The sequence below is a fragment of the Epargyreus clarus genome, unplaced genomic scaffold (assembly GCF_041222505.1).
Source record: "Epargyreus clarus isolate Ecla_fem2 unplaced genomic scaffold, WU_Ecla_fem_2.2 ptg000035l, whole genome shotgun sequence".
Lineage (NCBI taxonomy): Eukaryota > Metazoa > Arthropoda > Insecta > Lepidoptera > Hesperiidae > Epargyreus > Epargyreus clarus.
In genome coordinates, this window is record NW_027332240.1 from 7,100,408 (window position 1) to 7,244,586 (window position 144,179).

A 144,179-nucleotide genomic window follows, 5' to 3' on the forward strand; every position below is an offset into this window, starting at 1 on the left:
TCAAAATTTGTTTCCGTTAATACTGAATTTATTGCCGAAATAATACGATTTTTGGAATCAGTAGACATGTACCTAGAATATAGAAAGGGACTTCAAAATTTGTCATCATGCCCATTCATAAGGTTTTAAGTGAAACTATGCATGATCGGGACAGTTTGACACTATAACAGTATCTATATGAAAATGGTATTCACTAAGCAAACATATAACGAATTGAAGGCTGGCTCGACGTAGAGCACAGTCAATAATGGGTAAGTTAATGAATCCCTCTGTTTCGCGCTGCTAAAACAAAGTTACCTACCTAAAATTATATCCAAATTCCTGACATTACGGCAGCGACCGGTTCGCAAATTATTTCAGGGACAGAGCGGGATATAAATACTATGACCCTTTTATCAACCTTGATCTGAATTTGGCGAGCCCTTTTTAGATATTCTCTTTTTGTAACGTGAAATAATTAAATTAGTTCTATTTTGATAACGTAGTACGTTAAAAAGTCCGTCTATTTTTCCCGTTAAATCAAGGACTAAAACTATTTGGCAATACTGTGTGGTTGTTCTATTACGATTTTATTGGAACTAAAACAATTGATTGTATCAGCAGTCGGCAACCCGCAGTCCGCGACCCTTTCCTTACGGCCCGCGGGCCTATCTACAAACTCTTTTTGCGGCCCGCGGACCTTCCTAGAGCCAATTTTCTTGTCACGTTACTACAAATTATAGGAACAATTTATTCGTGATCAACTATTTTTCACGCCTACAATTCCACGATAAATTTTAGAGACTAATTGCAAATGTGACCTACCCTTACTTGTAGGTGTAATGTGGCTAAAAAGTTGCTATTGTGTTGCTAAAAAGGTTGCCGACCGCTGGTTTAGACGACTCCAGTACACCAATAGTTTATTACTGAAATAGATCTATTTACGTGATATATTTTAAGTGATCATTTATTGGATCCAATCACCTGCTAAAGTCAAAATAATTTGTGTTAGGTATTTTACTAGTCAGAAGAATATTTGTATTATTTCAATCACTAGATGGAATGCTATTTTATTAACGTAAACCGACTAAAAGGTTAACATTAAACTTAAAAACAAAATATTCCATGACTTAAATAAATAAGCATAGATTTAAATTTTTAGATATGCCGTTGGCCTGAAATCTACAAAATTTTCTTCATTATAATCTTCCATTGTAAATCATAAATTCAAATCGATTGATCTTACAACTGATAACTGTTATGTAATGTTGAATTGAGCGAAGTCCCTCATATTATCGTTATTAAATTAGGATTAAGCGTGTCCGCTCATATTTTCAAATAAATTTGAGCCGCATTCGCACATGTTATTGGTAACATAAATAAATTTGAGCTGAGTGTACCCATTCTATAGGTAACAAATTTAAATTGAGCTCGCTTTAATTTCAGAATAGTATAAATTGATTGAACTCACATAACTAATTATTGGAATCTCTCGTCCACTCAGCTCAATAGCACTATGAGACATATCTAAAGATTTAAATCTTAGGATTTATCTTTGGTTATTTTTTTTTTTGATAGTTGAAATAGATTAAAGCACGTGTAGATTTTCGCAGGACTTCGATTTGGAGATGTCGTTGATGCAGATCTTCTGCAGCAGCTCACGCGCTATGCTCAGCGAGATATGTGTACGGGAACTTGCCATTTTAGTCGGCTTCGCTTCCTGTGGACAATGGACAAAGGGTTAGAATAATACTGATTTTAGAATAGTATAGTTCGTGTAAAATTGCTAGTCCGCTCTGAATATAGAAATCTGAATCGCGTCGCCATAGCAAACTGTATGGCTACACCTGCTGGCGACAACTTTACTAGGTAGGATCAGGATTCATGAAATTGTTCTTGGGGACATTTAAAAAAAAATGATGATTTTGAAAATTAATTTTCGTACAATCATAAAATCGGTAAATATTACGGGGTTACAGATGTCCACGATTGACATCAGTAATCAACCCCAGATTAGATTACTATCTGAGACAGACCACAGATAAGTTGCTACCCCTGCGGATTAAGTTGGAACGCCGGGGACAAGTACGTCTCCCTTACCACACCCTTCAAACCACAACACAACAGCGCTTAACACTGCTGTTATTAGACAGAAATGGGTGTGACAGTAGTGCCTCCGGAATCGAAACACAGTGTTCTACCAGAGATTTCTAATGATCTAACTACTTATTAATCTATCTGTTGACTTTGAATAATATTAAAAATTAACTATTTAATAATGTTATAGACAAGTCATACAAATTATCAGATATATCTATCTACATCGAATATACTAATTGTATGTATGTTTGTAACCTTACGATATGATTATGGCTTCAACATTTCATATTAACAACGGTTAGAGATATGGAAGAGCGAAGCCTCCTGCTACAGACATTTTTAAAATGCTTACTAGGATGGCACCAAAAATAGAAAATATACAAAGAAATGTTTAGTATTAACCATGTTTTGTTATACCTAATTATAAGCATTTCTTGAATAGATTTTATTTTATTTTATTTTATATATGTATGTATGTATTGTATGTCGTAACAATACTCATTGTATCGAAGCCGTATCACCCTTATCAGCATATCAAAGCCTATGGTTACAGGCCGGCAATAATTCTTTCTGCCACGACCCCTGATATATAGTCCAATAAAGGCTTCCTTCAATGTTGTCTGTTTGTTACGTAAGGTTTTATTTCTACCTTGGGGTTCTGTAGATTTTTAGGATTTAGTATATTTTTTTCAAAATTTGACACAATTCTTTTTTATAATTTTAAGTGGGATTTTTAAATAATCACTAGCTGGCCGGGTCAACGTTGTGTTGCCATATAAAAACAAAAATGTGAAGGGTGAACAACCCTTATCACTTAGGGGTATGAAAAATAGATAGTAGCCGGTTCTCAGACCTACTCTACATAGGTACATATAAAATTTTGTGAAAATCGGTAAAGCCGTTGTGGAGGAGTACGGTGACTAACATTGTGACACGAGAATTTTATATATAAGTTTAGGATAGGTGTGGTAAGTTTTAAAGTGAAACAATATGGTGTAAGTAAAATAAAATAAAATATGTGACAGGTTAAATAGAAGGGACGTGAGGCGCGGACGAAATGCGAATGCATCAGTATTGGTAGTGAGGCTTATGACACTTAAATTATATTCTAACTAAGAGGTAGCAACGCATCGGTTATGTGCTCCTCCTTACATTAAAACTGGTCTTATTTGATGTTTTTTCATTAATGCATATGACTTTACAGATTAACATCACACACTGAAACTAAAAACATGTGTAGTTATAAATGTTTACATATATTTTTTATACTGCGTACTGCACATGCTTTAAAATGTATATAGTCCGCGTAAAACTGCCAGTCCGCTCTGAATATAGAAATTTAATATTTTTCAAACACGAAAATAGATGACAGTGACAATTTCAATTGTCAAACCTGGTTACATTTTTTTAGAAGTGAGTAATCTTTAATAATCTATGACAAAAACGTATAAATAAATAAATAATAGATTACCTGCTTGCTGACTTTTTTCGCCTGTTTCTTGTCCCGGTTCTCCTTGAGTCGTATCTGCTTGAGGATGCCCACGAGCAGCTCGTCCACGTTATGCTGGATGCCTGATGACGTCTCGATGAACTTGCAGTCTTTCGTCGTCGCTAGGGCTTTGCCCTCTGTTAGGAAAGATTATAAGATATAATATGAATAAGTGATCTAATATAATTTTTTTTTTCTTTCAATATGATGAGTATTTGGTTAGGGAAGATAAATAAATAAGTAATACACGAGGTTGCTATTGATATATTGACGTTTAGTTTACTCTTCTGTTATAAGTGGCAACGCTTAGGACACATAAAAAAATTACATAACAGTATAAAATAGATAATTTATATAAACAATAATAGAGAAGCCAAACAGAAGCGACATGTCTCACGGACGGGGCAAGGTCTTCATTTCATGTTATCTTTTCAAGTGGTGTGTTCCCGCTACCTTGAAACTTCTAATTTCAAAAAATTTTGATCTTTGGAACTAAAACATTGGATAGATAGATTATTGATAACGGGGGTATGTTCAGTTTCTAATCTCACCATTAGTGGACACCTGTCGGGCTCTCGCCAGATCCGCTTTATTCCCAACCAGGACAACTGTTCTCTCCACAGTAAACTGCTCCCTCGCCAAGTAGGACAGCAGCTCGTGGGCTCTCGTGAACGAACTCTTGGCTACCACGGAGTAGACCACCACGCAAGCGTGTGGTTCGTATGTGGAGAGACAGTTCTCTACCTGTAGAAGAAAGTTTAAACTGTAGGTGTTTATGATAGAAGATTTTTATGATGAAGACGTGTAGTAATAATTCAAAAATGTGATGGTAAGTACTTGTAATCAAACCAAGTTTTTTTTTTATAATGTAGGAGTAGCCGACGAGCATGCAGCCCACTTGATGGTAAGTGGCTACCGCCGCCCATGGACATCTGTAACCAACCCCAGATAGGATTGTATATTCCTACCTGAGGTCGGCCACAGATCCGCCGCTACGAATGAAGACTTAGCTGGAACGCCTCGGAAAAGTATGTCTCCCTTACCACACCCTTCAAAACGGAACACAGCAGCGCCTAACACTGCTGTTATTAGGCAAAAATAGGTGTGGCGATAGTGCCGCCGGTCGAACCACAAAGGGTTCTACCACCTTCAAAAACAAAAGATAACATCGGAGTCCTATCTGAGTTTCGCCCTATATGCGTTTCTACCCCTGATGACTTAATTGGAATAACTCAAGTGTAACTCTTATCCTACATTTTATACTAAGAAACTTAACACAGCTGTTATATGACACGAATAGGGGTGGCATTGGCGTTACGGTAATCGAACCAATACGTAATCTACCGTCTTTAAATGTAGGTGTTTTTTAAGATTTTTAAAGCTTGGCTTTACTTTTGGTTTTTGAAATACTTTGCTGAAAAGGCAGTGGCTTGCAGGAACAAAGAAAATGAAGAGAAAATTATTTTTTGCCATAATGTAGTTATGGTAAATGGTGACAAATATTTGACAATATACGATATTTTATTATGTAACGGGTACTCACGATCCATGCAACTGGGTCGAAATATCGGCAATAAAAACGCATATCAAATTTAAAGGTGGTAGAACCCTTTGTGGTTCGACTCCGCACCACCGCCACACCTATTTCTACCTAATAACAGCAGTGTTAGGCGCTGCTGTGTTCCGGTTTGAATTTTGTGGTAAGGGAGACAGACTTTTCCGAGGCGTTCCAGCTTAGTCCTCAGGGGTAGCAGCGCATCTGTGGCTGACCTCAGGTAGGAATATCTAATCCTATCTGGGGTTGATTACAGATGTCCATGGGCGGCAGTAGCCACTTACCATCAGGTGGACTGCATGCTCGTCTGCTCCTCCTGTAATATAAAAAAAAAAAAAAAAGAAAAAATATCGTGAGTCCTCGTTATATAATAAAATATTTGACATTACGAGAAATGACGATCGGATTACCTCTTTTAGTATTTCCAATAATGCTTATTGTTTTACAACAGAATATCTCTGCATTGAAAACGTATATTGCGATACGCGACTCAAAAATTGTCATTTTATTTTTCAATCCGATTTCTCTTTGTGTTAAATCAAACATGACATTCACAAACTCTGTTGTTCACTGATTCAAAAATGACAGTATCTATATAAATAAATAAAATTGAATTGTCTGTTTGTCACACCAAAATAAGAGCTTTTTTAATAATTGCCTACGAAAGTGCCAAAAAACCATTTATAAAATGTTGACTGTTTGTTTGTGTGTCTGTTTGTTCCGGCTAAGCTTCAAAAGATTTGGACCGATTTTGACGAAACTTTTGCCAGTTAACTGATGTTACAAGGAGTAACTTAGGCATTCTTACTAACTTTTATTAAAAGCTTTTTTATTTTTATTAGCGTTCCAAAAAAGCCGATAAAATCTCCAGACTATTTACACTTCTAAATACGAGTGAATCCACGGCGCACAGCTTGTTTAACTAATAAACATCTTACATTTAAAATGAAATTGGAAATCCACATCTTTTCAAACGAAGCTCTTGTATTGAAGATTCGCTGCCTACAAAGAAATGTTAAGAATGATTGGCTTGTTCAAGATTGAAAAACAAATTAGACTACGTCTTTCATTTCCTTTATGTAAGGTCTTATTTACTACGATTTGTAGTTCCAATACTATGTATTTTATGTAGTAGTAAACAAGTTTTGCCTAGCACAGTTTGAAAGACAATTTAGGTGCGGGAAAAATTGACAAATTCCGAAAATAGGTAGACAAAAAAGTATGTATGTGATTGAAAAGAAATTTTGTAATATAAATGTGACAAAAAATGTTTTTATAGATCGACAAAACTATTATTATCATACGTTCAAAAATAAACCTGTAAAGATTCTATGTTGGATAGATGGATGGTTTTTTCTTAGTTTTTGCCGGATATATTGCCTGCCACAGATGCCCCGTTACTCTTTAGAACTAAGCTGGAATGCTTCGGAAACGGAATAAAGCAACGCTTATCGCTGTTATGAGGCAGAAATGCGTGTGGCGGTGGTGGCGCCGGAGGCGAAACTCAGAGGGTTCTATCACATTTTATGTACAGAGATAATTTAAATATCTATCTTACCGACATCTCCGTGCTAGGGTGGTCAATGAATATCATCTCCGATTCTTCACCATCGAGCAAAACTGAGACGGACTTCTCACCGAATTCATCATCTGAAACAATATTCTCCATTATGACCTTAGACCAAAAAAATGGAACATAACATTGAACTTCAAACTGACGAGTTTGTTCGTCCGTTATTAATATCAATAATCAATCTATCCCAATTTAAAATTTTTTTTCGATCACGAGGTGGAAACCTCCATAAGGTACCCGACGCCGTAGGACTGAATGCCATTATTATTCATTAATCTATCCCATTTTGACCTTTTTTTTCGTTCACCAGGTGGAAACCTTCAAAAGGTACCCGACGCCGTGGGAGTGACACCGGGTTATGTGGGATTTTTACCGCACTAAAAACCTCCCGGTGGCCATCCTCGGCGTTTGATAGAGAACTCCGAGATCTCCGACTAAACACAACCAGAGTTCTGCCCTTGGGGGGAGGAATTTAAAGCCCCCTTTTAGTCTCCTCTTACAGGATACCGTAGTCCTATTCTAGTCCCGGGACTACAGGAAATCCAATTTTAAACCTACCAAAGATGGAATTTTAACAATGTCTAGTATGAAGAAATTGTCAAATACCGATCATCGATAGGTCAGAAATAGATAGATTGATTATTAATAATGGGGGTTAGTTTAGAGGGTTAAAGCACACATACACGTATAGGTATCTAGAATACAGGACATGCTGGTTGTGGTCAAAAAACAGTTTGGGACAAAATAATTTATTATTTTATGGTTAACGATATAAATGGTGTGTAAATATTTGTACAACTCACAAAAATTAACGCAATATTCGTGGGGACTTAACGCTCAAATAAACGTTCTACAAGGCTTTGTTTTACTTGCTTTTAGTCTAAGGTTATGTGTACGGTGGTTATGTGTGTAAGGTTAGGTGTTCGATCAACCGGCTGAGCTTCTTAACCAGGCAATCCCTTCTGTCCCTGTACTCCTACTGAGGGGGGTTTTAGTGTGGTAAGAATCCCACATAACCCCGTGTCGCTCTCAGGGCACCTTTTGAAGGTTTCCCCCTCGTTAACAAAAAAAGGTTATGTGTACATTGAACACGGAAAGTATACAGACAACCAAATTTAAAATAAGCGATTGGATAGGATGTAACTGTACACTGTGCTGCGCCTGCTTTAATCAATCGCCTGCTTTTACAGATGCCTGATGTTGACATATTTCATGACAACCTTACAAGATTTATGAATGTATGTAAAGTATTCTTGAGCACATGTAATGTTTTAGGTTAAGCCTGTAAATTACATGTTATGTTATGTTATAAATAAATAAATAAATAAATAAATAAATAAATAAACTTGACTACACTTAACTATATCCAAAACTAAATATGATCACAGTCGAGTCCATGGGGTTTTACAGATACGCTACTTCCGCGCAATATGTAAGTCTTTTGCTTACGACTGATTTACAGAAAATGCTATCTTAGTCCTCAGGAAAAGAACGCATTTTCAATCGGCTTTAAGTAGAACCTCTGTAGTTGAATACAAATGTCCATGAACGGCATAGCCACTTAGCATCATGTGGACTGCATGCTTCTTAACGACTTCAATTTTATTAAAAAATTGGCCAAATGCGAGTCGAACACCGCCATGGAGGGATTCCGTACCACCAAATTATTTTTTAAGTATTTTTTTTATAATATAGAAGTAGCAGACGAGCATGCAGTCCACCTGATGGTAAGTGGCTACTGCCGCCCATGGACATCTGTAATCAACCCCAGATAGGATTAGATATTCCTACCTGAGGTCGGCCACAGATGCGCCGCTGCTCCTGAGGACTAAGCTGGAACGCCTCGGAAAAGTATGTCTCCCTTACCACACCCTTCAAAACGGAACACAGCAGCGCCTAACACTGCTGTTATTAGTTAGAAATAGGTGTGGCGGTGGCGCCGCCGGAGTCGAACCACAAAGGGTTCTACCGCCTTCAAAATATTTGTCGTTATAGCACCGTAAAAATTTAAAATGTCTAATACGGTTCGAGAGATAGAGGCCTGTGACAGACGGACAGACAGCTGAGGCTTAGTAATAGAGTTCCGTTGTAATCCTTTGGGTATAGAACCCTTAAAAAGTCAGTCATAAGACAGACCGTATATATGATTTAACTCTATACCACGAACTTGTTATATTCATAAGTAAAGCCACATAAATTGGATAAAGGGGATAAAAAAGGTTTGTAAGAAGCGACACAAATAATTGGATGAAAAGGTTTTTCAACTGGCTTCAGAGACAAAGATTGCTAACATGATTAACCTGCTTCTGATGTACAATTCAGTATTTGTTCTTGCTTTTTATTTATGTATCTAGAGCATGTTTGAACCGCGTATTTGGATTTCAATATTATTTATAATGCATAAAACATAATGCATAAGCATACTCTATTTTTTATTATTGCATAAGGTAAGTATCTACGTCCCTGTAGTTCCGGGAGAAGTATAGGACTACGGTATCTCTTGCCTGTAAGAAGCGACATAAAGGAGGCTCTCCGGGTTGCGGGTGGCAAGAGTCAGAGCTCGAACCGCCCCGTCAGCGACCCCGAGAAAGACGGCTGTATGTGTGGTTCGCATACCGTCAAATCCACCAGACGGTGTGGCGAGCGTCAAGCTCACCTGAGCGGAGCCCGATGGGGCAACGCGCTCCAGTTGCGTTCATTTGGAGGTTCCGGAGTCCTCTACGCAGCGCCAAGGACGGCCATCGGGGGGGTTTTAGTGCGGTAAGAATCCCACGTAACCCTGTGTCGTTCCCACGGCGTCGGACACCTTTTGAAGGTTTCCCCCTCGTTAAAAAAAGGTAGCCTACGTCATAATTTAGGTTAAGCTATAAAAATAATCAACGGGTTGCACTCCGAGAGTGCCGGCAGAAGTGGAAACTTGCGATACCTTACCTGAATAATATAATATAATAAATAAAAAGTGAAATTGACACCTATTGACATATTTTTCTTTGCTGACACCGGATGACATCTTGACGATTGCAGTTTGCTTTGCTGTCTTACGAATTTTCGATCAAGCCACGTGTCCTAACGCGAGTTTAATATTTTTTAGCTATCACAGAAAGTGCATAATGCCAGTAAAGTTTTCACTTCAAAAATCCTAACCGTGTCCCAAAAACGCTACTAAACAAAAATACAACTAACAACGGTTCTCTGCTTTCTTTAAAAATAAAGAAAGGAAAATATTTCTATTTCTAGTCTTACCTTTACGATGTGCGATTTCTATGATAATCGTACCAAAGTACTGCATGCCTCACACGTATATGAAAGTTTTGTAATATCGCTAGCTGAATTCTACTATGTTTGAATGCATACGATCCCTTTAAGATTTGCTTAAATTGTCTCTGAGTTATCAATGTTTTCTCTCCAAGATTAATGAAAAACTGTTTTATAACGTGAGAATGTTTACTACTCGTATGTAAAGGGGTAAATAATTAAAGTAATATCAATAATGGGTTTGAAATTCGCTCTTAGTCTGTTTAGGATTTTTTTAAGGTTTAGAATTCAAAAAAAACTGTTTGGTAAACCTTGATAAGTATATATAAACTATAAACAGAAAATATAAAGAAAAAGTTCATACAACATACATTATTGTTTTAAATCTAGCGTCGCCCATTCCATTGTCACCCAATTTAACTATTGTTCAGATTGCAATTGACAGATTTATAAGAAGATCTTTTAAATAAAATTCAAAATAATTCTATAGGGTTTAACGAAACAATTAATTTAAAATGTAAATTTAGATTGATAGTTTTGCCAAACCCTAATGAACCTTGTCTAATTACTTTCGAAAATTCTGTCATTCAATTAATATACATTATAAATGTAAATGTAGATTGATTGTCTTGCTAAACCCTATCAATTACATAATTTACTCGTATCTTACATGGGCGACATTTTTGTATATATTTTTTATTGAATTGGCAAATATGCGTGTAGTCCACTTGATGTTAAGTGACCACTGCCGCTCATAGAGTTCTGTAATCAATCCCAGATAAGATTAGATTCCTATCTGAGGTTGGACACAGATGCGTTGCGACCCCCGAGGATCAAACTGGAACGGCTCGGATAAGTACGAGTATGTCTCCCTTACCACACCCTTCATATTGGAAGACAATGGCGCTTAACTATTATTAGTCCGATATTGTATATGTGGCGGTGGTGCCTCCGGAGACGTCCTACAAGTGTTCTAACCCTTACAAATTCAAGACATCCCAACCAACGCAAATTGGGATCAAAATTCTTTAAAGATTTTTTTAACCCTTTTGGTATGCAAGAAGAGTAATCTTAATAATATCTTTCAGTTGAAATGTCGCTTGATTTAAGATAAAAAACTTTTTTGACAACTTTAGTTCACCAACATTTTTAAATTTAATTTACTGTACTTTGACTTTGCAATTAGTTTTCTAAACACGTTGAGATTTTGAATTTTAAATTCAGAAGACTGAACTATTGTGTTTTTTTTAACTGTCACATTTTTTTTATAATATAGGAGTAGCAGACGAGCATGCAGTTCACTATCATCTATAAGGGGCTACTGCCACCCATGGACATCAGTAATCATGCCCAGATAGGATATTAATACCTACCTGAGGTCGAGCACAGATGCGCCGTTACCCCTGAGGACTAAGCTGGAACGCTTCAGAGAAGTATGTCTCCCTTACCATACCGTTCAAACCAGAACACAGCAGCGCTCAACGCTGCAGTAATAAGGCAAAGATAGGTGTGGCGGCAGGGCCGGATTTAAAGGAGGGCAACCGGGGCGGTAGCCCCGGGGCCTCCACAATAGACGTCGGATTTTTTTTTTTAATTCCGACTAGTAAACACTAGTAAAAAAAACCTTTTCCTTTGATATTTTTTTTCGCTGTTTTACCTTAATCTACAGTACTTTGTACAAACATGAATACTATAAGAATCTACCTGCGTTTCACAATCAAATATTTATTGAAAAACTTAACTGAAAAAATTGTTCATTTTATTCGGAAAATAATTTGGGGCCAGGGGGCCTCCACTCCTTTGTTGCCCCAAGGCCTCTATACCTCTAAATCCGGCCCTGTGTGGCGGTGGTATCTCTAGAGTTGAACCACAAAGGGTTCTACCACCTTCAAACTCGAGCGAAAAGCGTTGAAAAAGCGCAAAATTGAACGGTATTTTCCTGGCTATATGAAATCCTTTGACCGTACGCGGTACCATATTGTGTAGGTATAATCATCCTTTTATATGCGTCAGCAATTTTTAATTAAACGGCAAAACCTGAGCCGTTCAATCACATAGCTAATATTTGGTACGGTTTGGGTGTAATCTTTCAACGGTTCCCTTTAGAGGCGATAGGCGAATAAATTGCGTTTTGTTTGTTTTATTTTTAATATGTTACCCGTTTATCCACGAAAGGTTTTTTTGGTTGTATATTGAAATTTAGGTAGAGAGTAGAGTATTTTTGTAGTAAAAAGTACCCTTGAAGTTAACAGAACCCTTTGTGGTTCGACTTCGGTGAGACCACCGCCACAGCTATTTCTGCCTAATAACAGCAGTGCTAAGCGCTGCTGTTTTGGTTTGTAGGGAGACATACTTTGCCGAGGCATTCCAGCTTAGTCTTCTCCTCTTCTTAGTTGGAATCTAATCTTATCTGGGGTTGGTTACAGATCCATGGGCAGTGGTAGCTTACCATCAGGTGGACTGCATGCTCGTTTACTTCTATATTATAAAAAGAAACAAAATGCTACTGTCGCTACTCACACACCTTTACGATGCACGATTTCTATGAAAATGATCATTCATCATTCATCATCAATCCATTACTGTCCCACTGCTGGGCACGGGTCTCCTCTCAGAATGAGAAGGATTAGGCCATAGTCCACCGCGCTGGCCAAGTGCGTAATGGTAGACTTCACATACCTTTAAGATTTTTTTTTTTTTATAAATCTCTCAGGTATGAGGTTTCCTCACGACGTTTTCCTTCACCGTTTAAGCAAGTGATAATTAATTTCTAATACGCACATAAATTTGAAACTCAGAGGTGCGTGCCTGGGATTTGAACCTCGGACCCCTCGATCGAGAGGCCGCGTTTCTTAACCACTAGGCTATCACTGTTGGCTGAAAATGATATCATAGTACTAATACAACCCACACATGCACATAAAGATATTGTACAACGCACAAATGCTCATAAAATGTTAACTCTATCGTGTCTTCGTGGGAAGTTACGATCTTTTCGTGGAAATGATACAGTTATCTATGAGATACAAGTGTAGGATTTACTCTCTAAGTTGAATGATGTGTCACTGACAGGAAGCCCTTATGATTCACGAGTTGTATGAATAACATCCTTACTAATATTATAAATCCGAAAGTAACTCTGTCTGTTTGGTTGTCTCTTCTTCACGCCCAAACCATTGAACCGATTTTAATGAAATTTTGTACAAAGATAGTCTGAGACTCGAGAAAGGACATAGGATAGTGTTTATCCCGGAAGCGTTCTAAGATAGATTAATCGGAGAATCGATCTTTTGGACCCAAAACGTCGATTATTTTAATCGATATTAGTAAGGATTGAATCGTAAACTATGCATTTGATCAAGTGATGATCTTTAGCAAAGTTGAATACGAATTTTCAGTTTTATGTACCTATGTTAGTATGTGATATTATTTTCTTTTAAACGCGGGCGAAGCCTCGGGAAAAAGCTAAATAAGTAAATAGCTAAATACTAAATAACAATGGTTATGATTTATGGGCCACCGCAACGCTTATTTCTAAAGTGGAGCACAACTAACATCTTGGGCGATCATCTTAGTTCTCAAAGCGGAAACACATGTAAATATGCCGAAAGATAACGGTTTCGTGTATGGCGACCCCCATTTATTTTCCAACTACTTTTATTTTTAATATTTTTGTTCATAGATTAGTAAAGATTACTCACTCCTAACAAGAAAATGTACCCAGTTTTGAGAATTGAAATAGTTGCGTAAAAACGTATTGCCACGTCTCCGTGCTAAAATGTCCCTAAAATATTTGAAATAATTATTTATTTATTATGTTTATTACGCAGTATTAGTTATTTATTCGTAAATTATCTCTAAAAAAGTTTTTTTTCAAGAATTAAAAAATAGAACTTACTAATAACCCATTTGTGGCTTCATTCAATTTCAAGGCGGCAAAGTATCTTTACTAATCTATGTTTTTGTTATAGTGGCCGCAGTTATATTACGGTTTAAGAGATATATCCCTGTGACAGACAGACAGATAGCGAAGGCTTAGGAGGGTTCTGATTTGACTCTTTTGGTACGAAAAAATGGGGCTCTTTAAAAAAGGTGCAAAAAGAGCTCTCTCAAAGCCGGCGATGCATTGGCGACTCCTCTGGTGTTGCAAATGTCCATAGGCGACATTAACTACTTTTCATCAGGTAGCACGTCTGCTTTATCGTCAGGTATTCAAATATAAAAAAAACGAAACCCTAAAAAATACAGCCTACCACATCCTTTTATACTTCTTCCAAACTATTTACGAATAACTTGAAACTTGAAAACTCTGTTTGCCTTATAAGCCAAGTTCGGTGTTAATTAAAAAGTATTTTCGCGTGAGAGCCGGTGTCCTCACGCTCCCGTGCGCCGGCACCGGAGGCGTTCGGCTACGTGACGTAATGCCTCCTGTGAGTTAACTATGATAACTGACATATGTAGGATGTCCTGTTTCTTTCAGAAACGAAAGGTCATTCAAATTCGTCAAGCCGTTTGAGTTATAACCATGTTAGCCCACGTTTATAGGATAATCCTGCTAATAACACATTTTCAATTACAGTTTTAACAAGACAGATATATAAATTTACGTAATGTAATTTAATCTTCAAAGACATATAGATGTAGCCATGATAGTGCAAACATTCCCGGGAATTCTTAACCCACCAATTACTAACTTCCAAAAATGTAGACGAGCCCCAACTCTGTGGGGCATTCATTTTCCCTCCCGAAATCGCTAGTTATTTTCTGGACTAGAGTCCAATCCCTCCCGAAAGGAAATCCTAGTTATTTGCCGGTAACAGTTCAGGATTACTGGCAATATAGTGAATTTAACAATCTTGAAATATATGAAATTATGGTGGGCTGAAAAGTGCTTTAAAAATATATATCAAAAACAAACAAAGTATTAAAAAAATGAACCAAATAGTCTTAATTCCAAAATTTAACTTGGTCACACTACTCACACGTGGGGGTGTAAATTTAAATCCAATCTTCCCCCACTCACACATCCAAGATACGCACACATAGACACAAATTACAAGTTAAGTATTAGGTGTTTAGTCTGTAATTACTGGGTGGTATCCGGAAATGGAAAATTAAAATAGATTTAATTTCTACCTCATAACAGCAGTGTTAAACACTGCTATTTTCTGGTTTGAAGGGTGTGGTAAAGGAGACATAATTTTCCGAGGCTTTCCGGCTAAACCCTAAAAGCCAGTCCTTTGAGGTAGCAGGGCATCTATGGCTAACCTCAGGTAGGAATCTAATCCGATCTAGGGTTGATTACAGTTATCCTTAGGCGACTTACCAGGTTGACTGCATGCTCGTCTGCTAATTTTTTTTTTTTTTTTTTTTTTTTTTATATTATGAGAGTAGCAGACGAGCATGCAGTCCACCTGATGGTAAGTGGCTACTGCCGCCCATGGACATCTGTAATCAACCCCAGATAGGATTAGATATTCCTACCTGAGGTCGGCCACAGATGCGCCGCTACCCCTGAGGACTAAGCTGGAACGCCTCGGAAAAGTCTATCTCCCTTACCACACCCTTCAAACCGGAACACAGCAGCGCCTAACACTGCTGTTATTAGGTAGAAATAGGTGTGGCGGTGGTGCCGCCGGAGTCGAACCACAAAGGGTTCTACCACCTTCAATATTAAACTTCTACATTAAAAAAGTCCTATATTAAAAAAAATCAACATGGTAACACTACTCACACGTGGGAGTGTAAATTTAAATCCAATCTTAGCGACTCACACATCCAAGACACACACATAGGCACAAGTTACAAGTTAAGTATTACTGTTTAAATTCCGTAAATACTGGGCGATATCCGGAAATGGAAAATTAAAATGCCATAAGATCCGAGGGTGGCTTATTGAGGCAATGTTTATGGCTTAATTCAAATAAGCCAACGTAACAAATGTCCAAAGTAATTGATGGTGGTTGAACCCTTTGGTTTATTTAGCAGTGATAGCGTAATGGTTAAGAAACTCGGCCTCTCGATCGAGGGGTCCGAGATTCAAATTCCAGGCATGCACCTCTGATTTTTCAAAAATGATGTGCGTATTAGAAATTAATTATCACTTGCTAAACGGTGAAGGAAAACATCGTGAGAAAACCTGCATAACTGAGAGATTTATAAAAAATAACCTCAAAGGTATGTGAAGTCTACCAATACGCACTTGGCCAGCGCGGTGGACTATGGCCTAATCCTTCTCATTCTGAGAGGAGACCCGTGCCCAGCAGTGGGACAGTAATGGGTTGATGATGATGATGATGACGAACCCTTTATGGTAGGACTCCGCAGTCACCGTACCCATTTCTGCCTAATAACAGCAGTTAAGCGCTGCTGTTCTGCTTTCAAGAGAGGTGAGAGAGACTTATCCGAGGTGTTCCAACTTAGTCTTCAGGGGCAGCAACGAATCTGTAGTCGACCTCGAGAAAGGCTATATCTTATATATAAAATTCTCGTGTCACAATGTTAGTTACCGGACTTTTACGAAACGGCTTTACCGATCTTCACCAAATTTTATATGCATATTCAGTAGGTCAGAGAATCGGCTACTATCTATTTTTCATACCCCTAAGTGATAAGGGTTGTTCATCCTTAACTTTTTGATGTGAAACATCTATAGCCGCACGTAAAAAAGATTTCTGGCGTGGCGACGCTTACCTTTAACTACATAGACAAATGTTCTATAAGGGACAGAGCTATTAGAACAATGTGATAAAAAAAGACAACTAGTGTTTGACCTTGCGTTTCAAGTGTACGCAAACGTAAATATTGACCATGTAATATAGTGACCAATGATTACTTCAGTCAAAACGGGACATCGATTTTTTTATGTCTAATACTTTTTACTTGAAAAAATATAGTTAAAAATAATAAAAACACGCTTTTATGATAAAATTAACTAAAAAGTAGAAAATAATTTTCAATCTAGGAATCATTTAAGGAACAGTTAATAGTATAATTGTGCAAAAAATGTGGGGCGCTTTATGAAAACTGATAAATGGAGCACCCCATGTTTTTTTTTCACAATTATAATATTTACTGTTACATAATTGACAATGGCAACGGTTCATTTCGGAGACGGCACGAAGCATCGAAAAAAGGGACTGTCCCGTTAAAAACGGGACGTATGGTGGCTTTCCCATTGATCCGCATGCTTGTCACAGACAATGAAATAATGGAACAGAAGGTAAAAAATGTCCAAAACTGTCGATAATAGTTTTAGTATATCGTTTACGTAGAAATGTTATAGTACAGTTTAACTAAATAAATTATTATTATATAAATATATAATTTGAAAGAATGTATCTATACAGATGTATCGACTGGTTTAAAATATACGGTTTAAAAATTGTTTATATTTATTATCATAGATTAGTAAATATTACTCACTCCTAACAAGAAAATGTACCCAGTTTTGAGAATTGAAATAGTTGCGTAAAAAAGTTTTGCCACGTCTCCGTGCTAAAATATTCCTAAAATATTTGAAATAATTATTTATTTATTATGTAAATTACGCAGTATTAGTTATTTATTTGTAAATTTTCTCTAAAAATGTTTTTATTTGTCAAGAATTCAAAAAAAGAACTTACTAATAACCCGTTTGTGGCTTCATTTAATTTCAAGGCGGCGAAGTATCTTTACTAATTTATGTTTATTATTTTCAGTTTTATTTTACACACGACCATTAATTGCAAAGTTGTGTACATTTTATAAATGTACTAGTAGCCAATTCTCAGACTTACTGAATATGCATATAAATTTTGATGAAAATCAGTAAAGCCGTTTCGCAGGAGTACAGTAACTAACATCGTGACATGCGAATTTTAATCTTACCGTGGTCTTTTTGAGGATTAATTTCTGGCTATACAAAGATTGTTTATTAAATTATGTTTAGGTTAATTTATTCAATTAAAGAAATTTTAAAATACCGTATACTATCCTATACAAATTTTACGGTAATATTTTTTATTATTTACCACAGGCATCGAAGAAAATTTAGAGATTAGGATACTGAATTTCCCATATATCGATTTTATTTTATTAAAATAAACTATAGAAAGTTATATTTTGACTAAAAACACACTAATATAAAAATTAAGCAGTGGGATCTTAAACTATAACATACGACATATGAACATCGTGAGCTTCAATAAAATGTCACTTCTGTTCTGTTGATCTATGACCATGCATTTTGCGTCTTTATCACTTTCATTGACAAAAACATACTTTATCTCTTTCTGGTTACTCACGTAATCATGGCGGATCGAACACGAAAAATAAACAAAATTTAATAATTTCTCTTCATTTACGTGTGATAGGTGATTCCATGAAGCTTGTTTCTTTTTCGAGCATAATTTTTGCATTTACGCATTGCACAAGAAGGCATTTTGAGGCTTAAAATTCATAATAATGACGTTTAAGGTGTTCAGTGACATTCGTGTGTATTACTACGCCGCGCGAGAGCGACTGGAGTCGTTTTAACTCGTTTTACACCACTTGACGTATTTTGTATGTTTCAAGTTTTGTCAGCTTGCGGCGTATCTTCAGGTTATAGATAAATGCTTGAAAACAAATTATTTTTCTGATAATAAAATGTCTGACCGTGATAATTTAGAGAGTGAAAGTGATCAGCCTCCTGCAAAGAAAGCAAAATCACACTATGACACACCATCAAGTCATCAGTAAGTTAATTAAATTTTTATAATTAAAGTATGCATTTATCTGTGCATTAAGCACGCGTATATTTGGCGTCTTTTGAGCGCCAGCAAATGTAAAATCTACTATCTTGGTAGATTAAAATTCACATAAATTTCATTGCATAGGTACAATGTTTTTAAATTATTAATTAATTTTAATTTCATTCTTATTGAAATTAATGCATTAAAACAATTGATCAGAGAATAAATTTATTGACAGAATTGTATTTCAAAATCAGCTGATGGCGTGCAGCGCACGAAAGTTTTTTCTTATTTGTTATAAATATGAACCATAGATTATATGAACATTAAAAAAATAATTATTTTTTCTAATCATAGTGGCATTTTTTTATTTATACGGAACCACAACGTTTGCCGGGTCTTCTAGTTGATATCTAAAGACAAGTACATATGTCTATGGGTGGCAGTGGCTACTCATCATCAGATGATCTGCATGTTCATTTGATACGTCTGTATTCTTATTTTTTATAATATAAGAATAGCAGAGCATACAGTCCACCTGTTTGTAAGTGCCTACTGCCGCCCTAGGATTAGATATTCCTACCTGAGACAGAGCTAATAACACTGCTGTTATTAGGTAGAAATAGGTGTGGCGGTGGTGCCGCCGGAGTTCAACCACAAAGGGTTCTACCTTGTATTATAAAGGTATTATAAAGAAAGACCTAAATTCAACCTGATGACACACTTAAGTCATACATATTCTTATACAAGTACACAAACACAGACACACACGTTAAAAGGTAGTTATACTCTGATTCATAATTAGGTGTCCAAAATGTAAACAAAGGTGGTGACCTATCAAGAAAATATGTTTCAAATGGTACTTCCTTATTTTTGACAATATCAAATTAATACAACAATAATAAAATAATAATCTAAAAAAATAAGATCAATTCACATTTTCTAATATTTATATTAACTCAATTTCGTTCCATACAGTAATAATAATAAAAAACAAGGTTTATGGTAGAAAATTAAAATGTGATAATGGTAACACAATCGGAACCTAGAACAATTCTTGTGCCGTCATTTTTAAGTTTCGTAGCTGATGTTATTCATTTTCGTGATTGTAATTGAACTCGAATGTATTATCTTTTTCATAGCGCGTTTGTTAAATTGTGAATAATTGTAAAGTTTTCGTATTTTGTTGAGTTTGGTAAAGTTTTTGTTTCTTGTTAATTTTGACAGTGACATTTGTTTGTTAACATTTTGGACACCTAATTATGAATCAGACTAGTAAGTATTGGAAAATGGAAAATTCAAATGCCACGGGTCCAAGGGAGGCTTAATCGAGGCAACGTTTGTGGCTTAAATCAAATTAAGCCATACAATACAATAACCATATAATACAGTACTTCAGTATTGTGTGGTTCTGACATTGTATAAATCAGCCTAAATGATGATTGCAGTTGTATCGTCCATTTGTAGTAAATTGGAGAACAAAATAGGTTGTATTTAGGGCTATTTAAAGCAATATATATATATATATAATATAAGGTTAGCAGACAAGCATGCAGTCCACCTGAGGGTAAGTGGCTACTGCCGCCCATGGATATCTGTAATCAATCCCAGATAGGATTAGATATTCCTACCTGAGATCAGCCACAGATGCGCCGCTACCCCTGAGGACTAAGCTGGAACACCTCAGAAAAGTCTGTCTCCCTTACCCACACCCTTCAAGGTGTGACGGTGGTGCCGCCGGAGTCGAACCACAAAGGGTTCTACCACCTTCAACTACTGTCTTTTGTTACTAATTACTTTTGTTTATAATAATTTACAAAAATTGAATTTACATTTACAATTGAATTGCTTCGATCCAAATCACATACACATTTATATACACACAAATATACAAATACCAACTGCGAATGCGAAATCTCATCAATTACGGAAAGTGTTATATAAAACACTGAAATCTGTGGAATGTAGCTTACTCGAGTGCGAATGTTGTGGTTTCATTTAAATTAAGCTGCCTTTGATTTGGTTTACTGCCTCTCATTTCACGTTTCATTTTGTTAGCTGATTGGACTTACAAAGGCAAATGTAGATTTGTTTATATAAATTAAAAACGTTTGGAAAATCCAAAAGTGCACGACTCATAATGCTCATTTAATTATGAAATAAAAAAAAATAAAAAAAAAAACTTAAGTCGTTCAAAATTAATTGCCGAAAAAACAGCTGTAGTAGGAAGAAGGTACTGCACAAGCGCCCCTGGTGGAATAAAGCACTCTCTGATGCTTCGCATCATGAGTCGTGCAATTTAGTCATGTGTCTGTCAGTGAAATAAATATATTTTTAATAACATAAAAACAATAAACTACCTGATGCTAAGTGATTATACTGTTGCCCATGGATATCGGTTAACCCCAAATAAGATAAAATTATGTGAGGTCACCCACAGATACGTCGCTACCGCTGAAGACTAAGCTGTAACGCCTTGGAAAAGAATGTCACTGACTGCATATAAGGCTGAAATTCAGTGCTGACATACGAATATCACAGTTTTTGTTATATTTGCCTGTTCAGCACAATTTATTTTAATGGGTCGATTAGACAAAAATAGTCCTGTAGCTATCTATATTTAATCATAACAGTTTAACGTTATTATTTCAGTGGTCGAAAATTCTATTGTTAGGTACATATCCTTTATCCATCTTTCATCTTCTAAATATATATTACTCAAAGGTGACTGACTGACATAGTGATCTATCAACGCACAGCCCAAACCACTGGACGGATCGGGCTGAAATTTGGCATGGAGGTAGATGTTATGACGTAGGCATCCGCTAAGAAAGGATTTTGATCAATTCTATCCCCAAGGGATAAAATAGGGGATGAATTACTTCGTAACGCGAGCGAAGCCGCGGGCAAAAGCTCGTAATAACATAATTATCTACATAATTAAACACACGCGCTTTATAATGTTCTATCAAAATGACTCACGTACAAAATTGCCTTAAATCTGTGCGTCAAATGGGATCATCATTCACTCCGCGAGAATATATCCGATCCTTAACTGCACAGATACTAAAAATATGTAGGAGTACATTGATGTATCTTTAATCCTAATCATACTATAAAAGGTCTATAAAGGGGGCCCATTGTTTATGTCCAAAGGGCACCTTTACAGCAAAAGTACAGAGAGCCCGGTACCCTGCGTACAACAATCATTTCCTTTTACAAGCAAATAACTATACACATCGAGATCGCGTGTCTCGTACGAAACATCGTTAATGTCAACAGCAAAAGGTTAGTCCGCGAGGTCTAAGCTGAGCTTTGCATTAGTGTGTGTGAACACAAAAGTAGAGTCAGATAAAAAACTTTCAAAAATAAATTTTATCATTTTTAGTTAGGTACATAAGATTATAAGAAGAGGTGTTTTTGTTACAAAAAATGATAGTAAAAAAATATTTTTGATATTTTAAATTATACGCCACGTTCACGTTTATTTATATTGGATTCCATTTTACTAAAAAGTCGAACACAAAAACAAAATATTAAAAATTAAACAATTCTGTTACCAGTACAAGAAGTGAGGAAGATGCACCATTGCCAAAAAGCAGTATAAACCGGTTTTAATCAATTAAAAGACGCAATCTGACTTCACACCTACAATATTGATGTGCACTCACACAAATGCAAAGCTAAGCTTAGACCTCGCGGTCTATATCATTACTTACCGAGCTAACATATTGTCACCAACAACATATGGTCGATAATCACTGCTGTATAAGGCGTAAAATGAGATTTCCGTCTGACATTTTGATTTTTGACTGTGATCAAGAATCAAGTTAAAAAAAAAAAACATTTTAATCATACACACAATTTTAATAAAAACATAGATATAGGGAAACATATATAAGGGCAAAGCCATTTGTTGGCGGATCTACTTTCTAGGTTTATTTTTCTTTACTACAATTATTTAGTATATAGATATGAATAAAGGAAAAAAAGACAAGCCTGCTGATTTTATTAACAGTTTTTATTTTTAATAGTAGATAAATAAAAATAGATATAACGGCCAAAATCTCTGTACACCCAAGGACTCCTATAACCCAAGGTGCGCTGCATACAAAAAGAACTGTATAAAGTGAGATCGCGTGTCTCGTACGAAATGTCGTTAATTCAACGGCAAAAGGTATCATTATTTACCGAGCTAACACTCGGGCGTAACCACCGTGGAAGGAGTCGTAAAATGAGGTTTCCTGTTACGTGACTTGCTATACCGGGAGCGAGTAACGAGTGAAAGATATTTATTATTAAGGAAACATAATTATGTGTTAGATCAAACTCATTAATATGAAAACAAAAAAACAATCAACTGCTTGAATATAATTTAATAATTATGTGTTAGATCAAACTCATTACTATGAAAACAAAAAACAATCAACTGCTTGAATCTACTTAAGTGAATACTTGAATTTACTTAACTTACTTTTACTTATTCAATTTTGAATATAATTAAGTGAAAAGGGAATACAAGTAGTACAGTAACGAAATTTAACAGAAATTGAAATTTATAATGTACTGCACTCGACTAATGTAGTTTTACCCAAATTAGTTTTGTTGTTAGTCCCAACCATAGATACTCGTAAGTTAAGATTACTCACTCCTAATAAGAAAATGTACCCAGTTTTGAGAATTGAAATAGTTGCGTGAAAAAGTTTTGTCACGTCTCCGTACAAAAATGTCCCTAAAATATTTGAAATACTTATTTATTTATCATGTAAATTACGCAGTATTAGTTATTTATTCGTAAATTTTCTCTAAAAATGTTTTTATTTGTCAAGAATTCAAAAAAAGAACTTACTAATAAGCCGTTTGTGGCTTCATTCAATTTCTAGGCGGCGAAGTATCTTTACTAATCTATGGTCCCAACCTAAAATATTTACTTTTAGCTTAACCGATGGAATCCGGAACCGTATGCATATTAGACCGGTATGATTATTATGTCACGGTGAAATGTACTCGTAGAGGAGTATAGTGCCTAGGTTAATGATAATGAATCAATATCTACTGAATATCATATTACAATCTTTGGAGCAGACCAATGTCTGCACCAAAATAGCAATAACAATATTAGAATAGAATAGAATACAATACAATAGAATAATAATTTATTCACGACAAATAAAAAAGAACAACCAAAAAAAAACAAAGTAAAAATTAAATTAGTCATCATTATACATCATCAGCAACCCATTACTGTCCCACAGCTGGGCACGGGTCTCCTCTCATAATGAGAAGGATTAGGCCATAGTCCACCGCGCTGGCCAAGTGCGTATTGGTAGACTTCATATACCTTTGAGATTTTTTTTTATATAAATGTCTCAGGTATGCAGGTTTCCTCACGATGTTTTCCTTCACTGTTTAGCAAGTGATAATTAATCATTATACATTCCGTACTAACGGAAGGCCATGTTACCCCAACATCCCCATAGTTAGATCCGTGCCCATTCCGGTACATTGCCATTTATTATATTTGCTCGATGATATTTTATCAAAGGTAACACAAATGAGTGCAGTGAAATGTGATTTGCGAAATGGTGAAAATAAAATATTGACTTATTTTGTTGCTACAATTTGATAGTGATTTGGTAACAAACAACGATGCCTTAATTTGTTGCTTATATAGTAACTAACACTTAGTTTTAGAGATTTTAGACGAATTCAAAATTATTATTTTATTTACGTTAAAGTAGGTTTGTTGGTCTATTAGATTCAATAATATTTCCTTTTATTTTATACTGTTTTACCCTTCATATAGACAGATAAAAATAAAAAAGCTAATGATGAGCGCAAAGCTTTTAAAGGTATTTTTAGATTCAATTCATTGAGCCTCATAGACTCTCCAATTTCAATTATTTATATCAATTGCTGAATGAAATAAGCATCTTAATAATAAGGTTGATAATAAAATATTTTTACATAACTATTTAAAAACAATAAATCTGAGACATTATTATAAAGGAATAAATACAACAAGATCAAAATAAATAAATAAATCTCTAAATAAAATAAAAGGACATAAAAGATAAAAATGTAATTTTAGACAAGCTACAAATCAAAGAAATTCAACAACAAAAGGCGAAAAATGAAAGAAAATCATAGGGTAGGTCGGGCTAAGGTGGACTACATCAATAAAGGTGTAATACACTTACCACGCTTTGCTTCACCGAGCGAGAGCAAGCAAAAAGAATGAGTGTTATTTACAAGAGAGTTAGCGTCAGCCACACTAGATGCAGAAAGATTTAGTTTGAAGCCATTTTTAAGCTACATATCTAAAATATACAAATACATGCACATCTATGTATAAAGTTTAGCCCACTTTCCTTTTGATGTGAAACATCTATAGCCGCACATAAAACCGATTTCTGGCGTGGCGACGCATGCCGTGGCCACGCGCCACGATGGTATATATATATACAGTCTATATGCAGTAGTGTGTACGGTGTGGCGACGCGTCGCCATGCGCAATCGTAATATTTTATTTTATCATTATGACATATGTAGTTCCTATCACAATATGTTCTTTTCTGCATATTACTTTAACAAAATAATGTCGATGTTTCACATCTGCCAGGCGTCCCGTGACGGCTCACATTTTTTTCTTCTTACAAGAGATTTTTTTTTTGTAGTTTAATCCCTCCTACATACTGCTAGTATGTAGGAGGGATTAAACTACAAAAAACCGCTAGGTAAACAGCTAGGGCGGTTAACCGCGTGTCTAATATCTCCTATTCGTACAATCACAAGCAGTTGCATATTAGGTTTGAAAAGTGGCTAGCCGTACTATTAGTTACCCCGGTATTAATCGCTAGTGCGTAGAAGGGATGAGTGTTATCAATAAAAACATTGAAAACGTGCAATTTCATACGTTTTCCACAAAATTTTCTACGATTATTGTCTTTTTTGTGGTTAGTTAACTATTTTTGATCATTACGTGTACTACTTGTAAGGAAACATATGTACGGCTTTTAGCAGCGATTAAGTAACAGTATGTTTGCAAATGACCTGAAATAGTCGCAATGCTGTCGCGTCATTCCCCACTCTACTTGATGTCGCCCGAATCAGTCGCGTGTTTCTAAAACGCGCTACAGAATCGCTACAAAAAGTCACCGTGTGTAACTGCGCTCATAAATATAAAATCCCACACACTCACTATATTTATCTTAAGACCACTTTCATTTACATTATTCACTTTAAAGCAGTATAGGCTAGCATTGAATAAAGCTTCTCTTATGTCCTAATGTGTCATAGACTATAAACAAATTGACTCCTTATAACAAACGCAGACACACACTTCCTGTTAAGATATCAGTCAAATAGATGTTATAAAGCAACCACTACAATTTCAAATACTTTTTTCCTAAATTACCTAATAGTTTACAGTTTGATAAAAAAAATAAACGATTGTCTGTAAAGTCGGTTTACGATAGTTGAACGTGACAACGTCATAAGAAAATACTTATGGAATTGTTGCATTTTTCAAAAGAAAATTTTAATTTTATTTGTTTGATAGATATTTTGTTTGGATATAGAAAAGAAGGTAAATGGAAATCACAATGTAATTGATCAAGTTAACGTGGAGGCCCATTGTGGCTCTTTGTCGCTCATTCCGCGCTCTCGCTTGCACTTCAAGCCTTAATTGGAACGCCTCAGAGCGAGGTAACGCCGCATGAGTCATGTTTTTTGGTGCGTGCAGCCGGCACCATCGAATTATAAGACGTTGTCACGTCAATAAATTAACGTAAAATGTTACACATGTGCAATGTAACACATTTTAACGTAACTATAGAATGAAAGTAACCATATTTTTTTAGATATGTCATCCAACTGATTCCTTCTTATTTTGTCTCATTGTCTAATCTACATGTAGTTTTGTATATTCATTAACTTTATAAGATAGTTTAAATCTTTAAAAAGACATGGCTCATCTCACAATTTTTGAAGATAGAGATAAAATTACCGGTATTAACTACACAATTACATTAAAAATATTTAATTCTCCACAGAATCTGATAGCAATTTAACGTCATCTAAATACAGGTAAATAAAACTGCATAGCATTTAACTGCGCATAAAACAGTGGTATAAAATACAATACAATAAACAGTACAATACAAACATAAAGCTATTCCTAAACCATTCTAACAAAAGAATTATACGAATGCCTGAAAATGCCTGAAATATTTCACCTGTGCACGAATTTGTTTTGTGAAGAATTTTAATAATGTTTACGGCGTTCTATTTTGTGCAAAAATTATTAAGCTATTTTGTTTTCATAATTTGCAATATTACAGGCAATGCTTTGGGTATTATTAAATATACGGGGTGTTTTTTTCAAGTGGGCTTTCATGCCCAAATCTGAAAGTAAAAGAAATAGCCAAAAATGCTGAAACGAGTCACAATTTGATAAAACTGACAAATTATGATAAAACATTAGGATTTTAAAAAACCTATTTTCCTAACCGGAAATCGAATGAGATCGTTTTGAAAAAAAAAACCACACACACTATGCAACGTCGTCGAAATATCGGCAATAACGAAATGAAAACCTCTTATTGTGTTCACCCGTTACATATTAAAATGTCTTAATTCCGCGATAGTCTAAAGTCACACCTATTATTTTCATCTCTTGAGCACGGGACTACTCTCAGAATGAGAAGGATTAGGCCATAGTCCGCGTTGGCCGCGTCGTATTGGTAGACTTCACATACCTTTGAAAACTTTTTTTTTACCTATATCTTACTTCTACTAAAGCTTACATTAATATATAGAAATCATTGGGGAAATACAAATACTCCTATCCTAATATTCCACAATACCTCTGTAGAAAAAACAACTAATTCAAGTTACTTTCATAACTTTTATATCTCGGGAATAGGTATTTTTTGAACCGTACCTATGATGAATGAGTGAAGTTCAAACATTTTACGCAACTTTTGGGAAAGAAACATCTGCGTTCAAGTTTATAAACGGAATGAGGGCTGCTTTATGATTCAATTCGCTTTTTTGGAAAAAAGTTTTCGAATTATGCAAGCGGCGTTGATATTAAAAAACTTGAGTTAACCTTATTTTAAGGTGTATTCCTTTGAGGTTTGACTCCAGAGGTACCACCACCATACCTATTTCTGCATAATAACAGTAGTGTTAAGCTGCTGTGTTCTGGTTTGAAGGGTGTAGTAAGGGAGACATACTTATAAGAGCTATTACAGTTTAGTTCCCAGAGGTAGCGGGCATTTGTGGGCGACCTCAGGCAGGAATCTAATCTTATCTGGGGTTGGTTAAGGAGAGGTGTTCCGACTGAGTCTTCAGGGGTAGCAATCTATCTAAGGCCGACTTCAGGTAGCACCCTAATTTGTGTTTGTAAACAAAAACAAATTTACTTTTTTATTTCTACCTAATAACAGTAGTGTTAGGCGCTGCTGTGTTCCGGTTTGAAGGGTGTGGTAAGGGAGACAGAGTTTTCCGAGGCGTTCCAGCTTAGTCCTCAGGGGTATCGGCGCATCGGTAGCCGACCTCAGGTAGGAATATCTAATCCTATCTGGGATTGATTACAGATGTCCATGAGCGGCAGTAGCCACTTACCATCAGGTAGACTGCTTGCTCGTATGCTACTCCTATATTATAAAAAAAATACTAGTAAATAACATTTCATTTGGCAACCTTAAATAGTAGTAATTTAAGACTGCTTATTTCTAAAAGTAAACTCTGATAAATAATTCAGCAAAACTTAATAACCAATAAGGTAAAATTTATAACTGAAAATCTATTAACAGGACACTAGTTGAAGTGCCTATCAATTTATAATGAGGCTCCATTCCTTTGACGCTTAGGCTGATTGATTTTTAATAGAGCCTTCAGAGCAATATTTATAGGCTAAGTGGGAGTTATTTGCGACTTTCAGTGTACGTCATAATATTATTAATTATGAAAGACTAAAAGACCATTTAGCCGTCAACTGTTACCAATCTTAGATAGGATAAAAATTTTACTTACGCTCATTATTAATAATCAATCCTTTAATGTATATGCACACCGTCCGGTGTACACGACGGTATGCGACCACACATACCGTCCTTCCCGGGGTCGTTGGCCGGTCGGTTCGAGCTCCCACTCTCGCCACCCTCAACCCCGTAAGCCCCTTTTAGTCGTCTCTTACAACAGGCAGGGGATACCGAAGCCCTATTCTGGTCTCGGAACTACAGGGACATGACAACTTCCTACTAGAAATTGTCATTTTTTCTTTTAATATCACACGAGTTAGAAAATCGAGGTGCTACGACATTTACATTCCAAAATTTAAATAATACAATCAAAATATTTATAATTAATCATCAATTATTAAATCAGGTTATTTTTTAACACAATTATTCAGTAAGCTTGTCTATCAGACATCACATTTAGGCATTTTATCAGATAATTATAATTCTACTCCAAGTACCTTTTGAATTAAACTTTGAATTTGATCAATCTAGCGTTATTATTAAAATAAATTCACTCAAGCGATTTCCAATTACTGTTTCAATTGCCAATCTGCCTCGTCCGATAAAATTAGAAACAACTCATTGGCTCTTTAAGCGAAAATCGAAGAAAGAAACAAAGGAATAGGTTCATGTAAGTAGAAACACTTAGATCCTGAAAATATTGTGTTAAAGCTACGTAAACGTCTACAAAGTGGTACATTCGTAGGCGTCGCTACGGTTTTCGTAGCAGCTAATATAATTATGTTTTATTTATATCAATAAAAGACACACTTATAGTCTGATTCATAATTAGGTGTCCAAAATGTAAAAAAGGAAATGTCATTGTCAAAATACGTTTACAGGTATTGCAAACCCTAACAAATTAACAAGAAACGAAAACTTTCACAAACTCAACGAAAAAAATAAACTTAATAACTGCACACAATTTAAAAAACGCGCTATGAAAACTGGAAAACATTCGAGTTGGACCACGATCACGAAAATGAATAATATCAACTACGAAACTTTAAAATGGCGGCACAAAAAATGTTTTTGATCCCGATTGTGTTACCATTATCACAATTTAATTTTCTACCATAAATCTTGTTCTTAATTATTATTACCGTATGAAATTAAATTGACATAATATAAATATTGGAAAATGTGAATTGATTTTAATTTATTTAGATTATTATTTTATTATCATTTTATTCATTTAATATTGTCAAAAATAAGAAACTACCATCTGAAACATATTTTCTTGATAGGTCAACACATTTGTTTACATTTTGGACACCTAATTATGAATCAGACTATAGGTTTCCCAAATACTTAAAATATTGTACAATGCTACGACAATGTCTACGAAACGTAGCACTTCGTAGACTAGAGCTACAAATTTACATAAAATGGTTATGTTTTTATTTATAAGAGCGACTGCGACCTCATTATCAGATAGTTGGTGAAAAAGGATAGAAAAGGCATTTTCATTTTTTACCTTAAAAGTTGTAAGTCATATATGTATATTTTATAATATGGGAGTAGCAGACGAGCATGCAGTCCACTTGATGGTAAGTGGGTACTGCCGCCCATGGACATCTGTAATCAATCCCAGATTGGTTTAGATATTCCTACCTGAGGTCAACTACAAATGCGCCGCTATCCTTGAGGACTAAGCTGGAACGCCTCGGAAAAGTATATCTCCCTTACCACACTGTTCAAACCAGAACTTAGCAGCGCTTAACACTACTGTTAATAGGCAGAAACACGCGTGACGGTGGTGCAGCTGGAGTCGAACTAAAAATGGTTCTAGCACCTTCCAATATCTATATATTTTATGAAACACAAGTAATAAAGGCAGTCACTACCATCATAAAAGTGTCTAGCTACCTACCTCCTACCTACCAACCCTGTAAAAAACACAAAATCTTTTTTTATCTATTACGGTTCTAGCGATGTGACAGATAGATAGCGGGGGCTTAGTGATAGGGTCCCGTTTTTACACTTTGTTTTTTGTATAATATAAGAGTAGCAGGCGAGCAGGCAGTCCACCTGATCAATAAATCCCAGATAAGTTTAAATATTCCGCTACCCTTGAGGATTAAGCTGGAACGCCTCGGAAAAGTATGTCTCCCTTACCACACTCTTCAAACCAGAACACAGCAGTGCTGAACGTTGCTGTTATGAGTTGAAGAAATACGTGTGGCCGGAATCGAACCACAAAGGGTTCTACCACATTCGAAACCGTTGTGTACGGATTTCAAATACAAATAACGAAATCTGAACAATTTTAACCGCTTTATAATATATAAAAATCCTAGAACATAAATATTTCAACAAAATAACAATGAAATACTTAACGCACCTTATTTTTTACATTTTTGTATCTCAACATTCTGGTAATATACGCACGGGAATAAAGCCGCCCCACACTACGCCAGGAACCGCCGCGTCACGCAACAACCATTATTTCGACTGCGTACAAATTGCTACAAGAATTAGGAGATAACTTGAGTCCTTCGGGGAATTTTGGACATCGGCCAGTGGATTCAAGGCTATCTTTGGTAGTGTAAAGATATTTCTTAGTTCTCACCGCGAACTATTTTTTTATACAAAATTATTAGACGTCTATCTTTACTTAGAAACCAACGTAGAGAAGAAATTCTCACTGTAAGAATTGTATGCCTTTACTAGAAAAAAATGTATAAAAATTCATACACAAATGTGTTTCCTCGTAAAAATAGATCTCCTCGATCGGGTATATAGGATCGGGAGTATCGGTTATATAAAGCAAAGAGAAATGTGTGGTATAAAATTTGATGAAATGCATTTCATTTCATGAATTTGTTTAGGCGTGGTAAGGATAAAATTAGAATCATCGTTTAACACTATTATTAGACCGAAATAGTGGTGGTGCCTCCGGAGTACTACCAGCTACTAAAATATGGTACAGGAAGACTACCAATTCACACAGTAAAGAGGCAAGAATGGGTTGACAACAACGCATATTATAGAGCTACATAAAAGAATATACACTATTCTCGAGAAAATCCACTTACGATACTAGAAGTCTTTAAATTCTGAGAAGTGTTAATTGGATGAGCGTCGGGTTTAATAGAGCCTCATTTGTCGGATAGTTCAAGCTAGAACTCTGTTATATAAATCTTTGCTTCGTTTCTTCGTTATAAAAACAAAGTCTTTATAAAATTCTCAATTAAAAACACCGAAGCTTGATTCTACTGCTATTAAATAGAAATATATGTGATATTTGTGCCATTATTATTTTTATATAATATATGAGTCGCAACGAGCTTACTGTCCACTTGATGGTAAGTGGCTACTGCCGCCCATGGACTTCTATAACCTCAGATAGGATTAGATTTTCCTCTGTGTACTCTGGTGGTAGAACTATTTGTGGTTCGATTCCGGAGACACCACTTGTTAGGGTCCTGGGACTTAAATGAGAGAGTGGACTGTATTTTGCTGGTTTAATAGGCCTCTTAATTACATTAGGGTTTCCCGGTCAAACAATATTTAAATAGAAATCGTCCGTGGCCGTCGGAGGTCGCAAGCGTGAGTGATGTTCGGCTCGTACCACCACCGCACCGCCCGCGCCGATGACGTTGCCCGCCTCCTCCGCCCGCGCGTCTCTTCTCGTGCGTGTTACGTAGGTATCTTAACACCACTGCTGCATCTTTTTCTACCTAATAACAGCATTGTTAAGCTTGCTGTGTTCTCTTTTGAAAGGAGTAGTGGAGGAGATATTTTAGTCATCGGGGCAAGCAATGAGATTTTGTCTTACCCGAGGTTGTACAGATTTACTACGTGAGTGTTAGTAGCATAAAGGGGGTAGAACCCTTTGTGGTTCGACTCCGGCGGCACCACCGCCACACCTATTTCTGCCTAATAACAGCTGTGTTTGGCGTTGCTGTGTTCCGTTTTGAAGGCTGTGGTAAGGGAGATAGACTTGTCAGAGGCGTTCCAGCTTAGTTCTCAGGGGTAGTCGCGCATGTGTGGGCGATCTCAGGTAGGAATATCTAATCCTATCTGGGGTTGATTACAGATGTCCATGGGTGGCAGTAGCCACTAACCATCAGGTGGATTGCATGCTCGTCTGCTACTTCAATATTATATAAAAATGTAGCTACTTTAATAGGTAGTTAGATATTCAAACCAAAATCAGGAACAGATCTGCAAATCATATTCCATACAATCAGGTTATGATGGTTTAATAATACAATTTTCTTTAGAAATTCCTTTTATAAGAACTGATTGGTTTTATTTTATGCAAGATCCTTTCGTGTGGGCGGCGTGGGGTCATTGCCCTGGCTGCACGTTGTTCCGATAGCTAACGGCTTTCATAATCATCGTGACAATGAATCGCTAATGTAGATGTCCGGGTGTCGCACTGAGATTAATGTTAGGAGAATTTTGTTTATAAATGGTCTTGTGTTTTAGTTGAATGACCTATAATTCTTTAATGTACGAAAGGAACAGGAAGTAAATATGTGGACAAATACTAGTTGACACTCGGCGTCTTATACAGGGGATCCGAGATTCGAGTCCCTGGCAGGCACCTCTAAAAGTTAAAGAACTTGAAGACTGAATAAAAATTTAACAGAGATAAATATTTAATTCACTTTATGATTTCATATTATTCAAGGAGGTCAAAGCATGTAAAGCATAGTCGTACAATAATAAAATAACCATATTGCGTTACAATAATGTTGATAGTTTTAAAACTAAAAACCACGCTAAAATCGCACAACGAAAATCGTTAATCCTGATTCCTGACGATCCTGATGAGGAGAATGGGATAAAATTATTAAAATCGTGTATCGTCATTGGTTCTTGATAATTGTTCAAAATTTTAAATTAATCGGACCGTTCAAAGTGTGTAAAAACCGAGTTCAAAGATTCCGTTACATACATACATAGATACAACACAAGCTAATAAAAGCATGATAAAAATAAGGCATAAAACAATCATATCGCATTAACAGTTATAATTTATAAAATAACAGCTGTTTAAAATAACAGCTTTTATAACGACTAAGTGATAATTTCCGTTAAATATGAAGCCGGAGAGCTTTTAGCTAAAAAGCGACGTAATTCTTCTTTAAATATTAACTTTTCCGTCCAAAACGCTTAAGAGAACGAGATTTATTAATAAGGCACTAATACATTTACAGCTTCTTTTAACGGAACATAATTTTCAGATAGAAGTTCTTAAAAATACAAGAAAGTGTATTGAAATGAGTAATGTAAATAGAAAAATGTAAAAAGAAAAACAGTAAAACTCTTCCTTTGCTCACAACAAAATATTACCATGTGATTTACATATACGTATACACTATACACACTTATTTCTACCTAATAACAGCAGTGTTAGGCGCTGCTGTGTTCCGTTTTGAAGGGTGTGGTAAGGGAGACAGACTTTTCCGAGGCGTTCCAGCTTAGTCCTCAGGGGTAGCGGCGCATCTGTGGCTGACCTCAGGTAGGAATATCTAATCCTATCTGGGGTTGATTACAGTTGTTTACACTTACCATCAGGTGGACTACATACTCGTCTGCTACTCCTATATTATAAAAAAAAACCTACTTATTCGAGGCCTTCTAACTTAGTCTTCAGGGTTATGCATCTGTAGCCGACCTCGACTTTTAACCGGGGTTGATGACAAATGTACATAGCCACTTACCATCAGGTGGAATGCGTGCTTATTTGCTAGTGCCAGTTCTATATTATAAAAGTGAAAATTATTTAGAAAAATCAGAACTTTACCTACTACACTATGCTATTGGTGTTTTATAGGCATAATATAATCATAGATGAGTTAACCAAACAGGTTCTAATATGTATAATATAAGACTTTAGATTTCTGGTGCAACACAAATTCAACAATTTCTGAATAAACCAACGCTTACAAATATTGGTTCAATTTGTGGCCAGCTCGTCCAAGCCAATTAGCCTGGAGACTGGTCCAATTAGTACAGTCTGCCCGCGAATCGACGTTTGCTAGACATTTATGAAAATAAATCTTGCAAGAACTCCGTTTACTTCGTATTCGTCGGAATAAATAAACCTTGTTAGTCCAGTAAAAACAATTTTGCATCAAACTCCTACAAACAGACATGCAACAGTTCTATCTCAGGCATACATAATATATATCTGAAGTTGGTAGAACACTTTTTGATTCGGTTCCGGCGGCACCACCGCCACAACTACTTCTGCCTCATAACAGCAGTGTTGAGCGTTGCTGTGTTCTGGTTTGAAGGGTGTGGTAAGGGAGACATACTTTTCGTAGCGTCCCAGCTTAGTCCTCAGGGGCAGCGGCGCATCTGTGACCGAGCTCAGGTAGGAATATCTAATTGTATCTAATTGTGTCTATTTCCATGAACGGCAGTAACCACGTAGCATCAGGTGGATTGCATGCTCGTCTGCTACTCCAATATTATAAAAAAATAGAAATATGTATATATCTCTATAATATACAAAATAGACAAAGAAAAAACGAAAAACTCCCAACTTTTTGCGCGTCAAAAGTATTTTGAAACTATTTATCCGCCTGTCTGTGCACGAACATGAATAAGGAACGAGATCGGAGACTTGCTTATCTAAATGTAAGAAGTTTTGTCTGTATTTCCATCGTATATTCCTGTAATAGCTCTAGCATTTAGCGACTTGAGTGATTCTATTCATAGGCAAGGCCGAGGACCGAGGTTTGATTCTTAGGTAGCCAAAAATGTAAATGATGAGAGTTTAAATACATAAAGAAAAAGTAAACTTTTCAAAGTTAAGGATTAACCTTTCTTAAACCAATTTAACTATAAATAAAAAATAATACATAAATATTTTACGCGTTATAATAGAGAACTTCTGCTTATTAAATGTACCTTAAATATGTAATTAACATATTTTTTTACTATCCCACTGCTGGGCACAGGTATCCCAGAACTGAGGGAAACATATTGTATCATGCAACTCAAATATAGATCTTTAGAAAATGAGAAATCGTAGTATATTATATTCCTTAACTATATACCAAACAAAACATCCTGTACTTTATCAAAATAATGTTTTTGGGGTTCTTAAAGAACTACTTAAGCTACCCATTACCGGGATGTCAAATTGCCATAGGAACCCTCGTCACATCGTTTACTAAAACATCCTACTATATGATGAGATTATGTTTACTTATATGTTGTGTACAATATGTGCTAAATATAGTGTAGAAATTAGATGCTAAAAGTTGTGTAGAAATTAGGTGGTAACGACCGTGTAGAAATAAGATGTTAAACATCGTTTAGAAATTAAGCTGACAATGTATATGTATTGTAAATATGTTTTTTATAAATAATTATTTAACCCTTTGTGGTTTGACTCCGGCGGCACCACCGCCACACCTCGGAAAAGTCTGTCTCCCTTACCACACCCTTCAAACCGGAACACAACAGCGCTTAACACTGCTGTTATTAGGCAGATATAGGTGTGGCGGTGGTGCACAGAGAGTTCTACCACCTTTAATGTGTTATTACGTGTATTTTTGTGGGTAAGCTCTACATAGAGTTTTTTTCGTGGAATTCTTGTTTGTACATTTTTATAATTTACTCTGAGGAGATAAGAAATACATTTATTTCGAGAAAAGGCTTCTAAAGGCTTCGAAATCAAGAAAGGGTAAGAGTGACAGATTCGTAATTAACCGTCTCTATTATTTCCGGGACTCTACTCTATTGTTCTGTCCTGTAGCGGACGTTTGCGGTTTAATTAGTAACGTCTCAGATCATTCTAATAGAAATTGATGAGTAGGTGGACTAATGGATGACTGGTGTAATATATATATATAATATATATATATATATATATATATATATATATATATATATATATATATATATATATATATATATATACATACATACATACATATATAATTTTTTTTACGTATATACATACTAGTGGTGCCCGCGGCTTTTGTCGAAAATTGGTCTTACCAAATCCCAAACCCTCGTGAGCTTTTGGACAACAACTTTGCTAAAGATCATCACTTGATCAAATGCATAGTTTCCGATTCTATAACTACTTAAAAAACCTTTTCCCACGGACTAAACTGTGAATCTAAACCATTCTCAAGTCCCCTTGAACACACACAACAAATTTCATCAAAATCAGTCCAGTCGTTTACGAGGAGTTCAGTGACATACACACGCACATATATATATATATATATATGTATATATATATATATATATATGGGTCCTGGGTGATGCTTATATAAAGCGTGTGAAATGTCTCTCTTTCATCTAAAATTTCCGTCGAATTTTAATTACAAACGTCAGGTATTAATAATAACTCTCTATGCTGTTGCTGCTGTCCGCGCCAAACTACTAGTCCGCTCTGAAGTTGTTGCGAGCAGGTGTAGTTATACAATTTGCTATGGCGACGCGATTCATTTCTTATTCAGAGCGGACTAGCAGTTTTACTTAGAGATGGGTTGTCCTAGGTAAATTTGGGACTAGGTATGCCTGTTCCTAGTATTTAAAAACACGTGATCCAGAAACCTGTTCCACCTAGTCCCATAAAGTCTCATTAGTTAGTACAATTTGGTGTGGACTAGGTACACGTTAAAAAATGGACTAGGACCCACCTAATTGTGTGTCATAGTTGTGCCCTGTAGTACCGGGACCAGAATAGGGCTACGGTATCCCCTACCTGTCGTAAGAGGCGACTAAAAGGGGCTTTCGGGGTTGCGGGCGGCAAGAGTGGGAGCTCAAACCGTCCAGCAAGCGACCCCGGGAAGGACAGCGGTTTGTGTGGTCGCATATCGCTATAATCACGAGGGGATGTGAGAGGAGCGTATATTGCTCCCCCCAGGGCAGAGCCCGATAGAAGGGCATCGCGTTAGGAGGACTCCGGTTGTGTTCCGTTGGAGATCCCGGAGTTCTCCACCAAACGCTGAGGACGGCCACCGGGGGGGTTTTAGTGCGGTAAAAATCCCACATAACCCGGCGTCACTCCCATGGCGTCGGGAACCTGTTCCTATATACGCCTCACCTCTAGTTTTACGCGTACTATGCTAGTCCATCACTCGTAAACTTGTATATGTGAATAGAACTTTATATCACGGCGTGCGTAAATGGACGTTTTACGCACGCTTCGCGTGCGCAAAACCCCCGTTTCCGACCCCGTAATATAAAATTTTATACAACACGCGGACGAAAAATGTTTTTCTGACTCGTGTGATTGCAGTCCTCGCCTGCGGCTCGGCCTGCAAACTCACACTTGTCAGAAAAAAATTTTTCGTCCTCGTATCGTAATGTACTATTAATTGTCCCCAAAACTCAACTTGTTCTTGTTACATACAAATTGTATCACAAGTGTTCTGTTACCGAAGTAACTATTGTTTAGTCCCTTGTTAGACAATTACATTGTAATTAACTATTTGAGGCGGGTTACTGAGGTGCGTAACATATGGGCTATGTTGTGCAAGGTTCTGGGTTTGAATCCAGATATAAAACATGTTTATGGTTTTAGATATATGTGCTGTAATCTTAATGTGTACTTCTAGGCGTTCCAGCTTAGTCTTTAAGGATAGCAACGCATGTGTGACCTACCTCAAGTAGAATTTTTTTTTATAATATAGGAGTAGCAGATAGTAAGTGGCTCCTGCCGCCCATCGACATCTGTAATCAACCCCAGATAGGATTACATATTCCTACCTGAGGTCGGCCACAGATGCGCCGCTACCCCTGAGGACTAAGCTGGAACACCTCGGAAAAGTCTGTCTCCCTTACTACACCCTTCAAACCGGAACACAGCAGCGCCTAACACTGCTGTTATTAGGTAGAAATAGGTGTGGCGGTGGTACCGCTGGAGTCGAACCACAAAAGGTTCTACCACCTTTCTAATTCTAATCTAATTGTAATTCTATTTCTAATTGTAATCTTATTTAGGGTTGATTGAAAGTATGTAACTAATTACCATCAGGTGAACTACATGCTCCTTTCCTGCCTCTATCCTATACATGAGTTCTTTTGAGACCCCAAGACTGGTAGTCGTAGTGTGTGTTTATAATACACAAGCTGATATTCATACATACAACACGCACATATATTCATTATATTTTAGTTATATTTACCTTCTGCTACTATTATAATAACCACTGTGCAATATAAATTGCAAATCTCTAAAATTTAATTTGCTAAACGTAAGCTACCATTTGGTTATAAGTCGTAGACATAGATTAGTAAAGATTACTCACTCCTAACAAGAAAATGTACCCAGTTTTGAGAATTGAAATAGTTGCGTACAAAAGTTTTGCCACGTCTCCGTGCTAAAATGTCCCTAAAATATTTGAAATAATTATTTATTTATTACGTTATTTATTCGTAAATTCTCTAAAATGTTTTAAAAATTTCTCTAAAAATGTTTTATATGTGTCAAGAATTCAAAAAAAGAACTTACTAAAATAAGCCGTTTGTGGCTTCATTCAATTTCAAGGCGGCGAAGTATCTTTACTAATCTATGGTCGCAGATGTCAATTCAATGTAGATGTCATTCGTGGGGAGGTCATATCCGGTCTATTGCTGCTATATATTATAGAATATATTTGACAAAAGCCTATATATTATACTAAAGCCTACAATAACACATTAGGATATTAATTTCAGTCATCTTTCATCCTATACAAAACATTTGAACAACTGCCAAAATACATACATACTATTACCAAACAGAAATCTTGATCCATTACTTACAATACAATACCGTTTTTGCCATCAATTTTGCCACAAAAAATGATATATTGTATGAAGTAACGTTATATATAATATTATTTTTATAAAATGCGTTGAAGTTAGGCGTTATATAATTTTTAGCAAATAATATTTAGTTGAATAGTGTAATACTAGAAAGTATATCTAACATCGTCTAATGTATTTGAAGTAAAATTAACCGAATACGTTATTAGTACGTATACGTAATGTAACATTAACTGAACAAATAAATGCATTGGATGATACAATAGAATACAATACAATACAATACAATAGCAAACGAACGTATGATACATATTTTATATTAATATTTGTTACTATTCTCATATAAGTGGCATTGTCTTTTTTGAGAGTCAATTCTTTATACATAACTAGTTAAATGAGTAATAATTTAAATAGCCTTAATTATTATCATACCGCCCATGTACATCAACTCCAGATAGGATTAGATTTCTACCTGAGGTTGGCTACAGATGCGCCGCTACCCAGGAGGACTAAGCTGAAACGCCTCGGAACAGTATGTATTCCTTACCACACCCTTCAAACCAGAACACAGCAGCACTTTACACTGCTGTTATTAGGCAAAAAATATTGTGGCGGTGGTGCCGCCGAATCGAACCAAAAGGATTATGCCACCTTCATTACTACACGTGATAAATTGAATACCTTCTTATTTGATTAAAGTCGGTTAAAAATAGAGATAGCATTTATTACATACATAGACTATATACAAGTCAGACATTTCGTCTAGCAGTAGTGCGCTAGTCAATATATTATCCTATATGTGCCCCGTGAGTGCTTTGTTTCGTACGTGTCTGCTTAGTCCATGCTAAAATAAAGGAAATGTAGTGGACTTGGTGAAAAATAGTCTGGAGACAAATTTTCTTTCCAACATTTCTGTACTAAAACTCTGTGAAAACCCATCAAACATCTAATAGGTATAGTTATAACAACATTAACTGAACAAAAATAGGTAATTATAATGATACGCTTGAATTTTAAAAATATATGGGTTGCACTACGGGAGTGCCAGCAGAAGTGAAAACTTTCGAAACCTCACCTGAATAATAAAATATTAAAAATAAAAAATGAAACTGAGAACCATTGACGTATTTTTCTATTCTGACACCGGATGACATCTTTACTTTCGTAGTTTGCTTTGCAGTCTTACGAATTTTCGATCAGGTCACGTGTCCTGACGCGAGTTTAAAATTTTTTATCCATCACAAAAAAGTACACACCGCTACTAAAGAAGTGTTCTCTTCAAAATCTTTGAAATATTGCATGAGACAAATAAATCCGATGTAACATAATGCATACGAATATTATTGGCCGCTTCTTCTTCATAACGAAACGCCTTGCGAAGTGGCGATAGACTTTCATAAAGAGTTCCGCAAAGAATCTACTTTAAATAAAATATTTCTGACTATGACTATATGTATGATGCGCTATTAACAGTCTAACAGACTAACCCAATCAGGACCAGGGACTAATGCCCCCTTACGATCTTTATTATCGATTATCTTAACTAGTTAACATATTAATCCATATAAAAAATAGGAGTCTATTGTTTACTTCGTCTATGACACACAATCTACACACAACACACACATATTTCAGAACAGGCACTTGTAAGCGTATAATAATTAAAGCTATTAATTTAGTACGGTATAATCCGCGCCAAACTGCTAGTCCGCTCTGAAGTTGATGCGAGCAGGTGTAGTCATACAATTTGCTATGGCGACGCGACTCATTTCTATATTCAGAGCGGACTAGCAGTTTTCACGCGGAGTATACCAGATATTATAACACTAGGTATATGTCTAGATTTAGAAACAGGCACTTACAAGCATATGACTAGTTAAAAGTTTATATTAATTTAGTACAGTACTAGACAGTATAATGCTATGTATAGTACAGTAGTATAGTATAATGCGACAAAATTAAAAATACGTTATTTCTTACCAAGACTGGCGTCGTAAGTGTTCATGTACTCTGACGTCATAAACTGGGAGACGAGCGCTGTCTTCCCGACGCCGGCGTCTCCGAGCAACACCACCCTGTATTTTGGGATCTGCAATCAGGGAATATTGTTGAGTAATCAGATATCTAATGAAGTAGGAAAAGAGCCGAATATTTTGTGGGGAGCACTGTCATATTATTAAAATAAGTACCTGAATATTATTTTATTGAAATTATATATTTTTTTCGCTTCATTGTTCGAATATCACGAAAGTTTTGAGCCAGGTTGACATTTTATAGTATAGAAGTAGCAGACGAGCATGTACCTGACTAAATTGCAAAGACTAAATTGGAATGCTTAGTAAGAACATTTCTTAGCGTTGCAGTACGCTATAATGGTATTAAAAAGCAAAAATAAATGCAACGGCGTTACATCCAAAGTTGAACCACTAAGAATTGTACCTTTAATACTACTGTTATGTAAAAACAAAATAATTTATACCTAAACTGAAACTATGCGAAATGGTAAATGCGATGAAAAGCACGCTTTGAACGGCTTACGTAACAACTTGTTCGCAGAATATGTGGCCAGTACGTGTTTTTGATAGCCAGTCGATTATACCTATGTACGCTATAAGCTACACTGTGGCTTATTCAACCCGTTTCGTTGAAATGCAAATGTAGTCAGTGTGCCTATTCGATACGGATTTGTTTCATAATAGAGTAATAAACAAACGAGTATGCAAGTACTTCTGATAGTAAGTGGATACTGCCACCCATGGATATCTATACTCAATCCCAGGTAAGGTGGGATTCGTACATAAGGTTGGCCACAAACGCTTTGCTATTTTTGAGGACTAAATTGGAACGCTTAGTCTAAGTAGGAACAATTCTTGGCGCTGCAATACGTTACTTGTTATTAAAAAGCAAAAATAAATGCGGCGGTGCTACTTAAAAAGATGAACCACTAAGAATTGCATCTCACAACGAATACTACTCTTATGTAAAAACAAAATAATTTATACCTAAACTGAAACTATGCGAAATGGTAAATGGCGATGAAAGGCAGGCACGCTTTGAACGGCTTACGTAACAACTTGTTAGCAGAATATGTGCCCAGTTCATGTTTTTGACAGCCGGTCGATTATACCCATGTACGCTCTCAGCTACACTGTGGCTTATTCAACCCGTTTCGTTGAAATGCAAATGTAGTCAGCGCGCCTATTCGACGATGTTCGATAACGATTTGTTTTTTGGCAAAGGGAGATCTCCCGCCGGGCTAGGTGATCATGCCCGGGGAGCGGCCGTGCTCCGACAGTCTCAGTTCGGAACTTGTATATATGCCAGATATTTGGAAAACTTCGATAGCGTGATTCAGAATACTCTTGGCGCCATCTCTTGTCGAGTAGCGGGAGGTCGCTATAGTTTTATAATTGAGTAATGTAAATCAGTATTCAATACCAGTATGCAGCAAATTTTGCTGCTAAATTTGCTGCATAATAGAGAAGTGGTCAACGAGTATGCAATCAATCTGATAATAAAAACATAATGTGTCTCATGGACATCTTTAAACAATCCCAGATAGGATTAGATTCTTACTTGAGTTCGGTCACAGATGCGTTCCTGCCCCTGAGGACTAATCTGGATACTCTCCGATGAGTGTTGATATTGCAATATATTATATAATTGTATGTTGTCGAATCTAATCACATATCTTGTTCATCGTCCTCAAACATACTAATATACTACTGTAAGAACTAGGTGTAAAAGTTTCCCCAATTCATCAATTTCAATAAACAAATCTGCATCTGCAGAATAAGCACGAACGCTTATAATTTTTGAAAACATTTACAAATTGCTACTCTTCAGAATATACGACCAAAACATGTCTTGATAGTACATCTATTGTATGTATATTTGAGCTCTTTGCCAGAAGGCAGTTGTGGCCTATTAAGCTACGCTGTGGCTTATTCAACCCGCTTCGTACTATATAAAACGCTAATATTGTGGGCAGCGCTCCAACTGTGCTCTTTATAGCATTTATAGCTCTATTTTAATCGCATACATTCCATGTGTTAGTATTAGAATTTAATATTAAAAACAATATTATTAAGTTTTCAATTTTTACGTACAAAAATATTTTTAAATATGTATTGACATTCAAAAAGTGCTCTGTAAAGAACCTATTTCGAATAAAAAAAAAATGATTTGATTTTATTTGATTTAAGTCTAAGATTTTAAGACACATATTTTTTTTGATTTCTTTTAACATTTAAGTTTTAAAATTATAAATCTATAAATAAATATAAATATCAATGATTCCAACTGTATAACATTTATTTATTTGTAAAAAAATATATAAAGATGTGGTTAAGTTAGTTTATGTTGTAAAAAAAATTTAATATTATTTTTATTTTACCTTTTTTTTCAGTACATAATATTATGTAGTACGACAACAAATATCCGTATTATCATGTCTGAAATGAATGAACCAAATAATAATAAAACACCCGAATTCGTAATAGTTATACGTAGATTCAAACCAAAATGTTTGAATACGTAGCAAATCAATACCCAGTAGTGCTTCATGCCAGACTCAGAGAGCTATTAAATTTCACTGCGGTTTGTGAGGCACGGTCCACACTGCCACAAATATGGAAGCCACAGACTGTTAACTGTGTATGTATGTCTGTATTTAGGTATGTATGTATTTAATAGTATAAACATACATAAATATAAAGTTATATATTTATTTTGTAGAGCAAATGGTCACTTATATAAAATATGTTTACTATATCACTATCGGATCGGAACACGACCTATCAAAATATACTAAAGTAAAAAACTTTAATAAGAATCTTAAGCTGTAACTTATTGATTTTTTCGATATCGGCGGTTTATTTTGTTTCTGCTACCACACGTGTGACGGCAGTGTATGGACAAGTTCCAATGGACTGTTTGTCCACTGCACTAGAGGTGCGCATTATATATCACTGAAGTGAAAAGAGAGATATATATCTTTTCAACTCAGTGATATATATCACTCTTTTAGCTCAGTAACTCACTTTAGCTCAGTAGCTCTGTAAAGATATAAGCGACATTTTATATCAGTATATCAGAGAATCAGATCAAAATGTTTTGACAACATTTTTGATTCCTATAATTAATACAAAACTGACAAGAAATTATATATAAATTTCACAGCCAACACTATTTGTATATCCCTATTTTCATATTCTTAGCAAAGAAAAAAGATTTTAATAAGTGTTTAAGACGTAATGCATTTGACTCGAATCAGACTCTCTCAGTCAGTCGCTCATTTGACTCATAACTCACTCGCGAGCGAGTATAAAACTGTTGAGTTGAAGAAGATCTTATATCCGGAATCGTATGGACCTATGAACTCAACCATGTGACGCGGATATAAAGATATAATTCAAATTCGTCGGAGTTGATGAGTGATTAGCTCTTTGGTGAAGATATATATCTTTTATATCACTCACTCGCGAGCTACTCAAGTCTACACTGCACCGTCACCGCCGAAATAGCGTACATACATTTCACACATTTCTGTGACAGCGTCACAGTGGAATATCATCCCCTGACGGCTTTATATAAAGATAGTATTTATGTTTTGCTGAGTAGTAGAAAACCAATACTTTACGAGTGGAAATGAGCCAAAAGGGTGTTTTTGAAAGCTAATATATTACGTTATATAAAGGCCTAGGATTCTCCATTGAATTGGCTCCAAATGGGCTTAGTTCCAATTGGCAGCCTAATTCATGCTGTCAATGGCCTTATTGATTTAAGGAACTGTGTGGTTAAGTTAGGGCCAATTCGTTAATTATTTCAAGGGTCTAAGGGTATGCCAAAATTTACATTTATTTATTTAAGGATTACGTATCTTAAACCAATTTATAATTAGACTAGCTGACCCGGCAAACTTTGTACCGCCTCAAAATCTATTTATCAAATATATTTCATATAAAATATAACCTATGTTACTCGTGGATAATGTAACTTTCGAATGGTGAAAGAATTTTTAAAATCGGTCCAGTAGTTTTTGAGCCTATTCATTACAATCAAACAACTAAACAAAGTTTTCCTCTTTATAATATTAGTATACATAAAATGATTATTCGGTAATAATAGAAAGAAAAGATATCGAAGAAAATATTACTTTTGCTTTCCTGTTACGGCTCAAATTATAGAGCCCTGTGACACACGAATATTGATTATCTATTCGATGAAAAAAACGTATCGAAGAAAGTGTAGGTTTTCATTTTCATCCCAAATTTCATATTTTCATAATTTCATAAAATCCCAAATTTGAATTCCTGGTGAGTAAAAATTTGAAATTAGAACTCTATTCTACGAGTACGTCTGCGTTAAGGCATTTATATGGTATCTTCTTATTAAATTTAATTATTTAGATCATATTTAATATAACGAAGTATCTAAAATAAAATTGGTTTAAATTTATCGACGATGTGATGACCGGAATAACCATTAATAAGGTAATTTTTCAACCAAGTGAGAAGAAAGGCCATAGTCCACCGCGCTGGCCAAGTGCGAATTGGTAGACTGCATACTTTTGAAAAGTTTTTTTTAAGATTTCTCAGGTATGCAGGTTTCCTCACGTTATTTTCCTTCACCGGTTTAGCAAGTGATCATTATTTTTTAATACGCACATAATTTTAAAATTGAAATTGAGATGTACGTGCCTGGGATTTGAACCTCGGACCCTCGATCGAGAGGCCGAGTTTCTTAACCACTAGGCTATCACTGCTTTTTTGCAATAATAATTACACATTATATGATTATAACTTACGGGATCCATTTCATCTTCGTCAGGGGTATCGAGGCTGGCGGAGTCCACGGGTCGGTAGCCCGAGCAACAGGAACCGTCGAAGGGGGATCTGTCAGACGCTCTGGTAACAGAAAATAGGAATAAATGTATTTTATTTTTCATTGGCCTTGTTTTTATTTTAATGATCGTAATGTCTTGTTCTTATTTTATAATATGAGAGTAGTAAACGAGCATGAAGTTCACCTGATAGTAGGTGGCTAGTACCGGCCATGGACATGTATAATCAACCCCAGGTAAGATAAATACTAAATACCTCATTTTGATCATCGCGAACAATGCGCCGAATACCTACGAACATGAACAAAAACGCATAATCTATTGATATGCACGCCAAAAATCCACAGCGCGGAGAATATACGTGTATTCACTTTAGCATCGAATACACACGAGTAAGTTACTTACAAGCATACTCGTATATTTGCCTATTCGTCTATACTCGCCAAGTCTAAATATGGCATCATAACTTCAATGTTAGTGCTATCGAGTTATTGTAAGAAGGTTGTTGTAAAGGACTTATTTACTTAGGCGTTCCAACTTAGTTCGCGGAAGAAACACTTCTAGGATATACACTTCTTAGAAGTAATGTTGTTCAAGACGGATTTGGATGACAAGACACGTGTAAGTATAACTAAATAGATGCAAAGATAGACGTAACAATAGATAATCAGCTGAATAAAGTGAACAAATAAACGAACTAAATTAAAATTTAATTTGATGGTTGTAGAAACCTTTGTGGTTCTACTCCGGCGGCACCACCGCCACTTCTATTTCTGCCTCATAACAACAGCGTAGTAGGAAGGATGTAGATTTCCGAGGCGTTCCAGCTTAATCCTCTGGGATAGAAATGCTTCTATGGTCTCAGGTTGGACTGCAATCTTATCTGGGGTTGATTACAGAGGTCCACGAGAAGTAGCAGTTACTATCACATGATAGTTCACATGAACCGCATACTCATTTGCTTTTAAAAGATTGTAGAAAATTGTCATTATAATCATCGTCATCATCAACCTCATCAACTGTCACACTGCTGGGCACGGGTTTCCTCTCAAAATGAAAAGGATTAGGCCATAGTCCACCGCGCTGGCCAAGTGCGTATTGGTAGACTTCACATACCTTCGAAAACTGATTTTTTGGTTTTCTCAGATAGACAGTATCCTCATGATGTTTTCCTTCACCGTTTAAGCAAGTTGTAATATATTTCTAAAAATAGTAGTACTAGAAAATTGTGGTTGGTTGAAAATAAAAAGAAACCTAATCTGACATAGTCAAAACAGAATTTTTCGCTACACCCCAGTGCCTAGCTCAAAGCCTGTCAGCAGAGAGGCTAGGTTGACCGCTTTGAAAGCTCTTCAATTTTTAGCAAAACCTTTACACAATTTTTGAAAGGCTTTCCTATGTAGAGTGCTGTATTTTTAGGATGGGTTTAAATAACAGCTACGCCGGGGCTTAAACTAGAGACTAGAGTTTTGTTGTAATGGATAGAGTTTTGTTTTTGATATGTTTTTTAGATTGAAGAAGATTGTATAAAACGATAGTAGTGATAACTTAGTAGTTAAGAAACTCGGCTTCTCGAGCGAGGGGTCCGAGGTTCGAATCCCACGCACCTCTGATTTTTCAAACTTATGTGCGTATTAGAAATTAATTATCACTTGCTAAACGGTGAAGGAAAACATCGTAAGTAAACCTACATACCTAAAAAAATCTCAAAGATATGTGATGTCTACCAATACGCACTTGGCCAGCGCGGTGGACTATGGCCTAATCCTTCTGATTCTGAGCGGAGATCCGTGCCCAGCAGTGGGACATTAATGGGTTGATGATGATGATGATGATGATAAAGGCCAACTTTTAAGTAACGGTGATTTTATTTCTGTTAACTTATCAATGACCATCTGTACCTATCTTATTTTTTTTTTATAATATAAGAGTAGCAGACGAGCATGCAGTCCACCTGATGGTAAGTGGCTACTGCCGCCCATGGACATCTGTAATCAACCCCAGATAGGATTATATATTCCTACCTGAGGTCGGCCACAGATGCGCCGCTACCCTTGAGGACTACGCTGGAACGCCTCGGAAAAGTATGTCTCACTTACCACGCCCTTAAAAACGAAACACAGCAGCGCCTAACACTGCTGTTATTAGGTAGAAATAGATGCGGCGGTGGTGCCGCCGGAGTCGAACCACAAAGGGTACTACCACATTCAAAATTCCTATGTAATCCTAAAAAACTTGCAGGCTAACGTTTTTAAGCGTAGTTTAATATTAACGACTCTATTTTCTATCCTGAATCTATCATTTTTCGTATTATAGTCCCATTTATCAAATTTTCATGTCAATTTTTTATCACGTGACATCGTTTCAACACAATAAATTACTCTAATTCAGTGCTGTCTATCAGTGCCTCTACAACCATTTTCAAAATTACTGACCATTTAAAATATACATGCATCATTTGACACGCAGGGCCGGATTTAGAGGTGTGGAGGCCCTGGGAAAACAACGAAGTGGGGCCCCTAATTATTTTTCAAATAAAATTTTATTTTTTTTCTATCAAGTTTTCCTAAAAATATTGTCAAGAAATAAAATGAGTTCATCAAAGGATCTATTGATTAGTTAACAGCAAGGCGGTAAAAAAATTATAAATATGTTCAAAGTGGGTAAGAATCGAGTTCAAAGATTCCGTTACATATTCAGATACATACATACAGGTCAAGGTAATAAAACATGGTAAAAATGCGAAGAAGTACTGTTTGTAACAACATACAAGTTTGTGACTAATCAAAATTTGGATTTTTTTCTATTGTTAGGGCCCCTCTCCATGTAGGGCCCCAGGAGCAGGGCTATTGCCGTGCCCCTAAATCCGGCCCTGGCAACGACCAAACGAGTGATCATTAGTCTAATCTACTTAATGTATGTTTGCCGTGTCAACAATATAATACGAGTAAGTCTTTGAAATAATTAGCCGTCGTTTATTGACTTTGATTATGTAGTACTCAATTAAGGAAATTGATTGAGGCTTCAATTTAATTTGCCTTCAAATTAAATTTTGTTAGTATATTGATCATTTCATATTACTTGTTTAGTGAAATAAATGAATGTTGAAGGTGGTAGAACCCTTTGTGGTTCGACTCCGGCGGCTCCGGTGTTAGGTGCTGCTGTTATTAGGTAGAAATAGGTGTGTCGGTTTTGAAGGGTGTGGTAAGGGAGACAGACTTTTCCGAGGCTTTCCAGCTTAGACCTCAGCGGTAGCGGCGTATCTGTGGCCGACCTCAGGAAGGAATATCTAATCCTATCTGGGGTAGATTACAGATGTCCATGGGTGGCAGTAGCCACTTACCATCAGGTGGACTGTATGCTCGTCTGCTACTCCTATAATAAAAAAAAATATATAATTTAAAAAATAGCTAGCAACAACTACCAAACAACTAAATTACACCATATCAAACTTGCGGAGAAAACTTTGGTATCATCATAAAACAGTCAAGTCGAAACTATTTTGACCACAAACCCACATGTTAATCAAATTAGTTTGGCGCACGATCACTATATTGCGTGCGTCGACTCATCCCACTGCTCTCAGGGAAATTTAGGGAATATCCCTTCAGGTGAAGTTATCATACATGAGGTGTATTTTTTTATGAATGAGGAATATCAGATGAGCATGTTGTCCTTCTAATGGTATCTACTGAAATATTTTTCTTTCTAAGTAGATACTTGCTTTATTAATTTGTATTATGCGAGTGAAATCTTGCAACTGAAAAAAACAACATAAACCAACTGAGCTGAATTTTTGCATACATTTTGCTTGAATGACATTGCATGACAAGTTTAGTGACGTCATTGTACAAAATGGCGAACACCCGAAGAAAGCGGGCTAATTATTTTTTATGTACCACCATAATATTGGTCTTTAGAGAAAGGGATTCTCCGACATCCAAAACCGCGCCTCAACGGTTATTGATCAAAGCTTTACTTAAATATTATGTTTAATGTTTTTTGCATAGATAAGTAAAGATTACTCACTCCTAACAAGAAAATGTACCCAGTTTTGAGAATTGAAATAGTTGCATAAAAAAGATTTGCCACGTCTCCGTGCTAAAATGACCCTAAAATATTTGAAATAATTATTTATTTATTATGTAAATTACGCAGTATTAGTTATTTATTCGTAAATTTTCTCTAAAAATGTCTTTATTTGTCAAGAATTCAAAAAAGAACTTACTAATAAGCCGTTTGTGGCTTCATTCAATTTCAAGGCGGCGAAGTATCTTTACTAATCTATGGTTTTATGTTAAATATTTTGATTAAAAAAATCTTTGGCGTGATTCGTTATCAAAGATCGCCACATACACTAACATTATATAGAAATTACTATAAACTTTAATAAAATACTTATAAATCAATCTCCTTCAAACCTTTACCTTGTACTCGGACAGCTTTGAGCAACCTTTAATTTATCCCCAGATCTATATCCTGCCAAAGCCCCGAGATGTAGGTCAAACGGCGCACGCAACATTGTAATCATTCAAGTAACTAATCTGAATAACATTTGGCTCGCACTAATAACAACGGAACAAACATTTTTCCTTGTCTTCGCCGATGGGTATCGGGTGTAATCGTCTGTGTATACTCTGTTTATTTGCTTTTATTTCTCTCTTTTCGAAACTACGAGGAGCTTTCTCGGGACACTGATTGAAGAGGGAATGAAAGTGGTAGAAGGTAGAACCCTTTGTGGTTCGACTCCGGCGGCACCACCGCCACACTTATTTCTGCTTCATAACAGCAGTGTTAAGGGCTTCTGTGTTCTGGTTTGTAGGGTGTGGTAAGGGAGACAGACTTTTCCGAGGTTTTCCAGTTTAGTCCTTCGGGGGTAGCGGCGCATCTGTGGCCGACCTCAGAAAGGAGTATCTTATCCTAACGGCAGAAAACAACTTATCATCAGGTGCATGATCGTCTGCTTCTATTGTATTATAAAAAAAATATAAAAGTAACTAAAAACACATTTGATATCAAGCTGAAGCAGATAATTATGGTGCCTTTTTCCTGACTACGGATAAAGATCCTCCTTAACCAATTCACATTAAAGAAATATGATGCACTGGTCTGATTGGACAACTGGTCAATCCGTGAGCTCCAGCTCGTAGAACAGAAATAAAGTAAGAAGCCTAATCCATGGGCAGAATCATAAAAACAAAATTAAAGATAAAATCTAATTTCAATATTCACTGTGAGCTGGTAGAAGATAAAAAGAAAGACAGAAACAAAGAAGCCAAAATCCATGCAATCCATGCCGGCAGAGACATGAAAACGAAATTAAAGACAAAATCTAATTCAATACTGATTGGCTTCGCTCAGAATTCATATTCAAGCGCTTCTTGACTATAAATAAAATTAAATGTAGCAAAACATAAGTTGTACTTTAAATTAATTCAAAGAGTCTCAATAGATGCTATCTTAAAAGGCATCCACTGCCTTAATTAAAATACCTTTGAGCAAAATATTATAAGGTATAAGGAGTTTATTGACAAAAGAATCTTGCCCACTCGCCTCGGTAGAGTATCCTTAGTAGTACGTCTTAAGCAATGCCAGGGTCCTTTGGTATAATGGGACCCCCATAATAATTAAAAAACTCAATTCCTGCAACTAAAAAGCTAATAACAAGAAAAAATAAAATTATAAAATAAATAAAATCAACTATGTAGTCAGTCGATTTCTATTTTTAATTATAATACAATCAGGCAACCTTAAAATCATAATGTCGTTGTTGGAGCCCCTTGATTTTTGGGGCCCCGGGCAAGGACTCCGATTGCCCATATGAAAAAATGGAACTGCTCTGTACGAATTGTAGGAAATCACTAAATTTGCGAGTTACGATAGGTCTATATGATCATGGTCGCTGACATTGCGCAACAGTCTGCAATCTCCACTGGTATCTGGCAACTATTGGGGTCGGTATTCAACTACAGTAAACAACTGTCGCTGCCTATCGTTAGTCGCTAACGACTGTCGCCGACCGTCTGCCATGATTTTTTTAGAGATACGCCTGCAGTCCACCTGCTGGTAAGTGGCTACTGCCGCCCATGGACATCGGTAATCAACCCCAGATAGGATTAGATGTTCCTAACTGAGGTCGGCCATAGATGCACCGCTACCCCTGAGGACTAAGCTGAAACGCCTCGAAAAAGTATATCCTTTACCACACCTTTCAAACCAGAACACAACAGCGTTTAACACTGCTGTTATGAGGCAGAAATCGGTGTGGCGGCGCTGCCGTCGGAGTCGAACCACAGAGGCTCGAGCTATCGCTCATATATGAGGCTGCTAGAACCAGAGTGGCCTAACTGCATCTTAATGATTTTTGACCTATCTGTATTTTCGTAATTTAAGAATGTTGTAAAGGCCGAGTAAAACTGCTAGTCCACTCTAAATATAGAAATGAATCGCGTCGCCATAAATTTTATGTCTACACCTCCTCGCGACAACTTCAGAGCGGACTATACACTTACTTTTCTCCATATTGTAAATCGTTTTTTGTAGTTATGCTACTCTGGTTCTAACAGCCTCATATGTAGTCGTCATGTCGCATATAAATGAAGGTAACATTCCTATCCGATACCCCGACCGGGTAAATGCGGTTTCCCAAAGCAAAAACAATTACCGTCCTAACCTCCGCCTTGACAAACTTAATCGCCACAACTCGACTGTAACTAAAGTTTTGTTAAGCGTTCACTCACAATGAACATGTATAAACTAAATGGAATATGTGAATCAAAAAATAAATATCCAGGCTCATTTCTCCACATGAATTAGAATATGTTTAGATACATTGACACTCAACAGGCCAGTTCCCAGTTCAAAGTTACTACAACAACAAAGTTCATATTAGAAAATATTTATCACTTGCTTTAACGGTCAAGAAAAACGTCGTTAAGAAACCTTCACGTGTAAGAGTTCAGTGCGGTGGACTATGGCCCTTCTCACTCGGACAGGAGACCCGTGCCCAGCAGTGGGAGAAGAATGAACTGACGACGACGAATACATGGAAATAGTTACTACGAAAATCATACTCTTTAACTTTGCTCGTTATTATACGTGTGAGTGAAGACGAACTCCAAAACATAGTACGTTTGCCTTACTTAATAGAGGGTCCATCTCCCAATTAGAGCAACAATGGAGAGTCAATCAAGCAGAACGTAATTATCGTTTGGAGCGGGGCACTTGGTGCGGGCGTCGTTCAATCAGACAAGTGGAGTCTTAGAATAGGGCTGTCACTTAAATTCTTTGTCAATGCCGAAAAAGCTAATATTAATGTGACCCCACAAAAGCTATGAAACGTGTCCATAAATACGTTTTTTTAAGACGTAGCCTACAGGCGGTAGTCTACCCGTTATTAACTACCCAAACATAGCTAGACGCTTATTTTATGGTGTAGGCACTCACTAAGGAAAGAGTACTCTCCATATTAAGTCGCGGATAACAGCTAGTAAGGCAATATTATTGATAACTAAATTTAACCTGACTAATTAAACCCAATAGTCTTCAAATTACAACACCGTAACATTAAAGCAGCAATAGAGTCAATCAAGCAGAACATAACTTGGTGCGGGCGTCGATCAATCAGACGAGTGGGGTCTTAAAATAGGGCTGTCTCTTACATTAGTTTTCAAGGTACTACCTAATATACGTGTCATATAATACATTTTAAGAAATTGACATTAAAACGTAGCCTACGGGTGGTAGTCTACCCGATTTTGGGTACCGGTACAGTCATCGTTCAATCGGACGAGTGGAGTCTTATGACAGGGCTTAAATGCTTTGTAGAAGTCAGTGTAGCACTGGAACAGCTAATATGTGTTTTTTTTTAAATAAAGGAGCAGCACTCGTTTCCCATGCGTTTCAGAACGTTTTCAGGTTTCTGGAATGCCTCGGAAATGTCTCTTACTGCAACCTTCAAACCAGGACACAGCAGTTCTTTTTTTCAACACTGCTTTTTGGGCAGAAATATGTGTGTTTGGATGAAGCAGTGATGTCACCATAGACGAACCACAGAGGGTTCTACGACCTTACATTACAAACTAACAATTTACATTGTACAAATAAACCCAAACACAATATAAATACCGTATGTAAAGTTTGATTCCATCTCCAGACTTAGACAAAACATTCACAGACTTAACGTTAATGAACTTTGAATAAACAAATGGCACTGAAATCGTATTCAATAAGAAAGTTTGGATGAATAACAATCCTCGTTTCATCTTCGATTTTAAAAGGTTTTTGCCCTATACCCTGTATACTAAATGCCGTTAGAATAATTAGATCCGTTTCCGAGAGTTAGATTATATATACCTACACAATAATTGCTCGTTTAAAGGTATTTATTATACAGATAAATAAAATAATCCTAGTTTCACGTACGATTTACAAAAGGTTTTTGTCCAATACAATTACATTTTGTAAATAATGTGCAGTCAATCAAACTGGATGTAATTACAGCAGTTTGTGGCATGGTGCTCGGCACGGACATTATTCAATCAAGCGACATTCGAGTCTACGAATTATTGTTACTTTTTATTTATTTACTCTATTGTTCAACTTTCGTAGGTAAAAATTGAATAGATTTGTTATTAATATCGGACGTAAATAATTAAACTTTTACAAAACAAATGTCACTTAATATCGCATTCAATAATAAAGTTTACAGAAACAACGATATTTTGTAAACAATGTGAAGTCAATCAAACTGGATGTAATTACAGCAGTTTGTGGCGAAGTGCTCGACACGGACATTATTCAATCAAGCGACATTCGAGTCTACGAATTATTGTTACTTTTTATTTATTTACTCTATTGTTCAACTTTCGTAGGTAAAAATTGATTAGATTTGTTATTAATATCGGACGTAAATAATTAAACTTTTACAAAACAAATATCACTTAATATCGCATTCAATAATAAAGTTTACAGAAACAACGATATTTTGTAAACAATGTGAAGTCAATCAAGCTGAATGTAATTACAGCAGTTTGTGGCGAGGTGCTCGACACGGACATTATTCAATCAAGCGCAATTCGAGTGGTATACGAATTGTTGTTTATTTATTGGTCAATATTATTAATTACATTTTATTTATAATATAGGAGAAGTAGACGAGAAACCTGTCCACCTCATAGTAAGTAGCTACTGCTGTTCGTGGGCATATGTAGTCAACTTCCGATAAGATTAGATTCCCACTTGACGTCAATCACAGATGTGCTACCTTTAAGGACTAAGTTGTAACGCCTCGGATACTTATCTCCCTTACCAAACCCTTCAAACCAGAACACAGCAGCGCTTAACAATGCTGTTATTAGGCAAAAATAAAACAAAAGTGAATCAAACTGGATGTAATAATATAACATAATAAAAAAATAATATAACATACTAACATACATAAAACTGAAAATTTGTACCTTCAACTTTGCTAAAGATCATCACTTGATCAAATGCATAGTTTACGATTAAATCCTTACTAATATCGAATAAAACAATCGATGTTTTGGGTTCAAAAGCGATTCTCGATATGGTTTATCATATCAGAATATCATGCACAAAATTTTGACTTATAACTTCAGTGCCCATACTACATTAATTATATTAATCGGTGATAAAGGAAATGTAAACAAACACACATTATCAAATTATTACAGTGCATTAAATAGTCTAAAAGTAGATAAAATCATAATGTTTACCTTTCCCTACTGTCACAATATGTCACAGGTGGAAAATAATTATAGATATAATCTTAACTTGACATTAAATAATTTGACATGTAATAATAGTATGAAATTTCATATAATAGACATTAACAATTATGTTAAAAAAATTTATTTGACAAAAGATAAATATTATCTTAACCGATATTTAAAAAGACAGGTAGCTGTTTCGCTATCATATTTTTTTGATATTACAGCCAAGAACTTGGCTACCAAGGTTGCTTCTATTGAGCGATCTAATAATATTGACATTTCTTCTGCCAATATTTTGGCTAATTTTGACATTAACAATAATTTAAATTAATTAATAAGACAATAGAGACAACCTCTTGCAATACGAGTAATACCAATAATTACATATCAAATTTATCATCGATCAACCTGGTGCATCAGAATATTCAAGGTATGATAGGCAAGGATCTAGAAATAGAATTATTCTTAGATAATAGTAATGTGGATATTCTTTGTATAACAGAACACTGGTTGAAAACCGAGCAAATCCAATTTAATTTTTGTAAGCATCAGGTTGCCAGCTCGTTCAGCAGAACAAACATGATACGTGGCGGTTCCCTCATAATTGTTAATAAAAATATAGAATATAAAGAACGAAAAGACATCGTGAACCTGTCTGCTGAGCGAGTTATTGAAATCTCTTGTATAGAGTTTGACCAGTTCCTGGTTGTTAACGTATATAGACCCCCTATTGCATCCTATGAGGAGTTTGAAAAGATAATGGAAGAAGTCTTATTTAAAATCTCGAATTCTAATAAGGGAATTATTGTTTGTGGGGATTTTAACATCAATATACTTGAAAATACACCTCAAAGTAAGAAAATTATTCTGCTTTTTAAATCTTATAATTTATACAACATTTTCCGAGAACCAACTAGGATAACTGCTATGAGCTCAACCTGTATAGATAATATTTTTACGGACTTGAAATCTTTAAATACATCAATTATACATAATTTAGAATCTGACCATTGTGGTCAATTAGCAGTTTTCCCTAGGAAAGTTAAGAAAGTCCAAAAAAAGGAAATTAAGTTTGTTCCTATAAATAATAACCGCCTTGAACTATTTAAAAGCAATTTGGCTCAAAAAATTCCTTTTTTGCCTGTACACGGTGATCCTGATGTATTATATAATTCTATGTTTAATCTGATCAGTGGTGAATTTGGCAAAGTTTTTAAACCGATAACTATAAGTGACACTGCCAAATTTAGTGAATGGGCAACTAAAGGTATTTTCAAAAGTAGACAAAAATTATATGAATTATACTATGAGAGATCTTATAATCATAATGTTAAATTTAAGGAATATGTAAAAAAATATTCTAAAATATTTAAGATGGCCTGTTCCTGTGCTAAGTCTCTATATTTAAGAAATAAGATTAAAAAATCATCAAATAAAATTAAAACAACGTGGAATATTATTAATAGTGAAACTAATAAGAATTTGGCATATCAGCAAGACTATACTTTAAAAATAAATAATACTGATGTAAAAGGGGATCTAGAGGTGGCATCAGAGTTTGAGAATTTCTTTACTAACATGCCTATTTTAACAACTAAAACTCTGAAATCATCTCCTATTTCCGCTGAAAACATGCTTAAACAAAGTGTAAATGAATGTAACACAGGATTTGAATTTTCAGTTGTTAATGCGAATGATATCATTAATGCCTTCAATAGTCTTGATTCTAAGAAAACTGCAGATCTATGGGGGCTCTCCGTTAAAGCCGTTTCTTCCATTATCGGCCTTATTGCACCGCACTTGGCTTCTGTGTTCAATGCTTGTGTTACTTGTGGTGTTTTTCCTGACCTTATGAAACAAAGTAGAGTGATTCCCTTATTTAAATCGGGATGTAATACTGATCCAACCAATTTTCGGCCAATTTCTATTCTACCAACATTAAGTAAAATTTTTGAAAAAATTGTTTTAAATGAACTGCTGAAGTATTTTAATAAAAAAAAAAAAAAATTCATGACAACCAATTTGGTTTTAGAAGGAATCGCTCTACTGTAGATGCAGGGATTGAATTGTTAAAACATATTTATGAGGCCTGGGATGATTCGCATGATGCCCTTGGTGTGTTTTGTGATTTATCTAAGGCCTTTGATTGTGTCCACCATGAGACACTGGTCAGGAAATTACACCACTACGGAATCAGGAACAAGGCTCTCAACCTTTTGACTTCTTACTTAAATAATAGAATTCAGAAGGTTGATGTAAATGGTACAAAATCGCCCGGTGCTTCTGTTACAATGGGCGTGCCGCAGGGTTCAATACTCGGTCCATTTCTGTTTTTAATTTATATAAATGACTTGCCCTACTATGTAGGGAATAATCACGAGATTGTATTGTTTGCTGATGACACTTCACTTTTATTTAAGATTAAAAGACAATTAAATAATTATGACGAAGTAAATAATGCTCTCTCGAAAGTTATCCATTGGTTCAACATAAATAATCTTCTTCTTAATGAGAAGAAAACTAAATGTATCAAGTTCTCGTTACCCAACGTGAAGCATGTTGAAACCAATGTGTTATTAAATGGAACGGTTTTGGATCCCGTGGAGTCAACTGTTTTCCTAGGTGTTACTATTGACGCCAAATTGCAATGGGGCTGCCACATAGATAAATTGTCGGGTAGACTCAGTTCGGCGGCATATGCTGTTAAAAAAATTAGACTTCTAACAGATGTAGAAACAGCTAGAATAGTTTATTTTAGTTACTTTCATAGCATTATGACTTATGGTATATTGCTATGGGGGTGCTCGTCACACCTAAATGATATATTTATATTGCAAAAGAGAGCTATACGAGCTATCTACAGCCTGCCTCCAAGAGCTTCACTAAAAGAACTATTTAAAGAAATAAATATTCTAACTGTTATATCCCAATACATATATGAAAACCTAATTTATGTAAGGAAAAATATTGATAAATTTGTAAAACGGTGTGACACGCATAATGTAAATACAAGGAACAAACTTAACCTTTCTACACATGTTACTCGTCTCCACAAAATAAGTAATTCTTTTGTGGGTCAATGTATACGTTTTTATAATAAACTGCCCATCAAAATCAGAAATTTGTCAATTAATAAATTTAAAGTTATTATCAAAAGCACACTTAGTCGTAAAGCTTATTATAAAATTTCTGATTATATTAATGATAAAACAGCTTGGGACTGATCAATAACATAATTATTAGTTAATTATGAAAATGTCAAAGTGTAGCGTATCTTGCTGAACAAACTTCTTTTTTTTTAGATAAATGTAAAGCAAGATACTGGAGCTAATGCTTTATTAATTATATGTAAAATAATGGCATTTAAAAAAAATTAAAAAGAGAATAATTATTTTTAAAATTAAAAAAGACAAACCCACTGAGTTTCTTACCGGATCTTCTCAGTAGAGGTCGCGTTCCGATCCGGTAGTAGTTTAAGAAAATATTGTAACTGACAATTTGTAAGTGCCGCCGTTGGCCTATACAAAATAAATATATTTCATTTCATTTCATTTCTCCGTTTACTCGAGAATAGATCGCCATCCCTAGTTCCCGTGGGATTTCCGGGATAAAAACTATCCCATGTCCTTTCTCGGGTCTCAGACTATCTTTGTACAAAATTTCATTAAAATCGGTTCAGTGGTTTGGGCGCGAAGAAGAGACAACCAGACAAACAGACAGACAGACAGACGGAGTTACTTTCGGATTTATAATATTAGTAAGGAAGTAAGGATTATGCCACCCTTTTAGGCCCACTGCTGGTCACGGATCTCTCCCTAAAACTAGTGAGTACTAAAGCATAGAAATCTTTTAGTTTGCATTATTTTTTACATTTATTTTATGTGTGGTTTCTTAAACCAGCCACAGCCAATTAGCTTATTTAGACTTTCAATATTCAATTAAACTAGTTACATGAATATTATGTGGTAAATACATAGATTAGTAAAGATTACTCACTCCTAACAAGAAAATGTGCCCAGTTTTGAGAATTGAAATAGTTGCGTAAAAAAGTTTTGCCACGTCTCCGTGCTAAAATGTCCCTAAAATATTTGAAATTATTATTATAAATTATTTATTTATTATGTAAATTACGCAGTATTAGTCATTTATTCGTAAATTTTCTCTAAAAATGTTTTTATTTATCAAGAATTCAAAAAAAGAACTTACTATAATAAGCCGTTTGTGGCTTCATTCAATTTCAAGGCGGCGAAGTATCTTTACTAATCTATGGGTAAATATATCAAAAACCCAAACAGATACTTCCGTTTATAAATATAAATTAAATACATAATGCGGCTATTTTATTTCAGTAGTTATTACGGACAAGGGATTTACGCCCGCCCGAGTTGAGGGCTATTGAAAATATCCAATTATTTCGCTTTGAAATTGGTAATTATTTTATTAAACGTGTAGGAGTTTGAGAGGATTAAAGGTTATATTTATTTCAGTATTGATGATTGAAGTACACATTTGTTAAAATTAAAACAAAGGAATAATACAATGGATTGTTTTGCGGATTTTACTTGAAAATCAACATTGTTTGCTAATTGTGTTAAACAGCATAAAAATAATACTGAGATTCCATCTTTTATTTATGTATTTATGAAGCCTACTCTTATTTCACAAAGTCTATATAAGAATGACGTCATGCCTAATTTCGATCTACTACTTATTGAACATTTAAGACGGTTTTTCTTCATGAATAAAATGCAATTCATAAAAGTTATATCTTGAACTAGTAAATGACCATACAATCCAACTGATAGTATGTGACCACTATCATTCATTACCACCTGTAACCAATTTTGAATATGATTTATTTTCCTTCCGAATTATATCTAGACCGCTATTACATAGGGCACTTTGAAAATATTTGAAAATAGAGGAAAAAATATTCATTTACGATTATAGTTACTAAATATATGAAATTTTAAGTAATAAAATATACTATAAACTAAAAAGTTTGGAAAATCCAAAAGTGCACGACTCATAATGCTCATTTAATTATGAAATATAAAAAAAAAAAAAACTTAAGTCGTTCAAAATTAATTGCCGAAAAAACAGCTGTAGTAGGAAGAAGGTACTGCACAAGCGCCCCTGGTGGAATAAATGTACATAATATCTATAGATATACAATCTTGTAGTTTTCGTTTTTTATTAATTGCAATTAAACGACACTGAATTAATTAATCATTCGCATTCAGTGACCTACAATCGTCGATTAGAATTAAAAAAAAAAATAACTCAAATGATGGATTTTTTCACAAGTTACAGTGTTTTCAGGTTTCACACATGACGGACAGGAAATTTTTTTGACCTATTTTGGTGTTTTTTTCCAATTCTATTGCAGTAAATCAATTTTTAAAAAGTATGGAATTAATCTCCATTAAATTATCTCGACAATAGTATGCAAAATATCTTGATTCCGTGAACTATCAAGGCTATAATAATAAAAATAGCCGCCAAAATGAAGCGAAAAAATTTTTTCGATCGTAAAGCACTCTCTGATGCTTCGCATCATGAGTCGTGCAAAAAGGGGACTCATTTCCAGAATATACAAGAAAACTATAAACAAAAAAATTGTAATTATGGTCGTGTTAAATAAAATATATGGTTATCTTCTGTAATTACTGTTTATTTTACCTTACTGCTTTAATATTTCACTTAATTTTAGTTATTACGCTAGTAGTACAACAACATTTCACAAACAATGCTATCGAATCGGCCATCGAATGAAGAAGAAAAAGTCAAACCCGGATGTCACTAATATGACACTTGACAAGTGTTGCCAATATATTTGTATTATACTAACAAAAAAAATATTTTTAAATGACGAACCCCGTGACGGAGCGGTCACCATACCGGTCTGACACGCAAAGACCGGAACCCTTCGATCCGGTTCGATCCCCAGCCGGACAGATATCTGATGAATTTAGATATCTGTTCTGGGTCTGGGTGTTTGTGTATTCGTCTTTGTGTGTATTCATGGCATCCACGACACAGGGAATCATAGTATGAGGCTGTGAGTGTAGAAACCGTTTAAATAAAATCATACCTGCTATTAGTAGAGTTGACAGATGTATTGGAGCGGCTTCTTCGGTTGCATATAGAGTCGCCGCAGTTCACGACGCCACCCTTGGTCGTGATGGAGAAGGTGCGGAGTCTGTAGAGATCGTCCGACACCCGAGGGTTGTAAGGCTTCTCGGGCAGAGAGCAGACGCGCGGGCGGGAGTGTTCAACAACTGCGAAAAAAAAGTTATAAGCTATTAAAAAACCTGTTTTTATTATTTCTTTAGTAGCGTTGAAACTAGTATTTTATAATATACGAGTAGCAGACGAACATGCAGCCCTGCTGATAAAGGACCTGGGTAAGTGGTAACTGTCGCCTATGGACGACTAAATATCTAATCTATCCTAAATTGATTACAGATGTCCATGGGCGGCAGTAACCACTTACCATTAGGAGGACTGCATGCTTGTCTGCTACTCATATATTATAAAAAAAAAATCCGCTACAATTTGTATGATGGTAAATATATTGTTTTACATACTGGTTTAAAATATATACCATCATACATATTGTAGCGGATTGTTGCAAAGTAGTTTTAATCCTAAGTTAATATCTCCCTTACCACATATCTAGATCAACATTTCAGTTAAACAATATAAAATAGTAAGCTGGATATAAAAGATATACCTAATCATAAATACAACCAACATAAGTCAACCCTTTTACAGTAATGACCAGATAACTTTGAGCAAGCAATTCCGAGTAGTTTTCAGTTAAAATCGAGTCAGAGCTTTGAAATCATAGAAATACGAACTCGTTAACTCTTGTAATAGTATTTTAAGTGCGCTAATATAAAGTTTTGTTAGTGTAGAAATGATTTTTTTTTTTCTTTTTTTTTTATAATATAATATAAGAGTAGCAGACGAGCATGCAGTCCACCTGATGGTAAGTGGCTACTGCCGCCCATGGACATCTGTAATCAACCCCAGATAGGATTAGATATTCCTACCTGAGGTCGGCCACGGATGCGCCGCTACCCCTGAGGACTAAGCTGGAACGCCTCGGAAAAGTCTGTCTCCCTTACCACACCCTTAAAACCGGAACACAGCAGCGCTTAACACTGCTGCTATTAGGTAGAAATAGGTGTGGCGGTGGTGCCGCCGGAGTCGAACCACAAAGGGTTCTACCACCTTTAAATTTTATTGTTCTACCACCTTTATTGAAGCCGCCAAAACGATATAATGGTAGTAAGATTATGGTAGTAGCGTTATGATTCGACTCCGGCGGCACCACCGCCACACCTATTTCTGCCCAATAACAGCAGCGGTATTCTGGTTTGCAGAATGGTGGTAATGGAGACATACTTTTCCGAGGCCTTCTAGCTTAGTCCTCAGGGGTAGCGGCGTATCTGTGGCCGACCTCAGATAGGAATATCTAATCCTATCGGGGGTTGATTACCTCATTATAAATATCTGTAAATAATTGCCATATAGAATAGGTACATATAAAGCATATTCAAATTGAATATCATGTAGATATTTGTACATTATATTGCAACGATTTATAAAGAAAATAATAATTTATCGCAAAAATATGCATCAGAATCGATAGCGTCGAAGTGCAAATTAAACATAGTACAATGTTAGGGATATTGGCATTGCACGAGCGCTCGTCAGACATGAACTTACCATAGACTTTATAATATACTAAAGGTGTTCTTTTTGTAAGCAGTGATAGTTAAGAAACTCGGCTATGATTTTTCAAAGTTATGTGCGTATTAGAAATTAATTATCACTTGCTAAACCGTGAAGGAAAACATCGTGGGGAAATCTGCATACCTGAGAGAATTATAAAAAAATCTCCAAGGTATGTGAAGTCTACCAATACGCACTCGGCCAGCGCGGTGGACTATGGCCTAATCCGTCTCATTTTGAGAGGAGACCCGTGCCCAGCAGTGGTACAGTAATGGGTTGTTGATGAGAGGTGTTCTTTTTACCACAAACGTTAATTTATAACTTTCCATCGACTCTTACATTAATTTAAGGGCATTCATTAAATTAACGGCTTTATGTGTAATATGAAATTAATGCGATTAAAAAACTGGATATATTAACAGTTTTTGCATATTCAACAATCTTAAGTTTTAAATATATATTATATATGTAACTAATGTGTGTTGTTCTTCTTTTAATTATGCGTCTTAAATAATTTCAACTTATTAGGTGAGTAATGTTTTTATAGTTATTTTAAATATAATTATTAAAGAGTTGTAAACTGTACAACTATAACAATGTCGAAATTTCAAAAGTTTTAACTTATTTAGATGGAATATTTTTCTAAAATAAATACTAAAGTCTGCTTGATATATCTGCTGTTTCTATTGTCTTTTAGCATTTAGCATTTAGCATAACACCTGCTGCAAATCCTTTTCATCCACCCCTGGGTGGTATATTGACTGGTAGAGTATGCCATCAGGCATTTTGTTTGCCCTTTTGTACATTACATCTTAGAGGTGATGCAATAATTTTATTAAATAAATAAATAAAGTCACAGTTATTCCTTCAATCGTCTTTAATATACTTAGGCACGGGTGGCAGAGAGTTCTGGGATCGATCCCCGGCCGGTTCGACCCATGGCACCCACGACATAGAGAATCCTAATGGGAGCTTCTTTGATAAAAATGGCTAAATGAAAATCGAACTTGCACATTTAGGGTTCCGTACAAGAATTGCAGACAGACAGACAGCGGAGGCTTAGTAATAGAGTCCCGTTTTTACCCTTTGTGTACGGATCTAAAAAGCAAAGGAACATGTATTAAATAATTATTAAAGTCACTTCTAACTCTTTGTAGGTCTATGGCTAAGCCGGGACGGCCATTAATTCGCTTCTACATGGCTTCGTTCACTGGCTCACCGGTTCTTTGTACTTTGTAATATAACCACACAGTCAACCCAATACCTTTTGTGTACCTGTCACAAATCTTTGTGTACGTAATTATGTGTTTCATACTTCTAATACTTAAAGAAATATTCTAGCTAGTTTATTATCTTATATATAAAATTCTCGTGTCACAATGTTAGTTACCGTACTCCTCCGAAACGGCTTTACCGCTTTTCACCAAATTTTATATGCATATTCAGTGGGTGAGAATCGGCTACTATCTATTTTTCATACTCCTAAGTGATAAGGGTTGTTCACCCTTAACAGTTTTTTATTTATATGGCAACACAACGTTTGCCGGGTCAGCTAGTAAACTCAAAAACCCGATTGCTTAAAAATATATCCTTATCATTGTCACTGTGTACAAGAATCTAACAATACCTCATATTTAAAATCCGTTAAGCCGTTTAGTCTAGAGGGTGGGCTAAAGAATGAGACATACATACATATGCTCAAGAAACATTACTTTTCGCAGTGCAGATAAAAAGCACGAACGGTAAAATTGAACAAGTTAGTTTTCAATGCGGTAGAACCCGTGGATGCACTTGGAGGCACCAGTGCTCTCTAGCGGCTTAGTCCGCCACTGCCAGTGCTATTCCTATTTTTGTATAATAGCAATTAAAAGTGCTGCTAGGTTTCGTTTTGAAAGGTGTAGTAAGAGACATACTTATCCGTAGCGTTCCAACGTAGGTATAGCGACACATCTAGGGCCAAACTTTCGTAAGAGTCTAACATCACCCGGAGCTGATTACAGATGTCAGTGGGCGGCTGTGTTTACCAACCATAAGGTTGATTAGTGGCCTGCATACCCGATTGATACTTAAAAATTTCAAAAATTGAACTTTCACGTTAGGCCTGGTGGTGGGTCCCGTCTTGCTACACTCGTTCTACCACCTAAGCATAAGAATGCCTTATATATGTTTAATCACATTTTTTAAAGTAAAACACAATAGACATTATATTCTTATACAGCAGAAATAGTTGGTCATAATAGGAATCTCGAATCATATAGGGAATTATTTTTTTAACTGAAAGGTAAGCCTCAATAACTTTACGAGTAGAATAGAGTTTATTTCTAATAAATAATCTTTGAAATCGCCTTAAAGAGAAATAAAGAAAATTTATTATTTACCGCACCGCAATAAAATTACTATTAAATTTATATTGCAAACAACTATACTATGCAATTTACTGTAGCACTACCATGAGTTTACAAAAGTATTACTCGCTAGCGACTGCGTAAAATAAATGTATGAAAAATTGTACAGCGCCTCTGGTGGTTACTCGTAGAACTAAATTCCGTAGTGTGAGCCACTCGTAACGTAAAAAACCTATCGAAATCAAATCGCTAGCGAATGTCATTATGATCTATTGCCATACAAATTCGGTCCCATGAGTCATTAATTTGACAGACGTTGTCAAGAAATACCGTAACGATAGTAGTTATGTTATTCACTAGCAAAATGACAATAGTTTTCTATTTACCATTTCTATAGTGGCGTTTCTATGCCAACTCATGGTAGTGCTACTGTAGATTTAACGTTCGTAGTATTGTCTGCAATCATGTGGTTATGGTCTTTTGTATTTCGTATTAAATATTGGAATATTCTATTTGTGAACCTTTGTGAATGTAAAATAAATGGATGTATGTACGAATAAATTAATAACTAGAGTTATGTATTGTGTCTAAACGCATAATTGTTTTTTTTTAAATATTGTATTATATAACTCTTTATATTTTATTATGTATATAGCAGTAATAGTCGCCCATGATCGGTATTCAACCCCTGATAAGATGCGATTACCTAAGGTGCCCACATGTGCGTTCCTATCCCTGAACGCCTCATATAAGTATAATCTCTTACCGCACCCTTCAAAGCGGAACACAGCAGCGCTTAACACTGCTGTTATTAGGCAGAAATAGGTGTGGCAGTGGTGCGTTCGGAGTCAAACTAAAGGGTTCCACCACCGTTAGTCTACTGATCAAGATAATTTTGTTAAACAGAAACACCAACTATATATTTTTATAATACTTACAGACATATATGATCCAGTCTAGTGAATTAATGATGAAGAGAGTTCATTGCCATTGTCAGAATCATTAGAAGACGTGTTGTGTATTTTGAAGTTCAAACGATATTAAATCCTCTCCAATTGTTATTGAAACAAACCCTGAGGTGTAATTGTGCTTATTTCAGATATTTTTTCTTATACATTTTTTATTAAGTTTTCTTTTTTATATAACATAAGAGTAGCAGACGAGCATGCAGTCCACCGAATGTTAAGTGGCTACTGCCACGTATGGACATCTGTAATCAACACCAGATAGGATTAGATATTCCTACCTGAGCTCGGCCACAGATGCGCCGCTACGCCTGAGGACTAAGCTGGAACTCCTCGGAAAAGTCTGTATCCCTTACCACACCCTTCGAACTGGAACATTGCAGCGCCTAACACTGCTGTTATTAGGTAGAAATAGGTGTGGCGGTGGTGCCGCCGGAGTCGAACCACAAAGGGTTCTACCACCAAGTTATGTCAAAACGCTACGTGAATAAAATATTACTATGTATTGATAATTTTGGACTTATCTGGCCCGAAGGACCAACTTTTGTTTAATTTGGTAAGTATTATACTAGACCAAGGGTACTTTTTGTATTTCATATTTTTTTATATTACTATATCACAATATATGTAATATTGTGATATAGTAATTCATATATTTTTCCAAAACCAGTGATAGATTATTTAGTATTTTTTTAAATGCACTTCATAACTTACATACAACACATTTTTCATACATAACAATGCTAAAGCTAACATCCTTATAAATTTAGACATAATAAATACTTAATACATATATCGTGTGCATATTGTTTGTCTTCAATGTATGTTACTCATATAATACATTTCATGATATTCCGCCTGCAAGTAATATGAGAGGAATTTTCATGGCGCACCTTGTCCTAAAGCATTATTTTATAGAAGATCGATGGTCTAGCGGCGATGTAATGTAAACAATTTTATATTAAATTGAAAATATTTATAACAATTTTTTATCATCTCTTTATTTCATACTAGCTGTGACCCGCGGTTTCACCCATGTTAAAAAGAAATCTAACAATATTATAAACAAAAAAAAAATGTGAGCCGTCACGGAACGCCTGGCAGATGTGAAACATCGACATTATTTTGTAAAAGTAATATGCAGAAAAGAACATATTGTGATAGGAACTAAATATGTCATAATGATAAAATAAAATATTACGATCCGCATGGCAAAGCGTCGCCACACCGTACACACTACTGCATATAGACTGTATATATATACCATCGTATAGCGTGGCGACGCCACGGCATGCGTCGCCACGCCAGAAATCGGTTTTACGTGCGGCTATAGATGTTTCACTTAAAAAGATCGTTAAAACTAAGTAGATTAAGTTACTCATTACATCAGCTACCTGCCAATAAAAGTCCAGTCAAAATCGGTCTAACCATTTCAGAGATTAGCCAAATCAAACAGACAGACAGACAGACAGACAAAAATTGTATTTTTTTGTGTATGTACCGTATATATATTCCTATGCATGTAGTAAAAAGCGGTTATTTCAATACATAAAAACAAACACTCCCATTTTATTTATATGTATAGATGTGTCAGAATTTATTAAAACTGAAAGATATGATATATATTGCCTAAGCACGTACTTCGATACAATCCTGTTTTTATATAATTACTACTTAAATAAATAAATAAATAATAACGCTTTCTACACTCACAGCCCCACACTAGGATTCCCTGTATCGTGGGTGCCATGTACACATACAAAGACAAATACACACACACCCAGACCCAGAAACAGAAACCTAAATTCATCATTTAGATATCTGTCTGGCCGGGGATCGAACCCGGGACCCTCTGCGCGTGAGACCGGTATGGCGACCGTTCCGCCACGCGGGTCGTCAAACTTGTAATCGAACAGGCGGACCGACAGATCGTAAGAGGTCACTGCCCACACCCCAATCCAAGATAGGATTAGTCTCGCTACACCTAGTAAGTTGGAATGCCTCATTTAAATGTCTCCGTTACCACATCATTCAAGCCAGAACACAGCAGTTAAGACTGTTGTTATTAGGCAGTAGTTGTGACGAGTCGAACCACAAAGGAACCTTCAAGATCCGACTACCTTAAATCCAATATCTTAGTACTTTATATCTTATATTCAATATTTACCAAAATACTTTATTAAGAAAATGTTAGTTACAATAAAAGCGAATTCCAATAATAAGGACTAAGGAAAATGTTATTAATTTCTGAATAACAAGAATTCTCAAAGCGACTTAATGCCCTCTATACAAAACCTCAAGATTATCAGCTGAATAGACTACGGGACGCAATCTCGGAACACGACTGGAGGCTAAGGGCGGTGAACGTCCGCCTATTCAATTGCGGCCTATTGAGTGCGTTAACCATTTGTCATATCATACACGAGTGTGAGATAAGCGAGTAACGCTAAAGTAACCTAAAAATTTGACACCCAAACGCTGCTATAAGGCGTGCCGTATGAGGCTCTAAAGACGGTGAAGGTATGGTTACCACCTGTTGTATCGTAAGCGAGTAAGGCCAATGTAACCTAATAATATGGTTGGACACTTAAAATGTACTTAAAAAGTGTTTTTATTCAATTGTGGCTTATAAGGAGCACGTTGATCACTTGTCACATCATAAGTGAGTGAGAGATTGGCGAGAGACGATAATGTAACCTAAAAATTTGGCACCCAAACGATGCGTGCCGTGTGGTAAATAGACTATGCGACGCAATCTTGGAACACAACTGGAGGCTAAAGGCGGTGAACGTCCGCCTATTCAATTGCGGCCTATTGAGTGCGTTGACCATTTGTCACATCATAGGCGAGTGAAAGATGAACGAGTTAGAGGTGCGCGAGTGACGCCAATGTAACCTAAAAATAAGGTTAGGACACTTAAGAGACAATTAAGTGTGTGCCTATTCAATTGCGGCCTATTGAGTAAGTTGACCATTTGTCACATCATAGGCGAGTGAAAGATGAGCGAGTGAGAGGTGCGCGAGCGGGGCCAATGTAACCTAAACATAAGGTTAGGACACTTAAGATACAATTAAATGTGTGCCTATTCAATTGCGGCCTATTGAGTACGTTGACCATTTGTCACATCATAGGCGAGTGAAAGATTAGCGAGCAAAGTCGTTGTACACAAAAAATTAAGTTTGTCACTAAAAAGCTGTTTTAAATGTGTGCCTATGCCATTTCCGTCTTTTGAGTGTGTTGACCATTTATCACATCATAAGGAAGTGAAAGATGAGGCCAATGTTATCTAAAATATGGTTGGACACGAAAGATACTTTAAAAGTGTGCTTATTCAATTGTGGCTTATTGAGAATAAGTGCACCGATTGTCACATCGTAGGCGAGTGAAATACCAGCGAGTGACGCTAACGTAACCTACAAATTTGGCACCCAAACGCTGCTGTAAGGTGTACAATGTGCTAAATAGGCTACGAGACGCAATCTCTGAACACGACTGGAGGCTAAAGGCGGTGAACGTCCGCCTATTCAATTGCGGCCTATTGAGTGCATTGACCATTTGTCACGTCGTAGGCGAGTTAGAGAATAGCGAGCGCTGTCGTTGCAACCAAGTAATGATTTTTTTACACTAAAAAGGTGTTTTAAATGTGTGTCTACTCAATTGCGGCCCATTGAGTGCGTTGACCATTTTTCACATCATAAGCGAATGAAAGATGAGTGAGCGACGCCAGCGGTACAGTGTGAACATACGGTAAGGCACTTAAGAGCCAATTAAATGCGTGTTATTCAGTTGTGGCCTATTGTGTACGTTGACCATTTGTCGCATCATAAAGATTAATGAGTGACATTAGGGTATCATCAAAGTTGGCACAGTCAAGTTGGTTCAAAGGTGTGATGTGTGTCTATTTATTGATAGACAATTGAGAGTACTTTGACTCTTTGTTACATCATAAGCGCATAAGAGATTAATGAGTGACATCAAGGTATCATAAAAATTGGCACAAAAAAACTCCATTAAAGGTGTGCCGTATTCAATTGGAGCCTATTGAGTGACGCTAGTGTAACCTAAAAACTTCGCACCAGCTGCTTTAAAGATGTGCCTATTCACTTGTGGCCTATTGAGATTAAGTTCGCCATTTGCTACGTCATAAGCGACTGGGTGAAGAGCCTAAACTGCCGAAAATAAAACATTGAAATTTTGACGAAAGTCCCTTTTGTAGACATAGGCACTTTTTTTTTCCGAGGGGGAAACCTTCAAAAGGTACCCGACGACGTGGGAGCGACGCCGGATTATGTGGGATTTTTACCGCACTAAAACCCCCCCGGTGGCCATCCTCGGCGCTTGGTGGAGAACTCCGTGATCTCCGATGGAACACAACCGGAGTCCTCCGAGCGCGATGCCCCAATCGAGCTCCCACTCTTGCCGCCCGCAACCCCAGAAGCCCCCTTTTAGTCGCCTCATACAAGCAGGGGGTACCGTAGCCCTATTCTAGTCCCGAGACTACAGGGACAAGTCATATGGACCTAAGGTAAAATTAATTTCTGTTTCCCTCGGGGGCAAATTATGTCTTCAAATCCACCACTTTTGAAGCCACGTCTATGAAATTTAGTTCTTAGAGTTCAGATTCGGAATAACAAAACGCCTATTTCACCACTTTTGGAAAATTAACCCTAAGAGGGTAAAACACTGTCAAAAACTATTAAACTATTAAATTATAAATTAAAATTGAAAGATAATTAGATGACAAGTTACGAAGACCAAAAAGTAATTAACCAGTATCTTTACCAAAAATCTATTCATCAAGCAAGAAAAGTAATAATAAAGTTCAGAAAATGAGCAAAAAGGTCCGTTTAAAATTAAAATGGCGAACTATTAAATTAAGAGTTGGCACCGTCGCCTGAAAGTAGTTTTAATGAGAAAAGTATTTTCATTATAAATATAAAGAATAATAAAGATTCTGATCATTTTGTACAGCTTCAGTCTTTTCATAGTGGTTAAAAACTGGAACTCTTGTTCAGGAGGTCCGTGGTTCGATTCCCAGGTATGCACGATTTTTCAAAATTATGTGCGTATTATGTGTAAATTGTCACTTGTAAAACGGCGAAGGAAAACATCGTTAGGAAACCTACAAGTCTGAGAGAGAAAGAAAATATGAGAGAGAGAGAGAGAGAGAAAGAGAGATCTTACTATAATAAAACAGTTCTTAACAGTGCGTGAAGGTTACCAATTCACACTTGGCCAGCGTGGCTCTCTGAGGGGTAACCCGTGCCCAGTAGTGGGATAATAATGGGATGACGATAATGACGACGACTTTTCATTAGATTAATATATTTTACAATAAAGTATGTAAATATGAAATATTGACGTTTTGGACCATGGAATATTGACTTTAAAACGTAATACAGCAGCGCTACATAGCTGCTGTAAGCCGGAAATAGGTATGACAGAGGCATCGATCCAGTCACATCACAAAATTTCCTTTAAAACCTACTTATAAATTCTATTTGAGAGCTTTCCGAGGCTTGTTATATATTATCATGCAGCTTTTGATGTCAATATTTCATTATGTGGTTGCATCAACCCAATCATATTACCAAAGTCTCTTCAAAAGTTTTTACAGAGCTTCTTAAAACAATATATTCTTTCAATATTAAAATTTCTTTATAAAAGGTATTCTTCAAGTTTATATACTTCTTAACATGTGAAAAGTGTCAAAATAAAATAAATGAAAAATATACGTTTTACAAAATGTGTATATGAAATGGCCTTTTCAATTGCGGCCTATTGAAGCCGTCCTCGGCGAAAGTCGTTTTAATGAGCGAAAGTCTGTTCATTATAAATACAAAGGTAGAAGTACCCTTAACAGCTTCTGAGAAGGGTCTCACGTGTGCTCGTACCTAAGTACAATTTACTTAAATATTTTAGTGGTCTCCCTTGAATAACATTAGGTTAAAAAGGAGTTTATGATAGAAATTTTGAGTGAATGTCGTTTGAATTAGAACTTAAACGGTTGGAAGGTTTTATGGCGTTAATTGGCTGAAACCTTTAATATCCCAGTGCTGGGTAAAAGTCTCTTCAATACTGAGCGAAGTCTGGAACCTATTCCAGCTTAAAGACCAATTATCTAGAAATAAAGTTGTAGTTATTTTGAATTCATATTGAAGTCTATCATTAACATGGTGCATAGCGCAATGGGACATTACGCTGTATCGCTGAAAGTTTCGGGTTCGTTCTCCGGCCAGGTAGACGTTTAATATCATAATTAAATTTAATATTCCATTGCAGGTTTGGTTGGGGTCTTCATGTTTTTCATGAAACATATTAATTAATTTAGCAAATATGTACCTAAGCATTTTACTTCCCTGTATTTATTTTTTTATAACATAGGAGTAGCAGACGAGCATGCAGTCCACCTGATGGTAAGTGACTACTGCCGCCCATAGACATCTGTAATCAACCCCAGATAGGATTAGATATTCCTACCTGAGGTCGGCCACAGATGCGCCGCTACCCATGAGGACTAAGCTGGAACGCCTCGGAAAAGTCTGTCTCCCTTACCACACCCTTCAAAACACAACACAGCAGCGCATATCACTGCTGTTATTAGGTAGAAATAGGTGTGGCGGTGGTGCCGCCGGAGTCGAACCACAAAGGGTTCTACCACCTTCAAAATAGCAACTTGAAAATCTCAAGAAATTACAACTCAAAAGTTAGCAATGTAATAAAAAGATATCACTAACCTACATCTCCGGAGAGCTAAGTCTTAAATTAGTGGCCTTACGGGAGACTTACTTTGACAACTTGGCAATTTCTAGCCGTTTGCAATTCTCAATTATGTACAATTCCATTTAACCGCTTAACTCACTTACAACTTGTTCCCGAAGGACTCTTGGACATTAAATCATTAGACTTACACTTTCTATAGTGTTAAGGTTGTATTTCCATGAAACGATGATGAGTGAAAATGAGTTTACTTTCTTTAAATATTACAGTAGCGGACGAGCATGCAGTCCACCTGTTGGTAAGTGGCTACGAATTCCCATAGACATCTGTAATCAATCCCAGACAAGATTAAATTCACACTCGAGGTAGAACAAATGCAAAAAAAGAACTAAGCTGGGATGCCCCGAAATCGTACGTATCCCTTACCACACCCTTCAAATTTTGATTTTGCACCGAAACTGAGTGTTTGCACCGAAGCGCTTAAAACTGCCGTTATTAAACAAAAATCCGTGGCGGTGGTGCCGTCGGAGTCGAACCACTGATAGTTCTACCACTTTTAAAGGTAAACGAGCATGCATTCCATCTTAGGGTAGGTTGCAACGTCCCTTCCAACTCCATCCTAAACGGAGACGGGCCCTGCTGTGCGCAAACGCCGCCGGGACCGCGGGCGAATGCTATAGCGTACCCGCAGTCCCGGCAATGGGCGTCCAGAGGAACACCGTGGGGTTTTAGGCGGTAAGAGTCCGGCTTATCCTCTCAGTTGCCCCCGCGGCAGAGAGGAGGGTTTCCCCACGTCAAAAAAAAAATCTGCATCTGCAATCGACCTAAGACAAAATTCCTATCTATAGAAGGTTGCTAGACGCTTTGCTAGCCTTGAGGACTACGTTGGAAACCCTCGCTGTATATCTCCCTTACACCCTTCGAAGAACTGCAGGTTATTTTTTTATATAGTAAGAGTAGCAGACGAGCATGCAGTCCACCTGATGGTAAGTGGCTACTTCCGCCCATGGACATCTGTAATCAACCCCAGATAAGATAAGATATTCCTACCTGAAGTCGGCCACAGATGCGCCGCTACCCCTGAGGACTAAGCTGGAATGCCTCGGAAAAGTCTGTCTCCCTTACCACACCCTTCAAACCGGAACACAGCAGCTCCTAACACTGCTGTTATTAGGCAGAAATAGGTGTGGCGGTGGTGCCGCCGGAGTCGAACCACAAAGGGTACCACCTTCAAATTCATTTGTTACTTCAATTCTATAAAAAATCTCAGAAATAGCAAAAATAGGTATATACTTCTAATGTCTAACATTGTTTACTATTATATTCTGAGTCCTAAGGTACCGTTACAGTATCATAATAATGAACGTTATGAACTTAATGAACCTCCTTGATATTTTACGCCTGTATTTATATTCAGTCATACCTCAAGCGAGTAGCGAAATCTAATATATTAAGGACTAGCTAGCTAGCTTTATCAAATATATTTCATATAAAATATAGCCTATGTTACTCGTGGATAATGTAGCTTTCGAATGGTGAAAGAATTTTTAAAATCGGTCCAGTAGTTTTCGAGCCTATTCATTACAATCAAACAAACAAAGTTTTCCTCTTTATAATATTAGTATAGACAATAGATCAACAACAATATATTTGTACATGGGATACTATTTACATTTATGAATACTACCATATTTTATGAATGTGCATTTTGGTAAAATTCAAATTGAAATGATTATTGCTCAGGCATAATATTTTAATTAACGTGATATAAATATTTTTTTCGTAATTGCAATATAAAATAGCTACTAGATTGTCAATATACGAGTATTATACAATTTCCATTTCTTTATTTTCTCGATGACAGATCGACGTCCATGTAACTTTGTGTTGTTTACGTTAAAACGTCACACAGATAATACTGTACTTCATGGACAGGTAATAATGTGCTACACATAATGATTACTATAGAAGCTATAACGATAAACGTAACACGATAACAGACCCGTTTTTTTTACAAAATGTAAGAAACTAAACTACTGCCGGATACTTTTGTACAAATTATTAACTATAATATTATATTACACATATTATATTTCATTACAAGATGTTACACGTATACATTTTTGATTGATAATGCCTACTTCTTTAAAAATTTTGACTTATGTCTTATTTTTCTTACGGCGTAAGCTTTGTTGTATTTGTCTTTGTTCAAAATAATATTTATTTTATTATACTACATAATAATATTTATTTTATTATATAATAAATATATGCGATCGATATCATTGTTTATTTGGTCACAACACTACAAAGAACTGTCATCGAGAAAGTAAGTAGAGTAAAGTATAACATATTTCATATCAAATGACAATTAAATATCTTCTTAAAATACTTTACCATCTATCGCTATCTTGCTTGCAATGAAACACTTGGCTTATAACCACACGTTTCAAGTTATTTGTTTTCATAAAGAAATTTAAAGGTCAGAGCCTTAGTTAACTATCCAAATTTCCTAATATACCTATCGTTATAGAGAAACTGAAATATGAACATGAAAACTGGTGTATAACAACTTTAGACTCTAACATGGTTAAGCTAAGCTTTTAGTCTATCCTGTATTTTCTCGTTTAAATACGGTAACTCGGTTTTATTTAAACTTTCTCAAAAACAGAGCAAAATTGATGCTTAGACGTTTTCTAAGTTTGAGTGTGTTGTGAGTGTCATGTGTAACATATACGAATAATGTGTAAGTGTCATGTACATATACTTAGACGAATAGGGTTTTAGAAGGTGGTAGAACCCTTTGTGGTTCGACTCCGGCGGCACCGACACATCTATTTCTACCTAATAACAGCAGTGTTAGGCTCTGCTGTGTTCCATTTTGAAGGGTGTGGTAAGGGAGACAGACTTTTCAGAGGCGTTCCAGCTTAGTCCTCAGGGGTAGCGGTGCATCTGTGGTCGACCTCAGGTAGGAATATCTAATCCTATCTGGGGTTAAGTACAGATCTCCATGGGCAGCAGTAGCCACTTACCATCAGGTGGACTGCTTGCTCGTCTGCTACTCCTATATTATAAAAAAAAGAATAAACAAACACCCAAATCCAGAGCTTAAATCTAAATTCATCATTCAAATATTTCTCTGGCCGGGGATCGAACCCGGAACTCTCTGCGCGTCTAACCAGCATGGTGACCGCTTTTCCACGCGGTCGTCAAAATGCATTCAATATAAACGTAGGTAGCGTACAAGCAGACGATGAGTGTGAAGAGAATTTATTTACGTAACAAATTTTATTTGCGCACGACGTCCGGAAATTGGCTATAAATGCATATGTGCCCGGAACAACTTTATAGAGCGTGAAATGTCAAGATATCCTACTCACCCGGCAACTCCAGAAAGTTCGAAGTTCGTCGCTGCCTCCCCCGCATCGTGTTCTGGAAGTTCAGAGGTCCTATATCCTCCACGGAGTCACAGTTGGACATCGTCGACTCCCTCGATCCTCGTCTACTCGCGAGATATGCCAATCCTCCTTTCATGGATCCCCTGCGCATCGGGGAGCACGGACGACTGATACTCGTCGACCGAGTTTGAGGAGTGTCATCTGTCATATCTGTCAAATCGGATGTGGATTTACGGCAAATCCTTGACGAGGTCGTCGTTGCCTCGTCATCAGCGTCGTGGACGATCGCGGAGGGAGTCCCCGGCATCGCATCTGTGGAGTCGTCCGTGTGACTGGATATAATGCTCGGTGACGTCACTAGGCGAGGGGAGCTGACTGTGGAGGTCGAGCCGTACAGCTTCCGCGTTCGGTTTGGAGACACATAACCAGGGTTGGTGTGGATGTGCACTGGAGGCGGCTTCGGCGATCGCGACTTCTCTCGACGGTGATGCTTCAGGGATGTCGTGTAGTGCAACCCATGGGGAATGCGATCAAAGTTGCAAGGGCTAGATCTTCCCGAAGGAGACTTTTGGGGGAAGTTGAAGTGCCTGGGACTGATAGGGCTTCTGTGCCCATGCGCTAAAGGGCTCTTTGGCGGCACGTGCTTGTCGTAACTGCACCCGGACTGAGGTGTGTAGTACCCAGATGAGGAAGTGCTGGATGTAATGGAAGGGCTTTTCTGCGGGAAGACGAAATGCCGAGGGCTCTTCGGAGTTAAGGGTTTCGGCGACAAGGGCGGGTAACCACCGGGACTGTTGACTGCCATCATGCGATTTTCACCTCTAACTCCGCAGCTGAAGAATCATTTCCGCGTAGACCTGTAAAAGAAAAGCTTATTAATGCAAATTCTAAGACACTTATCGGCTGCCAAAGTTTTTCTGAGTTTTATTTTCCATTTCTTTACAAATTATGGACTTAATTTGTTTGTATAATGTAGGAGTAGCAGACGAGCATGAAGTTCACCTGATTGTAAGTGGCTACTGCTGCCCATGGACATTTGTAATCAACCCCAGAGAGGATTAGATTCCTACCTGAGGTCGGCCACAGATGCGCCACCTCCTCTGTCGAAACTCATTAAAATTAGATGAGAAGCTTTTTAAAATCGCGGCCACGCAAGCTTACATACATTCATACATACATACATAACGGTCGAATACAGAATCTCCATTTTGAAGTCGATTAAAAATAGATTTGTTTGACATGACACGTTCTATGTCTATAAATAAATGGTCTAGTCGCCCCTACGAAAGAAAGTTCCCCTCGACTTTTCTGGTCTGTCAACATCAGATCCTGATTTTCTTATAATGGGACCACCTTGGAAATATCCTTTTCCCAACAAAGAAAGATCATCAAAATCGGTTCATAAACGAGCAAGTTATCCGCGAACAAACATAAAAATAAAAAAACATATATACGGTCGAATTGAGAAACCTCCTCCTTTTTTGAAGTCGGTTAAAAACAGTGTAACATTTTAACGTAACGTGTAACATAGTTCAAAACTTTTCATACTCTGTTTATTTTCATATACTTAACTTAATAACTTTGTATTCGATAGCTGTTTATAATTTCATTTTAACGTAACGTAATTGTGAACGAGTTCCGTTGTGAAACTCTGCTCTCAAACTCTATATTAATATAGAACTCTATGTTTTTACAAAACGAATTTTCATTGTAGGAATGATCAATATTATCTATCAAATATTTTTAAATATTAAGTTGAAATACAATGTTATATATTATAAGCACAAAGACATTCAACTATACAGGGTGAATTTTTAAATTTCAAGGCCAAATCCGATACTATAAGGAATAGCGAACAATGCTGAAAGAGGTTACGAGGCCGATTTTGATAAAAACTAAAACTGCATCATTAGTTTTTTAAAATATCCTATTCCCTAGCCGGGAATCGAACGAGTTTATTAAAAAAAAATACACCCTCTATATTATTCCACTATCAGATAGTGTCGCATATGTCAACTGTCAATCAATCCGAGATTGTGTTAGTTAGAGAGGGTTTGTATGAAAAGCTACAATATCTATTCAATATCTATATATTTAATCTCTATGTATAACGTAATTCATATGTAACAGTAAGTTACGCAAAGGTAATATATCTCACAAAGTGCCCTTTCGATTGTAAGCCATATTTTAGGTATCCCCAAAGGAAAACCCGCGCGCAGGGAAGCATCTACATTATTATAATAGGATTTACATAAGAATACGTATTCTATGCACCGGAAGCTTTGCGTTAAGAAGAAAATTTGAAGGTAGGTAAGTTTAAGGTCGTTATTGTAGTTCCGGGAGTAGAATAGGACTACAGTATCTCCTGCCAGTCGTAACAGGCGACTAAAAGGAGGCTTTCGGGGTTGCGGGTGGCAAAGGTGGGAGCTCGAACCGCCCGGTCAGCGACCCCGGGAAGGACGGCTGTATGTATGGTTGCATACCGTCGAACACACCAGATGGTGTTAATATTAATAAAACTTTAAAAACTATTCTGTGTTCTAACATATAAAAAAATTATCTCCGTAATAAAATTATGTCAGTCTATGACGTGTGTCAATCCTGGAATGTAGATATAAATAGGTATCCTGGTATCCCTCAGCATTCCCTCCGCGCTCTAGCGTGACAGTTTGAACAATGTCGCAACTTTAAACGCAATCCAGATGTTTTGATATACGCGTGTGCTACGACGAACGAACTAAATAGACTCTTCATATAATTGCATATGTTTCTACTCAGCCCTAAGGTTGACTGGTAGAGAATGCTTCTAACATTAAGTCCCCCTTTTATACCAATTTCTAACGTATAATAAAGTTTTAAATAAATAAAATTATATGATTAAGTCAAAAGAATGCATTTTAATTAGACACATTTGAAGTTCAAGAGTCTAAAATATGATTAGGATAAGGAAAAATTTTATAGTTGTTTAAAATTTCAAAAATTTACATTGCGAAACATACTTCTAATCCTTTTTAATATTGCAAAAATATTTTTTTGTTATATATTTAGTATTATTTATATAGTTTTACTTATAAAACGTTACAAGATGAAACAAATCTATTTACTTATAATCGTAATTTTATGTATCTTAAGTTTTCTATTTACCTATATCCCACGATTTTTTAACTAATTTAAATAATTTGTTGTTGATATGTATGTGTACAATGCATTACGTAATAAAGTTATTTCTTTCTTTCTAATGCATGTACAACGTACATATATCTCTCATTGGGTGTCTATATGGTTCCACGTCTACGTGTTAGTACAAGGGCCGACGTAGGCGCCACCATAAATAAAACGTTAGCTCTAGAAACTTGTAATATTTCACCTGGTTACGCAAGTAATACGTTCGGTTGGGTTAGAAATCACGCTAAATCTTTGATGCCTACTAGCGATAGGTAAGGGATGTCCTATGTTACATATCCAGGATTCAAGCCCCGTCGTTTTGAAAATCGGTTGTGATAAATATAAACCCTTGGAAATGTATTAAGTTAAGATTAAAACTACTTCGCAACAATCCGCTACAAATATGTATGATGGTATATATTTTAAACCATGCAGTATGTACCACCCTCCCTCCCTCAAAGGATACTTCTTCTTCTTCGTCGTTTTTTCATTTCTGAAGGTCGTGCTCGTTCTGGTAAGCCTCCGTGGATGATCTGACAAGCTACTTCCATGCTACCCTGTCTTCCGCTTGTCTGAGGCAGTTGTAACTGGAAGTCTTATAATTTCTTTTATGGAGTCCGACCATCGGCTAGGTGATCGGCCTCTTGGTCTTCTTCCATCTACCTTGCCCACCACCACCAGCTTTTCAAGGTTGTCTTGCTTTCTTTGTGCTATGTGGCCAAAGTAGGTAATTAAAGGATACGTGCAGATGCAAAATATTAAAAATATGGTGTATATTTTTATCATACGTACCACCACCAACACGTGTTTCGCTCCAAAACGGAGCATCATCAGGGTAAGTTGACTCTACGACGGTTATTACGTCGGTGGTAGTCCCTTTGTGTTTCGACTCCGGCGGCACCACCGCCACAGCTATTTCTACCTAATAACAGCAGTGTTAAGTGCTGCTGCGTTCTGGTTTGAAGGGTGTGGTAAGGGAGACATACTTTTCCGAGGCGTTCCAGCTTAGTCCTCAGGAGCAGCGACATCTGTGTCTGACCTCAGGTACGAATATCTAATGCGATCTGGGGTTGATTATATTATAAAAAAAAAGCTGGAACACTACTAGTGATAGATAGGGGATATCCTATGTTACATTTCAAAGTTCAATCCGTTAAATTTGAAAATTGGTTGTGATAAATAGAAACCGATTGACGGACATTTAAAATTTAAAAGATGGTACGCTATCCTAGTAGCAGCAGTGATAGCCTAGTGGTTAAGAAACTCGGCCTCTCGATCGAGGGGTTCGAGGTTCAAATCCCAGGCACGCACCTCTGATTTGTCAAAATTATGTGCGTATTAGAAATTAATTATCACTTGCTAAACGGTGAAGGAAATCATCGCGAGGAAACCTGCATCCCTGAAAGATTTATAAAAAAAAATCTCAAAGGTATGTGAAGTTCACCAATACGCACTTGGCCAGCGCGGTGGACTATGGCCTAATCCTTCTCATTCTGAGAGGAGATCCGTGCCCAGCAGTGGGCGATGATGATGATGACGCTATCCTAAGAATATGTTCTTGAATAATTATATTTGAAAAATATTTCTAATTTCTCCAATAGTACGGTATCCAAAACTAGATACTTTGAATAATTACGTATTTATTTGAAATTTTCACTTTTATTTCCCACTTTCACACTTTATATTATGTTCACACACTACACACACATAGGAGGAGTTCATGAATAATTTGAATGGTAGTGTGAAAATAATAGTGAAAGTTATATGGTTACCCCAGAAAATAGTTCGATTTTGTAAAGTTTTTCTAACATCAAGTATTAATACTCGATAGAAGAACTTCAATCAAAGGCCATTCAGACACTTGAATAGCCGTGATTGTAGCAAACTTGCCTTTGATTGGGCGTTTTGGTACAAAGCGATAAATTATGGCGAATAGTCTGAGAATGCTCGGGCAGTCTCTTAGTTAATATTGAAGAGTCTTCTTGAGATACTGTTATAAACGAATATGATAGCGAATTAAACTAAGTTTCTGATGTTCCGATGTTATAATATAAATATGAGACTTATTTGTTTTAAACTTATTTTATAACATTCTCTAAGTACTTTTTTATAATTTAAAGTAGCAAATGACCACGCGGTCTACCTAATGGTATAAATTGATAGTATAAATAAACTAGAACAAAGAAAGAGTCGTCTTATAAATCAGACTTCTCAAACCAGAGTCAGTTTTCTGCCAGGCATCCTCAGTATGAGTTTTTACGTTTTGACAAAAATGACAGTTTTTGTATTTGCTTACGTATTTTCCCATACATTTCCAATCAGCGCCCCTAGCGGACTGTATCAGATGATTGGAAATATATGGGAAATACGTAAATAAATACAAAAACAGTATTTTTTGTAAAAACGTTAAAACTCATACTAAGGGTACAGAACACAGTTATGCTTAACATTTTTGTAATATAAATAAATAAATATAGCAGTGGCCCCTTGCAACCAAATCTCGAAAGATTCCACCAACTAAACAAACGTGAAAGTACAGTTTATAAGAAAAAAATTAAAAATTGAGTTACTTTATCTAAAAACGAAATCTTCGCATAGGCAATACGAGCATCAATCTCACTCAATTACAAATCTTCGGCAACTGATAATGGAATGATGGAACGGTCCATCAACTTTGATATTATCCACTTTATTTTACTTTGTATTAGACTTTTTATGTTTAAACGAGCTGGACCTGCGGTTTCGCATGGATTCAGAATTTTATAATATAGGGGTAGCAGACGAGCATGATGGTAAGAGGCTACTACCGCCCATGAACATCTGTAATCTACCCCAGATAAGATTAGATTCCTACCTATGGTCACAGATGCCGTTACCTTTGAAGGCTAAGCTGGAATCGGAAAATTATGTCTCCCTTACCACACCTTTCAAACCAGAACACAGCAAGTATCTTATCTAATCTAGTAATCTTATCTAGGATTGATTACACATGTTAATGGGCGACAGCAGCCACTTACCATGATCATCATTGGACTGCATGCTCGTCATCTACTTCTATGTAAAAAAATAAATTTAAATTTGAAAAAATACATTCGATGTACAGACACGCGAAGCTTATTATTATATGTATAGAGATTTGTTCTACAATTTTTGGATTATAATGAACGCTTCACAGCTATACGAAGCTTTATAAGTAATTAAAACTTTTCAATAGCTGTTTATTCTGTTGCCTAAAGAGTTTCTGTGTACTTAAAGCTCCTGCTTAAGTCCTTTTGTAGGGTTCCGTACCTAAAGGGTAAAAACGGAACCCTATTACTAAGCCTTCGCTATCTATCCGTCTGTCACGGGGCCTATTTCTTAAACCGTAATATATAGACACGTGAATTTTTTACAAAGTATGTATAATGGTGACCGCTATAATAACAAATACTAAAAATAAAAGTAATGGCAGTGATAGCCTAGTGGTTAAGAAACTCGGCCTCTCGATCAAGGGGTCCGAGGTTCAAATCCCAGGCATATCACCTCTGATTTTTCAAAGTTATGTGCGTATTAGAAATTAATTATCACTTGCTAAACGGTGAAGGAAAACATCGCGAGGAAACCTGCATACCTGAGAGATTTATAAAAAAAAATCTCAAAGGTACGTGAAGTCTACCAATACTTGGCCAGCGCGGTGGACTATGGCCTAATCCTTCTCAGTATGAGAGGAGAGCCTTGCCCAGCAGTAGGATAGTAATGTTGTTCATGATGATGATTGATGAAAAATAAAAAGCTTTAAAAATAAGGTTGCCATACAAAACCGGCAACTTTTCGCTTTACCTCTTAAGCCGTAATAGTTAGGCAGTAGACCCACGTGGCGGAGTGTTCACCATACCGGACGCGCAGAGGGTCCCGGGTTCGATACCCGCCCATGAGAATGTTCGAACAGAGATCTAAATGATGAATTTAGGTTTCTGTTTCTGGGTCTGGGTGTTTGTGTATTTGTCTCGGTGTGTGTCCATAGCACCCACGATACAGGGAATCCTACTGTGGGGCTGTGAGTGTAGAAAGAAAGAAAGTAGAAAAAAGTTAAAATTGCACGACTCATGATGCGAAGCATCAGAGAGTGCTTTACGATCGAAAATTTTTTTCGCTTCATTTTGGCGGCTATTTTTATTATTATAGCCTTGATAGTTCACGGAATCAAGATATTTTGCATACTATTGTCGAGATAATTTAGTGGAGATTAATTCCATACTTTTTAAAAATTGATTTACTGCAATAGAATTGGAAAAAAGCACCAAAATAGGTCAAAAAAATTTCCTGTCCGTCATGTGTGAAACCGGAAAACACTGTAACTTGTGAAAAAATCCATCATTTGACTTAATTTTTTTTTTTAAATTCTAATCGACGAATGTAGGTCACTGAATGCGAATGATTAATTAATTCAGTGTCGTTTAATTGCAATTAATAAAAAACGAAAACTACAAGACTGTATATATCTATAGATATTATGTACATTTATTCCACCAGGGGCGCTTGTGCAGTACCTTCTTCCTACTACAGCTGTTTTTTCGGCAATTAATTTTGAACGACTTAAGTTTTTTTTTCTTTTTTTTTTATATTTCATAATTAAATGAGCATTATGAGTCGTGCACTTTTGGATTTTCCAAACTTTTTTTAAATTGTGTTTACTTCTATGGCCGGTTGGCTGGTATGCATTGTTTTAAAAGGCTGCTATGGTTCTATGGACCCGGAGGGTAACGGCAACCTAAAAACATTATTTACGAATGTGTGTTATTTCCCCTAATACAACTAAATGCCAATTACCCATTATTACAATATAAGAAAAGACTATTATATCGCAGAAAACGAAATAGCTCAAAATTAGCTCGTTGCGTGACTTATAACACACACATTAATATACAAAATTTCTAGTTGCTTTTGTCCCGGTATATTGAAAACGGTTAGGTTGAAATAGCAGAGGTGGTTGATCCTTGAAAAGAGCCCGTAATTTCAATTCAGTTCCTAAGAAAACCAACCCTTAACAACGTAAAAGGGTTGAAGTTTTCCTACATTTTATACATGACTAACTTTTTTTTTTTTTTTTTTTTTTTTTATATGTAACCTAACGATAAGGCAGACGGGCTACCTGATGGAAAGCAGTCACCGTCGCCTATGGACATTTGCAACACCAGAGGAGTCGCCAATGCATCGCCGGCTTTGAAGGAGAGCTCTTTTTACACCCCTCTTGAAGAGCCCCATGTCATAGTCCTGAGGGAATACCTCAGGAGGAAGTTCATTCCACATCTTGCACGTACGCGGCAAAAATGAACGATTAAACCGAACCGTGGAGGACCGCCACGGGTCCAGTTGATGTGGATGGAACTTCATCCTTCGGCGAGTGGTGCGATGAAGGAAAGGCGACGTAGGCACCAGATCAAACAGTTCCTCAGAACACTCACCATTGTAAAGTCGGTAGAACACGCAGAGGGAACCTATGTCCCTCCGCAGGCTTAAGGGTTCTAACCGATCAGAGATCGCTGGGTCATCGACGATTCGCACCGCGCGTCTCTGTACGGAGTCAAGTGGGTTAAGCTGGTATTGTGGTGCCCCTGCCCAGAGATGCGAGCAGTACTCCATGTGGGGCCTCACTTGCGCTTTATAAAGCAGAAGGAGTTGCCCCCCAGTGAAGTACTCCTTGGCTCTGTTCAGGACGCCCAGTTTCTTAGAAGCCAACTTGGCTTTAACTTCCAAATGACTCCGATACTGCACGTCACACGAGATGTCAACTCCCAGGATCCCTACACTTTTACCAATGGTGAGCGGTGTACTTTGGAACTCAGGCGCTATGACGAATGGGGTTTTTTTAGCGGTAAACGCGCAGACTTGTGTCTTCGTGGGGTTGAACTCAACAAGGTTAAGACGACCCCATTCCGAGACCCGCTCCAGAGAGTTCTCGATTTCAGACACAAGTCGGATTCTGCTTTCTTCCACGAATGTCCGAGAGGTGTTCGCACGGCCTGTGTACACAGCATCTCCCGTGCTATCATCTGCATAGCAATGAATGCCACCGGTTTGTAGCAGCATATCATTGATATGCAGAATAAAAAGCGTGGGAGATAATACAGACCCTTGGGGCACGCCAGCGTTGATGAGCTTCGTGTCTGAGCAGCACCCGTCAACTACGACCTTAATATGCCGCTCAGACAGAAAGCTGGCTGTCCATGTGCACAACCTCTCGGGAAGACCGTAAGATGGTAGCTTCGCGAGAAGGGCCCTATGCCAGACCCGGTCAAAGGCCTTAGCGATATCTAGGCTTACGGCTAATGCCTCCCCGTTGCTCTCAACAGCTTGTGCCCAACGATGAGTGAGGTACACAAGAAGATCACCAGCTGATCGGCCCTTGCGAAAACCATATTGGTGATCGCTGATCAGCTGGTGCTCCTCCAGGTACCTAAGGAGCTGCGTGTTTACAACACGCTCCATGGCTTTTGAGAGCAGTGAGGTTATCGCTATAGGCCTATAGTTGGCCGGGTCACTGCGGTCACCCTTTTTGGGAATAGGGTGTACAAGGGCAACCTTCCACGAAGACGGTACTTGTCCTGTGGTGTAGGAAAGCGAGAATAGGCGCGTTAAGACGGGAGCCAACTCGGGAGCGCACGTCCTGAGCACCACTGCGGGGATTTCGTCTGGCCCGCTCGACTTCTTGATATCGAGGGACAAAAGAGCTCGCCTGACAGCCTTCTGCGTGAAGCGAATATCCGGCATAGAGCTCTCACACCGCGGGATGGTAGGCGGTGTGGCCCCTGTGTCATCAAGAGTCGAGTTTGAGGCAAAGAGGGTACCAAGAAGATCGGCTTTCCCCTTTGCCGTATGGGCCAGAGAATCATCTGGTTTCCGCAGGGGCGGTAGTGAAGACCGACAGAAATTACCCTCGACAGCTTTGGCCAGCGACCAGAAGGCTCGACTCCCGGAGGGGTAACCAAGTAGCCGCTCGCCAATTCTGCCGATGTGCTTAGACTTCGCCTTGGCCATATGCTTCTTCGCTGAACGGGAGGCAGCATTAAACGCGGTTCGGAGCTCGGGGGTTTTTGGGTCCTTGCTAGCGTGTGCTGATGCCCAGGTTTGGAAGGCCTCCTGCTTAAGGCTTAGCGCTTTAGCACAAGACCCCCCAAACCAGGGCTGACTCCGTCCGCCGACGGACACGACAGAGTTTGGAATGAAACACTCCATACCCTGCCGTATCACGTCGGTTACAGACTCAGCACACGAGCTAGGGTCACCCGAGACGAAACATAGCTGCCTCCACGGGTACGAAGCCAGGAACTCCCGGAATCCGTCCCAGTCTGCTGACTTGTAATGCCAAACTTGTCGTCTCCCGGGGGGACGTGTCTCCACGGGGTACGACAAGGGCACAGTCGAACTTACCAAGCAATGGTCAGAGGATCCAAGGGGAGCCTTGACCATTACTTGGTAGTCCACCGGATGGGTAGTCAGCAGTAGGTCCAGCAAAGAGGCAGTATGGGTCTCTACATCAGGCACCCTAGTGAAACCGGGTACGACCTGAGAGAGCCCATATGCCAAGGAGAAGTCATATGCAGATCTCCCAGCAAAGTCGGTGGTCCGGGATCCCAGCCAATCAACATGATGAGCATTGAAATCACCAAGAACCACCAACTCTGCCGAAGGACACTGCTGCAGCATTCTGTCGGTTGCCCACTGGACGTGCTCGAATAATCGAGTTGTCTCCACATCTCCGCTATAGGACCTATATAGGCACGCGTAGACACGGGTAAGACCTCCGACGTCCGCGCGCAGCCACAACAATGATAGGTCCTTGTCTTCGAGAAAGCTGAGACGGCGATAGCAGACATCTCCCCGAACATACACACATACCCCGGCTCGACGCCTGAAGGCATGTTCTAAATTGTAGCCGGGGTAGTCCAAATACGATGTATCGTCCGGGGTAGATATCTGCGTCTCCGTCAAAAAGAGAAAAGCCGGCTTTACCGTCTCAAGGTGGTGGTGGACGGCATTCAGATTGGAATGGACTCCTCTGATATTGCACATATCCACAATAAATGTGGAAGAGGTCGCCGCTGTGCAACTTTTCTTCTTTTTAGGCTTTCTCATTGTGGTTGGTCGAAAAAAAGGGCGGGAATTTGAAAGGATTTGCGATGCTCCGTCAACGCCTCACGGGACAAAGTATGAGTCTCGTGACACCGAGCCTACGGAGGTGATGTGGGATGCTGGCGCGGGGGACGGAAGGGCCCCCGGTCCCCCCCGTGCACGACTACCTGGCTCCACTCCGGTCTCTTACTCCGGCAAGGTAGCCGCGCAACGGGATTTTTCGCCGGTTGGCGGGACAGCCTCCCGGGCCAGAGGTTAACAGTGTTGCCCGGGTTCGGGTCCCCAACTAACCGGCGGGCGGCCAGCGGACAACCGTTTCACCGGGTCTCCCTGGCCCCCGCGCCAACACACCACGCCCCCAGGGGCAACGACGCTTAAAGAGACCCAACGGACCCGTAAAGTGCGCCGTCGGAAGCACCACAAGAGGATGGGAAGGGAGGGATAAGGGGATGAACTGGCTCCCAGGCGCACTACCGAAACACGACGAGTCGTTATTAACGGTAGACTCCGACCTGAGGGTGGTAGCTAGCCAGGCAGATCCCACGAAGAGACCTTACCACCAAGCGGGACACCTTCGGGAATTACGCCAGGCGGTGTCAGATCCAGCAACCAGTGGAACCGTCGCAGTAAGATGTTAAATGCCCGAGTAGACGCTGCTGCCCATCTACCCGGTAGATGCCCTTAGTCGGCTTCTACGACACCCACGGGCAGGTATGGGGTGGTCTATTCGCCGCCGGAGCCACACGGCACAAAACTGCAATGAAACTACCACAATTAGGTTCACAGACCAAATTATAATTTACAAAGTAAATAGAAATTGAAAGGTGGTAGAACCATAAGTGGTTCTTTAGTGGAATTTTCTAAAGAAGCATAGTAGTACTTTCTGAAGCTGACTGTACCACTAGGCGATAAAATCGCTTGTCTGTTATCTATTGTAAGTACGACTTATAAAAGCAAAAAAGTAAAATATCAAGGGGCAAATTAAGCCAGCGGCTCCCAACCTGTCTCGGTACACTTGAGTAAATTCACGCTAATTAAATGTTGGGAAGTTAGAGGAAATTAGGATGGCCCGCAGTAATGAGTTTCAACAATTTCTGTTTGCTTTGATTTCCGCCTTATAAACGAGAAAGTTTTGGTAGAATAAGGGTAAGTTTTTAGGGTTCCGTACCCAAAGGGTAAAAATGGAACCCTATTACTAAGACTTCGCTGTCTGTCCGTCTGTCCGTCTGTCCGTCTGTCACAGGGCACATGGAATTTTTACAGAAGATGCATAACGGTGGCAGCTATAACAACAAATACTAAAAATAAAGTAAAGTTGAATATTCAAGGAGACTTCATACAACAAACCGGTATTTTTCGGCATTTTTCAATCTAACTGTTAAACCCTACTAGGCAGACGATTAAAATTTTTACAATCCATTTAATACTATAACTGGTATTATAATAAATACAAATAAGAACCATAAAACATATTTTAATCCAGTTATTTTAATTTTATTATACGTCGATTACGTAAAATCGACGTCCTATCGTCGCCCCAACGCCATCCATTTTTGTGCTATATAACTAAGTATTGTTGAAAATTTACGTATCATTCATCATCATCCCTACGCCATCTATTGTAGTTTCATATAACTAAGTATTGTTGAAAATAATATATTTTTAAAAATAATAAACATTTGGTGGTACGGAAGCCTCCATGTGCGAGTTCGACTCGTACTTGGCGAATTATTTTGTTTGATGGGGTCATCGCTCAATGATTTGTAACAACAATGTTAAGCATTGAAAGGTGATAATTATTAGAATCTCATCCTCTCAATTTGAAGATGGTAGAACCCTCTGTGGTTCGACTCCGGCGGCACCACCGCCACACCTAAACTGCCTAATAACAGCAGTATTAAGCGCTGCTGTGTCCCGCTTTGAAAGGTATGGTAAGGGAGACTTTTCCGAGGCACTCCAGCTTAGTCTTCAAGGGTAGCGGCGCCTCTGTGACCGGCCTCAGGTGGGAATCTAATCTAATCTTGAGTTGATTAGATAAATCATACCTATTTGCTATAATACCTGGCTGAATTACTGATGAAGTGACAATGCACCTGTGATCCGCTGTAGATAGAACCCCAATCCTATACGGAGTTGATTACACATGCCCGTGGGCAGCAATGACAACTTACGATTTAATAGTCAATTTGATAAGTCGCTTTATATACTCATGGCCTCACACTAAAATTCGTATCGTAGGTACCATAAACACACACAAAAACACAAAGTTCAGGCCGAAAATGCATAACTATCATATAATTCATCATTGAGATATCTGTGTGCCGGGATCGAACCTAGAATCCTTTGCGTGTCAAAGACTCGTTTATTACCAAGTGTGGCTCAAAGCAAAGTTTCTCCATCGCTTCAAAGCTGACAAGTCATTTAGTCGGTACGTTCTGAAAGGAGCGCTAAAAGGCCGTCTTCGGCGTAAACAACTTTGTCACGCCTTGATGAAAGTTTCTATTTTTTATTATTAGTCTATGAGTAACACTTTTGATGTATTTTTTCTTGGCCTTGAAACAGTGTACAACGTATTTTGTATATATGCTGTATTAAAAGAATACAACAGGTGGTAGAATAAATATGGTTCAATAGGGAAAGTACCATAATACCTATTTCTAGTGTGAAGCAGTTATTTATTAGTCCGCAAATTTATTAGTCCGCAAATGACAATGCACCTGTGACCCGCTGTAGGTAAAACCCCCGTCAATTATGAAGTTTTTTTATAATATAGGAGTAGCAGACGAGCATGCAGTCCACGGGCTAGTGGCTACTGCCGCCCATAGACATCTGTAATCAACCCCAGATAGGATTAGATATTCCTACCTGAGGTCAGATGCGCCGCTACCCCTGAGGACTAAGCTGGCACGCCTCGGAAAATTATGTCTCCCTTACCACTTCAAACCGCTTCAAACCGGAACGCAGCAGCGCCTCACACTGCTGTTATTAGGCAGAAATAGATGAGGCGGTGGTGCCGCCGGAGTCGAACCACAAAGCTATAGCCTATTAGCTATAGCCTTAAAACTATAGCCTATGCCGATCTTACAATTTGGACACATTCAACGCCTCATGTGTTAAAATCAAACGAAGCCGTCCAAATAATAAAAACATACGTCTGCCTTATCGTTATCTTTAATATATAAAAAAACATACACTCGAAAAACATTACCTTCCGCAGTCAAGTGAAATTATATATTTTTGTCCCATTCTCCCATAAACATTTAATATAACAATATTCCCAATCTTCACAGAGAACAAAACAATGCATACAATAGCCAAAACGCCGGCATTAAAACCCCTGGATAAGGAAATACATTTTCCGTAACTTGATTGAAAGTTAAGCTTTTGTTCCAATTTTGGGATGCAAATATTTGAGACTTAGCCGGAGACGAAAGCATTTCCTATCGAGTTTAAGCCTACTTGTCTCTTTGAAGTGTCTCTTTTAAGATATAATGAATACAATAAACACTTATAAAAGGATGGATGCAAAACTTAACTATTGGGTTACTGTATTGGTAGATCTCAAGAATAGCATATCGGCTCCAAAGTATTGAACTTCAAAATATAACCACAAACATTCACAATATTTAACTGAAATCGGTTGAGTGGTTTAAGAGATTAGTGTGTACAAACATATAGACACGAGATTAATATACATCAAGAGTAAAAAAACCTATTTCTTGATTCTGCCACATACGAGTATTTTTCTACGAAAGGTAGAGCGAGTACAGTTGCTCTCATAAGGTACCGGCTGCCACACTTATTCGTAGAATATGGCTACGGTATCCCCTGCCTGTCGTAAGAGGCGACTAACAGGGGCTTCCGGGGTTACGGGCGGCAAGAGCTCGAACCACCCGGCCAGCGACCCTGGGAAGGACGGCGGTATGTGTGGCCGCATGCCGTTGTACACGCCAGTGGATGTGGCGAACTTATGCTTACCCGACGGGGCAACGCGCTTAGAGGACTCCGGTTGCGTTCCTCTGGAGATCCCGGGGTCCTCTACGCAGCGCCGAGGACGGCCATTGCGTGGGTTTTAGTGCGGTGAGAATCCCGCATAACCCCGTGTCGCTCCCACGGCATAGGGTACCTTTTGAAGGTTTGCCCCTCGTAAACAAAAAAAAAAGAGGACACCATCTTAATCCTCAGGAGCGGCTACGTATCTTTAACTGGCTTCAGGTAGAACCCCTGTTGTATATTGATTTGATTCTATTTGGTCGGCAGTGGACCATCAGGTTGACTGAATACCCCATATACCAGACCTGTATTTGTTTTGTACCCGTCTGTGGAACACCCGTTTGCAGCTTCAGTCTTTTAAAGAAAATAAGACTGTCAGTTGAAATAAACTAAACATACACATCATTTCCACAACCAATCCAATAATAGCATTTCGATTACCGTCGTCACAGTTTAAGCTTACATCCTTTACATTCGCTACACGAGAGGAAATGAGAAAAATTAGAAATTGGAAAGGAGAAAAAGAGGAAAAACAATGAAGGAACCACTACATGGCGTGATTTTTTTACGATTCGTTTATTTTCTCTTACATCGTGCGAACGTTGCGGTATTTCATTTGATTTTGTTTTTAATTCCCTATCTCATTGGGACATCAAGGCCACGCTATGGACAGTATCAACCAGACAGCAGCGCTGCCAGAACTATTTGTGGTTCGACTCCAGCGGCACCACCGCCTCACCTATTTCTGCCTAATAACAGCATTATTAAACGCTGCTGTGTTCTGGTTTAAAGGGTGTGATAAGGGTACATACTTTTTCGAGGCGTTCCATCTTAGTCCTCAAGGGTAGCAGCGCATCTGTGGTTGACCTTAGGTAGGAATCTAATCATATCTGGGATTGATTACAGATGTCCATTGGCGGCAATAGCCACTTATTATCAGGTGGACTGCATGCTCGCCTGCTACTTCTTAAGTATATTATAAAAAAATCAAATCAAATAATTTATTTTGCTTAATATAGGTAAATACAGTTGTTATATCCACAAAATTGTCCTCTATATTCCACCTCTTAAGAGGTATGCAAAATTTTAATTAATACTTAAAGGTCTTCTTAATATTATGAGGGTCAAGTCTTATTCAAATTAAATTTTAAACATTCAATTTATAAGTTCAAAATATAAAAATAACAATATTATTAAATTATATATGTTATTATCATTCTATACATTGTCCTATAATGATTTCATTATATCAAATTAATAAACGAGCCTTCAATACACCTGATATTACGTGGTCCCTACCGCCCATATAAATCTGTATACAACCCACGTCTCTTTCAAAACTACGTAAAATATTTTCTAATGCAGCAACCAAAACACAAAAGCCAAAAGGCGTCCAACTTCAAGGTACAATTTGAGTCGGAAAATGCCAAAGTTCGCTTGTTATACAATACCGTTGTTAAACAGAAGTCCTTAACCCATTTGTGGGTCCTTCGCAGGACCGCAGGGTGTGAAGAATTACGGGAATAAACCAAACGCTCCTGGATCAGTCGGGAAAATGTTTAACGCAAGTTGGGGAACGTATAAATGTAGACGCCCATTTATAGTACTGAGTAGGAGAGTATTTAGTTTTATTAACTGAATGTACATTATTGTTTATGTTTTACTTATTTATTTATTATAACACTAACAGAAAGTTAAGGTACAAAAGGGCAAACATAATGCCTGATGGCATTCTTTGCCACTCAACCCTGGATAAATGGAGGAGGAGGAGTTTATTTTTAAGAAAAACAGAACACAAAAGCCAAAAAGCGCCCAACGTCAAGGTACAATTTGAGTCGGAACATGCCAAAGTTCACTTGTTATACAATACCGTTGTTAAACAGAAGTCCTTGACCCATTTGTGGGTCCTTCGCAGGACCGCAGGGTGTGAAGAATTACGGGAATAAACCAAACGCTTCTGGATCAGTAGGGAAAATATTTAACGCAAGTTGGGATAAGTATAAATATAGACGCCCATTATCGTAGTATGAAGAGCATTTACTTTTATTTTCTTTTTACTTGAATTTAGATTTTTCTTTTATAGAAAACCCACAACATAAAAACCAAAAAGCGTGTTCAACTTCAAGGTACAATTTTAGTCCGAAAATGCAAAAGTTACCGTTGTTATGTGGTACATAAACACACGTCAACACACGTTAAGGGCGATGGAAGGGGTCCACGAAGTGTGGCATTGTGTGACAAGGGGTGGGGAGAAGTTCTAACTTTCGTGACGACACATTTAAAAAAGTCAAATATCTACAATTATATTATTTTCAATTTTAAATGGAGATAAAAATAAGTTCTAATTTGATAAATTCTAGATGTAAAATTGCAAAACATGTGACACAAGAGAGGTGACGTCTCACATAGTGTGACAAGGCCGGGAAGGAGTAAAAAATCAAGAAATTCGTGTGACGCAATTAATGGATGGCCCCGAACCAAGCGACTTATTGCGGGAACTCGTTCCCAAGGACCGCAAGTGAAGAATTACGGGAAATAAACCAAACGCTTCTGGATCAGTCGGGAAAATGCTTAACACAAGTTGGGAGAATATAAAAAGAAATAGCCCATTATTGTAGTAGATATTATCATGTTTTTACTCGACTGCTCGATGTTTTTCGATGTAGTGATTTTTTTGTGACCCATATTTTATTTTTGTGAACCATAGACTATAATTTAACCCGACTGGTTTTTGTTATCTATCATCATCATCATCAACCCATTACTGTCCCACTGCTGGGCACGGGTCTCCTCTCAGAATGAGAAGGATTAGGCCATAGTCCACCGCGCTGGCCAAGTGCGTATTGGTAGACTTCACATACCTTCGAGATTTTTTTTTAATCTCTTAGGTATGCCAGTTTCATCACGATGTTTTCCTTCACCGTTTAGCAAGCGATAATTAATTTCTAATACGCATATAACTTTGAAAAATCAGAGGTGCGTGCGTGGGATTTGAACCTCGGACCCCTCGAAGCCGAGTTTCTTAACTACTAGGCTATCACTGCCTTTTGTTACCCAGTCAATAGCATTTACTAGTGTAGTGTATTGGTAAATACACTCATAATTAGACCCTAAGAATAGACAGACCGATTGGTATTATACATATGTGTACCGACCACTAGTATAAGACTTTATTTGATAGCCCTATTATAATATGGCTGCTATTTTACACCCTTTATGATTTAATAAGGATCTAACTACATTGTCTTGCCATAAATATATTATTTCACCCAATGAATGCATTTTTATCCAAACTAAACGTGTATGCAAAATTTCAGCTCGCACATGTTTTTTTTATAATGTACAAGTAGCGGACGAGCATGCAGTCCACCTGATGGTAAGTGGCTACTGCCGCCCATGGACATCTGTAATCAACGCCAGATAGTATTAGATATTCCTACCTGACGTCGGCCACAGATGCACCGCTACCCCTGAGGACTAAAGTGGAACGCCTCAGAAAAGTATGTCTTCCTTATCACACCCTTCAAACCAGAACCCAGCAGCGCTTAATACTGCTGTTATGAGGTAGAAATAGGTATACATACACATACTAAAATACAAAAAATCAAAAAGTTTCTAAAAATCAAACCCGCTGAGTTCCTTCCGCATCAAATCAGCTGACGTGATAGAACACTGCCCCCGTCGGCCTATATACAATAGATACATCTTACTTTAATCGGCCGAGGCCGTAGTCCAATCCCGCCGTAAGACTGCCCCGTAGGCCTATATAAAATAAATACATCTCATTACATTACAAAACTGAACTAATTACATCGAGATAACGTAAAAAACGTGATGGATCGCAGGAAATCCCGTACGCCGTAATTAGACGCATTTATCAAAATGTCACTTGACTGGGCATTACCGATGTTAGATTTGGGTAATGATACTAACTTGTACAGTAGTGTAGGGTTTGGTTAGTTTAGGTTGGATTAAGTTTGACATTTTAAGATTACTTAAGCTGACATTGTCCTAATAGTCGTGGAACCAGAATAGAGATAAGGTACGCCCTCCTTTTTTTTTTAATAATATAAGAGCAGCAGACGAGCATACAGTCCACCTGATGGTAAGTGGCTACTGCCGCCCATGGACATCTGTCATCAACTCCAGATAGGATTGAATATTCCTATCTGAGGTCGGCCACAGATGCGCCGGTACTCCTGAGGAATAATCTGGAACGCTTTGGAAAAGTATGTCCCACTTACCACACCCTGCAAACCAGCACCTAACACTGCTGTTATAAGGTAGAATTGGGTATGGCGGTGGTGCCGCCGGAGTCGAACCACAAAGTGTTGTTCAATTCCCGTATTCCTCTTAATAGTGTGAATGACATATGCCATGTTTATAAGCAGTCGGATGTTTGTTTTATAATAATTCTCTATGTTCATTAAGTTGATGTGCACTAAACAACACTGTATTGTGTTATTGAATCCACTCCACATATAACATAAACTGTACACTGGACCATAAAGACAGACATCGCTTAACGTTTATCAAGGCGTAAATGCACCTCACAACTCCAATTAAGATCTCGAGTGTAGAGTGAGTGGAGCTGGACCAATAATGTTACACAAGACAAAAGGATTGAGTTTCTAACCACATTAAGCTCATTTAGTATACGTTTTTGTTCGTAAAAGTATATCATTTTGTACAAAAGAATCGTTAATGGAATTATTATTTACTAGCTGACCCGGCAAAATTTGTACCGCCTCAAAATCTATTTATCAAATATATTTCATATAAAATATAGCCTATGTTACTCGTGGATAATGTAGCTTTCGAATGGTGGAAGAATTTTTAAAACCGGTCCAGTAGTTTTTGAGCCTATTCATTACAATCAAACAAACAAACAAAGATTTCCTCTTTATAATATAGATTTATAACCTACTTGTACTTGTAATAAAATTTGAAACAGACCGATGTTTCAGTGTCGGTTTGATAAGGAAAAATGAATATTTAGGTGCTTATTAGACAAAAAGGAGCCAAAAATAGTTTATAGAATTTTTGTCTTTATGCCGTTCGGAAAACTTATTTTAATAAATTATATCCTAACCTAACGGAATAAATGACCTAACATATCTAAAAATATGTATTGTAATCGGATCAGAACTTGTAGAGATTATCCAGAGATAGAAGTACAAACAGAGACTTGAAAAACAAAATTGTGGTATTAGTTCATATTTTCATAATTACTAGGAATATTTTTGATCAATAAGCTGTTATTTTCGTACAATATTGTAAAGCATGTCTATTCTTGAGTTTGAAGGTGGTAGAACCCTTTGTGATTCGACTCCGGCGGCACCACCGCCACACCTATTTCTACCTAATAACAGCGGTGTTAGGCGCTGCTGTGTTCCGGTTTGAAGGGTGTGGTAAGGGAGACAGACTTTTCCGAGGCGTTCCAGCTTAGTCCTCAGGGGTAGCGGCGCATCAGTTGCCGACCTCAGATAGGAATATCTAATCCTATCTGGGGTTGATTACAGATGTCCATGGGCGGCAGTAGCCACTTACGATCGGGTGGACTGCATGCTTGTCTGCTACTCCTATATTATAAAAAAAAAGAAAAAAAAAATCTTGCTATATAATTCTGTGAATGTGCAATAAATAACAATATAAAATGTCATTCTCAAATACATAATATAGCTGTACATAAGACCATAAAGATAGGCATTGCTTAACGTTTATCAAGGCGTAAATGCACCTCACATTCCAATTAAGATCTCGAGTGTAGAGTGAGTGGAGCTGGACCAATAATGTTACACAAGACAAAAGGATTGAGTTTCCAACTACATTTAACTCATATACTTGGATACTTTATGTAGTCGTAGGTGTTATTATAATGGCAGTGATAGCCTAGTGGTTAAGAAACTCGGTCTCTTGATCGAAGTATTAGAAATAAATTATCACTCACTTTAAACGGTAAAAGAAAACATCGTGAGGAAAACCTGAGAAATCTTGAAAAAAAAGAAAAGTTTTAAAGGTATGTGAAGTCAACAAATTCGCACTTCGCCAGCGCGGTAGACTATGGGCTAATCCTTTTCATTCTGAGAGGAGACCCGTGCCCAGCCGTGGGACAGTACTGAGTTGATAATAATGAATAATAAATAAGTAACCTAAAACGTTAATAATTATATTTAAGTAAATTAAATTATTTCAGGAACATAAGTTTTTCTGCGTGTAGCCACGAATAAACCAATGGCGTAATACATAACAATACATAACAAGGGATACATAAGGGCGTGATAGTCAAGATTTATCATTCATCCATCTATCAGATTTTTAAAGTTGACTTCAGAAGAAAGGCCAAGGTAACCTCAAAGAAAGTCCCATTAGGCCCTGTGTCGTGTGAATCCACCGGTTCCTACAATCTTTAAGATGTTGCCACTTCATTTGAGGCCGCTTTGTTTCTTTTGACGAGGGGAAACCAAAAGACAATTTCCAAAGAATAAAACTTCCTTTGAAATATTACAATGAATATGAACACCACAACACTTCCTTTGAAATATTACAATGAATTTGAAGGTGGTAGAACCCTTTGTGGTTCGACTCCGGCGGCACCACCGCCACACCTATTTCTACCTAATAACAGCAGTGTTAAGCGCTGCTGTGTTCCGGTTTGAAGGGTGTGGTAAGGGAGACAGACTTTTCCGAGGCGTTCCAGCTTAGTCCTCAGGGGTAGCGGCGCATCTGTGGCCGACCTCAGGTAGGAATATCTAATCCTATCTGGGGTTGATTACAGATGTCCATGGGCGGCAGTAGCCACTTACCAGGTGGACTGCATGCTCGTCTGCTACTCTTATATTATAAAAAAAAAAAAACCACAGAGATGATTCATGAGCAAATTCCAAAAATAGTAACAAACATGTTGAATTTTATCTGGTTAGTGGCATGATCAATATTTTTATCGTAAGATAACCTCGATATGATATTGTCACTGATGTCCCTATGGACGTGTCAATGACTATGCATACGGTTGTGCTTTGGAATTTTACCAATATGTTTATTGACAGTAGTATGTTCATTATTCTCAACTGCTGATTTTCAGTTGATTGTGGTTGCTTTCTCAAGAATAATAGACAAGATTCTAAACGTATCAATTAAGTAATAAATATAATTAAAAACAAATTGACCGTTTCAAACAAATAACCTGGACCGGGAAGTAACTATAAATATAATACCAGTGTCACTCCTTTTTTTTCTTCTCGAGGGGGAAACCTTCAATAGTAACCCTGTGCCGTGGGAGCGACACGGGGTTATGTGGGATTTTTACCGCACTAAAACCCCGGTGGCTGTCCTCAGCGCTGCGTAGAGGATATCCGGGATCTCCAAAGGAACGCAACCGGATTCCTCTCAGCGCACTGCCCTGTCGGGCTCCGTCCAGGTGAAGTTCCCACACAGTCCGGTGTACACGACGGTATGCGACCATGCATATGCGCTGGCTGTCTTTCATGTGCGGCGACCGTAGCCCTCAATAGTAATAATGCATCTACGTTTAACTTGAATTAGAACCTACCTATTCTCCATAGAACCTATTCTATATAGAGGTAAAAAGCGTTCATGTGCCGCAGTGACCACTTACCATCAAGTGGACTGTAAACTCTTAGCTACCTTAATTAAAAAAAAAATACTTATTATTATTTAATTTTTTGGGATTTTATCTTCTGTACGATGTTCTCTAATTTGTTGCGGTAATCCGGATTATTGCTCCATTGTGAGATCTGGGCTCATTTCCCCGAATAATACGGATTAGTTGGCTTGTAAGCGACGACTTACAGATGTATTCAGGTCGATTAATACGGATAATTACTGTTTAATTAATGTAATTGAACATCTTGTGGCTAATATTAGGATACAGGTTATAAGCATGGTTTAAAAAAACGCTTTCTACACTCACAGCTCAACTAGGATTTCCACTTGTCTAAGTAGATTTAACTTAGCTGAAATTCCTCAGAAAAGTAGGTTTCCCCTACGACACCATTCAAACCAGAACACAGCAGCGTTTAACACTGCTGTTATGAGGTAGAAATAGGTGTGGAGCTCGTGCCGTCGGAGTCGAACCACAGAGGGTTCTACCTTCATAATTGTGGTAAAAGATCCGTACTCATAGGATGCAATAAATAAAGCTTTGGTGGTAAGCAAGTTTAATAAAAGATTGAATTAAAAATATTTTTAATTCATCCCTTCCTAGCGGATGCCTACGTCATAACATCTACCTGCATGCCAAATTTCAGCCCGATCCGTCCAGTGGTTTGGGCTGTGCGTTGATAGATCACTACGTCAGTCACCTTCGAGTTATATATATAATAGATATAACGTTCAATTACCTCTCTCAGTTATTTTCAGCTAATAAGATTTAGGTTGTTGTATTTAGTTCAATAGAAAATGGTTTAATGAAAACTTTAAGCCTTAAGGGAAAGAGGACTTCAAAATCTTCAATAAATTAAGGTCGTGCTTAAGATTCAAAAAGCAATTTTGATAAACACTCCAATTAAGTCCAGAGTTTCCGAGAACACTCGAAAATATAATTATGATAAGGATTCATTCTCAGAATAAATAATATATAGGTAGTAATATATAAAATGATGTGTCTGTCTGTGATTGTAAAATAAATACAATTTTCTAAACATAATAATTACATTTGTGGTTGACGTTACACTTAAAAAATGCTGAGCTAACTTCGATGAGACTTTTATATAGAAGCGTTCAAAATGAATAATATAGAACTCATTTGGAAATATCTAGTTTGTCGGCATAAAATTAGAAAAACATTCACGGAACTCATCAAAGTTGAACGGGTAACGGGTAGTCATTTAGAGGCTAAATTTTAAACCATGTCGGACACGAAATGAGACCCGGGTTCGTTCCCCAGCCACACAATTATTTAGACCATACCGATCTCACACGTCCCCTACGTTTTTTTTTTATAATATAAGAGTAGCAGACGAGCATGCAGTCCACCTGATGTAAGTGGCTACTGCCGCCCATCGACATCTGTAATCAACCCCAGATAGGATTAGATATTCCTACCTGAGGTCGGCCACAGATGCGCCGCTACCCCTGAGGACTAAGCTGGAACGCCTCGGAAAAGTCTGTCTCCGTTACCACACCCTTCAAACCGGAACACAGCAGCGCCTAACATTGCTGAAGAAATAGGTAGAAATAGGTGTGTTCCAAGTTCGATCCCCGACCAGGTAGATATCCTTAGATTTTTCTGAACCTGTGTGTGTGTGTACAAGTATTCATATTTGTTTTTATCCATAGCATCCACTACAGGAAAATCGTAATGTGTCTATGAGTATAGAAAACGCAATTTATTTTAATTTGCCTACTTGAAGGTAATATAATTTTCCCTCATATACCTGCAAAATATTTTACAAATATTATAAGCATTCCTGAAGGTTACGTGGAACCGAATCGTGAACTTAATAAAGCGGAAGTGAAGGCCTCCTCGCCTGAATATTAATTTATCAAGGTTCTTATTATGAGATGAAATTTATTCGTCTTAAAGAATAATTTAATTTGTACTAAAGTTTCAGTAGACTAACCACCTATGTCTTATAAATAAAGCAATTGTTATAAAGAAATAGATGATGGCCACATTTTATAAATAGTTAAACTAATAATTACTTTATCCATCACTAAAAGATTGCGTCCCATACAAAAAGTGTGCATGAAGTGTGGCACACAATCAAATACACGCAATATGTTGCACGAAATATATTTCACACAACATTATGCATGCAATAGGTTGCACGAAATAAGTTGCTTTCTATATGCTGTACGAAAATTTAGCTGATTGCCTCGGTACTTAAATTCCACCTCTGTTGATGCAACTGCCAAAAGACCACACCGACTACTTTTTATCAAGTAGCCCTTCAGCCTTATTCTTGATTTAAACGTTATACTACATTTTCTATGATTTTAATATTAGCAAAATATTATCACGGAATTGAGAAATGAAGTCGTTGACAAAGTACTAGTAGTAGATTAATCTCCCCACCGCAGTCTCGCCGTGACCACAATCCATGCAACTAGGTCGGGATATCAGCAACAGAGAAATTAAAACCGCGTATCGTGAGTACCCATATTAAAAATGGCGCAATATTTTTGTTTATTTTTGTTACACATTATCCGTTAAATAAAATTTACAAAATCCCAACGCTTAAATCTCATTGACTATACATAGTTAGAAATGCGTATATCGTCTTAAATACAATACATAAAAAAAATTACGTCCCTATGCTAAATGTTCAGTAAATGGTTAACCAATTATGATTTGTAATTACAGATGTCCATGGGCGGCAGTAGCCACTTTCCATCAGGTGAACTGCATGCTCGTCTGCTACTCCTATTATAAAAAATAAAATAAAAACTACCCATGTAATGTAGAGACTTGTTTTTAATTAAATTATAATGACTAAAACATTTTTGTTTATTTCTTAGCCATAATCCGTGTAATGTAATAAACTCCAGAAATCCCAACTCAAATCTCATTCACCAAGTAAATAGCGTCTAAGTGTTTCGTAAGCAATGTAAACATCTACTTACGAATTATCAGCAACACAAACACCGAACACACGAGTATGCGCGAAGATGTAAACACGCTTAAAATAAGACTCGTCAAATACTGAGACTTTGTTCGTCTGTTTTGTAATTGCCAGAAACTTTGGGTGTCTATTTTGTAATTGTCGTGTGTAGTGGAATATTAGCAGTGATAGCCTAGTGGTTAAGAAACTCGGCCTCTCGATCGATGGGACCGAGGTTCAAATCCCAGGCATGAACCACTGATTTTTCAAACATATGTATGTGCGTATTAGAAATTAATTATCACTTGCTATACGGTGAAGGAAAACATCGTGAGGAAACCTGCACACCTGAGAGATTTTATAAAAAAAACCTCAAAGGTGTGTGAAGTCTACCAATACGCACTTGGCCAGCGCGGTGGACTATGGCCTAATCCTTCTCATTCTGAGAGGAGACCCGTGCCCTGCAGTGGGACCTTAATGGGTTGATGATGAATAACACATATAAAATAGCTTTCTCCCTAAGACATAAACACACAGCCCAAAAATCATACCCATTTGATAATAGAAGATTCGCAAACAAACAACATTGTATCATCGGGAACTATAAAATTTTATGTCGACTCATATGACAGAACATGAAAAGGTTATTAAGGCGGGGAAAGGAGCTAACAACCGTAAAATATGGAAAACGAGCGATCTCGTGTACTACTGGAGCTATAAAGGATCTTCTTAGTATTCCTTAGTAAGTTAATACATTGATTTCAAACTCGAGTTTCAGGTGATACAGATTGGGTTTCTGAAGTGGTAGAACCACTATATTTCTGTATTTGTGAATACCGACTAACTTATATGAGGTGTCCTACTTAAAAATGGTACACCGCTTTGTGGTTTAAAAGATAAAACCGCCACACCTTTTTCTAGCGTGAAGCATTTCTACATTCCCGTGGATGGGATGGGATGGGGATACCGACTAACTTACATCAGGCGACCATCTTCCATCTTAAAAGTGGTAGAATTCTCTGTGGTTCGACTCTGATGGCACCACCGCCACGCCTATTTCTGTCTAATAACAGCAATGTTACACGCTGCTGTGTTATGATTTGAAGGGTGTGATAAGAGAGACATACTTTATCGAGGCGTTCCAGCATATTCGTCAGGGATAGCTGCGCATCTATGGCCTTCCTGATAGGAATCGAATCTTATCTGGGGCGTATGGGCATCGGGTGTATTTCATGCTTGTCTGCTACTCCTATATTATAATTGGCCAAGTGCGAGTCGTACATATTTTATGATTGTTCTATAATAAAAATAAGTATCTACTATTACAGTTCCAAAGATAAAGCCCTGAGACAGACGGACAGACGGTCAGACAGCGAACTCTTGGTAATAGGGGTCCTTTTTTTACCTTTTGGGTACGGAATCCTAAAAAGTCTATCATCATCATTCAATCTAAGTGTTCCACTAACCGTCATGTAAACTACACGCTCGTATAATACTTATAAAAGACATAAAAACAGACTTATGACATGACTTACTACAAGACAAAAATACAGACTTATAAAAGAACTAGAAAGTCAATACACGTTGAAATCGAAGACCTTTTACTACTTTCTTGGCAAGCGTATATTTGTACAGTCGACTACTTTTACATTTAAATAAGCTATTTCTCGAAAGCAACGATTCTTCGCTCGATTTCATCATTTTTCTCAAACATGGTTATTTTAAAGGATTTTCTTGTGTTTAAGGAGAAATTCTTGTGTTATGTTTCATGTAGTAAGAAGACGCTATCGGTAGAAAAGGTATACTAAGATCAATTACATCCACGACATATTACCTATTGGTAATAAGTGGTAGAACCCTTTGTGGTTCGACTCCGGCGGCACTACCGCCACACCTATTTCTACCTTATAACAGCAGTGTTAGGCACTGCTGTGTTCCGGTTTGAAGGGTGTGGTAAGGGAGACAGACTTTTCCGAGGCGTTCCAGCTTAGTCCTCAGGGGTAGTGGCGCATCTGTGGCCGACCTCAGGTAGGAATATCTAATCCTATCTGGGGTTGATTACAGATGTCCATGGCGGCAGTAGCCACTTACCATCAGGTGGATTGCATGCTCGTCTGCTACCCTTATATTATAAAAAAAGAAGTCTAAAGTATAAGTATAGGTAATTGGTATAAGTATTGGTAATTGGTCGATGTGTGTTATATGAGAAAGTCAATTAATCTAAGTGTTTTTGTATGGTGGGATGATTTTTTGTATGAAACTCTTAAGAATGTACTTTGAGAATTCAAAGAGCGTTTATCTTCAGAATCCGCTGTTACGAGAAAGTTGTTCTTTTTGTTTCGCAAATCACGTCTACATACGTGAGAACGTGAAAATGTGGGTATATTTTTATTTTCAAAACACCGGCTATTCTGCATCAGTGTGCGGAGGCGGCAAACTAACGCTACGTGTATTCTAGGTACGCCTAAATCTTGGCTTTTTTTTTTGTCGAGGGGGAAACCTTCATAAGGTAAACCTTCATAAGGTACCCGACAACGTGGGAGCGACGCTGAGTTATGTGGGATTTTTACCGCACTAAAACCCCCCCGCTGGCCGTCCTCTGCGTTGCGTTGAGGGCTCCGGGATCTCCAAAGGAACGCAACCGGAGTCCTCTTAGCGCTTTGCCCCGTCGGGCTCCGCCCAGGTGAGCTTGACGCTCGCCACACCATCTGGTGTATACGACGGTATGCGACCACACATACCGTAGTCCTTCCCGGGGCCGCTGGCCGGGCGGTTCGAGCTCCCACTCTTGCCGCCCGCAACCCCGGAAGCCCCCTTTTAGTCGCCTCTTACGACAGGCAGGAGATACCGTAGCCCTATTCTAGTCCCGGAACTACAGGGACAAAATCTTGGCTAACATACATTTTGTCGAGACATTACGTGTTAAGTATACATTATAAATAATGTAGTAGAGTGATATCACATACACATCAGCTTATACGTAGCTGATATATGACTTCTGACCTATTTGGGGGTCATTTCCAGATGTGTACGAACCGGCAGTGACTACTTACTATCAATTGGACTGCGTGCTCGTTTGTCGCTTCAATTGTAGTAACACATCTGTGATTACAGACCATATGTATGTATATACACACACACATAGACAGAGAAAAACAAGTAATGATAGCACAGCTCAGTGGTATAATAAATAAGTACTGCCGTCCAACCTTGCGGTCCAAGATTCAAATCTCAGGCATGTCTAATTTTTCGAAATTATATTCGTATTAGGTAGTATCACTTGATTTGAAGGTGAAAGAAAAACATTACATTCTGTATACATAAGAGTTCTTAAAAATGTTCTCGGAGGCGAGTGGAGTGTAGCAATCCACACTTGGTATGCATGGTGGACGGCCTAAGTCACTCACACTGAGATAACCTTACACAGCAGCATAGATGAGTAAAGATTACTCACTCCTAACAAGAAAATGTACCCAGTTTTGAAAATTGAAATATGTAGTTATGTAAAAAAGTTTTGCCACGTCTCCGTGCTAAAATGTCCCTAAAATATTTGAAATAATTATTTATTTATTATGTAAATTACGCAGTATTCATTATTTATTCGTAAATTTTCCTTAAAAATGTTTTTATTTGTCAAGAATTCAAAAAAAGAACTTACTAATAAGCTGTTTGGGGCTTCATTCAATTTCAAGGCGGCGAATTATCTTTTACTAATCTATGCCCAGCAGTGGGAAAGTAACGAGTTAACGACACCAACATTTAGGAATATTCTTCGAAAGAGAGAAAGAGAGCAATAGAGAAGTCTAAAGGGAGAAAGCAAGACAAACACCAGTTATAAAAGTATTCGTGTCTATAAAAAACTTCAAACACTTGAAATCATTGAAACCCCACTTGAGTTCGAAACGCGGAAGTCACTTCAAATTTTTCATTTCTGTTTTATTCAGCAAAAATTGAAACTTTGTGATGCCGCGTTTCAATATGAAAATGCTATTTAAGTCCTTCTGTCGACAAAGTTAGACTGGAATTTACGGCTTTAGAAAGTAACAAAGAAAATCATTATTTAAAAGAATATATAATAAAATAGATATGGTACATTTTGATATTTGTCAGGGAGTGTGAAATATTTCTTACTAGCTGAACCGGCAAACTTCGTATTCTATTCTATTTATGAAATATATTTTATATTTACTCACCTTTTAAACCTTCGCTAGAGTTCTACGAATAATCTAAAAGCAAATTTAGCCAACTCGATCCAGTTTTAGCGAGTTTTAGCGAGACTAACAAACAGCAATTGATTTTTATATATATAGATTAGATTCTGCTTTCACAGTATACCGAAATAAAATTTCTTTAATATGTTAAAATACGGATGCCTATGTGCGGCAGTGATCACTTACCATCAGGTGGGCTGCATGTTTGCTACTTTAACCTAATAAGAAATAATAAAAATCCCTTCGAAATCGGATCAGTAATTTTCGATGAAATCGCGCCCATAGACATCTGTGATAAACCACAGATAAGATTATATTCCTACCTGAGGTCGGCCACAGATGCGCCGCAACCCCTGAGGCCTAAGCTGGAATGCTTCGTATGTCTCACATCACATACATACATAAGTCACAAATCGAATACAGAACACAATTATTCTTGTATTTTGAAAAATTAACTCACATTATTTTCAACGATTAAAGTATTGTGCACGCAAAGCCGCAGGATACAAACAATATACGAACAAGTAAACATTAATTGCTCCGAGTATCACATGACATGCATATTGCGTTATTCTCGTAGTAAATTACACGAGAAAATACCACGTAACTCCGCTCTTAATTATGTTCACGGCAAATTAAAATGATGTTACATTTTTAACTGTAATCCAATGCCTATGTTCTGCTAATGCAATTAACCTTTCCCTGCTTTACTTATAGATATACGTATCGTATAGTATCGTATAAAGTTTTAAGTGTGTGACTATTGTAGATGTTTTGCAATATTGAAGTAGGAAACGGGTATGTGGTCCATTTTATGGTATGTGGCCTCTGCCGCCCATGGACATCTGTAATCAACCCCAAATAAGATTAGATTCCTACCTGGGATTGGTCATAGATGCGTTGCTAGCACTGAGGAATAATTTGGAACGCATTGGATAAGTATGTCACTTCAAACCAGAACACAGCAGCGTTAACACTGGTATAGAAGGAAATATGTGTGACGGAAGTGCCTCCGGAGTGAAACCACAACAAGGTATATCACTATAAGCTTTAAAAGTGATGTGTTAGTAATGTGTATGTGTGATGTAAATACGTTTACAACATTTATTTGTCAATATTTACATGTATTGCGACTTTCAAACTTATCACTTTCATGTGACGATGCACATCTTTCCAAACATGACATACCAAAAAAATACAGCTTCAAAAAGATAGCCAATTTTTCCAATGACGTATCTTCACCGGGAATCAAGTATCGAGCGGGAATGATTGAAACGTAAATGGAATGACTTCGCGATTCCAATTTCGAAGTGAATAATTTAGCTAATGGTTTGCAATGAATGATATGCGTTCATCTGAATGTAACGCTTGTGTAATGTATTTCCAGTGAGCATTTAGACGTTTTTTCGTATATGCATTACCAATTGCTATAATTGTTTAACTAGCATAGTTTATTTAGTATCATCATCATCATCATCATCATCATCAACCCATTACTGTCCCACTGCTGGGCACGGGTCTCCTCTCAGTATGAGAAGGATTAGGCCATAGTCCACCGCGCTGGCCAAGTGCGTATTGGTAGACTTCACATACTTTTAAGATTTTTTTATAAACCTCTCAGGTATGCAGGCTTCCTCACGATGTTTTCCTTCACCGTTTAAGCAAGTGACAATTAATTTCTAATACGCACATAAATTTGAAAATCAGAGGTGCGTGCCTGGGATTTGAACCTCGGACCCCTCGATCGAGAGGCCGCGTTTCTTAACCACTAGGCTATCACTGCTTTACTAGGCTATCACTGCTTTACTAGGCTATCACTATTTAGTATAATGGTTACAAAACGATACGTACGTAGAAGTGTATAAATTCTACATAATATGTATTTGTATTCTTAGAATACTTTATATTCCTGCTTATCATAGAATAACATGTTCATGCATACAATATAAAAACATTACTCTCTGCATTCGCGTAAAAAGATAGACAAGTTTTCCAATGACGTAATCAATGCCAGGAATCAAGCATCGAGCGGGAATGATTGAATCATAAATGGAATGACTCCGCGATTCCAATTTCGAAGTGAATAATTTAGCTAATGGTGTGCAATGAATGATTTGCTTTCATCTGAATGTAACTGTATACCCAAATAATTAGGACGTATTTCCAATATGCATTACCGGTAAGTGATAAACTTAGAATAAGTATGCATTAGTTATGTGTATATAAACCTAAATCTGTATTTGTATGCTTGGTATTATACTTTTACATTATAAAAAATATATATAAGCTTACTTTTCCCACGGACTAAATTGTGAATCTAAACCATTCTCAAGTCCCCTTGAACACACACAACAAATTTCATCAAAATCAGTCCAGTCGTTTAGGAGGACTTCAGTGACATACACACGCACATAAGAAATATATATATAAAAGATAGACAACCTACTCCTAAAAGAATTAAAAAAAACAAGAAATACATCACAAACTGTGACACAGAATTAAAATATCCGCTTCTTTATAAGAACCTTCCAAGTGTAATTACCATAATCGAGGGATCTCGGGGTAATAATGGGCAGTGACCGGTAATGAAGTAGAAAATGTGAACAGTGTTTGATGTTATATCCTCGTAAAATCAAAGCAGTGAAATGTTAATGTACGTTTAAACAACAAACAACAAACGCTTTCTACACTCACAGCCCCACACTAGGATTCCCTGTGTCGTGGGTGCCATGGACACACACAGAGACAAATACACAAAACACCCAGACCCAGAAACAGAAATCTAAATTCATCATTCAGGTATCTGTCTGGCCGGGGATCGAACCCGGGACCCTTTGCGCGTCAGACCGGTATGGTGACCGCTCCGCCACGCGGGTCGTTTAGTGTGTGTGTAATCAAAGGTGTGAGCTGTCTGTGTTTAAGTGGTAGAATCCACTGTAGTTATACTCCGGCGGCACCACCGCCATACCTATTTCTACCTAATAATAAGAGGGTTAAGCACAGCTGTGTTTTTTAATATAGGAGTAGCAGACGAGTATGCAGTCCACCTGATGGTAAGTGACTACTGCCACCCACAACCAACCCCAGATAAGAATTCCCACCTGAGATCGACCACAACTTCGAAATATTAGAGGTGTACGCCGGGGATCGAACCTCGGACCTCCAGAAATGCCTAAATTTACACCACGGTAAGCATTTAACATCGTAAGTATATCGTAAAAATCAATGTAGTTGTTAAACTAAATAACATCCAAGACTAATTCCTGTAATCAAGGATCCCGGAATGGTAATAAGATACTCGGGGTTCCTCTAATGAAGGAGAAAATCTTTTGAAGGAAAACGACCCACTTACATGAGAAATGTTTGCAAAAAATTATGTCAAGGACGGTAGTCTTCGGCAACACCAACTTTTTGTAATATAGGAAAAGCAGACAAGCACGTAGTCCTGATGGTAAGTGGCTGCTGCCGCCAATGGACATCTGTAATCAACCCCAGATAAGTTTAGATTCCTACCTGAGGTCGGCTTCAGTTGAGCCGATACCCCTGAAACTTAACTGGAAAGCCTCTACACACAAAAGTGTCTACAGCTGAAACTGGTTACAGTCCCACTACTGGGTCTTCTCTCAGAGTCAGAGGGATAAGGCCATAGTCCACCGCGCTGGCCAAGTGCGAATTTATAGACTACTTGGTAGGTACTATTGCGTAAGAAAACAAAGTAATTCAATACACCTAATATACCTTAAAGGATTACAGAAATTACCTATAAGTGTTACAAACTCTTCAATATTTAGTTCAAGTAGTTCTTCAGATATATAACTTAGACTAGGTTAAACGAAACGTGAGTTTAGTAAGATTGAACCCGCCGATAAATCAAGTAGTTTGAAGCATATTTCGTTTTATATTTTTAAAGACACTTTCTACACTCATAGCCCCACAATAGGGTTCCCTGTATCGTGGGTGCCATAAACACATACAAAGACAAAACACATGCATACATACATAACAATACACAACCACCTAGACCCAGAACGGAAATTTAAATGCATCATTCGATATCTTTTCGACCGGGGAACGAACCCGGAACCCTCTACGATCGGCACGGTATGATGGCCGATCCGCCACGTCATCAAAATTTCTAATCGGTTCAAAAGATGGATAAAATTCGGTTTTATATAGAGCTACCATTAGTCCGGCGCTGCGATCTGCCCCGGAACGAGTGTCCTCTATGTGAAGACGTTTGGCGATGAGGTCTTCCACGGTTACACCGAAAACTATTATTAAAATGCTTAGTTGAATAATTTCGTTTATACATACCCATTACTTCACCCGAAGTAGAGGGGGACGAGGTTTCCTCATCTTTGGCTGCTTGAATCGCATCTTTTAGCGAGCCAAAATTTCTAGCCGCTATTAAAGTACTGAGCCTACGATTTCGTAAGCCATCGGAAAACTGTTTAATTGCTTGTTTTTCATTAATGGGCTTTAAAACATTGTAACTCTCTGATTTACCGTCGGCTTGCGCAATCGTGAGGTTCACAAACAACTCCGTAATTTCTTCTCCGAAATCTGAAATAGACATGTCATTTTGTTTGATATTATGTAATTTTTTTTGAATAGCTGTCGCGCCTTTAGTTGGCAATAATTGTTTTTTCATGTCAATAACTAACGTTTCAACATTGGAATAGTCATCTTGAAGACGTAACTTAGCAGATTGTGATAGTCTGCTTTTTAATACAAATTTTGTTAAGTTCTTTTTACAATCGGACGATTTAAGTAAGGAATCGTAGTACTGAATACTATCTATTAACTGTTTTATACTCATTTCGTCGTTAGTCATAACAGGCATCAAGGTCAAAGCCGTTTTTAAATCAAAGGTATCCATTTTGGTACAACTTTTGCTTTCAACACTACCGGAACACAGATATAAAATATCGTTATATAATAAATCAAACTTCCTACAAGAATTCTCATAAATTAATATGTCCTCACTCTTAATTTTTCCCTCACTTTTCTCTTTTTTAAAATTTACTAACCAACTCGAATATTCATTAAAAATAACGTTAGCTTCATTCAACTTAATTTGTAATATATTTCCTTGTCGTCTACTTGGTCCAATCTTAATTAAATATGATTTTACTTTCTTTAACTCTTCATATAATTGATTTAACAAAAGAGCCATAACTTACCACCAACATGTAGTTAATTAAAAGTAATTCGCACGTACATATTTTAAGAGTAAACATTTTAAGCGAGTAACCCAACTAAAACAAAATATCACTACCAATTGAAGTTACTATCATATAGCTAATTTACTTACTGTCCTTAGAGATATATTATTACGCGTCGCAACGTTATATATTTCGCACTACGCACTACGCACTACGCACTGCACGCACTCACACTCTCGCCTTGGAGAACACGGCCTGACCTGGCTGGTGGCCCTCGTCTGCTGCGGACATGGGAAGAACGGGCTGCCTGAACTGGCGGAATAAGGATCCCCGCAACGTATTCCGATTTATCTCCGTCGATATCCACCTTATGTGGCACCGCTTATACGCGCGATAAACACAATATATCGCACCCAATAGTATGACCAGCACAATCACACCTAGTAATATATTGATGGAGGAAAGATGCACTCTGAATTCGTGAAATTGCGAATTATTATCGCCGGCCGCCGCATTTTGCACAATTATGGTTTCCTCCTTTGACTGTTGTTTGCCCATTTTTTTTGAGATTTTAACACGTATTGTTGCTGGCGCGAATGAAAGTAATTTAACTTCATTATTACTGAGATAAAGAAACTAGGCACTCAATTAGACAAAGAAATTAGCCACGCAAGAATTCCACTCCAAAAATGGGAAGCGCATCGCGTTACGGAGCGTACTCTTTCGGCAGGGTCGCCATGTACGGTGGGTGTTGTGGGTTAAGTGAGACGACCGGAGTTCAAATCAAGACTGTATTTGTTACACACAATAATCGATTATATAGGGAATAATATGAGTCATATATTAACACTCACTTATACTACTACACCGGATTTGTTCTCTTTGAAGGGATCCGCGAGATATCCGGAAGTTTTTAAAAATATCCGCGTGAATAAGCGCTTTTTATGTCTAGGAAAAATCCGGAACTAGGAATTGAATATCATTAAAACATAATTCTAAGATTGATACAACTTTCGATCCTAAGACCGTATTCCGGGAAATTTCATTCATTTCCAAAAGATTCAATTCCATATTAAATTTAGAAAAAAATATCTAAAGTAGATAATACCATTAACACAAAAACCGACTGCTAAAAATTATGCTTGTGTCACACCCTAAATTTAGACGAATCTAAAAACACTTCATATGTTAAAATCCGTGAAACCAAACAATGATATATACATAAATATGCTCAAAAACATTCCTCTCCGCAGTTAGATAAAAATAAATTGAAATCCATTTTTTCATTTTAATGTTTTTTCTGATCATTTCCTTAAAAAGATGTCAATATTTATGTTATGGTCTAAGATCCCGATATAAGACGACCTTCACCGAGCTGCTTAATGGATGAAACTTTTTTTATATCAACTGAAATATTTCAAAAAGTATATTGCAAATGGGTTGTCTAAAAAAATTGTTTTGTGTTTTTTTTTTTTATATATAGTATGAGAGTAGCAGACGAGCATGCAGTCCACCTGATGGTAAGTGGCTACTGCCGCCCATGGACATCTGTAATCAACCCCAGATAGGATTAGATATTCCTACCTGAGGTCGGCCACAGATGCGCCGCTACCCCTGAGGACTAAGCTTGAGAACGCCTTGGAAAAGTCTATCTCCCTTACCACACCCTTCAAACACAGCAGCGCCTAACGCTGCTGTTATTAGGTAGAAATAGGTGTGGCGGTGGTGCCGCCGGAGACGAACCACAAAGGGTTCTACCACCTGTGTGTTGTGTTGGGTTGTGTGTTGTGTTGTGTTGTGTGTTGTGTGTTGTGTGTTGTGTGTTGTGTGTTATGTGTTGTGTGTTGTGTTGTGTTGTGTTATGTTATTATCAAAGGTAATGCATTCCAGGAATATTTTTAGCGGAATATTATATCTACTAACGGTCTACACGGCGTAGGAGTTATTCCATTTTATCTCGACATCAAGTGAAACGGAATAAAAATATATTTTTCTCATGGACTATGAAAAATAAGTCTATAAATAGCAATGGTTGGTGAAAATATTTGAGAGAAATTCTTGTGCCATTTTAATAAAGATGGATTCTTTTTTTCGATTATTTGTTGACGTCAAGTTGCTTCATACTTTGCTCAGAAAACAAATATTGGGTATATTCGAAACAAGATAAAACGAACAGCAGGGGGTTACCACCACTACACCTATATTCGTTATTTTTTGCGGTGAAGCAGTTCTTGCGTTCGTGGAAGGGTGTGATTGCCCGCGGCTACATACGAAACCATCTTAGTCATAGCGGCTACACACGAAACCTCATGAGCGGTTTGAAAACATACGAAACTTGGCTACAAAGCGGTATCCGCTCGACCAATACGCATTAGAGCGTCGTGAAGAATCTCTCAGCCTCTCCCAGTTGTGGGGTCCCATGCCCTTCGGTGGACCATAAAAAGCATTGCAGTCGTGAGAATCGTGGTATTGTTGATTAATTTAATGAATGATAGATTGAATAAATGAAAAAATACGTGTGGCACTCGGAGACTGCAGTGGTAAAGCTATTGCATAGCATTTTTTATGCTATGAAAACGCTTAGAAGGAATTCCAGAAATACAATATATTCTTCCATAATCATCAACATTTACATTAATACATCTTTATCCACTATTTTATCATATCTCCATTATATAAGACATTGCAAATATCAGCTGACATTTCATAACTCCAAGCAAGACTGAACATTCTAAAATATAAAATAGAAAAGTATTTAATAAGTGACGTAAAGTATTAACAACCAGCAATATAAATGGATCAATGCGATGTGCCTGTGACATTTGGCCGAATGTTACAGGTACATCGCATTTTTCATTAATAAATGCACTTTGTTTATTCATATTTAAAACACTTTGTACACAAATTATTTGTACCATAAATCATAATGGCGTTTTGATTTTGTGCTGTCAAGTCTGTCAGTGGTAATTGTACGTTTAAAAATAACAAACACTCTTTTACTTTATTTTATCAATCCAGAATTCAACATAGCTTATGTTGATAAAACATATTATTTTGATAATATGGTAATATAATTTTGAATTTTATAATGGGAATATAAAATATACTTCACGCAATTTTAAGATTTCTGCACGGATTATAAAAAAATGTGTATTACTGCCATCTGTGTTCAAGTTGACGAATTAAGGTTATCAAATAAAATAATAAGGAATGTAAAATAATACTTTATTCAATTATATCCATATTTTTCTATTGACAGTCAACAACTCGGTTGCCTGGAGACTTGATATCCAACAGTCCTCCACCGCTATTTTCACTTACACCACCAGGGGCGCCGGCAGCATTTGGTCAAGGTGACGGCGCACCAGTATGCCATTTTCAGTTCTGACTTCATAATGGAGTCTACCTAATCTTCGGATGACGACTCCGAACTCCCATTTAACTTTTGGGTTGGTGTAACTGCGGACTTGTACCTTATCACCTTGTCCGAACTCCTGCGTTGGCGGTGCATTGTAATGTAATCTGGATAGTGGGGCGGATTTCTTAAATAAGGCATGCATATAGGTTCTTACCTCTCTGCCGAACATTAACTGATAAGGTGATAACTCTTTTGTATTAGGTGTACGTCTCAAGCGTGCCTTGACAGTTAACAGTTTATCAAATAAACTTCCGCTCTTGCTGATATAAAAGAACATTCAGGTATTAGCCGATTATTTTCTTTTTGTACATTCAAAAATTTAAATTTTAGCTTTGTATATATTTCCTCTTCTAAATTTTCTTCTTCTGTAAGCCATTCAATTTTTTCTTGAATCGCGTAGAATTTGTTCAAATTTTCTTGTAAAGAATTCAGTCGTATATTTATTTCTTCAATATCAATTTTTTCTATTCCTGAAATGTAATTTACGGTTCGTTTCATTAACCCACGTAATGTGGCTCGTATTTCCTTATTGTTTTTTAGTTCATTCGACATCTCGTCGCCAATATCAAATAAAATAATAAGGAATGTAAAATAATACTTTATTCAATTATATCCATATTTTTCTATTGACAGTCAACAACTCGGTTGCCTGGAGACTTGATAGTTGGATATCAAGTCTCCAGGCAAACGAGTTGTTGAAAGGTGTTACTTATTTTCGTTACGGAATTTCTCGATTCGGTCGCCGCGCTCAAAGCCCGCGATAAAAGCTATGCAATAGCTTAAAAAGAATAATGACAGAAGAATATATAATCAAATATCTAAAACGATTTATCACGAGTCCTACCCCCAAGTTTTCATAAAGAAATATATCTATAAATAAATTAAATATTGAATAAATTAATCAATGAAAGAAATATTTAAAGATAGTTGAATAAACAATTCTATATCTAACACTATTAATCGTGAGTCCCACCCCTAGTTTCTCATAAAGCAATCTATAAAAATAAATAGGCAACACCTACACTTGATCACGTAATAGTCGTGTCAAGCTGACAATAGATTAATGGTTATTAAATGGTTATCAATACATCGTTTTAGTTATATGGGGTATATCGTTTTAGTTATAAGGGGTGGCACAGTTGATTAACCTACACATCATTGGGGATGTGTCTATTATCAGATAAACACTTTGAATGCTTTGTACATTCACAGTCCCATACTAGGATTCCCTGTATCGTGGGTGCTATGGACACACACAAGGACGAATACACAAACACCCAGACCCAGAACAGATATCTAAATTCATCATTTAGATATCTGTCCGGCCGGGGATCGAACTCGGAACCCTTTGCGCGTCAGACCAATATGGTGACCGCACCGCCACGCGGGTTGTCAAATGTGTCTATTATGCAGCAGTAGTAACCTAGTGGTCACAACTTAACCTTGATCGTGGGGTCCGAGGTTCAAACCCCAGACACCTCTGATTTTTCGGAGAATAATTATCACTTACTTTAACTATGAAGAAGAACATTGTGAGGAAACCAGCGTACCTGAGAGATCTTTAGGAAAAAAGCTCTGAGGTATAAAAAAAGCTCCCAAAAGGCTCAATAATCGTGTCAAGCTGACAATATATTATTGGTTATTAAATGGTGGGATCAATATTGGTTTATCATTTCAGTTATGAGGGGGCATAGTTGATTAACACCTACACATCATTGGGATGTGTCTATTATCCAGCACCACTAGCCTACGCACATAACTTTGATTATTGCCCATACTAATACTCTATCCATCCATTGTCTTCCCTTTTTATTTTATTATTATTTTTTTTTTTGGTTACGAGGGGGAAACCTTCAAAAGGTACCCTATGCCGTGGGAGCGGCACGGAGTTATGTGGGATTCTTACCGCACTAAAACCCCCCCGGTGGCCGTCCTCGGCGCTGCGTAGAGGACTCCGGGATCTCCAAAGGAACACGCAACCGGAGTCCTCTTAGCGCGTTGCCCCATCGGGCTCTGCCCAGGTGAGCATTCATTGTCTTCCCTACGAAAGACATATGACAATTACTTCTTACTAAAAATTTTCAAATGCCGATCTTTGGTAGATAGAAATTGGATAAATTGATTATTAATAACGGACGTATAACGGTACCTTTCCATCAGAGATGTATGCGATAGCCAAAACAGTTGTGTGTCAAATCCACCAATACGATTATTCATGTTCATTTGTTTAGCTTTGCTTACCTTTAATAGCTAAGCTATTTTTATTTGACTGCAGGAAATAATTGAAGCAGCAGAAATATATTGAAGGTGGTAGAACTCCTTGTGGTTCTACTCCGGTGGCACCACCACCACACCTATTTCTGCCTAATAACAGCAGTGTTAAGCGCTGCTGTGTTCCGGTTTGAAGGGTGTGGTAAGGGAGACATATTTTTCCGAGGCGTTCTAGCTTAGTCCTCAGGGGTAGCGGCGCATCTGTGGCCCACCTCAGGTAGGAATATCTAATCCTATCTGGGGTTGATTACAGATGTCCATGGGCGGCAGTAGCCACTTACCATCAGGTGGACTGCATGCTCGTCTGCTACTCCTATATTATATAAAAAATGTTTTATTACTATATTGTATGTATGTCTCACTTTTATCAAATCAAATCAAATTTTTTTACTCAAAATAGGTTCTTTACAGAGCACTTTTTGAATGTCAAACTACCACCACTTCACAAGGTGTTTTGTTATGGAGAAAAAGCGGCGAAAGAAACTCCATATCATAAACCATGCAGCCCAAACTGTTTGATAGATTTTAGCATATAAAGTGAAAGTGACATAGACTATATGCTAGGCAGTTGGTTTTTGTTTTTATAATAAATTACATCGTATTCGTGAGCACGTGCACGGAAGTAACCCCACAATATAGACGAATCCAATGTCACCTCATATTATGTTAAAATGCGTCAAGACGTTTCGACTGGATGCGAAGAAGTGTGACAAATCCTTATCCTTACTAATATTATAAATCAGAAAGTAACTCTGTCTGTTTGTCTGTCTGTCTGTCTGTCTGGTTGTCTCTTCTTCACGCCCAAACCACTGAACCGATTTTAATGAAATTTTGTACAAAGATAGTCTGAGACCCGAGAAAGCACATAGGATAGTTTTTATCCCGGAAATCCCACAAAAACTAGTATATCATACATGCATCATACATACGCTCAAAAAATCCCCTCTAAATTCCCCTCTGCATTCGGACAAAAACAACAAACAATAAACATAACAAAATCATGATTTGGCCGTCTTATCCGTTCAGCTGAGGAACCATATTTCCGGTACAATGGACACGGCCCGTTTCGTTTTGGGGACAAGGAGATTAAATAAAAGAAAAGGAATAAATATACCGGCCCGATAAAAACTAGATAATCATCGGTTTAGTAGGGTTCAAATAGGGTTAGAAATAAGGGGTTACGAATAAGGTTAGTAATAATTTATTATTGCACTATGAATATTAAAATATAAGAACTGGAATTATCTATAATCGTTACTATTATAGTAATATGTCCTTACTATTATACTTATAATATTGTAATATGCATGCAGAAATACAAAACTTTGTACACTCGAACTACACCTTTCAAAATATGTATAAGATTCTGTCCAATGAATAGGATTCTGTACAGTGGCTTTAAGTATTTATGAAGTGTGCTGCTAAATACCGGGGTTCATAAAATGCGTGTTTTATGAACCCCGGACCCCAGTTTAATATTTATAATTTTTAATGCACATTTTTTTACTATTACCTATACAAGTACTTCATAACTTGGCTGCAAACATTTTCTTGTCCCACACCTGGGCACAAAGTCACACATAACAACGGACGGAAGGACGGCAGAATGCTACTTCAAGCTGCTCTAATGTAGATCACACACACTCTCAAGGTGTGTAAACACGCATGCATGCACGCACGCACACATGTACACGCACATGCATATACACACATACATGCACACGCCTATACACACACATACATATCATTACAGTTTGGTAAAGTAAAAAATATAACTATAGTCTGATTCATAATTAGGTGTCCAAAATGTAAACAAACAAATGTCACTGTCAAAATTAACAAGAAACGAAAACTTAAACAAACTCAACAAAAAACGAAAACTTTACAATTATTCACAATTTAACAAACGCGCTATGAAAACGATAATACATTCAAGTTCAATTACAATCACGAAAATGAATAACATCAGCTACGAAACTTAAAAATGACGGCACAAGAAATGTTCTGGGTTCCTATTGTGTTACCATTATCACATTTAAATTTTCTACCATAAACCTTGTTTTTTATTATTATTACTGTATGGAACGAAATTGAGGTAATATAAATATTAGAAAATGTGAATTGATCTTAATTTTTTTAGATTATTACTTTATTATTGTTCCATTAATTTAATATTGTCAAAAATAAGAAACTACCATTTGAAACGAATTTTCTTGATAGGTCAACACTTTTGTTTACATTTTGGACACCTAGTTATGAATCAGACTATAAATAGTTTAACACAGGGCATTTATTGATTTCTCTCTCATCTCTCCGTCATATAGGTACATACATGACAGATGTTTGTAACTTTGCAACGCGATACATTCGCGGAAGGCTTTTAGGGCGGATTGATTGATGAATCATTGAGAGGGTTTTCGTGTTGCTACGAATGTTTAAACACCAATTTTTTTTTTGCAACCCTTTTTAATTTCCACTCTTTAGCACCTTACAACTGCGAAGGCCTAAAGTACAATCAACGAAGTAACGCATATTTTGCCAACTTTAGGTAGCAGTCTTATTGTTAGATAGATTATTTATAGATGAACATCATCAGGACGGAGTAGGCGGACTACTTGTCTCCTATATGATACAAAACAGCGTTTATTGGGTTGGTAGGTACTTTCGATGGTGTCCCTGTACCTCCGGGACTAAAATAGGGCTACGGTATCCCCTGCCTGTCGTAGGAGGCGACTAAAAGGGGGCTTCCGGGGTTGCGGGCGGCAAGAGTGGGAACTCGAACCGTCCACTTGGAGGGCTCCGGTTGTGTTCCGTTGGAGATTCCGAAGTTCTCCAACAATCGTTGAGGACGGCCACCGGGGGGGTTTTAGTGCGATAAAAATCCCACATAGCCCGGCGTCGCTCCCACGTCGTCAGGTACCTTTTAAAGATTTCCCCCTCGAGAAAAAAAAAGGTACTTTCGATGGACTAACGAGATCATCAGATGACTTCGTAAATGAGGCCTCATAAATGAAGTCTAGATGAAGTATGGAAGCGCGTATTTAGTCACCACCAGTCACTCACCCCTCCACTGAAGTCAACGTTGTTTATAGATGAATTATAATTTGACTTCACTAACATTGACTGAACCAATTTTGACGACCTTTTAAGGAAAAGCGGACTTTACAAGAATTAAAATATACTAATTTGAATCCAACATTATCCAGATTTCGTGCTTGAGGACTCTTTACGAGGCTTTCCATCTTAGTCCTGGGTATTAACGCATCTATGACCGACCTCAAAGCCCACTTCAATCCTATCTGGAGCTGATTACAGATATCCGGCGGCAATGGCCACTTACCTAGAGTAAGGCCACATGCTTACATGCAGCAGTGATAAAAAAATGGCCTTTCAATCGAGGAGTCCGAGGTTCAATTCCCAGACTCGCACCTCTGATTTTTCGAAATGATGTGCGTATCAGATTATAAAACAAAGTCGCTTCCCGCTGTCTGTCCCCATGTTCACTTAGATCTTTAAAACTAAGCACCGGACTTTGAAGCAGTTTTTTTTAATGGACAGAGCGATTCAAGCGAAAGGTTTACTTGTTATAAATAAATTAATTATCACTCGCTCCAACGGTGATGGAAAACATTGTGAGGAAACCTGCATCCCTGAGAAATCTCAAAAAATAAATTTCCAAAGTTGTGCCCAGCAGTGGGATAGTAATGGGTTGATGATGATGATGATATACTTGGTTGCTACTTCCATATTGAAACTAACAATTATTAAAATAAAAAGCCCGACTTTTTTTAAAATAGAGCCCATGTTACTACCACAATTTAGACGAATCCACCGACACCTCATAAAATGTATGAGCTTAACATATAAATATGGTAAAATCCTACATGACATTTGGGTTGTGTTAGTAGGACATAGTAGTAGAACATGGCAATGGGCCGGCCATATCGCTCGGAGGACCGATAACCGATGGGGAAGAAAGGTCCTCGAGTGGCGACCACACATAGGCAAAAGGAGTTCAGGCCGCCCCCCGACCAGGTGGACCGACGACCTGAAGAAGATGGCGGGAAACCGCTGGATTCAAAGGGCACAGGACCGGTTGGAGTGGCGCCAATTAGGGGAGGCCTATGTCCAGCAGTGGACCTCAAAAGGCTGATGGATGGATGGATGAGTAGGACATTCCAAATAATGGAACATACATACCAGTAAGCTCGAAAAACATTACACTCCACAGTTGGGTATCGAATTTTTGCCACGATCATAATACAAAATAAACATCTCAACTTTTACAGCAATATTGCTATATACGAGTAATTAAATTAATCCACTCATTAAGCTACTTACAATGGAATTTTTAATCTAGTTGGAAACTGTTATCAGTTTGTCCCGCGCATACTTCCTGTTCGTAATAACCGAACAATTCCAAACATCCCTTTGATAGAAACTAATAAACCGCTTAATTAAACATGTTCCACGGATAATTGATTTCAATCCGTCAATATTTGATGATACGAGTATAGGCTCATATATAATATGAATACGAATACGACAATATAGTAGAGGATCCCAGTGTAGGACGACCTTCACCGAGCTGGTTAATGGATGAAACGTTTTTTATATCAAATTAAACATGTCAACAATATATTGCAAATGGGTTGACAAAGAAAATTCAGTCCAGAATATGATATTTTTTCTTAAACATTTCACTGGTTTCGTTAATAGAAAAATTACATGCTAATCGAAAGTATGAAGCATATAAAATATGCAAACGTTAGGTTGACTATTTTTCCTGTCACAGTCCTTGGGTAGGCCAACTTGATTACCTGTCTATACCCGCTGTCATTTGTCCATAAACCAGACCAGTGAAATGTCTAAGAAAAAAAAATATCGAAAAAAAATCATATTCTGGACTGTTTGACTGACTCACTGGAATCAACATATTCAATTCGATTTAAAATACTTTTCATTCATTAACCAGCTCGGTGAATGTTCTCTTATATCGGGATCTTAGACCATTTTACCAAGGAACGATAATTTATGAACGCCAGCGAACCCTACGAAACAGTCGCGGATTGTCGTCAGTTTCAGTGGTTACAGCCGCCCATGGACATCCGTAATCAACCCCAGATAGTATTAGATACCTAAGGTAAAAATAGGTGTGGCGGTGCCGCTGCGGAGTCGAACCACAAAAGGTTCTATCATCTTCAAATTTTCGCTTGTATGTTACTTCCCTTATTCTACGCTCACTGTATCATAAGTACATATATCGCCGTCAACCCATTACTGTCCCACTGACTGACACGGGTCTTTGAAAGAGGTAGAGGTATAAGCCAAGTACGGATTAGGGGACTTCACACACCCTTGAGAACTTTCTTTTCAAGAACTCTCAGGCGTTCCGGTTTTTTCACGATGCTTTCCATCACCGTTTAGGCAAGTTATTAATACGCATATAACTTAAAATTAAAGCCAATATAAAACATTTTCTTTATTTTCCAATAAGGTTGCGCATTTGTCAAAAACAATACGGGAATAAATCGAAATTAAATCTTGAATACGAACGATTGGTTAATTAAATATACTTCACAAACAAGCGGAATTCTGCGAAAACCTGTTGAATGTTTATAAAAGGAAATCTCTTCGATTTTACGAAAGCGATGCACAATACAAACTCGCTGGGTTTTACTATTTTCAATCCGAATTTCACTATTTCTCTATTTTGTTTGATGTTGATGTAGTACACTAACAAGCAGTCCACTTGGTAGTAATTAGTCCCGTCTCACGTAGGTAAGGCCTTTAAGAGTTTTCAGAGACTTACTCTTTTTATAATATAGGAGTAGCAGACGAGCATGCAGTCCACCTGATGGTAAGTGGCTACTGCCGCTCATCGACATCTGTAACCAACCCCAGATAGGATTAGATATTCCTACCTGAGGTCGGCCACAGATGCGCCGCTACCCCTAAGGACTAAGAAACTCGGAAAAGTACGTCTCCCTTACCATACCCTTTTTCGAGGCATTCCATTAGTCAGGGGTAGGAATGAATCTGATCTCCGATGGAACACAACCGGAGTCCGAGCGCGATGCTCCTATCGGACTCTGCCCTTTTTTTTTTTTTTTTTGTTCACGAGGGGGAAACCTTCAAAAGGTACCCGGCGCCGTGGGAGCGACGCAGGGTTATGTGGGATTTTTACCGCACTAAAACCCCCCCGGTGGCCGTCCTCAGCGCTGCGTACAGGGCTCCGGGATCTCCAAAGGAACGCAACCGGAGTCCTCTTAGCGCGTTGCCCCGTCGGGCTCTGCCCAGGTGAGCTTGACGCTCGCCACACCATCTGGTGTGTACGACGGTATGCGACCACACATACCGCCGCCCTTCCCCGGGTCGCTTACCGAGCGGTTCGAGCTTCCACACTTACCGCCCGCAACCCTGGAAGCCCCCTTTTAGTCGCCTCTTACGACAGGCAGGGGATACCGTAGCCCTATTCTGGTCCCGAAACTACAGGGACAATCGGACTCTGCCCTTGGGGGAGCAATTTACGCTCCTCCCGCACACCTGGTATTTACGACGGTATGCGGCCACACACTCCGCCGTCCTTCCCGGGGTTGCTTGTTGGACGGCTCGATCTCCCACTCTTGCCGCCCGCAATCCCGGAAACCCCCTTTTAGTCGCCTTTTACGACAGGCAGGGGATACCGTAGCCCTATTCTAGTCCCGGGACTACAGGGAAAATCCTATTTTGTACCCAGCTGTGTAAACATCCACTCTCCCATCCTATAAATACCATACGCATACCCAAGGATACTCCTAAAACTTGTTATAGAAGTCACTAAAGTCAATTACGAGGCCGTAAACCCGGCAGCTTGGCGGAGGGTAGTAAGTAATTACGATCTATTCATTGTATCGTAGACACTCCCTCTCATCAACTCACATGAAATAGCCACTATTATTAAGTGTAAATGAAGATGCTAGATGTACTAAACAACTTATTGATGTGAAACATCTATAGCTGCACGTAAAACCGATTTCTGGCGTGGCGACGCATACCGTGACGACGCGTCGCCACGCTATACGATGGTATATATATACAGTCTATATGCAGTAGTGTGTACGGTGTGGCGACGCGTCGCCATGCGCAATCGAATTCAATAAATAGTCATCGTTATCTGGAAAAAAATCGTAATATTTTATTTTATCATTATGACATATTTAGTTCCTATCACAATATGTTCTTTTCTGCATATTACTTTTACAAAATAATGTCGAGGTTTCACATCTGCTAGGCGTCCCGTGACGGCTCACATTTTTTTTTTATCTCGATCTCGACCCGACCTCTCTCCATGCGATTATTTTTTATGGGGCTATCTCAAATCGGTGGTCTACGAGAATAATCCGACCAATTTAGAACAGCTGAAGAGGAATATTGTTGAGGAAACTAAGAAAATACCGAGAACAACTTTTCAACGAGTTTTCCAGAATCTGCAGGTTCTGTTTCAAGAATGCCAAGCAGCCGAAGGAAGTCACATTATTTTTAAGTCCTAAAAAATTCCTGTGTTTCTGCTTTTTAAAAATACAATTATTTTTCTTTTATGTTTCGTAGTTATTTTTTAATTGAATATGGAAACCGCCAACACCTTTATTATAATGGCTTTATAATGGCTTTAATTTTTAATCGACTTCCCAAATGAAGAGAGGTTATCTATTTGTCGCGTATGTTTTTTCTTCTTTTTAGGTTCTTTTAGGTTCCGTTCCCAAAGGGTAAAAACAGAACTCTATTACTAAGACTTCGCTGTCTGTCCGTCTGTCCGTCTGTCAGGGCTCTATCTCCGGAACAGTAATAGGTAGACACTTGAAATTACAGAGGATGTATAACGGAGGCCGCTAAAACAAAACTTAAAATAAAATAAAGTTGAATATTAAAGGAGGTACCCATACAACAAACCGGTATTTTTCGCCATTTATCAATCTAACTGTTAAACCGTCCTAAGAAGACAGTTGAATTTTTTACAATCCGTTTATTAATATAACTAGCTGACCCGGCAAACTTTGTACCGCCTCAAAATATATTTCATATAAAATACAGCCTATGTTACTCGTGTATAATGTAGCTTTCGAATGGTGAAAGAATTTTTAAAATAGGTCCAGTAGTTTTTGAGCCTATTCATTACAATCAAACAAACAAACAAAGTTTTCCTCTTTATAATATTAGTATAGATAACTTATACGAGTATTATAATACAAATAAGAGCCATAAAACATATTTTAATATAGTTATTTTAAATTTATTATACGTTGTTTACGTATCATTAATCATCACCCCAACGACATCTATTGTTGTGTCATAATTAAGTATTGTTGAAAATAATAAAATGAATAAAAATAAGTAAAAAGTAATGAACATATGGTGGTACGGAAGCCTCCGTGTGCGGGTTCGACTCGTATTTGGCGAATTCTTTTTATAATATAGACGTATGAAACAAGCATGTAATCGTAATGGTAAGTAGTTAAGCAACTTTTTTTTTTTTTTTTTCGAGGGGGAAACCTTCAAAAGGTACCCGACGACGTGGGAGCGACGCCGGGTTATGTGGGATTTTTACCACACTAAAACCCCCCCGGTGGCCGTCCTCAGCGCTTGGTGGAGAACTCCGGGATCTCCAATGGAACACAACCGGAGTCCTCCGAGCGCGATGCCCCGGTCGGGCTATGCCCTGGGGGGAGCACTTTGCGCTCCTCCCGCACACGTGGTGTTTACGACGGCATGCGACCACACATGCCGCCGTTCTTCCCAGGGTTGCTCTCCGGACGGTTCGAGCTCCCACTCTTGCCGCCGGCAACCCCGGAAGCCCCCTTTTAGTCGCCTCTTACGACAGGCAGAGTATACCGTAGCCCTATTCTAGTCCCGGAACTAAAAGGACAAAGTAGTTAAGTACCTTTTTTTTTTTTTTTTCTTGACGAGGGGGAAACCTTCAAAAGGTACCCGACGACGTGGGAGCGACGCCGGGTTATGTGGGATTCTTACCGCACTAAAACCCCCCCGGTGGCCGTCCTCAACGCTTGTTGGAGAACTCCGGGATCTCCGACGGAACGCAACCGGAGTCCTCCAAGCGCGATGCCCCGATCGGGCTCTGCCGCAGTTTTCGCTCCTCCCGCACCATTTGGTGTACACGACGCTATGCGACCACACATACCGCCGTCCTTCCCGGGATCGCTTACTGGACGGCTAGAGCTCCCACTCTTGCCGCCCGCAACCCCGGAAGCCCCCTTTTAGTCGCCTCTTACGACAGGCAGGAGTTACCGTAGCCCTATTCTAGTCCCGGAACTACAGGGACAAAAGTAGTTAAGTACCTACTACCCCATGGACATCTGTAATAGTTGTCAACCCATTACTGTCCCGCTGCTGATGTCTACCGCACTGGTCAAGTGCGTATTGGTAGAGAACTTGAAAACTTTTTTTTAAATGTCTCAGATATGCAGGTTATCGTGCGAGTAAGTGATAATTTGTCCCTGTAGTTCCAGGACCAGAATAGGGCTACGGTATCCCCTGCCTGTCGTAAAAGGCGACTAAGAGGGGCTTTCGGGGTTGCGGGCGGCAACCGGGAACCGGAAGTGGGAGCTCGAACCGCCCGGCTAGCTACCCCGGGAAGGACGGTGGCATGTGTGGTCGCATTCCATCGTAAAGACGAGACGGTGTGGTGATACAAAATCACCTGGGCGGAGCCCGACGGGGCAGTGCGCTGAGAGGACTCCGGTCGCGTTCCTTTGGAGATCCCGGAGTCCTCTTTGGGTTAGTGCGGTAAGTCGATTTTCTAATACGCACATAACTTCAAAACATCAGAGATTCGAACCTCGAACCCTTCATTAGGCCGAATTTCAATCACAAGGCTACCTAGCTGTTAAAATATGCTGTGGACATTTTTAATTAACCCTAGATAAGATAAGATCCAATGCTTTGTAATCCCTAACGACTAAGTTGAACGCTTTATATATCTCCGAAGATTTATTTATCTTTGTATATCTCCGAAGTCTAACCATAAAGGTTCTACTACTTTATATACTTGATGGTAAGTGGTCAGAGTGGTCCAAAAAAGAACCGCATACAATTCTACCACCTTACTGAATAATATCTTATATATAAATTTCTCATTTCACAATGTTAGTTACCGTACTCCTCCGAAACGGCTTTACCGATTTTCAAAAAAATTACATGCATATTCAGTAGGTCTGAGAATCGGCTACTATCTATTTTTCATACCCCTAAGTGATAAGAGTTGTTCACCCTTAACATTTTTTTATTTATATGGCAACACAACGTATGCTGGGTCGTTATAGTATTCATATAATGTTGATATTTGAAGTAGATACAAGTAACTATTAGAACTAAATTACTAGCCCGTGCATGACAAATACTTAAATAAAAATACAAGATTTAATAATAAAAATATGATCATATAAATCTAACTGCAAAAGTACTAAATTAAATATAAAATCATAATTCGGTAAATTAGTGAACCCGTACAACTTTGTAACTTATCAGAAGCGATTTTATGTAATTAAAGAACAAGAATTTGACAGTCATGAAATAATAACTTTTCGGATACCACGATAAGGTATGAATCTCACCACTGACGATTAACGAGTTTATATAAGCGAGGAAATGTCGATTATACATACGTGAAAATAAGTGAGCATAATGGTAATCCAATCACTGTATCACTGTCATTAACTGCACACATTGCAGTTGTCTTCAATAATACGCATAAATGTGATATAATCCGTGTGGTTCGAATCTGGCTGCATCGCCGCCACAACTATTTCTGCCTTATAACAGTAGTGTAAATCGGTGCTGTGTTCTGGTTTGAAGGGTGTGGTAAAGGTAATAATTGTCAGAGGCCTTCCAGCTTAGTTTTCAGGGGTAGCGGCGCATCTGTGAGCGACCTTAAATAGAAATGTAACCATAATTGGGGTAGATTACAGGTGTTCATAGGCGGCCATAGTGTTCCTCTGGACGCCCTTTGTCGATAATAATAATGCCCTTTTTTGAAAATAATAAATACACCAACGAAATCTTGACGACCCGCGTGACGGAAAGGTTCCGTGCTGGTCTGACGCGGAGAGGGTCCCGGGTTCGATTCCCGGCCAGACAGAATTCTAAATGATTATTTTACGTTTTAGTTTCTGGGTCTGGGTGTTTGTGTATTTGTCTCTGTGTGTGTCCATAGCACCCACGATACAGGGAATCGTAGTGAGGGGCTGTGAGTATAGAGTGTGGAAATCAGAACACAAAAGCACTCATGTATGAACTAACAAGAAAATAGTTTACATTTTTAGTTACAACAAGTACTTTATGAAGCTAGCGTTATTCGAAGTAACGAAAATAATTAAAACTTTCAAAGAATCATTAGATGTAATTTGATGTTCATTTTTGAATTTGTTAGTGCGTTATTCTTGTCTAACATTCTAAATCAACTTTACAAGTAAAATTTTATTAAATACTAATCACCTTTTAAATATTCTTGAATAGAAAATTTTAGTTTCATTGGATTTTTATGATGTTATTTAAATAAAATTACTGAAATCAGTAACTTCAGGTCAAACTATATGGCGGCCTCCCCAAGATGGCGGATCCATTTGTGTTTAAACTACTATAACTAAATTTAAAAATAAAATTACGTTATTAACATGTTTGTTATGATATACATTGTTATTGTACATATAATATATAAACATCGCAAAACATTACCCACCTTCTGTGGCGTTCGTTTAATAAAAGAAGATATAACTTTTTTTGCTTACGAGGGGGGAACCTTCAAAAGGTATCCGACGTGGTTACGTGGGATTTTTACCGCACTAAAACCCCAGTGGCCGACCTCAGCGCATAGTGGAGAACTCCAGGATCTCCAAAGGAACGCAATCGAGAGCATGACGCTCGCCACACCGTCTGGTGAGTATGACGGTATGTGACCACACATACTCGTACCGTCGCCTATCCCGGGTTCGCTGGCCGGGCGCCTGCAATCCCGGAAGCCCCCTTTTTATCGCCTCTTACAACAGACCGGGGATGTCGTAGCCCTATTCTGGTCCCGGCACTACAGGAACGGAAAATAAAAGAAGATATATCTTACTTCGCAAAATTCCTTTGGATAAACCACAATAATCTGAAACGTACGTAGCTTCATAATACTGTAATTACTTAGACTATGTAAAGTTCATACAGATAATAAAGTTCATATTTACCCGCCTCGCGATAAGTTTTATATTAGGTACGCGACAATAACTTTTATATTAAACCGATAACAAAAATTTGGTAGATAAAAAAGATAACTTTATATTTGAACAAGTTAAGTCCACCGCTTCACTCATCTTTATTTTTAAATATTGGCATATATATTATTACTTTTATTTATTACTAGCTGCCATATAAATAAAAAAAATGTTAAGGATTAACAACCCTTATCACTTAGGGGCGTGAAAAATAGATAGTAGTCGATTCTCAGACCTACTGAATATGCATATAAAATTTGGTGAAAATCGATAAAGCCGTTTCGGAGAATTTTATATATAAGATAACTAATTATATCGGAAAGGTAGAAACAGCATAGTTCTACCGGGGAGATATCACACCAAATCCTACTTGTAATGTGAAGTTCGTGCGTTTAATACCGGGTTAATTTGAAGGTAGAAACCACTATAGTTTGTCTCCAGCGGGCATTAGCGCGACACCTATTTCTGCCTAATAACTGCAGTGTTTAGCGCTGCTTTGTTCTGCTTTGAAGGGTATGGTGAGGGGGGCATACTTTTTGTAGGAGCGGAGTATTTGTGGCCGACCTCAGATAAGAAAGTAATCTTATCTGGGAGTTGATTACAGTCCAACGGAAATAGTCACATACCATCAGGTACCACCATTTTGAAAACAAATATTTTGAAAAGGTAGAAACAGTATAGTTCTACCGGGGAAGTTCACCGCCACGCCTATTTTTGAGAAGTTGCGTTTGATACTGATCTAATAAATTGTATTTCATCATCATCATCATCATCCCACTGCTAGGCACGGGTCTCCTCTCAGAATGAGAAGGATTAGGTCATAGTCCACCGCACTGGACAAGTGCATATTAGTAGACTTCACATACCTTTGAGATTTTTTATATAAATCTCTCAGGTATGCAGGTTTCCTCACAATGTTCTCCTTCACCGTTTAAGCAAGTGATAATTAATTTCTAATACGCACATAAATCAGGGGTGCGTGCCCGGAATTTGAACCTCGGACCCCTCGATCGAGAGGCCGAGTTTCTTAACCACTAGGCTATCACTGCTCATAAATTGGATTTAGTTTTTAGTATTTGACTATGTACCTATAGTCTGATTCATAATTAGGTGTCCAAAATGTAAACAAAGAAATGTCATTGTCAAAATTCGATTACAGGTATTGTAAACCTTAACAAATTAACAAGAAACGAAAAGTTTCACAAAATTCAACATACTTAAAACAAAAACTTAATAACTGCACACAATTAAAAAAAACGCGCTAAGAAAACTAGAAAAAAATCGAGTTCGATCACGATCACAAAAATTGAATAATATCAACTACGAAACTTAAAAATGGCGGCACAAAAAATGTGTTGGATGCCGATTGTGTGACCATTATCACAATTTAATTTTCTCTCATAAATCTTGTTTTGTATGAAATGAAATTGAGTTAATATAAATATTGGAAAATGTGAATTGATTTTAATTTATTTAGATTATTATTTTATTATCGATGTATTAATTTAATATTGTCAAAAACCTTTGTTTACATTTTGGACACCCAATTATGAATCGGACTATAAGCTGTTCAAAATTCCGGGAATTATAGTGTCGGTGCTATGAGAGGGAAAATCAGTATTCATTGTTACCTTAATACTGGAATATTCGAAATATTCGAAATATATCAAATATTCGGTGCAATATCGGTTTTGAATAGACTAAATTTAGCTAAATCTGTCAGGTCCACCTACGTCCAGTGCGGATTTTAGTGTTGAGTTTAAGCCTCAAAGCTTCGACATATTTCAGCATTACTGCATTCTGCTTTTAGCAGTATTGATGTGAAACATCTATAGCCGCACGTAAAACCGATTTCTGGCGTGGCGACGCATGCCGTGGCGACGCGTCACCACGCTATACGATGGTATATATATACAGTCTATATGCAGTAGTGTGTACGGTGTGGCGACGCGTCGCCATGCGCAATCGACTGTGCGAATTAAGTAGTCACGATTTGAAATAAATTGGTAAATTTTTGTATTTAATGAAAATAAATGTTTATTCAATAAATAGTCATCGTTATCTGAAAAAAAATCGTAATATTTTATTTTATCATTATGACATATTTAGTTCCTATCACAATATGTTCTTTTCTGCATATTACTTTTACAAAATAATTTCAATGTTTCACCAATGTCAATGTCTGCCAGGCGTCCCGTGACGGCTCACAATTTTTTTTCGAAATAAAAGATGTAATCAATAAATACAATGGGCTTGGTAAGGGAGACAGACTTTTACGAGGCGTTCCAGCTTAGTCCTCAGGGGTAGCGGTGCATCTGCGGCCGACCTCAGGTAGGAATATCTAATCCTACATGATTGATTGCAGATGTTCATGGGCGGCAGTAGCCACTTATCATCAGGTGGACGGCGTGCTCGTCTGCTACTCAAATAAAAAACAAAAAAAATGATGAAAAAAATTGAATATAGTCTATCATCTTCACAATAAGGTGTTATAGTGATAACATGATTACAATATATATAATCGTCAACCCATTACCGTCCCACTGTTGGGCGCGGTCATCTCAAAGGAGACCTTTTGATAAAGATCTCTCATGCACGCAGTTTGTCTCACGATGTTTTACTTCGTTGTCAAAACTAAAATATATAATATTACACTCTGTATATGAATTCTTCAAAGGATGAAAATAGAAACTATTTAAAAAAATCAAAATAAAGTAAAGAAAATTTAAAGAAAAAGATAAGATTACCTTGAATTAGGCCATGACTAACCCACGAAAGCCACAAAACAATAGCAGATCATCGATAATCAGTATTGAGTATTGACGTCACTCGTAAACTATATTTAGTTTACTGCCTACTTGAACAATTAAATGCTGCGTTAATCTATTTCTCGTTTATACGTGTCGTTTCACGAAGGCGCGAACTGTTTCTTATTACAGCGTCATTGCAGTCGAAATTGCTCGACAAAATAGCAACTTAAGATTGGCGAGTTGAATAAGCACCTATAATGAGAAAACACTTCAACAAAATCACACTCAGTTACGCCAGAATATTGTTAAAAAAAAAAGAAATCTAAAAAGTGCAACTACAGTGTAGCTATAAAATAAAAAAATGCGATTGATATTTGACACTGACTTATGTTCATGGCATACGAAATATAGTTTACGAAAAGAACGTTTTATATGAATCAAATATGTGAGCTGAAAGGAACCTATGCAGGGTTTCCCCACGTAAAACAATCTATAGGTTGCACTCCGGGAGTGCCCGTAGAAGTAAAACTTTCGAAATCTAACCTGAATAATAAAATATAATAAACTAGATGACCCGGGAAACTTTGTACAAAATCTATTATCTCAAAATCTACTTATCAAATATATTTCATATAAAATATAGCCTATGTTACTCGTGGATAATGTAGGTTCCGAATGGTGAAAGAATATTTAAAATCGGTCCAGTAGTTTTTGAGCCTATTCTTTATAATCAAACAAACAAAGTTTTCCTCTTTATATTATTATTATTATTATTAAGTATAGATTAGTATAGATAAAAAATAATCTGACACCAATTGAATATTTTTTCTATGCTGACCGAATAACATCATGACTTTTGCAGTTTGCTATGCCATCTTACGAATTTTCGATCAGGCCACATGTTCTGATGCGAGTTTAACATTTTTACACATCACAAAAATGCACAACACCGCTAAAGAAGTTTTTCAAAAAAAGATTGGCATCAGTTGGACGGCACACTAGTTTTTGCAACTGAAAAACAAATCTTCCAATATCAACAAATTCACGCATATGTTAAACACATAAACTTCTCGACATTTATTACCTATTTGAACAATTAAACTCGGTCTGAACGGTAATCTATTTGGTTTTATACTTTCATTTCACTATGGCGCGGCATGACTCTTATAAACAGGGATATAAGATAGAAAATTCGTTGAATAAGACTTTTATTTTGATTTGTTGTTGCTTGTTCGATAGTTAAGAAATACAATTACCAGATAATGTGTATATTTAGATTTGTATACCACTAATGAAATACAAACCAAAGAAAACAGTCTTTTTCGTCTTTTATTTTTTAGGGTTCGGGCCCAAAGGGTACAAAAGGATAAAAACCCTTTTACTAAGCCTCCGCTGTCTGGCCGTCTGTGAGTATGTCACAGGACTCTATAACCTAAACCGTAATTGATAGTTACTTGATTTTATTACAGATTATTACGTATAATCACAGATTAATAAATAGTTACTATGTAAGTATAACGATGACCGCTATAACAATAAATACAAAAAATAAAAATGCTTGAAAATAAACAACTAAGGGTCTCCAATCTCCACACAAGAACTTCAAGTTTTTTTTGGCGTTTTTCCCTTTATATATTGAACCGTAAAACGAATAGATAAACAGTTCAAATTTTCACCATGCATTACTACTTTAGCAAATACCTATTTTTGCCTAATAACAGCAGTGTTAAGCGCGGCTGTGTTCCGTTTTGAAGGGTGTGGTAACTGAGACATACTTTTCCCAGGCGTTCCAGCTTAGTCGTCTCGGGTAGCGGCGCATCTGTGGCCGACCTCAGGTAGGAATACCTAATCCTATCTGGGATTGATTACAGATGCCCATGGGCGGCAGTAGCCACTTACCATCAGGTGGACTGCATGCTCGTCTGTTGCTCCTATATTATAAAAAAAAACAATAACAAACACTAAAAATAAAGTAGAAATTTCGGTGGTACGAAACCCTCCGTGTCGATCGATTCGCACTTCGCCAATTTTATACCCATGTCATTTGTAATTTGTAACCGTGTATTAGCACTGTTTGCGAAGCGAATTATCCAAATTGTACCAATATCGGTTTACGTTTATCTTTCGCTGTCATTGTCAATGTTTGTGTGTCAGTATCGCTTGTGTTTGACGATTCATTAACAAAATTAATATTAGGTGAGCACTTGTTTTGTGAATGATAGCCATGTTTGTTTTCTATATTTGTGTTGAAAAGGGCATAACTTTTAAAATATAGGAGTGGCAGATGAGTAATCGAGGCATGGGCGACCCATGGGCATCTGTAATCAACCCTCGATAAGAGTACTTTCCTACCCAGGTAGTACTAGTACTAGTGCACATCTATGGTCGAACCCAGTTTCGACCATAGATGTGCACTATGTGCACTATGTGTGTGCACTATGTGTGTGCCGTTCCCCCTGATGATTGTTATTTTTTTGTCTCTCTATATTATAGTATTTCATTTGTGTTGCAATTATCGGAATAAATGTTTTTCTTTCTTTCTTTCTGATGTCTACGCTGGAACGCCTCGGAAAAATGTGCCTCCAGTACCACACGCTTCAAACCATGACACAACACTGCTGTTAGGCAGAAAAAGGTGTGGCGGTCGTGCCGCTGGATTCAACATCAATATTTCTCTAAAGAAAGACGCTTTCTATTTATAGCTTTTTTTATAACATAGGAGTAGCAGACGAGCATGCAGTCCACCTGATGGTAAGTGGCTACTGCCGCCCATGGACATCTGTAATCAACCCCAGATAGGATTAGATAGTCCTACTCGAGGTCGGCCACAGATGCGCCGCTACTCCTGAGGACTAAGCTGGAACGCCTCGCAAAAGTATGTCTCACACTAGGATTTCCTGTGTCGTGGGCACAATGGATACATGCATAGACGAATACACAAACAATTTGATCCAGAAACAGAAAAACTAAGTTCATCATTTAGATGTCCGTCTCGCCGGGGATCAAACCTGAGACCTTCTGCGCATCACCGGTATAGTGACCGCTCCACGTGGGTCATCTTTCCAGTCTCACTACTGGAAACATCTATTCCTCATCGCAGGCCAACTACCGTTCAAGAGTGGGAGCTCGAACCGCCCGGCCAACGGTCCCGGTTAAACACAGTTTGAAACGAAAAGAAATAGCTCTGGCTTCTTGAATTAAGTCGGCAATCTCATAATTGAGACGGAGAAAACTCGAATGAAAGGAAAATATGCGATGGAAAATAAAAATGTTGGTATTTTCCTTCGTTAGTTTCTGAAGGAGAGCGGAATGAATATGAGACACGTTTTACTAGTAATATAATATGTTAGGTATATAGGTACACAGTACTAAATAATTTATATACTTCTTGGGGTATTTTAATGTTGAACCCTTTGCGGTTCGACTCTTGCGTTCTGAGAGAGAAGCAGTAACTCGGCCTCTCTATCGAGGGGTCCGAGGTTCAAATCCCAGGCACGCGCCTCTGATTTTTCGAAGTTATGTGCGTATTAGAAGTTAATTATCACTTGCTTAAACGGTTAAGGAAAACATCGTGAGGAAACCTGCACACCTGAGAATTCTTAAAAAAAAAAACAAGTTTTCAAAGGTATGTGACGTCCATCAATACGCACTTGGCCAGCGCGGTGGACTATGGCCTACTCCTTCTCATTCTGAGAGGAGACCCGTGCCCAGCTGTGGGACAATAATGGGTTGATGATGATGACAGTGTACTTTGAATGTTGCCAAAAGGTTAGCAAATTAACAGTCTATAACTCAACCTCGCTTGTGGTTATTTAAGGATCGTAGTAACGTGGAATTGGGGCGCAGTGGGAACAATTGAGGTGATTTTAACCAGATATCTTTAGAATTAGATTTTTGAGCTAAGTAAATGTTTTTTTCTTTTTATAATATAGGAGAAACAGACAAGTATGGAGTTTACCTGATGGTAAGTGGCTACTGCCGCCTATGGATCTGTAATCAACCCTAGTTAGGTTTAGATAATCGTACCTGAGGTCGGCCATAGATGCGCCGCTACCCCTGAGGACTAAGCTGGAACGCCTCGGAAAAGTATGTCTCCCTTACCATACCCTTCAAACTAGAACACAGCAGCGTTTAACACTGCTCTTATGAGGCAGAAATAGGTGTGACGGTGATGCCTCTGGAGTGGAACCACAAAGGGTTTTCTACCATCTCCAAAGCCGTAAATTAAGTCTAAAACACATTATTCCCGTTAGCAAGCATAGTTATTGTTGTATGTTCGTAAAAATAAATAGTTATTGTAATAAACTAATACTACAAACAATGGAAAACTGTATTTACTTTTATTTTCTAATAAATGTTGCAACACCCTCATTACTTAACGCCGGTTCAAGGTAAAAAACCAGATACAGATAATATAAACTATGATAGAACAAAATGTTTACTTCCTGTAGATAATAAAGATATTAACGTTATATTTTAGTAAGCAAATAAAATAAATAAACTAAATAAACGCTTTCCACACTCACAGCCCCACACTAGGATTCCCTGTGTCGTAGTTGCCATGAATACACACATAGACAAATACACAAACACCCAGACCCAGAAACAGAAATCTAAATTTATCATTTAGATATCTGTCTGGCCGGGGATCGAACCCGGGACCCTTTGCGCGTCAGACCGGTATGGTGACCGCCCCGCCACGCGGGAGTAAGTTAGTCAAATAAGTTGTTAGTAAGCAAATTAACGTAAGGATTGACTACCTATTTCTGCCTAATAACAGCAGTGTTAAGCGCTGCTGTGTACTGACTTCAAGAGTGTAAAGAAGACATACTTTTCCGAGGCGCGCTTAGTCCTCAGGGTCTCGGCTCATCTGCGGCTGACTCCAGTACCCTTACCATGAGTTTTTACGTTTTGAAAAATATGACTGTTTTGGTATTTGTTTACGTATTTGCCCATACAATTTCCAATCAGCGGATTGTATCAGAACTATAGTGTCAGTAACGTAACATTAAATGTCTAAATTGACAAATGGCGCCTTATGTTTTTGCGAACAGGTAGACAAAAAGACTTGAGCACTTACTTATTGTTAGGTTTACTCAGTCTACTAAGCAAATGGAACAGAAAAATGGATTGTAGGATGAACGTAAAATTGTAGGATGTTTTGAAAACTCATGGTAAGGCTACAGGTAGGAATATCTAATCTTATTTGCGTGTTGATTGCAGATGTCCATAGGCGACAGTAGCCACTTACCATCAGGTGGACTGCACGCTCGTTTGCTACTCCTATTTTATAAAACAAATACTATTGGTTGTTACTCGTGTTACCGTCGTTAATACGAAGCTTGAATATCGCATTTTATATTTATGTTAGTACTTTAAAATAATAAGTCACTCATTTGATTACTACAGTTCAAACATAGATGCAGTGGGGATGTCAAGTAGGGATGATATGACGACGCTCGAGTTAACAGAGAGCGGCATTCGGGTCGGAGACTTCAGCAAGAACAGTTTAATAACAGGAATAGAGTCATAATAATCACTAGTGTGTACTTACTTACGTATAATTGTAATATCGTTACTCTGTACCGTATATGTGACTATATTTATACATGACTACCTTCAAGAAGACTTTGATCACACTCGGCCTCTCAATCAGAGGATTTGTGGTACAAAACCCTAGGCACGCACTCCCGTTTTCCGTTAGATATTATTACTTGCTCTAGCAGTCAAAGAAAAACTTCAAATCGTACAAATTCTTAAAAAAAAGTGTTCTCAAAGATGTGGGAAGTCATCAACTCACACGACAGTAATAGATTGACCACGTTATGTCTTATGAAACTGTTATGAACTCATCACTACTTAATTGTGATATTAAATACTAAATTATATGAATATCGTTTTAAATGATATATCAATCATCAACAACCCACTGTCCCATTGCTGGGCACGGATCTACTCTCATAATGTGAAGAATTAGGCCATAGTCCACCGCGCTGGCCAAGTGCGTATTGGTAGACTTCGCATACCTTTGAAACTTTTTTTATTTTTTTTTTAGATTTCTCATATATGCCGGTTTCCTCAAGATGTTTTCCTTCACTGTTTAAGCAAGTGATAATTAATTTCTAATACGCATATAACTTTAAAAAAATTGAGGTTTGGAGCCTGGGATTTGAACCTCGTACCCGTCGATCAAGAGGCCGAGTTTCTTAACCACTAGGCTATCACTGCTAAATGATATATCGATATAAATTGAGCGAAACAAAAAAAAATTAACCGCAAAATTCACATACCAACATATCAAGTACCCACCAAACATTTTCATACCAGTAAATTACTGAGATAAAACAAACAGAGTTATTCGTAGAAAATATTTTTCATACTCGTTCATATTCAAGTATTCTTTGACTAAAACTAGTACTCATGTTTTAATGTTTGTCTTAAAAACTCCCAACATTCTAAAACAAGATTAAAACAGGTATGTTTAAACCTTTTTTTTGTGTTTCTCGAGGGGGAAACCTTCAAAAGGTACCCGACGACGTGGGAGCGACGCCGGGTACTTTTACCGCACTAAAACACCCCCGGTGGCCGTCCTCAACGCTTGTTGTCAACGGAGAACTCCGGGGTCTCCATCGGAACACAACCAGAGCCCTCCAAGCGCGATGCCCAACGGGCTCTACCCTGGGGGAGCATTTTTCGCTCCTCCCACACCATGTAGAGTTCACGACGGTATGCGACCACACATACCGCCGTCCTTCCTGGGGTCGCTTGCTGGACGGTTCGAGCTCCCACTCTTGCCGCCCGCAACCCCGGAAACCCCCTTTTAGTCGCCTCCTACGACAGGCAGGGGGTACCGTAGCCCTATTCTAATCCCGGAACTACAGGGACAAGGTATTATTAAACCTACGGAGCTTTTCTATTTTGGTTGAGAGCGAGTTATAAACTAGAAAGTGGTAATACATTAATTGAAAGAGACAAAGGTTAGTATGTAGTTATTTGCTTAAATATGACAAACTGCTTCTACACCCTTTAACAATCCTTACAACATAAATAGTACATAAAGATTACTCGGTCCTAACAAGAAAATGTAACCTTTAGACAATTGTCATTGTCAATTATTTTCGTGTTTGAAAAATATTAAATAAATGTAGTTTTTATATCATTTACGAATAAAAGGTATTTCTTCGCACTTTTTCTTCGATTTCGTGCTGTTTTTGCACCACTTAAGTGCACATGTCGGCATTGTTCCGCGTAAATTACACCATGACCCTCGGAGACGTAATGGGAAAACAGTCTGTCTTTCTTCAATTAAAAGGCGGTGAGATCTTTACTGATTACTACACAGAAACCTTTAAAAGAAACCACACAACTATACTGCTAAATTATCAATGCCGTCTACCGTCAGAATTCTGAATGTAAATTAAATAGTAATTTAATTATCCCAAGTTCCAACATCTCGCTTCAATTCTTAGTACTAGGAGACTTTAATTTACTTAATAGCTCTGTGAAAAGACAGAAAACTCGAGATGTAAGTTAACATAGACGTAAAGGCTTGGCCAACAGATAGCGTATATGCAGTATATAGCAGTAAATGCCGACACCGCCGAGTTGTATTGTACTGAGTCAGTAGTAAGCGGTCACACGCACTTTTCGCTTATATTTTTTTATATGTTTAAACCTTAACGAAGAGGCGGACGGGCTACCTGAAAAGAAGCAGACACCGTCGCCTATGGACATTTGCTCTTTGGACAAGGAGAGCTCTTTTTGCAACTTTTGTGAAGAGCCCCATATCATAGCTATATAATGTCGCTAATACGCCAGTCTGTAAAACAACACAGAGCTCGGCGACAAGAACGCCTGGCGCCGCGACAGACTTACCAACGCGGCGTCAGGATTTAGGTACTTGTAGCGCTAACGCCCTTTTTTTTTGTTGACGAGGGGGAAACCTTCAAAAGGTACCTTATGCCGTGGGAGCGGCACGGGGTTATGTGGGATTCTTACCACACTAAAACCCCCCCGGTGGCCGTCCTTGGCGCTGCGTAGAGGACTCCGGGATCTCCAACGGAACGCAACCGGAGTCCTCTTAACGCAGTGCCCCGTCGGGCCCCGCCCAGGTGAGCTTGTGACTCACCACACCATCTGGTGTTCACGACGGTATGCGACCACACATACCGCCGTCCTTCCCGGGGCCACTGGCTGTGCGGTTCGAGCTCCCACTCTTACCGTCCGCAACCCCGGAAGCCCCCTTTTAGTCGCCTCTTACGACAGGCAGGGGATACCGTAGCCCTATTCTGGTCCCGGAACTACAGGGACAACGCTAACGCCTAGCGCGGCGCTAACGCGTTCTGTTTACTCAGGCCTTAAGTTCAGCGCGGATAATGGAATTAAAAAGAAATGTATTTCAATGAACTTGTATTTATAACAAAGGCTTGGCCTTATAGATGAAAATTATTAATATACTCGTGGAATCACAAAATTATATAATGCGAACCAGAAATGTTTTTTATGTAAATTTGTTTCAATATCGACATATTGTAGTTTTTGAAGTAAGAGTATTCCTAGTCTTAAATACACTTAAATTAATTGTTTAAAGTGTAAATTTATTTTTGCAGCTGATAAAATGAATGCAATCATGCCCACTACATAACTATTTTAAACGCGGTACGAGTACATATTATATTTGACCACTTTCTAAATTCTGTTCGCTAATTTTAGCTGAATAACCAAATAACAATACTTTATCGTTCCTTATTTTTTTTAGAGTTCAGTAATATAAAAAGTGTTTTTTTTTTTTCGAAAAAGTTATATTCATCAATCAACTTGCAGAGAACAGGAAAATCAAAGTTTTGGCTTTCCTCGCTACTTTAACCACTTGTTATACAAGCAGCGAATAAACAGTTACTGTTAAATTAATTGCAGAACACAGTTTCCAAAAACACACAACACAGTCTCTAAAAAATACAAAACACGTTAAACCGAAATACAAAAGCACTTAACACTGCTGTTACGAGGCAGAATTAGGTGTGGCGGTGGTGTCGCCTTCAATATCTCGGGCTTCAAAATCTACCCACAGACCTTATTCCCGATCCTAGACCCTAGTCCTGTATTTTTGGAGTGAAAACTTCTTTAGCGGTATTGTGCTCTTTTTATAATGGGCAAAAAATGTTAAACTCGAGTCAGGACACGTGGGCTGATTGAAAATTCATAACACGGCAAAGCAAAGTGCAAAAGTCAAGATGCCATCCGGTGTCAGCATAGAAAAATATGTCAATGGGCGTCATTTTAATTTTTTATTTATTACATTTTAATATTCAGTTTTGGTTTCGAAAGTTTTCACTTCTGCCGACACTACCAGAGTGCAACCGGTTCATTTTTTTATTTGTCTCCGAGAAAAAAAACACTTATAACGTATGAAATTAAATAAAAAAGAATATCGTAAATCAATCTCGTTCAAACAATAGCCATGAACTTTTCGATAAACAAATTAAAAATGAATGCAAATGAATGAAAGCGAAAAGTTAAAACGGATGAAGGATTTGCCATTTTGATCCCACCAAACAATACAGTGTTAAATAACTTGCAATCAGGTTTACTGTTCAGAGATTACCATCAGATAAATCTGTTATTATTCTGTTATTTTCATATATATTTTTTATAATTTAGGAGTAGCAGACGAGCATGCAATCCACCTGATGGTAAATGGCTACTGCCGCCCATGGACATCTGTAATCAACCCCAAATAGGATTAGATATTCCTATCTGAGGTCGGCCACAGACGCCCCGCTACCCCTGAGGACTAAGCTGGAACGCCTCGGAAAAGTATATCTCCCTTACCACACCCTACAAACCAGAACACATCAGCGCTTAACACTGCTGTTATAAGGCAGAAATAAGTGTGGCTGTCGAACCACAAAGGGTTCTACCACCTGTTGCAATACACAAAGGTGACGTCACCTTTTCAAAATCTATATTTAAATCGACAACCTTTAAAGTTATAAAGAACTTAGCAATATATATGACATTTATTGTTTATCATACACAACAGTACAATGTTTCACAAAGTTTTAAGCCGTATTTCCAGCAGAAGTATTTATTACCCTCCCAACGGCGATAGATAACAAGATTACATTGGTATTAGAAGCTGAAGTTTCAAAGGTAAGCAAAACAACCCGAGATTGAATATAAACAACGAAGATTTTGTTAACGTATTAGTAATAATAGGTTAAGTGCGAGTCGAACCCGCGTAAGGTGGGTTCGACTCACACTTGGCCTATTGGTATTCGACCATGATACATTTTCAAATAGTATTTTGATTATTTGTTTTCGTATCAATTATAGAAATACACGTATTTTGAAAATTTAAATCATAGATTCGTTACTTCAATTAAAGGTAAAATGAAATGCCTCGATCATAGATTAGTAAAGATTACTCACTCCTAACAAGAAAATGTACCCAGTTTTGAGAATTGAAATAGTTGCGTAAAAAAGTTTTGCCACGTCTCCGTACTAAAATGATCCTAAATATTTGAAATAATTATTTATTTATTATGTAAATTACGCAGTATTAGTTATTTATTCGTAAATTTTCTCTAAAAATGTTTTTATTTGTCAAGAATTAAAAAAAAAACTTACTAATAAGCCGTTTGTGGCTTCATTCAATTTCAAGGCGGCGAAGTATCTTTACTAATCTATGGCCTCGATTAAGTAAGATCGAAAGGTAGTAGCAGACAAGCGTGCAGTATGCCTGATGGTAAGTGGCTACTGCCGCCCATGGACATCTGTAATCAACCCCAGATAGGATAGTCTACCCCTGAGAACTAAGCTGGAACGCCTCGGAAAAGTATGTCTCCCTTTAGTATTAAGCTCTGATGTGTTTAGGTTTGAAGGGTGTGTTACAAACCTAAAGACATCAGAGCTTAATACTGCTGTCATTGCAGAAATAGGTGTGGCGGTGGTACCGCCGGAGTCGAACCACAAAGAGTCCCTCCCTTCAATTTGCTGCAAGAAGCAGTTCTTGCGTTTTGATGAAAATGTGTGGATGTCGACTAATTTATTATGAGGCGACTATCTTAATCTTTAAGAGAAGCAACGCACTTGTGAAC

The 144,179-nt window shown here is 37.6% G+C and overlaps 1 protein-coding gene across 1 annotated transcript; it reads right to left on the reverse strand.

Moving 5' to 3' along the window:
• Positions 1-1,547: 1,547 nt before the first annotated feature.
• Positions 1,548-78,031, reverse strand: LOC140756772 (uncharacterized). The gene is made up of 8 exons (XM_073092330.1): positions 77,162-78,031; positions 62,103-62,289; positions 46,239-46,338; positions 41,411-41,519; positions 6,682-6,773; positions 4,120-4,312; positions 3,551-3,705; positions 1,548-1,699 (listed from the first exon to the last, which is right to left on the reverse strand). The coding sequence occupies exons 1-8, from the start codon at positions 77,985-77,987 to the stop codon at positions 1,568-1,570; spliced, it is 1,794 nt and encodes a 597-aa protein (XP_072948431.1). The 5' UTR covers positions 77,988-78,031; the 3' UTR covers positions 1,548-1,567.
• Between the last annotated feature and the right edge of the window lie 66,148 nt (positions 78,032-144,179).

Bases quoted from the DNA above. Each gene is read 5' to 3' on its own strand.
- LOC140756772 (XM_073092330.1), bottom strand. From the start codon at position 77,987: ATGATGGCAGTCAACAGTCCCGGTGGTTACCCGCCCTTGTCGCCGAAA. The intron at 4,313-6,681 runs GTAAGATAGATA...TTTCTTCTACAG, and splicing joins ACCCTAGCACGGAGATGTCG to GTAGAGAACTGTCTCTCCAC. The intron at 1,700-3,550 runs GTAATCTATTAT...CATTGTCCACAG, and splicing joins CGAAAAAAGTCAGCAAGCAG to GAAGCGAAGCCGACTAAAAT.